Below are 144,179 nucleotides of genomic sequence, written 5' to 3' on the forward strand. Positions count from 1 at the left end.
GTAGCCATGGAAGTACTGAGGTCAGCTAACATTGGGATACTGGGCTTAGTAGCTCTATGTAGAAGCCAAATGAACTAACCAAGGGCAAGTAACAAGGATTTATAACATGGTCTACAAGGAAACACATCTACTTAAATCCCAAAGCAGAACCAGCTATTATATTTTATCTAATACAAGCGAAGTAAAAATACACATACCTCCATATGAACTAGTCAAGCAACATTTCCAAAGCGTGAAGTTCTCGAAATGCTCTTTTTAGTTTAATGTCCTTACGTGAAATCTGATATAAGATAAAATTTAGATGTCCTTCTTCAAAATGCATTATAACCAGAAGATGCTACAAACCCAAGTGGCCCTGAAAAGGGTCCAGAAACTACAGTGTGTGTGAATTAGTGGGGGAAGTTGAGGGGGGGCAGTTGGGGGGCGGGAGTCCCCCATACCATTACCATCAGGCAGTATTTGAACATCAGCTGGGTGTCCTATAATTGAACTCATTTCTGACATCATCTAACCCAAAGCAGAATCAGATTCCACAAAGTTAAAGTTTTACATTTCAGACATGGCTTAAATCTTGGCAAATCTGTCAAACAAGAAGGTAGGTATTTCAGATCAGTTCTTCTTATTTTAAGGAGAATTAGAGTATAAGATGATTTTTTTCATTACTATTGATCCATAAAAAGAATGCTTCTTTTTAGGACATTTGCCTTTTAAAACTCTGTGCTGTGTGCCAAGTTGCTTCAGTCATGTCCAACTCTTTGGGACCCTGTGGGCCATAGCCTGCTAGGCTTCTCTGTCCATGGGATTCTCCAGGCAAGAATATTGGAGTGGGTTGTCATTCCCTTCTCCAGCGGATCTCCCCAACCCAGAGACTGAACCTGTAACTCTTAGGTCTCTTGCATTGGCAGGTGGGTTCTTTACCACTGACACCACCTGGGAAACCTGTTATTTTAGTCACTATCTTCTCCTGACTTTATTTGGTCCCCTTATCTCAGGATGGCTCCTGTCAAGCTAGCAGAACATAGATAACACTCTGACAACCAGGAAAATTCAGGTTCCTAAATCCAGCTTTTGCAAGAAAGTCTGCAGTATCATTTCACACCTGCCAGGATGGCTGAAATGCAAAAGACAGAGAATACAATCATCGGTCAGCATGAGGAGAAACTGACTCTCAACCAGTGCTGATAGAAATAGATATTTGTGCAGGTATTTTGGAAAACAATTTGGCAGTTTCTAAAATGTTGAACACAAATTTACTGTGTGACCCAGTGATTCCACTTCTAGATATTGACTCAAGAAAAATGAAAACATAAAAACATACTTCCACATAAATACTTGTACCCAAGTGTGCATAATAGCACTATTCATATTAGTAAAGAAGCAAAATTAATCAAATATCAACTAAGTGATGAATGGATAAACAAAATGTGGTATGTCTATACAGTGGAATACTATTCAGTAATTAAGAAACCAAGTACTCACATAAGCCATAACATAAATAAAATTTCAAAAGGGTAGCTTAAGTGAAAGAAGTCAGACACAAAGAGCCAGAAAAAATGTATGCATGATTCCATTTACACGAAATGTTCAACAAAGGAAATTCTATGAGACGAAAAGAAGATTAATGGTTGCCTGAAGCTGGGAATGAGGAGTGGTTGATAAAAGAAAGAGTGCTGGGGGAGGGGGTGGTAAAAATGTTCTAAAATTGGATCATAGTGATGGTTACATGATTCCGTAAATTATACTTAAAACAGGTGAATTATGGTATGCAAATTACAAGTCATAAAGTTGAAAGAAAGAAAAGAAAAAGGAGGGAAAGAAGGAAGGGGAAAGATGGAGATGGCTGCAGTGAAATAACTCTCTAAGCTGGAGAGCTCTGCCTTGAAAGCGTCACACACCATGGACCTGACAGTCTCAACACACAGCGTCCCACTGGACTCCCCTATTTCTGGAAGAAGGAGCAAATTATGCAGAGTGCTAAGGAAGTTTACAGGCTGCAGAGGGCGGAAAAAAACAATCCTTCCTTTTATCTATTTTTGTAAAAGTAGCAGAAGCTATAAACATCTTCTCTTTCCTGAGCTGATAATTTTATCCCTCGTGACCTGTCTGTAGCCCCAGAGAAGGAAGTCATTTAATTCAAGCCCTGAGGATGGAGAGGTACTTGGAGCTCTCTCACCCCTCGTGTCAGCACGCAGCCCCCCCTCTGTGGCCACATCTTCTCTCACCTGCTTCTGGCATTCATCTTGCCAATCAATGGCAAGGGGACAGAAGAATTAGCTGTTGGTTGGTGACCCCACACAATGGGCTGACCTGGGGGTGGGGGAGGGGCCCAGGAGCAGTTTACTTGTTTGACACCATTTCCTCTGAACTGACAGGCGGCCCTTCCTTCTGAAGTCCCTCCTGAGCCCCCAGTATACTCTGACACGAGTGTACACAGCTGGCCAGAAGCCAGACCTGACCTCCATCCTTATTACAGGTTGTCATTAGAAACAAACCAAGGATTGTGTGGACGCTTCTCTTCCTGGCAGAGTGAAGCTCACCAAGCGAACCTTGCCCAGTCCTGCCAAGATGCTACTTCTGCTCCTGCTGGGAGAAAGAGAAAGGGGAGGCACCAAATATATGGAAAGTCAGGACAGGGATCCATTCTCGGAGCGGGACAAACCCGGCAAAGAAGTCACATGTGAAAACTCTGGATGTCCTTGGAGTTAAAAGCACGCACACTTGTTCAGGTCTCTGCAGGGATGGGCTTGCTGCTCATAACCACATCCTGTGCACACTGAAAACCTCCAGTGGAATGCCATGCAGTGTGTGTGCCAACAATGTCACCTTCCAGCCAGAGCTGTGTTTTCTATTTTGAAGAACAATTTCCAAGAGGATGTTTTTCTTTTTCACAGCTAGTCCAATATCAGACTGAGTGTGTTTGTAGTGGGGAAGGGGGGAAGGGGGAGTCTACTTCTAAACAAAAGGTTGTTTACCATCTTATCTTTTGAACTAAATATAGAGAGTTCCCTCAAAATGTGTACACCGATGACCTACGAATGTGGTGAGCTCAGGACAGGCAAGTGGGGACCTAAGCCATTGTCCACGCCCAGGGGAGGACTGCTCCCAGGTGACTGAGAAGCCTGCAGACGCCAGGACAACCTCAGGCCAGCATGGGACATCCTAGGAGGATGTATGTTCAAGTTACTCGGTAGCACACAGAACATGGGTGTAGCCTGGGCCCAGACGGTCATGTCAGGCTTCCCAAAGGAAGGGGCATGGGATGAGTCCCATTACATCAAGACTACTCAGGTAACTTCAGTTTTTAGAAGAAGCACCCTAGATTTGCTCTACACACTCTTTCAGCTACTGCCAGTTTTTCCAGTCTGCAGAGAAAATTTTCCAGAGTGTTCCATTCATTTAGCTCCTTTCCTCGCTTACTTGCTTTTCCACTTCCATCCATCTGCCTTTTGTCCTAAGCCAATCTCCTGAATCCACTCTGGGAGAGTCATCGGTCACCTCTTTGGTGTCAAAACCTGTGGATGCTGTTTCAGTCTCATCTAACTCAGCTTTTCAACAGCATTTGACACCGTTGAGCACTACCTTCTTCTTGAAACACTATGCGTGTACAGTTGCATCTGCCTGGATGAAAAAGGCCATCTTTCCTTGTCAAAGGTGACATCTGTTGAACACCAAAAGCTGAGCACCGAAGGGGTTGTGTCTGCCTTCAAAGGCCTCAGTTTTATCCTTACAAAGGATATGCACACAGGTGAATTATATTCCTGCCATCTATCCAGTCACAGTTACCAAAGATGACACTTGCCAAATTCACCAGCAAACCTAACTGATTCCACCTCTCGTCTACAGCCGTCACCCTGGTTCATGCACCCATGTCCAGTAGGCAGACCACCTTAACCTCCATCAGCTTCTCCACGTTTTTCATATTTGTCTTCTCCCATCCATTCTTTACAAAGTAGCCAAATATATTGTTTAAAAACAAAATCAGATGTCTTAAACATCTCCCTTTTGCTAAACTGTTGAAATCATTCCCCATTTTCCTTAAAATTAAATTCAATTACTTCAGCCTAATGGCAGCCCAGTTCAGTATTCTTGCCTGGAAAATCCTATGGGCAGAGGAGCCTCGCAGGCTGCAGTCCATGGGGTCACAAGAGTAGAACATGACTGGGCAACTAAACCATTGCCACCACCTCAGCCTACAAGGACTTCTGTGATCTGGGCTGGGCTCATCTCTCCAGGCTCTTTCTTTTATGCTCCTTACCTGTCCCCTTGCCAATTTTTTCTGTCTTTACCTTATGTGACCTCAGCCCAACATATTATCACTGGAGGTTTCTTCTTCCTGTCCAAAAGTTTTCTTTCGCGGCTTCCCTAAAGCTTTCTCCCTTGCCTGAGTGCAGAGTTTAGCCTAGTTGTTCTCATAGAAAGCGAGCCTACTTCTGTTACATAATCCCCTGTGAACATGAACAGGAATATCTTCTCCATTAGACTGTGGTATCCTAGAGGGCAGGAACTGTGTCAGTTTGGTCCTGAATCTTCAGTGCCTAGGTCAGTTTCTTAATAAATATTGGCTTACTGAATTTTGAATGAGTGAGAAAATTTTCTTCACAACAGTTTAACTGTGGCAGAAACTGTTCATTGCCTCTAATATCTATTTTTCCTCTTTCATTTGTACCAGAACCCTGAATGTGTTCAGCTGAAAAACTGTATTTCCCAGCCCTGGCAGTGAAATGAGATGGAGGGAGAAATCTCTATAGTATCAATACTTACTTATGGAAAGCTCTTAAGAAAGAAGGGGCACCCTTTCTCTCTTTTTTGTTTCCTCTAACATGACGTGAATGGCTGCAGCTTTATCAGCGCTTTCATGATCTTGATAATGCAAGGCAAAGCAGCAGAAAAAAACGAGACTGGTCCCCTGATATATTTTATAGGGTAAACCACACCAGCATTGCACCAAATACTGCTGGACTTCTTAAATGTAAAACAATGGACCCTTAAACTGTTCGATTCACTCTAGATGGCTCTCTGGTATTAGCAGAACTTAATCCTAACCTGGCATCCCAGGTGGCTCAGTGGGTAAAGAATCTGCCTGCAATGCAGGAGACACAAGAAACGAGGGTTCGAATCCCGGGTAGGGAAGATCTCCTGGAGGCGAGCACAGCAACCCACGCCAGTATTCTTGGGTGGAGAATGCCATGGGCAAGAGGAGCCTGGCGGGCTACAGTCCATAGGGTCCCAAAGAGCTGGACATGACTGAAGCAACTGAGCACGCAGGCACAGCCCTAACCTACACGCATCCTAAAATACAAATTCTTAGCGAAGGTCAGCACTCCTCAGTGCTGGAGAGTTGGAGCCTTTGGTTGCCTAATTCAGTCCCTGCACAGAGGACATAGGGGACAGACAGCAGTTTAGAGTTAGGTAAAGCACAGATGGGTGCTGTCACATTTGATGCCCATCTATTAGTGGATTTAGTTAGAACAATTGGCTCCTGTAGAGAAAAATAAGAGTTTATCAAACCAAGATATGTGATTATTCAGTGGTCAGTTTTTAAGAGGAGTAGGTGACTGGATTAAATATACACTAGGTTATTTAAAAAGGTAGTTGGATTAAATAAACCAGTAAGGCTTCCCTGCTGGCTCAGTGCATAGGAATCCACATGCCAATGCAGGAGACGCGGGTTTGATCCCTGATGGGGGCCAATCCCACAAGCCGCAGAGCAACTAAGCCTGTGTGCCACGACTATTGAGCTTGTGCTCTAGAACCTGGGAGCTGTGATCACTGAGCCTGCATGCCTTGCTGCTAAGTCGCTTCAGTCGTGTCCGACTCTGTGCGACCCAATAGACGGCAGCCCACCAGGCTCCCCCGTCCCTGGGATTCTCCAGGCAAGAACACTGGAGTGGGTGGCCATTGCCTTCTCCAATGCATGAAAGTGAAAGTGAAGCCGCTCAGTCGTGTCCGACTCTTAGCGACCCCATGGACTTCAGCCTACCAGGCTCCTCCATCCATGGGATTTTCCAGGCAAGAGTACTGGAGTGGGGTGCCATTGCCTTCTCCGTGCATGCCTTAGAGCTCCACAAGAGAAGCCACCGCAATGAGACACCCCCACACTGCACCCAGAGCATGGCCCCTGCTCTCTGCAACTAGAGAAAAGCCCTCGAAGTAACAAGAACCAGCACAGAAAAAAATAAATACATGAATAAATAAGATTATTTTTTAAAAAGCCAGTTAATCTAGTCCAAGCAGTTGTCTTCTTTTAAATAACATTTAAATTGCAAGTTGATCAGTTTAAGACCAAATGGAACGTCAGTGACAAAACAGGACATTTCAACACCACAGGATCTCTTGGCCCAGAGGTAGTCTAGGGAGTGCCTTCATTCTAAGTATGGGAGCTAAAAGTCACATTTGGAAAAAGTATCGTGGATCTAAAAGGCATGGAGCACAACAGGTAAGTCTGGGTGGGAACTAATTTTTAGTATCTCGGAAAAGCAGGCAGTTGATTTATTCTTAGCGGGCTCAAAAGATTTAATGGATGTAATCTTAAAAATACATTTTCAAATAATTTAAATACCTGAAGTATGTGAAAGAGTCCAGACTCCTGCATTTACACTAGGAAGTTTGATAAGCTGGAGTTTTTCCCATATAGGCACGCAATTGATTTAACTATAGGCTTGACCCATGGAATTCCCTTGTCAACTGACAGCTGTGAGAAAACCCGCTCTTGCAGTGGAGTCCTCCTGAAAATAGAGCAGACACTTTGTGCCCTTTCTCACAGGCCTCTTGGCTGCAGGGAAACAAGAATGCCCTTTGTCAAGGCATACCCAGGAGGAGCACTTTGGAGCTCCATTTTCTCATGGTGTTTTCAAATAAAAGGAATGACAATAATTCAATTTGAAATATGTCCAAGTGTTTCTAGCATCATCCCTGGCCTGTGGTATGTTTCTGAAGCAAATAAGATAATAAGGAATCAAATATGGAGAGTCAGCTAAATGTCGAATATCCTAAAAAATGGCCACTTCCAGCTTGCCATTGTTTTCTTTTATCTCTCCTTTTCTGAAACAACATGCTTGATAACCTGGCCTCCTGAACCAAAGAAACACATGGACAGAAATGGTTACCAGATCATGTCTGTGACCTCTATGTATCTCAATATATAAAGGAGCCATTTCTTCAGTAGTTCTGCAGCTTAACTGCCTTCCAGACACAGTGAATGAGTCATGAGTCCAAGGAGGTTTAGCTGGGGAAAGGGGGCCTAGGTCGCCATCCACACAGACTAAGCCTACGGAGCGATAGGACGCTCAGTTTAGACGAAACACTACAGAGTACGTGAAGCTGTTTTCACTTTCTTCAACCATATACTTACCGATTAATATCCCTATAACTGTTACTGGTTTAATGCTAATGGCTGAAAACCATTTTTAAATGAACACAGGAGGTGTTTTCAATTCTGCTGAATGCCATTTACATGCTATTCACATATCAAGAAGGTTAAAAGAACAGGCTCTGCAGTCAAACTGCCTAGGATCAAATCCTAGCCTGCCTGCCTGCCCTCCTCCAGGGGATCTTCCCAACTCAGGGATTGAACCTGTGCCTCTTACAGCTCCTGCATTGGCAGGCAGGTTCTTTACCACTAGCACCAGCTGGGATCTACCACTTACTAGCTGTGTGATCTGGGAAGGTTAGTTCACCTCACTGTACTTATTTTGTCATATGTAATCAATGGAGATGATGGACAGCAAGTGATAAATTTCATTACATATAGTGCAAGGCATCAAATATATAGAATGGAAATCCAATTGCTATACACACGGAAAGAATTCCAGTGTTACAATTAACGTCTGTGTACAAATGAGTCTAGAGCTTTGGAATTAGTCTATTTTAATTTTCCACAATCATACAGAACTCTGCAGGTAAAATGTCTTTAACTGGATAACATCAAATAGCCTGGTAATTCATTTAGCCTGCTGCAATGACATTACAGATGTGATTATAAAATTCCAGGATGAATTGAGGGAAAAACCCACAAACTGCTATGCCAAATTTGCCTATCAAAAGAACTGTTGACATTCCAAGCTGTTACTTTGTGAGACTTTTCTAAAACTTATTCTAATGTAATTTTGATTGCTGAAAATATTCTTAGTTCTTCTTTTGAGGAAGACAGTTTATAGGCTACAAGGCAAAAAGTAATAAAATTATTTTTTTTTCCATCACATCTGACACTGATTGTAATTATTCCTCAAAATCCTGCTTAGCCTTAAAAAGAATTGTTAACAATAACATAAATCCAAAGGATAAATAACTGGCCCTGAAGGCAGTAAATGAATTTATTCCCCATTCATCCATAAATATTTACTTCAATGCACTACTATAGATGCTTTTACAATATCAATCACACTGGCTTAAGCAAAATATTTTTTTAAGCAAAATATTTTAACTGATTGTTTTAATAGGAATGTGTATAAATTCCTGCCTATATATAATTAAATAGAAGCCACTCAAATCAGTTTATAGACACAGGTCAAACTTGAAAGGATCCACAAAATGCCTGCTGAGGAGCCCACAGAAAAATAGTGGCAAACGTACTACTGTTTTTAAATGGAAGGGAAGTTTCAAACGTTGGTAAGGTAGACATTATTTGAATCTATTATCCTTTAGTGTGGGTTTCCCCTGTGGCTCAGCAGTAAAGAATCCACCTGCAATGCAGGAGCCACAGGAGATGCTGGTTTGATTCCTGGGTTGAGAAAATCCCCTGGAGGAGGGCATGGCAACCCACTCCAGTATTCACGCCTGGAGAATCCCATGGACAGAGGAGCCTTGCAGCCTACAGTCCAAGGGTCGCAAAGAGTCAGATACGACTGAAGCGACTGAGCTCACATCTTTTAGTGTTATATTTAAGATTATCTGTTTAGTTTCCTGGGGCTGCCATAAAAAAAAGAAAAAGATCACAAACTGGCTGGAAACAGCAGAAATTCATTGTCTCAGTTCTGGAGATTAGAAGTCCAAAACAAAGGTGTTGGCAGGGCCATGCTCTTGCCGGAGGCACCAGTGAAGGACTCTTCCTTGCTTGCTCCTTAGCTTCTGGTGGTTTCCAGTGACCCTGATGTTCCTTGGCTTGTAGAAACATCACTGCTCTGTCTCCACGTCACGGGGCATTCCTCCTGCCTGTCTGTGTCCAACTTGCCTTCCTCTTCTTACACGGACACCCAGTCACGCCCACTTAAAGGCCACCCTACTCCAGGATGATCTCATCTTAACTTGATCACATCTGCAAAGACATGTTTCCAAATAAGGTCACAGTCACAGGTACCACAGGTTAGCCTTCAACATTACTTTTGCAGGAATGCAATTCAACTCATAATACCTTCTGTGTCAATTTAGCTAAGCTATGGTTCCTGGTTACTCAATCCAACACATAGATGATGCTGGGAGGATGACTGTTGGTATGATTAAAGTTGATCAGAGTCAGTTAGCTTTATGTAGGGAAGATTATCCTAGATAATCTAAGTGGTCGTGATTCAACCAGTTGTAAGACCTTAAGAGCAAGACTGATGTTTCCCCGAGGAAGACATTCCACCTGTAGACCATAGTGTCAGCTCCTGCCCCAGAGTTTCCAGTCAGTCCTCTTGGATGACCAGTCCTGCAGACTTGCCTAGCCAGTCCTTGCAATCAGGTAAGCCAGTTCACTAATAATTGCCTAACATATGCACATAAGTATTTAGCACTAGTTCTTTATCCAGTAGAATTCAGACTGATACAACACCTAAAGGAGTATAAACTTCCTCAAATCAATATTTCATCATTCAGAAATCATTTACTGAACTCCCAGAATGGTACAGGGGTTAAGTGTGTGGACTCTGGTGTTAGGTTGCCTGGGCTCAAAGCCCAGCTCCACTGCTTACTGGTTCTATCACTTTTGGCAAAGGAACATAACTTCCCCATGCCTCAGTTTCCTTATTTGTATGCAAGTATGTAATAACAGTGTCACTCGATAGAGGAACTATTAATAAGATTGTGAATACTTATAGCAGTTAGTACTAGCTAATGTTTGTTACCAGCGGCATCCTGGCTCTGACTTGTATGTACCAGCTCAGGAAAGCCAGTTGTGAACATGTCTTCTCAAATCCATGTTCAATTTCAAGAGATTTGGTAGCTTGAACTAGGCTGTGAAGGGAATATTTACACCAGGGTAATTAACTAAATTAACAAACACTGCAATTCAGGGCTTTTCTTTTTTTTTTCAGAGATGGATTACTAGCATAATACTTATACTAATGTCTGATAGCCTTTGGTAAATAGTAGTGATTATAATAGGTAAAGTGCAATATGAAAAAAAAAAAGTGGATACTGCTGGTCCTTTATAGTTCTTCTGTACAAAACAAACAAACAAAAAACACCCCTCCTTCAACACACTTCACTGACACCTGCCAGGAAATCATCATATTAAATTAAATCTGCAGTATGAGTGGTGACAGCTAGAGTTACATACAGAGAAGGCAATGGCACCCCACTCCAGCACTCTTGCCTGGAAAAATCCCATGGATGGAGGAGCCTGGTGGGCTGCAGTCTATGGGGTCGCTAAGAGTTGGACACAACCGAGTGACTTCACTTTGACTTTTAACTTTCATGCATTGGAGAAGGAAATGGCAACCCACACCAGTGTTCTTGCCTGGAGAATCCCAGGGATGCAGGAGCCTGGTGGGCTGCCATCTGTGGGGTCGCACAGAGTCGGACACGACTGAAGCGACTTAGCAGCAGCAGCAGCAGAGTTACATAATGCCTAACTCAGACAAATAACTACACATAGTAGTCCTGCAGGAAACAACGCTCAGTGACCATTTCATTTTTCTATTATTGTTTTAAAGGCAATTTAAAAAGAGTGGTTCCCCTCGTTCCATTTTAACCTCAAATACATCATAATCCTTGTAAAGAAATGGCTGGAAAATAAAGATATTTCTCAAATATTAATAAAATGAAATGTTTTCTATTCCAGGGCATTTTGAAAATCTTTTCAGTGCAGAAAAGGACCTCAGCAAGAGCATCAGAAAGATAAATAACTTTATCTTAAATAACTGCTCTTCTCGGTTACTGGGAAGAGCAAAGGTGAAGGGACGGGATAGGCCATATATTTACAGAATTTTGTCTTCATATTTATTTATTTGGCTGCACTGAGCCTTAGTTGTGGCATGCACAATTATTTTTTTCTGGTTGACCCTTGCAAACTCTTAGTTAGGACATGTGGGATCTAGCTCCCTGACCAGGGATGGAACCTAGGCGTCCTGCATTGGGAGCGTGGAGTCTCAGCCACTGGACCACCAGGGAAGTCCCCTACACAATATCTTGACTAAAGCTGGATAATACACAGGAAACAAACCACCACAACAATAACAAGAACTTCCACATGAAAGGGCCCTTAGAAAGTAGTGAGAGCTGAATCTCTCTTGCTAGTGCCCAAGTTTGCATGAAGATGCCTGAAGTTTAGCCCTCAACCTGAACTGCTCCATCCACAAAGCCAGCAAGTCTTTATAGGCCTAGGGCAGTCGTCCTTGCAACGCCCCGTGAAGACAGCCTCCCTACCACATTCCCGGTGCCTCCACAGGGTCTGCTGCTTCCCAAGTCTTGAAGACACGAAGCAAAACCCCAAGGGCTGCATTAACAAGGGCCCCAAACAGCCAAGCGAAGCCAGCAGTTGTGGCAAAGCGTCCTGGATTCCCATGAGAAACTCTCTGGATCTGGTTCATCGAAGTCACAGGAGACTGCGAACAGGCGGCCACAAAGGGTTTAAAAATACTGTGGCTGAAAAAAAAAAAAAAAAACCGAAATAAATAAAAATACTGTGACTGCTGGAGATTTCCCTGGCCATATTTAGTTCACTCGCCTCACAGGGGTAGGAAAGGGCTGGAAAGAGACAAAGGGAGATGGTGGGAGAGAAAGGGTGCTGCTCCCATTAGGAATTAGGATGCAATACTGCAGCAGCCTTCCTGCCCCCACCCCAAGGCTCCCTGGAGCGCCTGCTTCTCTCCAAGGAAGCTGCAGTACTCCTCCGCCATCCCTGGACATCTGCTGGGCTTGTCTATTTTCTGCTACAGGCAGAGAACAGGAAGGAAGAGTTTGTTTCCTGTAAATAGAGGGAGAGAAAATTACAGCTATTATTGTTTTGACAACGGAAGCCCTCCCCGAAGCTTGCCCCACGGTTCATTCCTGACAGGCATCAGGTCTGAGTTGCGGCTCTCTCGGCAGAAAACTCCTCCCAAGGGGTCCCCAGGGAAAGCTGAAAGCCTTGATGGCTTTGCATTAGGTGTCTAATGGCATAACGATGTGATTCTGGGCAATCTTGATATCGGGCTGTGGAAATGGAATGCAACTTTGATGAATGTTTTGATGCAAAACCTCTGCTGCCCTCGGTAAGCGTGTTGGAGCCTGACACACACACAACAGTGTTGCAAAGGCCTTGATAACACAAATTATTTATCTGTTAACTACTTCCCCTTGCTCCCTGTTCTCCCAAACTTCTTTTGAAGATTCTTGGCTTTTTAAACTATCAGTTCAGTTCAGTTCAGTTCAGTCGCTCAGTCGTATAGACACATGCATATTCAGTTGCAAGGGCTTCCCTGGTGGCTGAAATGGAAAAAAAACCTCCATCTGCCACACCGGAGACCTGGGTGGGTTCCATCCCTGGGTCTGGAAGATTCCCTGGAGCGGGGCATGGCAACCCACTCCAGTATTCTTGCCTGGAGAATCCCCATGGACAGAGGAGCCTGGCGGTCCACAGTCCACAGGGTCACAAAGAGTCGGACACGACTGAGTGACTAAGTAGAGCGCAGCACATATTCACTGAAAAAGTATAAATTATCCACAACATACTGGATATCCTGCCTTCTTCTACTTTGAAAACATGACGTGTCTGCATGTTGTTGGGAATATATTTGACTGTGATCCTCAGACATACATTTGTTATTTTTAGATCTTTTAAAGTCACCTTTTACATGACTGGTATTTGAAAAAGAAAAGAGGAAGGAATTAGCCAGAACTTAGATTGGGAGCCAGGGAAAATCTATGACTATTTGCATTTCCTAATGAGAATGAGATTTGGATTTTCTCCTACTGGTAGGAGAAATAAACTTAATTTTGATCGTGGAAGCAGGAGTCATATTTTTGTCAACTATAGGAAGAAAGGTTGTTTAGATTTTTATTTTTGCTGAAATTTTTTTTTTTTTTTGCTGATTTTTTTTTTTTTTTTTTTTTGGCAACAGTAACAACACCCTAAACAGAGTTGTTACGGGATCACTTTTACTCTTGGCAAGCAGATGGGGCAGTAGTAAAGAATCCACCTGCCAACACAAGAGATTCGGGAGAGTAGGTTCAATCCCTGGGTTGGGAAGATCCCCTGGAGGAGGAAATGGCAACCCACTCCGGTATTTTTGCCTGGAAAATTCCATGGACACAGAAAGCCTGGACCATGGCTCTCGAAGAGTCAGACACAGCTGAGCACAGCAGCAGACGGTGGCAGCACGTCCATCCTTCTATCGTTCTCTGCTAGCCCCTTGTCCTCAGCTCTACCAGGAAAGACAGCATGTCCCAAGGCTCAGTCTCGGTTCCTCTTCACTGTTCTTCCTAGGATTTTGGCTTTAATAATATCCATATGCTGATGGTTTTCCAATCTGTGACTCTAGGCATCACCTGTCACTGGGATTCTAGATTCTTAGAAGTCACAACCTACCTGATGAATCTACTTGGCCATCTTACATCTCAAATTTGACATGCCTGAAACAGGGCTCGTGTTTTCCCCATCTCCAAACCTGCTGTTGCTTAGTATCCTCTTTCTCATAAATTGCTACCACCAATCACCTAGCCGCACAATGAAGACATCACCCCTGAGTCTTCTTTTCCCTTTATTGCCAATATCTAATCTGCCAGCAGTTTCTCTTCTTTTGATTTCCATCTGACATCTTCTGTCTTCCTTCAACACCATGGTGGCTCTCCCAGTCCAAGTCACCTGGCCTACTGCAGTAGCCCCCATCTGACAGCTGTATTAAACACTTATACACCTAAAATCCTTCACATACAGTAGGCTTCCCAGGTGGCACTGGTGGTTAAGAACCTGCCTGCCAATGCAGGAGATTTAATACATGCACATTCGATCCCTGGGTCAGGAAGATCCCTTGGAGGAGGGCATGGCAACCCACTCTAGTCTTCTTGCCTGGAGAATCCCATGCACATTGGAGTCTTGTGGGCTACAGTCCATAGGGTCACAAAGAGTCGGACACAACTGAAGTGACTTAGCACACAAGCACAGTACCCAGAGCGGTCTTTTGAATACGTAAATGAGAGAAAATAATTTATTTGCTTAAAGCACTTTAGTACCTTCTCATTATACTTCGAATAAAATTCAAATACCTTATGCTAACCTGCAAAATCCTGCCACTGGTGATCTCTTCTATAGACCTAACCTCTTTCATTTCTGCACTCTACCATCTCTCTCTTCTCCAGAACCTTCCTTCCCACTTGAACCTCCACTGGAAATGTCCTTCCCTTAGAATTTCATGCCATTGGCTCCTTCTTCACCCTCAGATCTCAGTTTAGATGTCATCTTCTCAGAGAGGTCTAATGCTTCACTATTTCTATCATTGAGCTTATCACTGCCTGGTGGTTCCTTGTTCATTTGTCTGTGTATTATTTCTTCCTCCAACAATATCATAAGCTCTTGTGAGCAGAGGCCTTGTCTTCATACCCAGTGATGTAGTCTATGTTCCTAGAAGATTTCCTGGCATGCCCTGATGCTAGATAACTGTTGAGTGAATGAGAGAATCAATAAACATACTCTCATGGGGTGATCTGTGACCTTAGGAAAGACTTCCCCAAAAAAGTGTTGCGTGAGCAGAATCCTGAATGATAAGTGGCAATTAACAGAAAGAATTCATGCAGAAGAAGAGGTGAGAAAAGTCTTCTAAGCAGAAAGAACAATAGGTGTAGAAACCTGGAGTTGGGAAGAGCACCCCAAGGAGGGACCCTGTTCAGAGTGTGTGGACAGAGGAGAGCAGTGTCAGCTGTGACTGGGAGAGGCATGCAGAGCTTCTAGACAAGATAAGGATTCCCAACTTTACTAGCAAGGCTTTGAAAACCATTGTGTGTTTAAGCAGGCAGATGCCATCTTAAGATTGCTTTCTTAAAAAAATCCCTTTGTCTGCAGTGTAAAGAAGAGGCTGGGGCATGGGCAGGGTGGCTGTTGCTCTTCCTGCCATTAGGGTGCTGCTGCAGTAATCTAGAGGCAAGATCATGGGAGCTTGGTGAAACAAGTGCTGGAGGAGAATGGGAAACTGGGGCAGACTCCAGAGACAACTGGGGCTTCCCTGGTGGCTCAGTGGTAAAGAATGTGTCTGCAATGCAGGAGATGTGGGTTTGATCCCTGGGTCGGGAAAATCCCCTGGAGAAGGACATGACAACCCACTTCAGTATTCTTACCTGGGAAGTCCCATGGACAGAGGAGCCTGGCAGGCCACAGTCCATGGGGTCGCCAAAGACTCAGACTCGACTTATCAACTAAACGACCATCACCAGAGCCAATTAGGAGAGGAAAGAATTAGTGGTGTTCAATTCCATAAAGGTAGAGTGATGGAGGGTGGGGAAAGATGGTGGCCTTAGGCCTGAAGCTCAAGTTTTTGACTTGTATGCATACTTCAGTGGAGGGTGGCACCATTTATGGAGAAAGAGAACATGAAATAGAATTAGAATAACAAAAAAAATCAAAGTCTTGATTTTCTATATATTGAATCTGAATGTCTTTAATACATCTAAGTAGAGATGAGGATATAGACAGCTGGAGTCAGGTGTAGGGAGCTCAAAGAAAAAGTATGGTGGGCAGGAGATATAAATTGGGGAACACTGGTTGTAACCGATGCACACTGATGTCAAGGACCACCTTAAATTATTTATACTTGCTATAGACGCTAACACACAAATATAAGCTATTGTGACTATTGTAACTGGTGAGTAGGTATGAAAGCAATTTGTACATGTCATTTTAAAGAAGCAAAATGAATGTTCATTTGGAAAGGTTTTTATTTAAGCTTAGTAGGAAAAAAATGAATTAACAGGAAAATCATATTTAAATTTGCCGTGAACATTCACAAGTTTTTTCTGCCAGAATTTCAAATTGGTTAAAAATTACCTCATTAAAAACCCTTCAGATGACAACTTCCTTTATGGGCCAGTTTATTGGGATTCCAAAGCTAGATTAGTAATGGAGCAAATATATCCTAAAGAAGCATTTTTATTGTAATTACGTCACAACTGTTTTCTGGGTTGGAGAAAGATAAAGACAGCAGCATGTGTTCCTTACAGCACAAAGCAGCAGTTGCCCACCTTGCAAATCTGACTCATCTTTCATCGTAGTCCAAACAAGACAGCCTGACATGAATTGATTGGAGTAGAGAGGGCGAGTTTGTTGTGTTTGAATTGTTTTAAGTGAGACATAACACGAGTAATTCAAGTGTGTCAGAGGAGGCGTGCATGGAGGGTGTGTGTGTGAGGGTATCCATTCCATAGTAATGAACTATACAAGTTTCCTAGGGTTGCCATAACAAAACTCCACAAACTGGATGCTAGAAGTCTGAAACTGAGGCGTTGGCAGGGCCGTGATCCCTCCAGCTCTTCCAGGGCAGGAGCCTTCCTCGCCTCTTGTGGCCCCCGGCAGTCCTTGGCTTGCGCAGTCCTAAGTCTCTGCCTCTGGCTCTGTATGTCTCTGTGTCTTCATGACATTTTCCTCCTTGGATCTCTGTTTTCTCTTCTTATTAGGACACTAGTCATATTGGATTGGAGCCCACTAACTTGAATATGACCTCATCTTAACTCATTACTTCTGCAAAGACCCTATTTCCAAAGAAGTTCCCATTCACACATATTGGGAGTTCATTCTTCAACATGTCTTTATTTAGGGAGATGGGGAAGGAGCACAATTCAACCCAGAGCCTGAACTAGGGGAGCTAATGGAAATGCGCATGTGAATGTGCAAGAGAGGGCTCAGTGTAAAACTGTGTGTATGTTTGTGTGAGTGTGTGTTTGTGTGAGTGTGCATTCACGTTGTAAAGAACTACAACCAAGTAAGTAAACAGTTCCTTGATCTCTATTCTGATTTCTGGTTTTTGCTTTCAGTGGTTACTTGGAGAGCTTTTATGCTGTCCCATGACTCCATTCACAATGAGTAATGGATCGTTTCCGGGCTCTCACTCCCACTTTTAATGAATACCAACACTAATTAACTGACAGTAACATGGAGTTGCTCCTGGCGGCAAGAATCTCTCGCTGAGGTCATAACGGCTGTTGGAAATGTAATTTATTACTTTGTAAGGCACATTCTGGGACTCTCAGTGTGAAGACCACTTTTGCAAGTGCCAAGGCTGTGTTAGGCAGACCTTTAAGGTAATATGTTCCATAGCTCCTGGGCCTTTGCATAATGACGCATCAAAGGCACAATGGTTCCGCTGGAATGCTGTAAAGATTTCCAACCACAGTACCATCTGCTGGGAGGGACAGATGAGTACTTTTTGAATCAGGACTCCCGCTTATATCCTGAAACCAGAGAAAGCAGGAGAACACCCTCAGTTATCAGGACACGGCGTATTATTAGTGTTCTTTGTATTATTAGTCTTCGAATTATTCTGGGAGTGAGAAAATTGCATCTCAGGAAGAAACAGCTCCCTATAAGCCATATCAAGGACGTGTGATTAGGAGAACAGCAGGCACTCGGGCCCTGGTGAGTCCTGCAGTGAGGTCACTTGGGCAGCCGGCTTCAGGACCCAGCTCTGGACTCCCTGTGAACTCTACCAAATTAGCTGTACATGAGGAAGCAGTCTTGCTTCTCTAGAGGATCAAAGTAGCTGGACCCGGTCCCAGCGCTCTGTAGATAAGCAGGTCACAGGATACGTTCGCGCCCTGTTCTACCCCAGCACACCACGCTGCCCATGCCTCTGTATTTTCCAGTTAATATCCATAGAGGGAACTCGGGTCCACGTGCTTCCTTCTCTTATCTGCACTAATCTGGTGACCTGGGATCATTTATGTACCCTCCACTCTTGTTACAACGCCTCTGGAACCATGTAACATTTTTTTCTCATGTCTGGGGCTACTGTTCCCAACCAAGTCCTTTTATCCTTTGTACTAGTAACAGCATCTCCTTGTAACACTTAACATGCTTGTCTCGCCAGGGCAGCCTGACAAGGGAAAATATGTAAATATGATTTTCAAAATGACGTCTGAATAGTGGAAAATCACAAGACTATCCAGCCAAAGTAGTAAGAACCAAGACAGTGAAAAGATGTATTAACAAAAAGAATGAAGAATGGAAGAGAATAACAGGAGTTAGGATGGATTTTAGCTGTTCAGTAGTCAATATTCCATGCTTGGGTTTGTTCTCCTTTTTCTGACACTCAGTCCTCATAGACAAAGACCACGCTGTACATCCATCCTCATATACAAATATGTGGTCAATGTGACCGTAAAGTTTTGAGACTGACTTTTTGAAAAATGTCAGAACTTAAATATCCAAATTATTATTTGTCTTAATCCTGGAAACATGTGGTCATTCCAATGCAACTGTATTTAGCTAAAAGCCTGTGAAACTGTTCTTTTAGAGTCATTTTTGAATTTAGTTTGTGAAAACTAAAAACAGAAAGCATACTCATTACTTTGTGTTCATATCTGACATACATCCTCAAACTGTTTAATTGTCTGGAATACTTATCATATTCAAGAGATAGTCCTAAACACCTTGTCTTTAAGCCAGCCCCTTTGAATGAACCTTTGCTATTATGTTTTAAATTTATTAGGTATTTTAATAGTAACGGTAATACACATTCATTATAAGTCAAATATATGTATAAGGAAAAAATAATAATCTCCATCCGCTTCTCTCACACACATATCACCCTCATGAATGAATAAAACATGGCACATCTATACTAAAGAAAATAAACAGCTACACATACTAACCTGAGGGGATTCCAAAGGCACACCTTAAACAAAAAAGAAAGAAGGATAGAGTATACTGTATGGCTTTATTTTTATTTTGAATTCTGTCTATAAATGAATGGATCTGTAGCATGGAAGCACCATATTTTATTCAAGTATTGCCCTATAAGTGGATAGTCAGGATATTTGCAGTTTGTTTCCACTACAAGCAATGTTCCAGGAGACTTCCTTAATCACAGACACCTTTATATCTTCAGAAGAGATTCCCAAAGTTGGAATTTTGGGGTCAAAGTGCATACGCTACATTTTTTTTGTTACTCCTAAGAAGAAAAAAATTCTTAGAACTGGTAAAGCATAATTGACACTTTATTCATAGAAAAATTAAAAATCTAATTTGTTTCTCTAGTCTCATGATAAGGAGAAAACTATCTAGATTATTGTTCAACATTCAGGGAGCACATGTTCATATGACACAGCAAATCCACCGCAGTCATGGGCAGCTGTGCTTGTTAAGGCAGTCACTTACTTTATTTCTCACTCTTGAGTGTCTAAAGCCAAGCTTCAAAAGGAAAATGACAGTGATATGAGCATAAAGGAAAAAATAGATCCAACTGCACTATTAGATAAGACCTAACAAAAAGTACCCAGAAGATGTCAATTTGATCATTCTGTTTCATGACCCCAAAGTATACAATAATCCAAGTCTAAACATGCTATTAAATCGTTGTAAACTCTGTCTGAAGAAAGCTAGCATTTCACCTGTTTGTGACTTTCTCTAATTACTCAATAAATGCCCACGACAGCAATGTCTGTGTCTCAGCGTTGAGTCATTCTTCTAGCCCTATCACCTCCCTAATGTCATCACAGTGACTTAGATTCATGCTGATGAAAAATTCTGCATGCCAGTTTGCAAAGAGTAACTGGTACAAAGACCATCAAATAATGTGTTCACCAGTAGCCATGAAATCTTGTCTTCCATCTGTAACTGTAATTTAGTGCTTTCAGTGGTTCAGGAAAGAGGGAATACTCTTCATACTTTATAAAATAATGAGAAGCAAGGCTACTGAGGACTGGAGAAGAGCTCTAGTGTGTCCCGTAAAGTATACATTATATTTCATATGATAAATATTTATTGAGTGCCTCCTCTCTGCCAGGAATAGCCCAAGGCATAAGGAACATAGCGATGGAGTAACTAGTTACTGCCTCCAGTAAAGGCAAGAGACAAACCAGTAGCCACATTTCCAGCACAGTTTGGGAGGAGAGGTGATGGAGATGTGTGCAACTTGCACTGGAAACCCAGAGACCGGCCCGTACAGAACTGAAAATGGTCTAAAACACTCACTGCCTTTGGCAAAGAAGTCCACAGAGCTGAACATTTAGCTTGCTAAATAGTACAGAAAGGTCAAAGATTAAGTCAAGTAACCAAAAAATGATATAGTAGTAAGTAGGGAATCTGCAAGGTTACAATTAAACTCTTCATTTTGAAAAACCTAAATACACACTCACATGTATTTATGATGGAGCCCTACCAGGACACCCATGCTGGGGACAGGAACAAACAAACTTTCTAAATTGCGAAATCAATTTATCAGATAAAATTCTTCTTTAGTCACATCCACAAAATAATAAACCACTGTACCATGAGGTTTGACTGTATTTCTACAATCTTAATGCACAAAAGTCATTGAAAACAAAAATCTTTTTATTTAGTTTTTACTGACAGAGAGAGACTTCCGTGTGACACAGGAATTACAGCTTAATTGGGCTTCATAGACGAGCTACAAAACATTTTTTTTTTAAAAAGCTAAAGAATCTATAAAAGTATCCCAAGAAAATTTTTAAAAATTGATAAATCTTTAAGGACACCCACATAATCCACTTTTAAATGGAAAGAGTAAATGATGTGGGTGTAACAAAGCACTCATGAAATATTTCCGTCAGTGTTTTCTTTTAATCCAAAACCAATGATCCAGGACTTCCCTGGTGGTACAGTGGATAAGAATCCGCCTGCCAGCACAAGGGACACGAGTTCGATCCCTGGTCCGGGAAGACCCCACATACTGCAGAGCAACCAAAGCCCGTGCACCACAACTACTGAAGCCCGTGCTCCAGGCTCCAGGAGGAGTCACCGCAGTGAGAGGCCCATGCACCACCACAGAGAGCAGCCCGTCCTTGCCACAGCCAGAGAAAGCCGGCAGCAACGAAGACCCAGAGCAGCCATAAATAAATGTAAATTAAAAAATAAAATAAAAGCAATAACCCCTAAAACCACAAATCTAACCCTGAGCTTTGCTTTTGGAGAAAAAAAAAAAATCCAGTTTGCTCTGTTCCCCTCAGCTCCCCACAGCAGAGGGGTATTTGCTGATTTCTCATTTGTTTGCATAACATGAAATGTTCTTAAGTAGTTTGCTTGAGGGAAATATTGCATATCTTCACTTCGTGTTTTCCTAGAAAGGAATAAAAAATTAAGGTCTTAATTATTTTTTAAAGCCATTTTGCAAGGACTCCAGGATATCATAACCCAGCACTCATCTACATATGAGCACATTACCCCTGCCTCTCCTTTCGTCTTCCCTCCCTTCCTCTCTCCCTCCGTCCTCTCCCCCTTCCTTCAACAGTATTGAGCAATAACAATTACATGTTTATCACAGTGTTATCTATACAGATTCCAAAAGCAGACTTAACAATTATATCACAGCTGTTCTATTAAAGGATTTCACAGAGCAATGCGGAGATTGCAAATGTACCCGATTACACTTAGAAAACTGAACACTTATGATTCAGTATCATTTCATAATTTATTAGTAGGATGAATGACTGAGTACAAGCCTAGTTATCAATACCGTGAGGCCAAAACTTTTCTCCTGTGCCTTGGGGTGCAATGTTCCAAATTCCGAGTGGTCATGTAAAACTGGAAATGTGGTCAGTTGGAAACCAATTAAAATCAATGAAAAAAAAAAAAGCTGCAGACTAAGTTAGAACTAGGAAAATACACAAATAAAATGATTGAGAATGACTTTTTATGTGAAAGAATAATAGAAAAGTATTCTCCAATCCTGGACCCAGAGTGAATACCATATGAATACTGCAGCATTTCAGAATCATCATTTTTTCAGGGCAAGCATCACAGGCTGAAGGAGCTGGAGGTTAACTCTTTGCCCAACACACACATGTAGAGCTGTGCTGGTGCTTCGTCACTAAGCCGTGTCCGACGCTTTGTGACTCTGTGGACTGGAGCCCACCAGGCTCCTCTGTCCATGGGATTCTCCAGGCAAGAGTACTGGAGTGGGTCACCTTTCCTCCCTCAGGGGATCTTCCGGACCCAGGGATGGAACCCGCGTCTCCTGCACCTCTGGCACTGGCAAGTGGGTTCTTTACCACTGAGCTGCCAGAGAAGACCCATACCAACCTATGTGACTCAGTTGGGATACATCTACTGAAAAACACATTGATGTTAAGAGAAAATTCACAGAGAAGCCTTACTTATGATATTATCAGGTCTCTTAAAGTCTGTCAAGTGGCCCCTGAGGATATCCACAGCACGAGCCCAAACCTCCGGTTCCCCACTTCCATTGAGGATGACACAAGGGACACACCATTGAGGAAAGCACGTGGGTGAAGGAAACAGACAAGAAATGAAAGCTGCCTCTCTGCCTTGGGATCAGATTAGAGCCTCAGCTTTCTGAAATGTCTACAGTGTGGACCTTCCCAGGAATGGGGCGGGGAGCAAAACTCCCAACACCAACTTCAGAGAGCTAATTAATAAGCTGGCAGTGTCCCAGCAACCTAAAACATAGCTAGAGTTCTCTTTTAACTGGAATATATCTGTATATATGAATTATTTACATATAACACAGAGGCTTATAAGGAACAGGAAGGAGAACTTTTTATTTATTCACTTGTTTTATAGCCTACTTCACATCAGAAAGGATTGTAAATGACTTACAAAGATTCCGGGAAGATGGCAGTGGTGAAGGCATGGTATTTAAATATCCCTGAATTCCCCTCATGAAGAACAGCCAGAGCAACTATGATACCAGAACCCAACAACCCACAGGCAACATGTGCAGCAACTAAGCGACGAAGTATTCTCCACAAACCTCAAACTATGAGCACCCACAGCTACAAGGTCTGTGTGTGGTCATCCTTAGCGCAGAAGGAGGCAGAGGGAAGCCGGCAGGCTTCTGGCAGCCCTGAGACGAGCAGAGGCCCGCTGAGCTCTCCCTAGGGGCGCATAGCCATATGAGAGAGTGGTGAGGCTGGAGGGGTTCATCAAAGCTCCCTCCCAAGACAAAGCCCTGCAATGAGAAGAAACTACTGCTGAGGCAGAGTTCAACACGGGCAGGAGCAACAGGAGCAGAAGAAAGAAAGGGTCCCGATAAGTGCTATGAAAACAACAGAAGAAGGGGACTTCCGTGGTGGTACAGTAGATGGGAAGCCACCCGCCAATGCAGGGGACAGAAGATTCCACGACTCCGGAAGCCCGCATGCCCGAGAGCCCACACATTGCTAATAACTGAGCCCACACACTGCGACTACGGAAGCCCATGCACTGCGTGCCTGCGCTCCGCACCAAGAGAAGCCCCCGCAATGAGAAGCCCCCGCAATGAGAAGCCTGTGCACTGCCGCGAAGGGGAGCCCCTACTGCGACTTAGGGAAAGCCCGCACGCAGCAATGAAGACCCAGCGCAACGAAAAATAAAAAACAAAAAGGGAAGCAAACAGAAGAAGTGAGAGAGTCATCACACTAGAAAAGCTATCCAAAACTACCCTCACCAGTGAGAAGGGGACTTCTGTGCTGGTACGGCGGATGGGATGCCACCTGCCAATGCAGGGGACGCAGGTTCGATTCCTGGTCTGGGAAGATTCCACAACTACGGAAGCCCGCATGCCATAGAGCCCCCCGCTGAGAAGTCCCCAAGAGAAACTGTACAGAGGACCTGGCCCAGCAAAATCACGTTCTTTAATACTGCAGAGTCTTGATTCTCAGGCTTGTCTAAGTCTTGACATCTCTTGCTTGAGGCCAAAAGGACAAATTGTGTGGAGAATTCTGTGTAAGTGGAAGCAGGATTAGAACCGACACCAAAGAATGCCAAGAAGCCTGGTGATTCTTAGACCTCCGCCGCCCACCATTCTCATGGTGAGTGCAGCGGGGAGAGACTGAAAGGGCAGCTGGAGACATGAGGGCAACATCTGCAAGAGGGAGAGGACTCAGACTAGCTCTTGAAACAGGCTTAGCGCTGCAATCCCATCCCAGGCAGGGGGATGGCCAGGGGACCCATCCTGGGCAGGGGTTGGGGAGAGAGGGGCTTCCAGCCACACCCACCATGGTCAAAGCTGATCATGATGTGATCTAAACGCTGCTGATGGTGGCACATATGGGAGCAGAAAGGAAAAGACTTGGTAAGAGATCACAATGACTGAAAGAGTAGAACCATCCAAAGTCACAGTTTTGAGCCAAAATAATGGAAATAATGTACTGAGAGAACTATGGGGACCAGAAAGAGATGCTTGCTCTGAGTAGATAATTATTCCTCCCTCTTTTTTACACATCCCAGTATAGCAAGGCTCACAAAACTTAAATGAAATTTCAAATTCCTCGTGCACCATCTTGGAGGTTTCAACAAAGGCAAGTAATTCAATATGCAAGTTTCCCCACAAGCTCATGTTTTATTTTTTTGTTTTTTGTTTTTTTTTTTTAATTTGGAGAGATTTTTTTAAAGGGAGTGTACATATAAGATGGGGCTTCCCAGGTGGTACTAGTGGTAAAGAACCTGCCTGCCAATGTAGCAGACTTAAGAGATGAGGGCTCAATCCCTGGGTTGGGAAGATCCCCTGGAGGAGGGCATGGCAACCCACTCCAGTATTCTTGCCTGGAGAATCCCATGGACAGAGGAGCCTGGCGGGCTATGCTCCATGGGGTGGCAAAGAGTTGGACATGACTGAGTGACTTTGCATGCAGTATGCACATATGAGATAGTCTTACTTACGAAGTAGGACAGAAAATGATAATGGTTTCTTAATAAAAACATGAGTTTCTGTTCCTCGAGTACTGATTTTATTCCAAGCATTATGCTAATCACTTTATGTACACTACAGCAATAATATTGTTTTCATTTTCCTGATTAGGAAATTTAGGCACTACGAAGTTAAAAATATTAAGAAATTCATCCCAAGGCACATGGCTAGTAAATGGCCATTTCATGCTGCAAACTTAGATCTGACTTCAACACACTTATCAAGGGTTACAAATGATGTTCATATTGCCTCTGACTTCACTTTTCTAGTATCTATCAAATCGGCAGGTTTTTCTCAGGTGGCCACTACAAAATTAACCGGTGTTCTTTTACTTAGATTGCAACTCACTGGTTATTTAACTGAACTATTAATGAGTCAGTTTAGTCAGCACTCTTAATTCCTGTTAACTTATTAAAGCATGAAACTGATTGAATATCTAGCATTTGCAGAGCACATCAATCTGCTAGAGAAACTGGAAACAGAGGCTTTCCTTCCATGTCCATAGTTTATCATCCATAGAGAGATAGACTTTGAGAAATAAGGTAGAATTCCAAAATCAGGCTGAACACCACTGCACAGCATACCATTTAGATTCTTATTATAGTAAAAAATTCTATTCAACAGTGTGAGTTCACTTTGGAGAAAGGCTTACCTAGCATGCGAAATGACAATAAGTGGGATGATAATCTAATGTAAACCTTACCACCAATTCTTGCAAAGAGATTAAGGCACTAACTTTTTTCCTCACCTATATTTAAATTTTTTTCTTTTTACCCTTTGACCCCCTTCTTCCATTTCTCTCACTCACCACCCTCTACCTTTGGCAACCGTCGATCCATTCTCTATTAGTAATAACTTAAAAAAATTAAAAGTTCAGTAAGTCAACTACTTAAATGTAAAAAAATTAAACATTATAAAGGATGTGAGAGTTGGACTATAAAGAAAGCTGAGTGCCAAAGAATTGATGCTTTTGAACTGTGGTGTTGGAGAAGATTCTTGAGAGTCCCTTGGACTGCAGGGAGATCCAACCAGTCCATCCTAAAGGAAATCAGTCCTGAGTGTTCATTGGAAGGACTAATGCTAAAGCTGAAACTCTAATACTTTGGCCACCTGATGTGAAGAGCTGACTCATCTGAAAAGACCCTGATGCAAGGAAAGATTGAGGGCAGGAGGAGAAGGGGACGACAGAGGATGAGATGGTTGGAGGGCATCACTGACTCAATGGGCATGAGTTTGGGTGAACTCTGGGAGTTGGTGATGGACAGGGAGGCCTGGCGTGCTGCGGTCCATGAGGTCACAAAGAGTCGGACAAGACTGAGCAACTGAACTGAACTGAACTGAACTGAAAGGATGAATAAAAGAACACATGTGAAAAAAAAGAAAACTATACTTTTGTAGACACACACCAAAGACAAATAATTGCAATGATTTTTCAGAATCAATCAGATGAAATCACTATTTTTCATTGAATCATTAAAGTCCTTCCTTTCCCAAACAGTTATTTGGGCCTGAACAACCCATGTAATTACTTTTATTATCTCCTTGACTTTATCAGGGGACTTGTGGAATGAGAAAAGTTATTTCAGAATGAAAGTTTAAAAAGCAAAGTCAGAAGGGGAAAGTCACAGACCTGGGTAATGTCAGCCTGCATGGAAACAATAATTCAGTAAGTCCATAAGGGCAGCAGAGTTTGCTGACCACCTTCTCCACTGAAGCGAGCACAGAGGAGCAAGGAGCGCTAAGCCAGGAACACAGCGGCTGGGCAAACAATTTACAATAACAAGGTCCGTTCCAAACAGGAACAATGCAGGGAAAGGCAACCCTCTTGGTGAGAATTGTCTCTTGCTTGAAATCATTAAAAACCAAGTACAGTTTAGATCTAGGGATGATCTTCCTTGGAATATTCCTCAAAGGGGAGCCACTTGTGCTCCCAGCTATGCCTTGGGCCCTAAAGCTGTCCTTTCCTCATGGAAATTTGCCACTTTTGTCTGGTCACATGCTCTGTGATCTCAAGAAATGAAAGTCACTTCCCTAAATCGATCACCAAAAGGGATTTTAGACCTCAGTGATGCTAAACTCAGAGAAAGGGACAGAAAAAAAAAAAAAAATAGTGACTTCTTAACACTGTCAATGTTTCTCTTTCCAGTTTCAACAGTTTTATCTTAAATCTTTTTTTTTTTTTAAGTTGCTCAGTCGTGTCCGACTCTTTGCGACCCCATGGACTGTAGACTACCAGGCTTCTCTGTCCATGGAATTTTCCAGGCAAGAATACTGGAGTGGGTTGCCATTTCATAGCTCTTCGTTATTGGAGGTGAATCTGGAACAAGACTTGAGAACCTGTTTCATGAATGCTCAGGCTGCTGGCATTGTAAAGGGTCAAAGTAATGAGATAAATAAAGACCTTGCTTGGGAACTCAGTGATTTAGAGGTAAGCTCAACAGCTCACATTTGCTGAGCCTCAACCCAAAGATTCGTATCAGAAGGACTTCCCCGGTAGTCCAGTGGGTAAGAGTCCGCTGCCAGTGCAGGAGGCACGGGTTCGATCTCTGACAGTGGGTAAGATTCCGCTGCCAGTGCAGGAGGCACGGGTTCGATCCCTGATCAGGGAAGGTCCCATAAGCTGCAGAGCAAGGAAGCCTGTGCACCGCAACTGCTGTGGCTTGCACACTCCACGTGCTGCAACTGCTGAAGCCAAAAATAAATCATCAATAAATTCAAAAACAACAATTTGTCTCATCTTAAGTCACCCAGAGACTATCGTGTGATATTTCTCCATTTGATATGGAATCTATTACTATTCAGAAGTATCGTGGACCTAAGACTCACATCTCACTCTAATAAATTCCAGTGTAACTCCAAACCAGTCACAGACAGAAATACACTGAGATATAACCATTTTTTTGAATGTTTGGTAGAATACAGAAGCTATTTTGTTTCACAAGTATAACATGATGATTTTTATGGGGGAGGTGAAGAATAATTTATCCAGTGGGGGAGGAATGTAATTGGCTTGAATATAGGGCACTTGGAATTGGGCCAGGACAACAGCCAAGTTACTGAGAAGAATACTCCTTTTTGGACACCAAAAATTAAAATGGCACCCTACCCCCACCCCTGTAGAAGCTTGCATTCTCATGCTTTTTTCTCTCTCTCTCTCAAAGTAGAAAATACGTAATAAGGTACTCAAGGACTGTATCAGAAATAATGTTTGCAGGGGATCCACTGAATGCTGAGACACTGTGCTAAACATTCTCAGTCTTCACGATTCTTCTGCGCCGTCTACACAGTCAAGCTCCCCTCACGCTCCCACAAATGCCTGTCTTGGCCCCCACTTCAGCCTAGAAGTGATCCCCAGTGGTGCAATGCACTTTCAGGAAAACAGACCTGGAAAGAAACAGGCCTGAGAAGATTGGAAACAGGTTGGGCAGCAGAGCAAGATATTGTCCCTGGTACCTGGATGATGGCCTAAAGGCTGAGTGGGGGCCAGGGGAGTCTGCCCCTTGACCTGAACGCTCCTTGATGCGATGCCCAGAGGCCAGAATAGAGATTTCTAAAATGCAGAGCCCAGAGACTTCTCTGGCAGTCCATCAATTAAGACGCCCTGTTTCCAATGGAGGGGGTGCAGGTTTGATCCCAGCCAGGGATCCAAGATCCCACATGTGGTGTGGCCAAAATAAATTAAAACATTTTTTTAAAGATCACTGGTCTTAGATCACTATACAAATATAAAAATAGTTTTAATAAATAAATGAACAAAATGTGGAACCTGGAGCAAATCCCCATGTGTCTCTCCACCCCCTGCCTCCAGCCTTGCTCTAAGGCTGATGTTACCAACCTGGGTCTAACTCAAAGCTTAGGCTGTTAGTGCGTGTGTGTTAGTCACTCAGTCATGTCTGACTCTTTGTGACCCCATGGACTGTAACCCCCAGGCTCCTCTATCCATGGAATTCCCCAGGCAAGAATACTGGGGTGGGTAGCCATTCCCTTCTCCAGGGGATCTTCCCAACCCAGCAATCGAACCCAGGTCTCCTGCATTGCAGGCGGATTCCTTACCATCTGAGCCACCACAGAAGCCCTCAATTAATGGTAAAGTCATGATAAATCTCTCTGAATTTACTTTGCTCGTAAACATTTTATTTGTTGCTATTCTTAAAATCAAGAGTTGTAGAAGTCCTTGGCCTGGTCTAATGAAAGGGCAGGCTTTTGGGTGCACATCTAAAAACACAAATGAGTTCAGATGATTCCATTCTATTTCTGAAAACTCTAGTCTATTCCCCCAAATTCAACTTCTTAAGACTCACCATGGCCCCTTGCATTAGTTGGAAGTATTGCTTCTTATCTCAAGCTTATCATGAACTTTTATTTCTATTATACTTCCCCTTCTTCAAAGTCTTGCATGCAAATGCTTATTTTTCAAAACTCAAACCTAATGTTTTGGTAGGGTCACTGAGGATTATGTCTTACCATTCAAGCTAATTGTATTTAAAAATGGACCAAAAAGGACAAAGAAACAGGTACAAGGATTACCAGTCCAAGGGAGACTCACTTGGGAGAAAAGCATCCACACACCAACTTCAGCAGGATGTGGGATTTTTGCCACTGACTTTTTTCTATTCATGGTCTCACTTGTGAACAGTAGAAGCGAAAGGAGCTGGTTGGTGGTCTGCGCCTGTCCAGTCAATGCTGGGAAACTGTCAGGATTACAATGCTCCTTTGTTGGCTGGCTTGGCAGCGATGCCAAGAGCTGAATGGGCCACAGAGACTGAACTAGTTATGACGACCGCTGGGTCCCCCCGAATGACCAGAGGCCCTCTCCACCCCATCGCCCGGCCACCCTGGAATGACAGTGTGGACACGGAGACACTCCTATTCCCCCCACAAATATGCTTCACCAAGTTGGCCGATGGAAAGCATCGACTACCTATGATCCATCTGATTCAGTAGGGGCATCAAGCTTACTGGAAACTTGCAAAAAAAGAAAAGAGCAAGCAGAAAAACGAGATAGAAATTGTATCTTGAAAACACTATCTTGTAATTAGGTGCTAATCTTTTCCCACTGAAACTGTACAGGGAATTTTGTAGACTGAGAGTAAAAGATGAAACAATAAACTTAGGACAAAATAGAAAAAGAAGTTCCCCTCTGATGATATTCATGGAGAAAAATATGATCTGACCAATTTAGGTCACAGTGACTTTTATGTTTGTTTTTGACAAATCACATGTCCCTGCGCCCCAATTTGCAGATTTAGATGTATCTCCCAATAACAGAGAAAGAAACTAAAGACTAGGAAGCAGGTAGGGCAAGAAAAAAAGATTACTAAACAGAAAATGAGTTGTTTTCTAACAGCTTTCTGCTAACCCAGACTCCTGGTTTTATTTAAGAAGCCCACTGCCTTTGAAAATACACAGGGTCTTTTCAATAGCAAAAGATCAAATGATGTTAATCAGGCAGCGGGCCCTAATCCTTTAATGCCGCTGTCTCTTTACATTATAAACATTCCAGCTGTATGAGCTGGAACGATTTTTATCTTAGCTTGTCTTGTCTTCTTCTTCCTCTCTCTTTAAATTTTAGGTTTTGCCAATCAGTACAGAATAGGCTTTCTTCTACCTCCTTGCTAACCCCCATCCAGCAATAATCTGTTGTGCCTTAGAACAAAGGAAGACAAGAAGATGGGACAGTGGGTACCTCCATCTCCCTGTTTTCTAATCCACGTCCTTCACGCATTTAAGTCAGTTCCAGTAGGGAAGCCACGGCTGCCGGGCACTGCATGCAGCTCACGGCTCTCCACGCTCCTCATCTCTGCTCCCGCTCAGCTACTGGTTTGGCCTGATAGGTTCAGTTCACATACCACAGGAATGGATGCATTTACAGCTACTATCAACTGCTTTTTTTTTTTAACCCCATCTTTGCTGCAGAAAGATAATGATTATATTTTGAAAACAGTAGCATGCGTAGCTGAAAGAACTGACTGGGACAGAGAGAAGGCTATGTGACAGCTGTCTTCAGATATTTGACCTGCCACCCTGTTGACACAGGACTGGACTTCTGCAGGATGCAGAACCATCACAGCAGTGATTCTTCGATGGGGGTGTGGTGGTGTGCAGAGACACTTAGAGAGTTCTTTAGGTTACATCTCTGCTGAGATGCTAATGTCACTGCAGCAGAATGCCATCGTTATCCAGAGAGTCTGACCTATTTCTTATGACGATGAGGATGGAAAAAATGGAAGTGTATCAAATTGGACTATAAATTCCACCAAATCAGTTGAACTATACATAATCCCCTTAACTGTTTATTCCTAAAGCCGAACAGGGCCGGACATGTGGCAAGTACTCAAAAATGGTTTTTGAAGTATTATTTTATTGACGAATTACAAAAAAAAAAAAAAAGCAGGGAAGCAAATTTCCCTTTAATATAAGTGGGATGCTCTAAGAAGAAGCACTGTCCTAGGTGGCTATGAGAGACAGTGAGCTCTTCATCTTTGGAGGAGCTCAGACAAACTGGAGATAGTGTTACGTAAGCTGAGGAGCTGACCCGGTTTATAAAGTGAAAACAGTGGCAGTCCATTTTAGCTCCAGGCCAAGGAAAAACTCCATGCTTTCTCCTCATGACCATGAACAGATTCATCTTTCAAAGGGTATAGAAAGATGCAGCCCCCAATATCATCAGTTTAAACCAGGGCACCAAATCCTTGTGCCCTGCTTTCTAGGAGTTCTGTGTTAAATTTGAGTCACAGTTTACTAAATCCTAAGTTTTTAATTTCTATTCCTAAGACTAAAGTTTTTTGTTTTTGTTTTTGTTTTTTTACCAAGAACACTTGTACCTTTGAAAGTCTACATGGATATGATTTTCTTCATTAGCGCATCATTTGAATGCTAATGTTTATTAACCTAGAGCTGTGGTTGACAGGTCCTAAAAACCTAATTCCCTCTTCTTGCAGAACTAAAGACCTTGAAACCCATCTCTTTGTCACACTAATTTGGGGCCCAAATTTCCAAATTAATTTAAATGTGGCCCATAAGAGAATTCCAACATTTCTTGAAACATTGTAAGTCTTTTGAAGACTTCTTCCCCTCCCCACCCTGCTTTTCCCTCCTCTTCCTTCCTTTTTCTTCTCCTCCTCCTTATTTTAATTCTGAATGAAGTTTATCATCTCAGGAAATGTGGTACCTTGATAATCTCTTTTTGAGATTATCTATGCATCCCACGTTGATTTATACTGAACAACTGTGGCCGGTTAAAAAGAAGTAATAAAGTGGGAAGCCTTATGCCCAGCTGGTAGACTTGCTGTGATGATCTTTTGGTGAAGAGCGCCACCTCTCATCAGCAAACCAAGGTAGCCTTTCTGCGGGCCAGAGTCAGAGGAGAAACGGAAAAATAAATCAGCGATCACTAGCATTTTCTCTTTGCACAGCATTCCATTACCTTTTGGACCTCAGACTGCACCTCATGGCTGTTTCAGTGGGAGCAGTTCTGGGCTCTAAAATCATTATTTACCATCTATGAATTCACTGTTAAAAGACAGTAATTCTTAATTCATTTCTCAGCCTGGACCATTCTTTAAAACCTTGAACTTTCTACTGAATAACAGTGGTAACAGTGATAGACTATTTTCTTGGGCTCCAAAATCACTGTGGACAGTGACTGCAGCCATGAAATTAAAAGACACTTGCTCCTTGGAAGAAAAGCTATGACAAACCTAGACAGCATATTAAAAAGCAGAGACATGACTTTGCCGACATAGGCCCATCTAGTCAAAGCTATGGTTTTTCCAGTAGTCATCTATAGATGTGAGAGTTGGACCATAAAGAAGGCTGAAGAATTGATGCTTTTGAACTGTGGTGTTGGAAAAGACTCTTGAGAGTCCCTTGGACTGCAAGAAGATCCAACCAGTCAATCCTCAAAGAAATCATTCCTGGATGTTCATTGGAAGGAGTGATGCTGAAGCTGAAGCTCCAATGCTTTGGCCACCTGATGTGAAGAGCTGACTCATTAGAAAAGACCCTGATTCCGGAGAAAGACTGAAGGCAGAAGGGGACGACAGAGGATGAGATGGTTGGATGGCATCACTGACTCAAACACGACTTTGAACAAACTCTGGGAGAAGGTGAAGGACAGGGAGGCCTGGAGTGCTGCAGTCCATGGGGTCTCCAGGAGTCGGACATGACTGAGCGGTTGAATAGCAATGTAGCGTGTGAAGTGGAAGTCCTATGTTTAAAGGCTAAAAGTGGGCTCTTTGATCTGCCAGTTTGGATGGAATCCCAGCTTCACTACTTACTTGTTAGCTGTGTGCCCTCTGGTGAGTTACTGAACCTGCCTAAGCTTGACATCCTGAGGGAATATCAATTTAGTGCACATTTTATTGAGCTGTATTATGATAGAATACACTGTTGATGGGAATGTAAATTGGTGCAGCCACTATGGAGAACATATGAAGGTTCTTTAAAAAACTAGAGTTACCATGCCATCCTGCAATCCCACTCCTGGGCATAGATCCAGAGAAAATTCTAATTCAAAAAGATAGGGAATTCCCTAACGGTCCAGTGGTTAGGACTTGGTGCTTTCACTGCTAAAGGCCCAAGTTCAATCCCTGAAAAGATAGAACTCTAATATCCATAGCAGCTCTATTTACAATAGCCAAGACATGAAAGCAACCTAAATGTCCATGGATATGTATATATATATTTGCTTTCCTAGTGGCTTGGATGGTAAAGAATCTGCCTGCAATGCAAGAGACCTGGGCTCAATCCCTGGGTAAGGAAGATCTCCTGGAGAAGAAAAAGGCACCCACTCCAGTATTCCTGCCTGGAGAATTCCATGCACAGAAGAGCCTGGTGGGCTACAGTCCAATGGGTGGCAAACAGTTAGACATGACTGAAGCGACTTAGCACTCATCTATGTCTATATCTATCTATCTATCTACCTACCTATATACCCACACAAAAATATGGGTTTCCTAGGTGGTGTCAGTGGTAAAGAACCTGCCTGCCAATGCAAGAGATATAAGAGTGGCAGGTTCGATCCCTGGGTCTAGAAGATCCTCTGGAGGAGGGCATGGCAACACACTCCAGTATTCTTGTCTGGAGAATCCCACGGACAGAGGAGCCTGGCAGGCTGCAGTCCACAGGGTCACAAAGAGTTGGACATGACTGAAGAGACTCCGCACACGGCATGCATATATAAATGGAACCCTTGTTGTTTACTCACCAAGTTGTGTCTGACTCTCTTGCAACACCATGAACTATAGCCCACCAGGCTCCTCTATCCATGGGATTTCCCAGGCAAGAATGCTGGAGTGGGTTGCCATTTCCTACTACAAGAGATCTTCCCAACGCAGGGGTCGAACCTATGTCTTTTGTGTCTCTAGCATTGGCAGGCGGATTCTTTATCACCGAGTTACCAGGAAGGCCAATGGAATACTACTCAGCCATTGAAAAAGAATGAAATAATGCCATTTGCAGCAATATGGATGGATCCAGAGATTATTATACTAAGTGAAGTCAGTCAGAAAGAGAAAGACAAACAGTCCATGAGATCAGTTAAATGTGGAATCTGAAATATGACAGAAATGAACTTACTTACAAAAAAGCAAGTCTCAGACATAGAAAACAAACATCATTACCAAAGGGAAGTGGGGAGGTGGGAAGAGATAAATTAGGGGTAAATTCGGAGTTTGGGATTAGTAGATACATACACTATGTATACAATACAATTAATAAACAAGGTCCTGTTGTATAGCATAGGGAACTATATTCAATATCTTATAATAAACCAGAATGGGAAGGAACATGATTAAAAAATATATGTATATATAACTGAATCAGTTTGTTGTACACCTGAAACTAACACAACAGTCTAAATTAACTACATTTCAACAAAAAATAAAGAAAACGTAAAGTACAGTGATGCACGCAAGTCACCAAGCAAATTAACGTTAGTTTTAGTATTATGAGATTGCTGGCTCTTTCTGTTCATAAGGTTCTGTGTGATAAATAACTGGGGAGAGTTGGGTCTCTTAGCCCTTAAAATATTTTACTTAGGTCTCCCTCCCCTGTGACTGTGGCTCTAGCTGAGACTTCACCCCAAAGGACATAGAGCAAATGAAGGTGTCATGACACAAAACCGTTTTGTGCCAAGTCGCTTCAGTCCTGTCCGACTCTTGGCGACCTCATGGACTGTAGCCTGCCAGGCTGCTCTGTCCTTGGGGTTCTCCAGGCAAGAATACTGGAGTAGGTTGCCGCGCCCTCCTCCAGAGGATCTTCCTGACCCAGGGATCCCATCCAAGTCTCTATGTCCCCTACATTGGCAGGCAGGGTTTTACCACTAGCACCACCTCTAAGACCCTAAGGATCCATAAGCTTGGGGATAAACTCAAGAATATCTGCCTTTTTTCGCCTGCCCTCCCTACCCTACTCTCATCTTCAGAGCTACATCCCTTATGAAAAAACTCAAGAAGAGTCGATTTCAGAATGTCTTCTCGACTCTGTTCCTCGTAAGTGTCCCCAGTAATCTTAGACCCTTTATAAACTTTATGAACTTATAAATAAGCCACTGTGCTTTAAAAATTATATTGCAAATAATTTAGTTCATTTACTCTAGTTCCTCTTTCAGAATATGAACTTCACGACATCTAGCCTCTTCCTGCTTTTCTCACTACACCCCATGTTCAAGTTCCAAGAATGATTCAAAGAGCATCAGTGCCTTGATGTTAGATAAACCCGGGCTCATGTTGTGCTTCGATTGCCTGCTGGTGGGGGACCCTTGGGAAAGTTGCATCAGTTCTCTGAACCTTGGTTTCTTTGTTCATAAAATGACGGCAGCCGTGCAGAGTTCCCAGCAGTCTTAGAAGTAACACTTGAAAAGTCCTTAACACATAATAAGCCTTCAGTAAAAGGTCAGGATCTGTACTTTCCTCTTTAAATTGTCTAGTATGACGATTACCACCATGATGACCACCATTTCTAAACCTATCATTGGCCCAGATTCTCAAGAACTAAAGAAAAGCAGAAGAAAGGAGATATAAAAAGCCAGAAAAACGTGATGAGAACTGAAAGCTTTTGCCGAAACCAAATCAGCAATCACAGGACAATAAATGTAGTATTCCAGAGCGCAGCCCAGCAGGCTTCAGCACGCTGAAGAGAGAACACTGGTGAGATAGCGCCACCTAGTGTCGGTCTCCTAATATTACATGCAGCGACTCAGTAAGCTGTGGGGAAATAATTGCCAAAGGAGCCTCCAGTTTATCCCTCTTGTCTCCGTTCAGAAGATGGGTATGCACCTCTTGTACCACTTGTGCACCCATCCTGAGTGGGGCTGTGGACAGCGCTCATGGATCTGCTCAGTAGCACTTTACTGTGTGCATGTTACTTCTATGTTAATAGTTAGATCCTGTGCCTATCAATTAACTCATTGGCAACAAGTCAGCAATTATCCAACATATTAATCAATCACAAAGTAACAAGGATAATGAGACTCCTCTTAACATTGGCAGAATAAACTGTGACCTTGATCATCATTTCCCCATCTGAAAAGAAAAAAAATACTTTTTGTAAGCTTTTCAAATGAAGTTCAGAAAATCACCAATGCTTAAGGAAAATGTTTTAACTATCATGATAGTGCATCTTGCAGTTACTGAAAATAATTAAACACAGTGGTGTTAAGTGAGGGGTTATACAGTGCTCTATAGACATTCAGTCCTGAATCCTGGGAAAGAGAAAATGAGCAGATTCGATTAACTTTGTATTATTTATTCGCTTGTTCATAGTAGAATCTATGAAGACAAACTAATTCCACCAACAAAGGAAAATTCCAGTAGCCCAAGAATAAAGCAACATACCCTTCAACTGTAAGAAAATTTTAGAATTAGAAGGTACTTTAGGAAGAAGAGGGCTTCCTGGGTAGCTCAGCGGCAAAGAATCTGCCTGCCAATCCAAGAACCGCAGGAGATACAGCTTCAATCCCTGGGTCGAGAAGACCCCCTGGAGAAGAAAATGACAACCCTCTCCCAGTATTCTTGTCTGGGAAATCCTCATGGACAGAGGAGCCTGGCAGGCTACAGTCCATAGGGTCACAAAGGGTCGGACTCGGCAGGGCATGCACGCAATCCTTCTTAAGAAGAAGAAGGCTTCTTCTTATATAAATGACACTATGTTTATCCAATGCACATTTCTTATGATTTGGTCTTTTAACCTTGATTGCCGTGTAAGGTTTTGTTACAGAGCAGTCTGGATCGATTAACAAGTCAGGCTGTAAAACACCTTCTACAACGTGTCATTTATTTGGAGAGAGGCGGCCTGGGAGAGAATTAAAAACAGCTGAAGGCACATACACACCCATTGCTGTTCCTTTTTTAAAAGGCAGTTTTAAAAGCTCAGATCAAGAGAGAATAGGAGGAAACAGAAAGTTAGAGCAGAATGTCGCTGCTGCCATGGCTCTGACCCAAGATAGGCTCCGGCCTCGGAGACAGAAAGGACCATCCAGGCAGCTTGATATGTCGCCTTCCCAACTCTCTGCCACCCAGCTTCACCTGTGCATGGGAGAAGAGGGGAACACATGTGTCCCAGTCCTGAACGACCTTGTTTTATCAAAATTCCAAGGCTTTTGGGCCAATGGCATCTCTTCTGGTAGATACTGGAAAACATCTCCAAAACAGACTGAAGTTTGTTCATTAAGTTAACATTTTTGCCCTCCTGACTTGTGCTGTTCTGTAAACATCTCAATGGGGCTTCCCTGGTGGCTCAGCGGTAAAGAATCTGCCTGCTACGCAGTATCCACAGGTTTGATCCCTGGTCAGGAAGATCCCCTGGAGAAGAGCATAGCAACCCACTCCAATACTCTTGCCTGGAGACTCCCATGAACAGAGGAGCCTGGCCAGCTACAGTCCACAGGGTCACAAAGAGTCAGATACGACTGAAGCGACTTAGCACACTCACAAAAAGAGAAGAGGGCAACGGAGGATGAGAAGGTTGGATGACATCACCAATTCAATGGATATGAACTTGGGCATACTCTGGGAGACAGTGAGGGACAGGGAGGCCTGACATGCTGCAGTCCATGGGGTTGCAAAAAGTCGGACAGGACTTGGTAACAGAACTACACCACTTCCCACCTTCTGAGGTCAGAAAGGAAACTTGTAAGTGTAAGATAAAAAATTACCATTTCAATTAAATTGAACCAAAGACACACACATAACCTGATTTATTCCTAGAGACAGTTTGAGATGTACTTTGCCTAGAAGAGCATTTCTGCTCTGTATCACCTTCCAAGCTCTGACATATAATTCTTTGGTAATATAGCCGCTTGAAATTCATTCAACCTTTACCAAGTAATGGCATATTCTGACACAGCGTCTCTCTTTGTGAAATGATTTCCTCACACAGGAGAACTTGATGACTGCCAGGATTCCCACAATGCCATTCTAGAAAGTCCTAGGAAGTGGTGTGGATACTAGAAAATACATGACCGTTGGTGCTACCAGGTTTCAATTCTGACACAGCAATTTAACACGTGTACAATCTTGGGCAAATTTTTTTTTTATCTTTCTGAGTCTGTTTTCCAACTCCTAGTGCAGGGTGTGGCACAAATGAGGTGTTCTTTAAAGAAAGGTATTATCAGGACTTCCCTGATGATCCAGTGGTTAAGAATCTGCCTGCAATTCAAGGGACACAGTTTTGATCTGGGAAGATTCCCACATGTCTCAAGGCAACTAAGCCTGTGTGCCAATAACTACCGAGCCCATGCTCCACAAGAAAAGCCACTGCAACGAGAAGCCCACACATCATAACCAGAGTAGTCCCCGCTCTCCACAACTATGGAAAAGCCTGCGCAGTAACAAAGACTGCTCAGTTCAGTTGCTCAGTGCCCGGTCACATCTGATTCTTTGCGACCCCAAGGACTGCAGCACGCCAGGCCTCCCTGTCCATCAACTCCCAGAGTTTGCTTAAACTCATGTCCATTGAGTCAGCGATGCCATCCAATCATCTTGTCCTCTGTCATCCCCTTCTCCTCCTGCCTGCAATCTTTCCCGGCATCAGGGTCTTTTCCAATGAGTCAGCTGATCACACCAGGTGGCCAAAGTACTGGAGCTTCAGCTTCAGCATCGGTCCTTCCAATGAATATTCAGGACTGATTTCTTTTAGGTTTGACTTGGTTGATCTCCTTGCAGTCCAAGGGACCCTCAAGAGTCTTCTCCAACACCACGGTTCAAAAGCACCAATTCTTTGGTGCTCAGCAACAAAGACCCAGCACACCAAAAATTAAAGATGAATAAATAAAAATAATTTTTTTAAAAGAAAGGCATTATCATTTCCATCTAAATGCTTCTTGTACCCACTGCCTGATGCATGCATGCTAAATTGCTTCAGTCATAGACAACTCTTTGGGACCCTGTGGACTATAGCCTGCCAGGCGCCTCTGTCCATGAGATTCTCCAGCAAGAATACTGCAGTGGGTTGCCATGCCCTCCTCCAGGGGATCTTCCCCACCCAAGGATCAGACCCACGTCTCCGGCAGCTCCTGCACTTCAGGCAGATACTCCACCACTGTTACACTCTCACCAGCCTCCTGCAAGACTGCCTGACTGTCCTGAGCTTTCAGTGAGGCTAAGCCCTGCAGTTTTAGTATCTGTCCTTATACCTAATTGTTTTCCTGGAGCCAATGTCTGTTTCCACCACTCATAACATTCACCGCTCGCTGCCTTTGTTATTTGCCATCCTCACTGTTCTCCCCCCTCTTCCGCCAGACTTCCTCTATGCATCCTGTCTTGAATGTTGCTGTGGTTTGGTTTGCCTTTTATGACTCTGAAAATGCACTGAAGAATCGCTATTCTTCCTGAACATCAAACCAAGAAACCATTAAGTGCCAACACCATCTTGGGCCCAATCCAACAGGTTTTGGTCTGATGGCTTTAATGAATGCTGGATGCTCTGGGGCTGTTTCCTTTTTTTTTTTTTTTTCCTGTTAGACACACTTTAAAAATCACCTTCCCCTTTAATCCTCTGGGTTCCATGTCACTCCAGATGTATAAGATTATTGGAATTTTGGCCTCTGGGATACCTGAGGTGTTGTTACAAAACATACAGGTTTACTCTTTAATAGTGAGGAATGTGCCAGAACAACAGCATTTGTTTTAATTGGAAGTGAAAAGAAAGAAAGACTGTTAGAAGCTTCATATTATCAGAATTGTTTTCTGGCTCTCTTTTGGCTTATTCTATATATTACTTAACTTAGCTGCTATTTTATAGGAGTAACTATTTTTATTTAACATGGAAATGCTACTGCTGAGTATGTGTGACAGTTTCTTTTTTTTTTCTTTTCTGTGTTTGGAGAAGGACACTGGCACCTGGTCTAAGATACCTGATAGGCCTCTGAATGTGAGCACATGTAACTGTTGTCAGTTGCTTTGTCGTGTCTGACTCTTTGTGACCTCACGGACTGCAGCCCACCAGGCTCCTCTGTCCACGGGATTCTCCAGGTGAGAATACTGGAGTGCGTTGCCATGCCCTCCTCCAAGGGATCTTCCCAACCCAGGGATCAAACCCACATCTCCTGCATCTCCAGCCTTTGAAGGCAGATTCTTTACCACTGAACCATCTGGGAAGCCCTAGGTCACCACGTAGCAGCTCCCAAAACAGTGGCTGGCATCAAGGTCCTCCGTGAAATTCACCTGGAATGCCACCCTATTCCTGATGATACCTGCCGATAAACAGGGGCAGACTGTAGTCTCAGTCACTCAAGACGGATAAAAGTTCCAATCTGTTCCATGTGATAAGGATGGAGTGATACAGTAGCTGAAGACTCTTGTGCAGTTATGAAACTCTTCAGTCACTGAAGATGGTTATCTATGGAGAGAGTCTGGCAGCTTGCCAGAAAACTCATGTAAGAGATTATTTATTAATACTCAGATAATAATGTAAAACACAAACCAAAACAATACTGTAATACCATCTTTATACAAGCAGAACCCCCATTCTATAATCTAGATGTGTCCAGGGGTGATTCTAACACGCCTACTCATGACAATTAGCGTGGAGCCAAACTCTTCTTGTTCAGTTTAAGGTTAACTGGAAAGAAGATACACCTTTCTTGGCAATGTCTCGGCCATCACCCTCAGCCAACAGACAGGGTGCACTCTGCAGCTGCTCATCTGAGCAGAGAGCGCCCTTCCACCTCTGTCCCTGATGGCTGGTTTTATGGAAGACTGCTGCTGCTGCTGCTGCTAAGTAGCATCAGTCGTGTCCAACTCTGTGCGACCCCATAGACGGCCGCCCACCAGGCTCCTCTGTCCCTGGGATTCTCCAGGCAAGAACACTGGAGTGGGTTGCCATTTCCTTCTCCAATACATGAAAGTGAAAAGTGAAAGTGAAAGTGAAGTCGTGTCTGACTCTTAGCGACCCCATGGACTGCAGCGCACCAGGCTCCTCCGTCCATGGGATTTTCCAGGCAAGAGTATTGGAGTGGGGTGCCACTGCCTTCTCCAATGGAAGACTCCCGCCCACTCCTAATTTATTTTGTTGCACTGCAATACTGCACCACAGGCAAGCAAGCGGCAAAAGAGAACAAAGCCCAAGCTCTTTCGCTTGAGCAAATACTCCCGTTGGAATATTCGTCCACTCCACAGACTTACTATCCTACATTTATCTTCTGTGAGCTGAACTGCTCTGCTTAGCCTAGTTATGTGTGTGTGTGCACTCAGTTGCTTCAGTTGTGTCCAACTCTTTGCAACCCTATGGACCACAGTGTGCCAAGCTTCTCTGTCCATGGGATTCTCCAGGCAAGAATCCTGGAGTGGGTCATCATGCCCTCCTGCAGGGGATCTTTCTGACCCAGGGACAGAACTCGTGTCTCCTGCATTGCAGGCAGATTCTTCACCCACTGGGCCACCTGAGAAGCCCAACCTAGCTACATAAATGATCAAAGCCTTCCTGATTCCCCTCACCTTTCCAGGACCTCTGTGGCCAAGCTCCAGAGCCTGCCTACCCTACTTTAAAGAGGGATTACACGTGAAAATTGTTTGTTTACTTTATTTTCTCACTCAAGTTAACATAAATATACTTCCATTTTCTGCCAATTACAATTCGTCGACAATATGAGTTTACTTGTAAGCATTTTCATTTTGGAGCTATACACTGCAGCTTCTTAACTGCAGCATAAGAGACATCCGGCTGGCTAATTCTTTATTGTGGGCGGTTGTCACAGGCTTTGTAGTTTTAGTAGCAGCCCTGACCTCTGCTTCCTAGACGCACACCCTCCACCGTTTTCTGTGACAACAAGACTGGCAGTCTGGTTTGGACAATGTCTCCACACATTACTAAATGTTCCTTTGGGGAAAGTCACCTGGAGATTGAGAGTCACTGATAAAGACCAACTATTAAATCTTTTTATCAGTGAAGACAGGGCAGGCAGAAGCATTATTTCTCTCTTGGGTATCTAAAGGAAAAACTTTTTAAAAAGAACATAGGTTTTAGTCTCTATTCTTTCATCTGTTCCTAAGACATTTTTATAAACATTTTCTGGGCAAATTTTCTTGGATCAACCATTGCTATCTGTTCACCTGCCCAATGCTTTACACAAATAACAGTACACCAAATCTATTTTACACACAGAATCTTAATTTCCACAACAATATGTGGTACTAAAAGCTAGAGGGTTGGGAAGCAGCAAGGTGTCAATAAAGAAAGATTTGGAGGAAGACAGGCCGAAACTTCAATTATGGAAGCATTGTTCATTGGTTGTAAAACTCAGGCCAGCTCGTTAACTTCTGTGCCCCTCAGTTTTCTCATCAGAAACATGGAAATGTTACCTTGGAGAAACACTGCAAGCAATCAGTGCAAAGAAATAGAGGAAAAGAACAGAATGGGAAACACTAGAGATCTCTTCAAGAAAATTAGAGATACCAAGGGAACATTTCATGCAAAGATGGGCTCGATAAAGAACAGAAATGGTATGGACCTAACAGAAGCAGAAGATATTAAGAAGAGGTGGCAAGAATACACTGAAGAACTGTACAAAAAAGATTTTCACGACCCGGATAATCACGATGGTGTGATCACTCATCTAGAGCCAGACATCTTGGAATGTGAAGTCAAGTGGGCCTTAGAAAGCATTACTAAGAACAAAGCTAGTGGAGGTGATGGAATTCCAGTTGAGCTGTTTCAAATCCTGAAAGATGATGCTGTGGAGGTGCTGCACTCAATATGCCAGCAAATTTGGAAAACTCAGCAGTGGCCACAGGACTGGAAGAGGTCAGTTTTCATTCCAATCCCAAAGAAAGGCAATGCCAAAGAATGCTCAAACTACCGCACAATTGCACTCATCTCACATGCTAGTAAAGTAATGCTCAAAATTCTCCAAGCCAGGCTTCAGCAATATGCGAACCATGAACTTCCAGATGTTCAAGCTGGTTTTAGAAAAGGCAGAGGAACCAGAAATCAAATTGCCAACATCCGCTGGATCATTGAAAAAGCAAGAGAGTTCCAGAAAAACATCTATTTCTGCTTTATTGACTATGCCAAAGCCTTTGACTGTGTGGATCACAATAAACTGTAGAAAATTCTGAAAGAGATGGGAATACCAGACCACCTGACCTGCCTCTTAAGAAATCTGTATGCAGGTCAGGAAGCAACAGTTAGAACTGGACATGGAACAACAGACTGGTTCCAAATAGGAAAAGGAGTACATCAAGGCTGTATATTGTCACCCTGCTTATTTAACTTATATACAGAGTACATCATGAGAAATGCTGGGCTGGAAGAAGCACAAGCTGGAATCAAGATTGCCGGGAGAAATATCAATAACCTCAGATATGCAGATGACAGCACCCTTAAGGCAGAAAGTGAAGGAGAACTAAAGAGCCTCTTGATGAAAGTGAAAGAGGAGAGTGAAAAAGTTGGCTTAAAGCTCAACATTCAGAAAACTAAGATCACGGCATCCGGTCCCACCACTTCATGGGAAATAGATGGAGAAACAGTGGAAACAGTGGTAGACTTTTATTTTTTGGCTCCAAAATCACTGCAGATGGTGACTGCAGCCACGAAATTAAAAGATACTTATTCCTTGGAAGGAAAGGAATAATCAAGCTAGATAGCATATTAAAAAGCAGAGACACTATTTTGCCAACAAAGGTCTGTCTAGTCAAGGCTATGTTTTTGCCAGTGGTCATGTATGGATGTGAGAGCTGGACTGTAAAGAAAGCTGAGCACAGAAGAATTGATGCTTTTGAACTGTGGTGTTGGAGAAAACTCTTGAGAGTCCCTTGGACTGCAAGGAAATCCAACCAGTCCATCCTAAAGGAAATCAGTCCTGACTGTTCATTGGAAGGACTGTGAAGTTGAAACTCCAATACTTTGGCCACCTGATGTGAAGAGCTGACTCATTTGAAAAGACCCTGATGCTGGGAAAGATTGAAGGCAGGAGGAGAAGGGGACGACAGAAGATGAGATGGTTGGATGGCATCACTGACTCTATGGACATGAGTTTGAGTGAACTCCAGGAGTTGTTGATGGACAGGGAGGCCTGGTCTGCTGCAGTCCATGGGGTCGCAAAGAGTGGGACACGACTAAGAAACTGAACTGACTGACTGATATGATATAACACTGACTTCATTGATCGCATTCTTTCCTTCTTGAAATACTTCCTTCATTTGCCCTACAGGATACAACTATCTCTTAGTCTTCTATTTCAGTGGCTACTTCATCCTAGCCTCCCAAACTCTAAATGTTGGTTTGCCTGAGACCTGAGGCTTCAGACATCCTTTCTTCTTCATCCACACTTCTCCAACACATCGTCTCATCTAGTTTCTTGGTTTTACGAACCGTCCTATGTTGCTTACACAAAGTTGTTACCTTTCCCCTGACCTTTAGATTTACATCTCTGCTAAGATCTCTGATAGGTATCTCAACATGCCCTAAACTAAACTGCTGATTCCCACCCTTCCCACAACTTCCTCTTATAGTTTTCTCCAGCTCAGTACATAGCAACTCCAACCTTTTGGTTGGTCAGGTCAAAATCTGTGAAGGCATCCTCGATTCCTCTCTTTCTCTCATACCCCATGTCCAATCTGTCACAAAGCCTGTTAGTCCTACCTTTAAACTATACCCCCAATTCGACATCTCACCACCTCCACTACTAGAATCCTGGATTAAGCCAAATCATCTCCCCAAAGAATTACTTCAGTAGACTCCTAACTGGTCTCTCTACTTCCTCCCTCCTCATAGAGTCTATTTTCTATGCTACCCGCTCTCATGAAGTCCTTCAGTAGGCACGTCACTAATGGCTCAGATGGTAAAGGATCTGTCTGCAAAGCAGAAGACCTGAGTTTGATCCCTGGGTCGGGAAGATCCCCTGGAGAAGGGAATGGCTACCCACTTCAGTATTCTTGCCTGGAGAACTCCATGGATACAGGAACCTGGTGGGCTACAGTCCATGGGTCACAAAGAGTCCGACATGACTGAGTGACTAACACTAAGTGCCTTTAAAACCTGGCACCCTTGGTTGTTGATAGAATTAAGACAGACGGTTGAGACAGGCCCTGAACAACTTTCTGGGGTAGGGGATTCTTATCACTTGCGGTGTCAGGGAGGTTGGGATTTCATCATGGGATTGTTCTCACTCCCTAGCCATTTATCCTCACCTCCAAGTCCTCTAGTTATGGCTAGCACCCAATCCTTCCAGTACTCTTGTCACTCCTAATTAATGTCCCCTTCCAACTCATTTTCCTTGTGCCCTCGTTAAAAATGTTTATAGATTGCTATCTTGGAGGTAGAGTCTATCTCTTCCTCTAGTCCAGAGACAAGATTTCGGTGCATTATGACATAAGCCTCCCTCCTCCTCCACGCCACTCACTCTGCCCGTCCCCAAGGAACTGCAAGCCCTTCAAAAGTTTGATGGAGTGCAGCTGAGCAGAGTTTAGCAAATAAGTAAAGCACACCTAGATGCTCCAAGTACAGAGTCTCTGACGTGGGTGGTGCAATGCTCAACGGCTGCCACCGGGGCCAGAAAGGCGGAAGTCTGGATAGAAGGGTTGAGGAAAACCTGAGACAGAAATGTAGAGGGACGCAGAGGAGGAGAAGGGGGAGGAGCTTCAGGGGAGGAGCTTCGGGGGAGGGGCGTGGGCGGGGCTTCGGGGAGGAGCCTCAGGGGGAGGCGCTTCGAGCGGTGGCCCCGCGGCCGGCTAGAACCTGTCGGGATCCGCTGCCGCATGGCTTCGGCCTCACCCGCTGCGACCATGTCGGGCCGCGGGGCCCGGAACCTGCTGCAGTTCCTGCGGCTGGTGGGGCAGCTCAAGGTGAGCGGGCGCCGGGAGGGCTGTCTGAGTTCGCGGCTGCGCGGAGAGAGGCCGGGGCCGGCCGCCGGGCAACCAGGCTTCCGGTCCCCGCCCGGCCTGAGGCCTGCCCCCTTCCTCGGTTCTCCGCGCCTCGTGGGGCCTGCAGAGGGAAGCCCTTTCAGAGGGATGCGGTCGTGCGTGAGGATCGCGGGCGGAGGAGGCAAGACGGCGTGGCGGGATTGCTGGGCCCCACCCCAGGCCGGGCAGAGTCCGAGCCGCAGTGGACCCCAGTGTCGGCCTGGCGCTCGGAGGGGCCCGGCCCCGGCGGCCTTGCGAGAGATTTCTGAAGGGGAGCCGGCGCTGTGATGTGTGGATCTCCAGGCTCGAGTCTGGCCCGAGTACATAGGAGGGTCACGACCCCTGGGCTAGTGGGAAGAACAGAATCCATTGATCCTGCAGGGTTTGAGTGCCTAAAATCTTTTTTTTAAGGAAGGATTTTATGTAAGACACTGAAGTTATATCCGAGGGGATCCTCCTTCCATCACCCACCCCCATCCTGGCCACACCCAATAATGATTTTGCGGAGTTTCTCCAAGCTCAAAGCAGATTGTTTCGTGCCACTGTTACTGTAGTTTATAAAGTTCAGACATGTCAAGTCCCAAGGAGAAAAGACAGGCCCTTAGGATCACAGGGTATGATTGGCGGTAGTGTAAAGACATTAGAAATGCCTTACTTATTAAGCCTTTCTGCTTCAGAGTTTGGAAGTCTGTCACTTGTTCAAGTTCAGCGCTTTCCCTTTTATGTCTAAGGACTTGTGTATGTTCTGTACATGCAAACATCAGTAACACTGTTGGACTTACAGGTTGTGTGTGTGTGTATAAATTACTCAGTCGTGTCTGATTCTTTGTGACCCCTTGAACTATAGTTCTCCAGGCTCCTCTGTTCATGGAATTCTCCAGGCAAGAATACTGGAGTGAGTAGCCATTCCCTTCTCCAGGGATCTTCCCAACCAGGGATTGAACCCAAATCTTCTGCATTGCCAACAGATTCTTTATCATCTAAGCCACCAGGGAAGCGCTTCTATGTTGTATATCTATGGCTTATTCTTCCCTCTCTTTCTCGTTCTCTGACCTCACTCGTTTATTTGATTCCAGATGTCTCTCCCTAAGTTGGTTAAACATTTTTTAATATGTACTGAAACTATGGCCCAGTGCTCTATTCCCTGGACTTCTCTTCAAAGAGCATAGCAGATAGTTAAAATATGTATTCTTATAAATTTCTTTCTGTTCATTTTTATCAGAGAGTCCCACGGACTGGCTGGGTATACAGAAATGTCCAGAAGCCAGAGAGCGTATCAGATCACATGTACAGGATGGCAGTTATGGCCCTAGTGACCAAAGATGAACATCTGAACAAAGACCGGTAAGCTGTGAACTCTGGTGTCAGTAGGGTCTGTGATCCATGGGAGTGCATGACTCTTCACGTATGAGGCCTGTGTCCAATTCTTCTAGGTTAGTTTATAGTCAAGAAAAATTATTTGAGGCAAACTGTACAGATTCAGGATGTGGGCAGGGGGACTGTGTGCAGCAATTGTAAACTGCACTCTGGGTTTTCTCTTGGCAAGTGAAAGAGTCTGCCTTGGTCTCAAGGAAACATAAGTGTGATTTGAGGATTTTCCAGGGCCTTGAAGGTAAGTGTTTTATGTCTAAAATTGGATCCAGACACTATGTATTTTATTTAGCCCCTTTTCTGAATAGCAGCACTCTTTTGTGAAGCGACTTTTTGAAGTGGTATGTGCAGGAAAGAGCTGGAAAGAGATATCCTGTCCCCTTAAGTCAACCAACAAGTGTTTAAAATGATTTTTGAGCACAGGACAAAGTTTTCTAGCCAAACAGTAAAAGGTAGTAAATAAAACCCAGATGAAGTACATAGGCCCAGAGTGGCTTCTATACAAAGCAGAATCTGAGTTGACCTCTAAAGGGTTGATTAGGTACGGAAGTAGAAGACACAGCATAGAAAGAGAAGGGCATGGAGACCAAATCTCTGATGATAAGGAAGTAAAGGTATGTTCTAGAAATGATAAATCAGTCCACCCAAGTGAAGCAGAGGTTCATCTGGGAGTCTCAGGAGCCCTGTTACTCTGTAGATGGGGTAGAACTTAAGGAGATTTTTGGCACATGGTACAAGATGAACATGGTGTCGAATGGAGATGAACCTTCGCATAGTCTGCAGTTTGAGCTAGATGAGAAAGCAGCTGCAGGCAGGGACACCTGCGAGTTCTTGTTCTGCCTTGTTGATGCTGGGAACATAAAGCAGACTGGCCCTCTGGGGCATTTATCTCATGAGCTGCCTTTGTTATTTTGATGACGATTATCCTGATCAGCAATCATTACCACTAACAATTCCCAATTGTTACCACTAATAATTATAGTCATTTGTTGAATGATCAACATGTTCCAGGAACATAAAGTATCAAATTTAATTTTCATACCAAACTTAGGAAGCATTAGTACCCCTTTCTTACGGATAATAAAATGAAGGCTGCAGAACTTAGCATTTAAAAAAATTAAGTGACTTGGCAAAGGGCACGCAGCTAATAGATGTTAAATGCTGGATTCAAACTCAGATCTGTCCAGCTATACCTATTTCTCTATAAAGGGCTTCATTTTGACATCTAACTAGTACATTTGGAAAATTATTTTTTTAAAGTGTTAAATCGGTAAATAAATGCTATAACCAGATCACCTTTTTCTGGCTTTTTAAACTAAAGTTATCAACCTTTTAAAGTGATATTTGCGAGACCAGCTTTTTTTTTTTTTTAATTCATGCTAACAGCTTCCCTTGCATTCTTATGTATTTGTATTGAATATTAACTAGCAGTTTTGATTCAGATCTGTTGCAGGCTGGTAGAATATAATTACCTTTAGAAAATACTGCATTAAAATCCTCTGTGAAACTGGGGAAAAAAACTATATTATGTAACTTAAAGTAGTATAGAGAAGGAGTCTGTAGTGAGTATAATTCTGTGTAATTATTTCTTGCCTGGTCAGATGTGTACGCCTAGCCCTGGTTCATGATATGGCAGAATGCATCGTTGGGGACATAGCACCAGCAGATAACGTCCCCAAAGAAGAAAAACATAGGCGAGAAGAGGTCGGTGTTGACTGTTGACTCCACAAAAGAAAAACCCATTGCTGAAACAAAGGAAAACCAGAAAAACCCATTGCTGAAATGCAGCTAAGTTCACCAACCCTAAGAGAGAGTACCTCCTTGATAGAGTCTTAGTATCTTGGGAAGGAAGATCAAGGGAGGGTATTTATAGAGTTGTAGGGCCTGGGCCTGAGGATGTTCGGATGGATCTTACAAGAGCGGCTACTGTCTTGCAAGATGAGATTGCCCGAAGTTTAAACATAAAAGCTTTGGGTTGGTAGGGCTGGTGAGGCAAGGTCTTAGCAAGGGTCTTGAAGAGCAAGCTGATAGTGCTTACTCTACTTTGGATTGGTTTACAGTCTTACCTTCCAGAAGTAAGGATTTCGTGGAATAAGCAGTGAATTGGTTTTTGCTTGTTCTAAGCCTTAACACAGGGACAGGATGTTGTGTTGGTTTCATTTTGCACGGAGAGGCAGAAAGGGGATCTGAGCACAGGATACGTGGTATGGCTTTCATTCGAACCATGGAGATAGCTGGAACTTGAAGGCATTCTCCATGCCAGTTACGCTCTTTGGAGAGAACTTCTATAAAACCCAGGAATAATCATTATTATAATTAGTGTTTAGTAAGACAAGCCTGGTGGGCCGCAGTCCATGGTTTACAAAAGAGTCAGACAGGTTACTGGCTAAACAACAACAATAACAACAAATTTTAAATTAGTCCTTTAATTTAGTGGTTAAAAAATTTTTAAATTTGTATTAGTAGGAAATGACATCAATTAAACAGGGTCTGCTGATTTGGAGTCTTAAAACCAGAGCCCAGGGACAAACAGAAAGATGTATTTGAAGCAGAGACTGGAAAATTCAGGAAGGTTTTTTTTTGGGGGGGCGGGGCTGAATGGACGGTTCCCAATTCAGGGATTGTTGCAAGCTGCTTTTCTTGTAGGCCAGAGGGATTGATCCTAAATGTCTTTAAGTCAACAGCCTTCATCAAGATGGTTTAACAGGGAAGGTGGGCTTCAATAGCTGTTCTTGGGGAAAGGGTGGCCAGAGCTCAGAAGCCAACAGCATTTATTCCCCTTTTGAGGCAAGAAGGTCCCCAGGGAATCTCAATTCAGGCGTTCCAACACAGCATAAATTATGGGAACAAGGGAGATACGGAATGTGGTCATCCTATGAATACAGGTCCAGAACACATGAGCATCAGGACAGTTGGTGAAAAGGGAGGAGCTAAGGAAACATTTCTCTGTAGGAGTCTAGACTGTAGTGAATAAAGAATTCCTGGGTTGATTGGTTGATATAAAAACCAGTTAGTTCAAGATACTGAGTTGCAGGGACTCTCCTGGTAGCTCAGTGGTTAAGACTCCACACTCCCAAAGCAGGAAGCCTGAGTTCGATCCCTGGTCATGGACCTAGATCCTGTGTGCTGCAACAAAGTTCCCATGTGCCGCAACTAAGACCGGGTGCAGCCAAATAAATTTAAAAAAAAATGATACTGAGTTGCAGAAAGGAGTTAGCCCCAAACCGGAGGATGCTGAGTGTTGACGTATGCATAGAGGAAAAGATCCCTTGGTTATATACCACGTGTCAGGATGTATGGTAGTTTCATACAAGGGTGAATTTAGACATTGTGGAGGAGAAATCACAGGCTGAAGAACCATAAGGTGATCAGAAGCCTTAAAATGACCAGAGGAAGAAGACCCTTCCCATGTGGGCACCCAAGCAATGTGAGGTACACTCCACCGAGGAATGAATCAGAACCTTCTGAAGAAAGAACAGTTCAGCAGGAGGGATCTCCAGCGCCTGGCGACAGAGTAAACCTACCTCTGTCCTGACGGAAGCTGAGTCCTGGCTAGTGGCGCCCCCTAGAGGGGCATCGAGGGGACTTGTCACTCAGAGAGTGCTGGATGCCATATCTGGCCAGTGATGAAAAGCCCTCCCGGCCTCATTGAACCTCCTGGCTGCTGCCCACCCCATCTGATTCACAGGAGAATAAATATCATCATCAGAAAGGACAGGCAAACATCTTTAAGCACTGCAAGTTCTTGGGAAAGAAACCAAAGGCTTGGAAGCACTGATCCTTCATTGCTTCTTCCTCCACTCATTAGTATTTGGGAACAGACCAAGATGTGGGAGGTAAACAGCTCCTTATGCAGATGGTGTTTAGGGATGAGGTTCGGATGTCTGAATCATGCCTTAAGATAATTAACTGAGGGTTTCTTGGCCCCTTGAGGTGAAACACACATACTGGACCAGGAGGTGTCATTTTCCCAGAGGCTAGTCCACTGCATTTAGAGGGCTTTAAACCCAAGTAAGTGGGAGGGAAAATATTTGATAACCCTGGAAGGCTGATTGTCCCAGAGGAAAGTAGGTACTAAGATGAAAGGGAGAATGAGGGTGTAGAAGAGAAAATTTAGAGGGTGGAGGCAAAAGCAATGCTTGTAGGCTGACTACCCTCCTAAACAGAATAAAACAAACTTTATGTTATAAACCGAGATGGTAAATGATGCCTTGTAGGAATCATGGACGTGAGAGTTGAACTATAAAGAAAGCTGAGCGCCGAAGAATTAATGCTTTTGAACTGTGGTGTTGGAGAAGACTCTTGAGAGTCCCTTGGACTGCAAGGAAATCCAACCAGTCCATCCTAAAGGAGATCAGTCCTGAGTGTTCATTGGAAGGACTGATGTTGAAGCTGAAACTCCAATACTTTGGCCACCAGATGTGAAGAACTAACTCATTTGAAAAGACCTTGATGCTGGGAAAGATTGAAGGCAGGAAGAGAAGGGGACAGCAGAGGATGAGATGGTTGGATGGCATCACCAACCCAATGGACATGAGTGTGAGTAAACTCCGGGAGCTGGTGATGGACAGGGAGGCCTGGCGTGCTGCAGTCCATGGGGTTACAAAGAGTCAGACACGACTGAATGACTGGACTGAACTGAACTGAAGGGATCATTAAGAACTAGTGGAATGGAGCTTGAGGCTGGAGTACAGCAATAATAGGTTATTATATTCTTCTGCAAAGGGAAAACTTACTAAAAGGACAGAGTCATGATACATATATATACACGCATACCTGACAGTTAAAGTTGCTGGAGAACTAGAGGTTAAAAGGGGAAGAACCATTTATTATGAGAGTGAACGTGGCAAGATAGAGAAAGTGAAACATGTAGTGAATATTTTATAGAGTCCTTACCCTGTTCTAGATAATAAGTACTTTATATATAGCGACTGTTTCATCCTCACAGCAAACCCCTTCAGGTAGGTACCCCTATTAACCTCATTTTATAGATGAGAAACCAGAAAGACAGATGTATCTTGCTCAGGATTCCACAGCTAGTAAATGGCAAGCTGGGTTCCAAACCGCATCTCAGTCTATAGTTTGCCATTGGCTTTGGCGCTGTGCAGCGTCACCAGTGACATGTGAGTGATGAATATTGCTTTCTGGGTGCTTCACGTTTCATCAGCTCAGAACTTCAGGCAAATTCTTGACATGCTTTGCTAACAGGAAGAAGCTAGGGAAATTAGCACTCCAAATCTACGTGTGAACAAGGCAAAACTCAGTTTAGAAGTGGGAGTGGCAGGGCTCACAATCAAGAAGGGAAAGTCTGGTATCATCAGACCCTTGTCCTGGACTTCAGTGAAGTCGATTTCAGAGGATCATTTAAAAAGGGCCTGATTCTGTGGCATAAGCTGCCAAACAAGGAATAACAGCTAAGAGGTCTCAAATGCAATCCTGATTGTATAATAACAAATGGTGTCAACGAGTTTAGATCCAGAAAAATCATTGCTCAGCTTCAGGAAGAGAGCAAAAACATATTTGTTTGTTATGTTTTGTTTTTTAAAGGACATTGTGATTTTAGTCAACAGGAAGCTTGTTAATAAGTCATATGTGATTTCCAAAAAGCCAACTCAGTCATGAGCTGCATTTATAGAAATAGAGCATTTACCATGATGGACACTTTGGTTCCATTGTGTTTTGACTGGGTCAGACCACCCGTCAATCACTATATTCAGTGCTGGGTACATCACTTTAAAGGGAATAAAATAATTCCTTGTCAGAGCAGGACTTTTAAGTTTATATTCGAAGAGTTTAGATTTTGATATCTCTGTACATATATATTATTCAGTTCATTCCTTTCAAACAAAAGCAATGGGCAAATGCCTCTATTATAGTGGAGAGAAAAGTGATCTATTTGTAGAGACATTTTTAATTTTTGAAAATGTAGTTTTTTCTCACATATTTTGCTGAGATTTATGAAAAAGAAACAAGGGAGAATGCAAGTACAAAATACCCAAAATTTCATACCACTAAGGGTGGAATAATGCTACAAGCCATTCAAGATGGCGACGCTACTTACAAGAGCCGACCATTGACACTGGCCAGTATGGTTTGCTCTGGAAGTGGTTGCATTCTGTAACTTTTTTTTTCCTGCCCATTATAACTAGTTATATATAAAGAATTCATTTTTACTTTTATTGCTTTTTACCATTTCACCATTTGATTTTAGTAAGACCTTGCCCCTTTTATATAAGCACTTTGCCAAAAGTGGTTTTTAAAACAGTGTTCTTTTCAGGGAGCCTAAGCTCTGGCCAAATGAACTGGAGCTGATTAAGAGGTGGAGGATGACGATAGGAGGAGAGGGAAGGAGTTGCAAAGCCATTTGAGAGTAGGTTGCAGGCCTCATGCCCCCCAAATGGGATACTTGAGGGTTTTGGAGCAACATAGAAATGAAGGAAGAGATGGAATAAGAGGGGCTCTTGGGACTTTGGAGATGAGAAGTATGTACTGAGCACCCTCGGTGCTCTCACTCTCATTTCAGCCTTTCTGTGCGTTTTGGCTCTCTGAACTCTACTCTGGGGCTCCTCTCCCTCGATCTCACCGTGCAGCTGGTCACTGAGTGGCTGGGTAGAGTTACATGGCCATCCCTTGGACCAGTCACTGGCCACAGAGATTCTCGTCTGCTGGGTTACCGCCCACCTGATTGACATTGTGTTTTTGTGAGGGAGGAAGGCAGGAGGGGTAGGGTTAGGCACAGTGGAAGAACTTGCAGGGACAATTTTCAGCTTGATATGAGACACTGGTACTTCCTGCTAATGCTGCCTAAAGTCCACTTGAGCAGCCTCTTGGGGTGCTAGGTTCCCAGCATGAGGCATGTGTGTGGGGGAGGACACAAGTCCCCAGAGATGCTGCTGAGGGGATTGGTGCACGTGGATGGTTGGGCTCACTACCCTTAAACATCTCTTTTCAGCCTGTGAGTCTGTGAGCTTAACAAAATGCTGTCTTGTAATTTCCTTTATGTTAGTGACAATAGGTGCCCATTTGTGTAGTGCTTTACATTTTGCAAATAAAAATATTAGCAATAGAAAGTGAACATAATGGTGTACCAAAACTTTATTTGAGCTTCGTAATTCACTGACACTTTGCTGTTTTCCTCACAGTCAGATTTGTTTTGAACTATACTACTTACTGTTGAGGGGCTCCCCAGTGGCTCAGCCGTAAAGAGTACAGGAGATGCAGGAGACGAGGGTTTGATCCCTGAGTTGGGAAGATCCTCCGGAGGAGGGTATGGCATCCCACTCCAGTATTCTTGATTAGAGAATCCCGTGGACAGGGGAGCCTGGTGGGCTACAGTCCATCGGGTCGCAGAGTCTAATACAGCTGAAGCAGCTGAGCACGCATGCACTTGCGGTTGAAATTCACATGCGTTTGGGGACTCTCATCCTCAAGATATAAAATCTTTGGCCTCACTTCTGTTATTTCTGTAATCGTCTCATACCCTCCTCATTGTCCTTGGTTGTGTCCAGTGTGCTGCCGGCCACAACATAAGTGCTCCTGAATAAATACATATAAAAAAGACATTTATTTAATGTACACAATTGCCCTCCTTGTTAGCCTAAATCTTCTCCAATATTCTGCTGCCCCTTTGGGAGTTATTTGGAAAAGCGTGAGTCCATTATTTGGCATTTGTAGATGAGTTGTTAACTAACAAATGTGAACATGATTAAAATAATGGTTTGATCTTTCAGGAAGCAATGAAGCAGCTAACCCAGCTCCTCCCAGGGGATCTCCAGAAGGAGCTCTATGAACTTTGGGAAGTAAGTATATGCACTGGGTTGCTTTTTATTATAACTGAATTTATATGGCCCGTCAGTGTCTTAGTTGCCTTAGACTATCTTAACGTGCCGTGTCTAACTTACCTGCTTTCTGGGTTGTCTGATTCTCATCTCCCAACTGCTATAGGTGTCTGTCAGGGCTAATAGAAATGTTTCTTCCTTCCATGTTCTGCATTTCCCTTCTCACCATAATGCCTGGTGCAAATACTGACTCAGAGCCCCTGGATTTCCTGATGCATTGCTCTCATCCTCCACCGTGCCAGCCTCACACCCACCCATCTCTGGTCCTTGAGAGAAATGTGGGCTTTGGGGTCGTTCAGAACTGGGTTCCCAACTCACTGCTTCCTGGCTCAGTGGCCTTGGGCTCATTCGCCTCCCTGAGTCAGCTGCGCATCTGTGAAACCCGTAAGGGTTGTCCAGATTGCGTGAGGTCAAGGGCAGATGCGCCGTGGGGCCCAGCACCGAACATGGGCCCCGTTGGGCCTCAGTGCCTCCCTGCTGCTGCTGATAGCAGGCGGCTCCAGGGAAGGGGCTTGCCTAGTGCTCTTGTTGTCCCCCTCCTAGAACTGACTTCCACCTTGAAGGGAAAATAACCCATCCCTGCCTCGGGCAGTTTCTCACTTCCCTCCAACCTCTTCCCCCGCCTTCCTTGCTTGAGCCCCTAGCCCCTCCTTACTCTGGGGTAGCCCTGCCTCTTTGTTCTGGAGGCTGGAAGTCCAAATCATGGTGTGGGCAGGGCCTTGTTCCTTGAGGGTTCTAGAGGAAGATTCCCTGCTTGCCTCTCCCTGGCTTCTGGTGATGCCTCGTCCAGCTTTGGCAGCCTTGCCTCCGAACACATGGCTCCAGGCTCTGCCTCCATAGTCAGATGTTTTCCTCGTGTCTGTGCATGCGTACTAAGTCGCTTCAGTCAAGTCCGACTCTGCGACCCTATGTACTGTAGCCCACCAGGCTCCTCTGTCCGTGGGAATTCTCCAGGTTTGAATACTGGAGTGGGTGGCCCGACCCAGGGATCAAACCTGCATTGCGTGCATTACAGCCGGATTCTTTACCACTGAGACCCCAGGGAAGCTGCCTGTGCCACCTCCGCAGCCCCGCCCCCGCCCTGTGTCTGTATCTGGGCCCAGTTCCCTCTTGTAAGAATGCTGGTTATTAGATTAAGATCCGTCCTAGTCCACTATGACTCTTTCTTAATTTGATTACATCTGCAAAGACTGTTTCCAAATAAGATCACATTCATAGATTACAAGTAGATTTGAACTTTGTGGAAACACTATAAACAGAGAACAGCTCTTTATTACACATTTAAAAAATCATGTTCAATATTAACACGTTGGCTTTGGTATGAGATTTCCAGGGTTCAAATTAGTGGCTCCTCTGTTTACTAGCTGTGTGATCTTGGGCAATGTACGGTACCTCTCTGTATGTCAATTTCCTCATCTACAGAATGGCACTAATAATAGTATACCCGTATTCCAGGGTTGTGTGGCAGTCAAATTAAATAGTATGTTAAGCAATTGGAAAGCTTCCCTGGTGGCTCAGTGGTAAAGAATCCACCTGCCAATGCAGGAGACACCGGTTCCATCTCTGGGTCAGGAAGATGGCCTGGAGAAGGAATTGACAACCCACTCCCGTATTCTTGCCTGAGAAATCTCATGAACAGAGGAGTCTGGCAGGCTGCAGTCCATGAGGTTGCGAAAGAGTCAGACACGACTTAGCAACCAAACAGTGACGACAACGCAGTTAGAATATTGCCTGACGTACATAGTATGCTCTGTTTTTCTGTCTCCAGTCCCTGTGGTCTGATTTTGATTTCAGAAAATAGGGTCATTCTGAACGCAGGGAACTTCAGATAGTACTAGTTACATAGAAAATGGCAGTTGAATTGATTTTTGAAATGTAAATCACTGCTGTTCACCACTAACAACAGCTTTCGGCCCAAAGGGTCATGTCTAGTTAAAGCAATTATAATTTATTGTCTGCCATAGAAGCGTGAAATCACATTTCAGTAAGTCAAGAGAAAGCATTTTCACTTTTTCCTTGAAGTATCACAGAAAGATGTCTGCTCTACCACCTGAGTTTTGCTTTAAAGAAAGAGCCCTTCGAATCCCAGCGCAAAGCAGGAGCCACTCCCTGCCACATGCCCAATGCCTGGCACACACACCTGCCTTTGAATTGTTTCCCAGCCTGCAGCTGAAGATCCAGCTGGGTTAAAAAGCACTCCTTCAAAAGGTCTGTGGAGAAGGCAATGGCAACCCACTCCAGTATTCTTGCCTAGAGAATCCCATGGACAGAAGAGCCTGGCAGGCTACTGTCCACGGGGTTGCACAGTCGGACACGACTGAGCGTGCAAGCACTTCAGGAGGTCCCCCTGTTCTGTCCTCTGAAGTAAAAGGGTAGCGTTTCGGGGGGGAGTTTGATGTGCAGCAATATGAGGGCCCTGGGTCCCAGAGGGAGAGTCACTAAGGTGGGAGAGCATGACATGCAGAATGTTAACCTTATGTCTGCACTGTGATCAGGGCCGGTCTTTATTCAAGGGAGACAGGATATCTTTGACCTTCTTCGCCTTTTCTCTCTCTCTTCCCTTTGGTCCTCCATGTTGAGGACCTAGAACATGTATATCTTTCCTGCTTGAAACCCTTATCCTTCTGTTGCTCTGCAAACACCCACCGGAGCTGCATCTAATAAAAACCAAGAAAACATCAGTGATTCACAACACATCACCCTGGCGAGAGAAAGCACGGCAGATTCAGTATCCAGGGTGGGATTACAAACGAGAACCTGACACAGAAATCAGCTGGGAACACCTCGGTCTTCATAGAAGGATGCTTCTCCGCGGCCTTAACTGGGACGTGTGGCTGTGTGATGGGCGTGCTCTAAGACGCCGACTGCCTGCGGCTTCTTGCTGCAGGTCTGCACTGAGGAGGGAGGGACCAGTGGGGCGAGGAACGGTAAATAAGCTGCCTCCCGCCCGGTGCCTTCACCGCCTGCCTGCCGCCAACACGCGCACAGACAGCTGGCAGGAAGAGTTCTCAGACCCTGGCTGTGTCCTCAAGAGTCATAACCCAGAGGGATGTGATTAGCTCCTCTCTATTCTGAAAGCAAGGACAGAGCTTCCCAGAGTAGAGTGGAAACCAAACGAAAGGAGAAAGCCAGAAACTCACTTCAAACGGGAAAGGAGGCCTGACATTAGATGGAAAGGGAGCTCACTGCGGAAGCATAGAATGAAATATTGGTTGCTGTTGCTTAGTTGCTCAGTTGTGTCTGACTCTTGCAGCCCCATGGACTGTAGCCCGCCAGGCTCCCCCGTCCATGGGATTCTCCAGGCAGGAATACTGCCATGGATGGCCGTGTCCTCCTACAGAGGATTTTCCCAACCCAAGGATCGAACCCACATCTCCACGTTTCCTGCGTAGCAGACAGATTCTTTACCACCTAGCCATCGGGGAAGCCTCAAGATGAAATATTAACTTGAAATTAATATTCAGAATCTGAATTAAAGACTAATGGTCTTGAAGACAAGTTACTAAACAGGAAGGAAAATGTTTGGAAGTGCCCATGTGAACACATGAGACTTGGCAGGCATCGGGTAGACTAGATGGAACTGGGAGCGCCCACATGGAACATGGGTGTTAAGCTGTGGAACTGCGTGCGAGTAGTCTCTGTGACGGCTTTGTATACAGTGGAGAAATACGGCCAGTGGAGAATGTGCTTTTAGCTGTAACTGATTTCAGGGACCAGGTTCTCCTGGCATAACCTATCATGTGGGCTTCCCAGGTGGCCCTGGTGGTAGAAAACCTGCCTGCCAGTGCAGAAGGCGTAAGAGAGGCGGGTTCAATCCCTGGGCCGGGAAGATCCCCTGGAAGAGGAAATGGCGACCCACTCCAGTATTCTGGCCTGGGGAACCCCATGAACAGAGGAGCCTGGTGGGCTACAGTCCATAGAGTCAGACACGGCTGAAGCGACTTAGCACCCACACATGCAGCCCTAGACTTGCTGCTTTAACTGTCCTTTACTTAGGAATACGAGACCCAGTCTAGTGCAGAAGCTAAATTCGTGAAGCAGCTGGACCAGTGTGAGATGATTCTTCAGGCATCTGAATATGAAGACCTTGAGAACAAGCCTGGGAGGCTGCAGGACTTCTACGACTCCACAGCAGGTACGCAGGGCTGGTTTCAATAAGCACCGCTTCAGGTTGGCTTAACTTGCTCCTGGTGTAATGACTGATACTACCTTAGGGAAGTCCCTGGTTGTTCAGCCCTCCTCTGACCCTTTCATATGGAGCATCTGAGAAGAAAAAGGTGGGATTCATGGTGTGAGGCTGCCTAATGCAAGAGAGCCCTGCCGCCCTGCAGTCTGAGCTCCAGATTCACGTCACACATACTGGCTGTGTGCTCCTGGGCGGTCTCCTGACCTCTCTGTGTCCTCCCTAAAAAATGGAAATCATAGTACCCTACTTGATCCATAGGTTGGTTTTGAGATTTAAGCGAGATGATGAATGTCAAAGTGCATTATGTCAGTGCTTAATAGGTGGAAGGTCATGCAAGGTAGAGGCAGAGAGAGAGATTTAAAAAGAGGAAGTTCCAGGCAGCGAAGTCGTCATTGTTGCTGCAGCTCTTCAGAGCGCAGGCCTGAAGCTGCTTTTGTTTAAATCTTGGTTCTGCCACAGTCACCTTAGGTAACCTCCAGTAGATTACTTCACCTAGTTCTGGGTCTTCGTTTCCTTATTCTTAGGGCTTCCTGTGTAGCTCAGGCGGTAAAAGCATCTGCCTGCAATGTGGGAGACCTGGATTCAATTCCTGGGTCAGGAAGATCCCCTAGAGAAGGAAATGGCAACCCACTCCGGTATTCTTGCTGGGGAATCCCATGGACAGAGGAGCCTGGCACGCTACAGTTCATGGGTTCGCCAGAGTCGGACACGACTTAGCACTATCTTTTCTTCTTTCTTCCTCATTTTTAAATTGAGAATGATTATAGAGTCTACTTTATAGGGTTGTTTGAGGATATATGTGACGTGTTTAGAAGACTGCCTGGCAGTAAGCCTTGGCTCTCTTCATTTGGCACAACTTCTGCAGTGAAGAGCCAGGGGCACTGACCACGGGTCTCCTGTTGCTCCCTGGAGCAGAGCTCCGGCTCTTTTCCCTCACAGTTCCCCAGGCTCAGCTGACCCTCCATCTCTCCTGAGAACTGTTAGAGATGGCCTTGCTGTGACCTCTCCCAACCCTTTTGTGGCCTCATCAAGTCGAGGAAAGTCCCAGCTCCAAAATAAACTCCCAGATCTGATTTGCATTATAATGGGGTTGATTTGATTTGCCTACTGTCTTGGCTCACTTACCTCTGCCCTAGGCAAGGCCCTCATTGTTTCTGTATGGCTAAGGGTTATAACCACCTAATTTAATCTCCCAGGCTAAGGAGTTCACCTTGCACATCTCAGTGCTTTTCTCCTTTGTAGGTCTAGGTATCATCGCATCTTTGTTTGGCAGCTTTCCTCTTCCTTAAAATAAAATCTTGATATTTATTGCACTTCCCGGGTGGCGCAGTGGTTTATAAAGAATCCGCCTGCCAGTGCAGGAGACGCAAGAGACACGGGTTCTATCCCTGGGTTGGGTAGATCCCCTGGAGGTAGGGAATGGCAACCCACTCCGGTATTCTTGCCTGGAAAATTCCATAAACTGAGAAGCCTGGTGGGCTACAGTCCATGGGGCCACAAAGAGTCGGATACAGCTGAGCAGCTGAGCACAAACAGCTCTGGAGTCTAAGGCTGTTCAGCTCTCTGGTTTCCTTTCTCAATCCTCCCTGTCACGACTAAGTGTTCCTTCTTTTTGCTCAGTCTCCGCGTGGTCCAGAGCATGCCACCGTGATTTCACAGTCTGACTTGCATTCTCCATTATGATGTTCCTAGTTGGGTTTCTTCCCAAATCCCTGTCTACTCACCCCACCCTATGGTAAGCTGTTGAGGGCCACGACCAGCTTTGTCTCCTCTGTCCTTGAGGTAAATGATGCTCAAAATGTTTGACTTCAGTTAAACAGAATTCTGTTTAACTCCTGGAAACCAGGAGTCGGTCAACTATAACCCATGGGCCACACTGGCCTGCTGGTTGTGTAAATAAGGTTTTATTGAAACAGCCACACTCTTTATGTATTGTTTATACTGCTTTTGTGCTACAGCTGCAGAATTGAGTACTTGGCCACAAAGGCCAAATTGTTCACAAAGCCCGTAATATTTACTACCTGACTCTTCACAAAAAAGGTTTGCCAACCGTGTTAGAAGCAATGATCGGGTTCCCAGATAGCATCTTTTTCACAATAAGGTCATAATCATGTTTGTGTTGTGCTTTACACTGTTATCCTCGGATGCATTCACAATGAAAAAAATAGAAAATGAAACATGAGAATACTGATAGAATCCAAATATACGGGAGCTGGAAGGATCATCTAGTTTAAGCTCCCCGTGTTACCAAGGAAGAAACTTGAGCCTGGAAAGTGGGTGATGAGCCCACAGCCAAATTTGAGATTAAAACTCACTGCACTTTCTCCTCTGGTGTACTACTTCTGTTGAACAGTTAAATATAAAACGTGTAGCTGATGTAAGAAATGATTTCTCACCATTCTGCCTGCCCTGGTTTGAACAGGGTGGTCATGATAGAAAACATAAGAAGAGGTCAGATTCTGGATATATTTTGAGCGTAGAGTCAACAATTTTGTATGTGGCGGTGTTTGTGAGAGGAACCTGAGGGTTTTGGACTTTCCACTAGATTGGGCTTCCCTGGTGTCTTAGTCGGTAAAGAATCCACCTGCAGTGCAGGAGACCTGATTTCCATCCTGGGTTGGGAAGGTCTCCTGCAGGAGGGCACGGCAGTCCACTCCAATATTCTTGCCTGGAGAATTCCATGGACAGAGGAGCCTGGCAGGATACAGTCCATTGGGTCACAAAGAGTTGGACATGACTGAGTGACTCAGCACACACACACACTAGATGGGAAAGATGGGAAAAATCAGGGGTCCCAGAGCCAAGGGGAGAAAGTTTCAAGAGGGCAGGAGTAGCCGTCAGATTGAGCAGCGTGGTGCTGATCGGTGCCCTTGGTAAGAGCGGTTTTGGTGGAATGATGGTAAGTCTGACGGCCAGCCTTCACACAGTCGGGCAGAGGGTGACCTGGAAACAACATGGATCATGGAGGACAGGCCCCGGCTTGGTGCTAAGAGCTGCGTAAGACAGAAAACAGCCAGCACTGGGGGAGCTACAGGGAAAGCTACACCGCAGCTGCACCAGCCAGGTGTCAGGTAGGGCAAGAAAGTGAAGGGGTGGCACATAGGGAATAAATGGGACAGAGTTCACTGTGGAATGAACAGTAAGCAGCAGAGGGCACTGGCAAGAGAAGACCGTCAGGGAAGAGATGGTGGGCTTAACACCGCCCCTGCCAGCCTCTGTCCACCTAAAATAGCTCAGAGCCTGGTTACTGCCCAGGGCAGAAGTCCAGGGAAAGCCAAGGGGCCGGGAAGACAGGACAGAGCGGCTGGTTTCAGGGTAAATGTTTGCATTCTTGTTTTCAAGCGAGGGGACAGCCTGGACCCACTGGTCTTCCTGCTAATCTTTGCATATGTAGGTGCTTGAAAGTGAAAGTGTTACTCAGTCTTGTCTGGTTCTTTGTGGCCCCGTGGACTGCAGCCCGCCAGGCTCCTCTGTCCATGGGATTCTCCAGGCAAGAACACTGAAGTGGGTTGTCATTTCCTTCTCCAATGTAGGTGCTTGGTCCTCACAATTGCACATTCAGAATGGCCAGAGGCTGTTCTCAGATGTTCCCAGAGAGGGCCCCAACCTCCCCGAGTTTCCCTGGAGTTCCCAGTAAAGGTTGCTTGTTGCAGTTTTCGCCAGCTCTGCCTGAGCTGCAGTTCTTTTCCTAATTCTCATCTTTACTCTCCGTTGCATCTGGGGTGATGAAAAGTAAGTTGAGTGGTTGCCTTAAGCACCTCTCCAGGACCGGATTGTATCATCTGTGTTGGAGTCAAGTGTGGGTCAGATCACAGAACCGAGCCCCTGGCAAGCCCTAGGATCCAGCTGGAGAAATTGATATATTCTCTTGTCATCATTTCTTACCCCGTCTTCTTGCCTTGCAGGAAAATTCAGTCACCCTGAGATAGTCCAGCTTGTTTCTGAACTCGAGGCAGAAAGAAACGCAAACATAGCCGGCGTCGCCAGTGAGCCACGCTCCTGAGATGCCCCCTGCGTTGCTGCACTCCTATAACAAGCATTTCAGTTTTCTGTCTCGTGGTATTGTGTTTTGCCACTGTTGGTCTGTTGATTTTCCCAGATGTGTTTATTTTAAATTGCCTGGACTGCAGCAAGAAACATGATACAGTTTGGATAATAAAAGAAGCTACAGAATGTGGTCACGAAAATGTCATGGCTGGAGACTTGGAGGCTGAGAGGGAGGGATTTGAACTAAATAAAATTTTAAAGTCTTAAACTTTGGAATATTTATTGTTGATTCTAAATCATCGTATTCTGAGTTCATAACCTACATCCCTGAAGGCCAGATTCATTGAACAATAGAAAATTTAATTATGATTGCTTTTAAGAAGATTCTTTAGCTGGCTTAGTGATAAGGATCTAGGGAGAAGAAATTATTATAATGCATTCTCCCATCAATTGAAATGCTGCTTTATTCAAGTTCTGCAGCCTGATCTTTAATTCACTATGACCTGCTTTAGGCCCCTGATCACAGACTTGAAAACCTGGTCATGGTTCCCTCCCTGCAATCCTTTTTGTCATCTGGGGATAGAAATCTGGGCATGCAATTTCAAATGTAATTTGTCTGCCTCTGCTTTTCCCCTGGCTGGTTTATATTTTTCAGGCCTTGATTATATTTATTAGCAGACAAGAAATACGTAATAAGTTATTACTGGGTCATTGAACCTTATGGAGCGATCACGTCAGACCTGGCTTCTTCCCTTCGTTTCCCTTTCACAGGGTAAGTAATTTCCCTGCTTGCCTTTAAGTGATGCACAGCCACTGAATGGTGGAGAAAGGATGGCTGTCCGTGTAGGCCAGCTCAAGAGTTTGGTGGAAGCATGATGCCTATCCCTTTAATTCAGATGTCAGTTTCCATTTGAAGAAGGCCTAAAAAGGCTGGCATGGTGAGAATTCTAGGCAGCGTTTCTTTGGAAACACTTTGCAGTATCCATGGATACCCAGTCTGCCGGAAGCAAGGTGCCGTGATCTCTTCGGAGACGACACACACGTGTACATAGAGCCGATCCGCACTGCAAAGAGCCGTGTTGCTCTGCACTGAAATGCTGTTGCATCACAGCCACACTATGTAAAAACCAGTAAATGGCTGGAAGTCAACAAAGTCTGGTTAGTACTGGAGATACAATTAGCAAGAAAACAGAACCATATCAGATTTTGGAGTTTTTTTTCTTTTCCTCCTGGCATGAAATCATACACACAAAATAACCCCAGATAAAGTTCAGACATTTAGAACCAGAAGATGTTCCGTGACCCTGGAGTTTTATTGGGATGTTTGCCTGCTGTAATTTTCACAAATCCACACAGAGACTTTGGAAGTTTTTCCTGGGTCAGACTTAATACTAGTCATGATCATCTCAGTTTTTCATTTACCTGCCACATGAGGGTTCACATTTACTCCTAAATCTTGCTTACTGGAATAATATATTTAAACACCGGGTTTGAAACAGTTGCTTTCCATGTCACATTATCACCATCTCCCTGTTACCAAATCCAGGCTCCCTCTGCTTGTCAAAGATCGGCCAATACATCTGAGAAAAGGTGTTAAGGAAGACAACTTTATTCGGAAAGCTGGCTGACCAAGAAGATGGCAAGATAGCACCTCAAAATAACCATCTTCCCAGGGCCTAGTTGCCAGGTTCTTCAATGGATCAGAGACTGAGGGAGGTGAGGGAACAAGTGAAAAGACTATTCAGCCCGTGCAAACGGCAAGCCTCAGGCAGGGGGATGGTGCAAACGGCAAGCCTTAGGCAGGGGGATGGATATGTTAGTTTCACTTCCTTACTGTCCTTCACAGGTAGGTGGGCTCAGGTTATCTCCCCAAGGCAGGCAGTTATGTATGCCTACAATAACAAGGTGGCAAAGTGTTAGTCGCTCAGTCATGTCCAACTCATTGCAACCCTGGATTGCAAACCTGCCAGGCCCCTCTGTCCATGGAATTCTCCAGGCAAGAATACTGGAGTGGCTTGCCATGCCTTTCTCCAGGTGATCTTCCCTGACCCAGGGATCGAACCCAGGTCTCCCACATTGCAGGCAGATTCTTTACCATCAGAGCCACCAGGGAAACCCCCAAAGTGGCAAAATGAGGGTTAAAGTCATATAAGCAACATGAATTCAAAATTAACCCTTCCCGGTTACATTCTTTTATTGTACCCATCCACACCCCAACCTGATAAAAAGTGAGAGGAGAGGGTTGGGGTTAAAGTTCACAACCTTTTGCACTACTATACAGTGAAGTTCAGCAACTTTCAGGCTGACGTAATTTTGGAACAACGTACAGTGGCAGAACAGTCACTTAGATCCCCAGTGTCCTCTTCACATTGACCACTGTGAGTGGCATGGCTTATCAGGAGTGTTCACAGTAAAGCACACAGTTCTCTTTTCCATGGTTCATGACCAGATCTATAAGAAATGTGTAATCTAGGGAAAATGCAGACTGTTTTGCTGACATGACTATCAGTAGTCATAGTTGATGAGATAAAGGTGTGTGAACTTATGAATATTCTCCATCAAAACAACAGGATTTAATAAGTGCTAAATGGTTAAATTACAGAATGGCTTACTTCAAAAATATTTTGTAATCACAATTCATATTGGAGTTTTTTATTATTGACATGTATTTTTGGTATCATACATATAATATCATTTCATATACTTGGTGCTGATCTAGCCTGAAGCTGTTTTGATTTGTTAGCCAAATATGTCCATTGTGTGCAAATCCTGTTCAGTACTGTGGAACACTTGAAAATACTGCATGTGAGCTGAGCCCAGCTGAACAAAATAGGGCAACTCAGCAGCGGGTCAAATTGGGATACACTTGCCCGTCAAAAGTCAGGGAGACACAGGCAGCTCCAGAGTCATTAGGCAATGAGAAAATGAGACCTGCCAACCAACGACTGTTTTAATTATTCTACTTAAGTGATGTGATGTTGAATGGTTTACCTTGGAAACGAACAGAGATCATTCTGTTGTTTTTGAGATTGCATCCAAGTACTGCGTTTAGGACTCTTTTGTTAACCAAGATGGCTACTCCATTTCTTCTAAGGGATTCCTGCCCACAGTAGAAGATACGATGGTCATCTGAGTTAAATTCACCCATTCCAGTCCATTTTAGTTCGCTGATTCCTAGGATGTCGACGTTCACTCTTGCCATCTCCTGTTTGAACACTTCCAATTTGCCTTGATTCATGGACCTGACATTCCAGGTTCTTATGCAATATTGCTCTTTACAGCATCGGCCTTGCTTCTATCACCAGACACATCCACAACTGGGTATTGTTTTTGCTTTGGCTCCATCCCTTCATTCTTTCTGGAGTTATTTCTCCACTGATCTCCAGTAGCATATTGGGCACCTACTGACCCGGGGAGTTCCCCTTTCAGTATCCTATCATTTTGCCTTTTCATACTGTTCATGGGGTTCTCAAGGCAAGAATACTGAAGTGGTTTGCCATTCCCTTCTCCAGTGGACCACATTCTGTCAGACCTCTCCACCATGACCCTCCCGTCTTGGGTGGCCCCACATGGCATGGCTTAGTGTCAGACTTTATTTTGGGGGGCTCCAAAATCACTGCAGATGGTGATTGCAGCCATGAAATTAAAAGACGCTTACTCCTTGCAAGGAAAGTTATGACCAACCTAGATAGTATATTGAAAAGCAGAGATATTACTTTGCCAACAAAGGTCCGTCTAGTCAAGGCTATGGTTTTTCCAGTAGTCATGTATGGATGTGAGAGTTGGACTGTGAAGAAAGCTGAGCGCCAAAGAATTGATGCTTTTGAACTGTGGTGTTGGAGCAGACTCTTGAGAGTCCCTTGGACTGCAAGGAGATCCAACCAGTCCATTCTGAAGGAGATCAGTCCTGGGTGTTCATTGAAAGGACTGAGGATGAAGCTGGAACACCAATACTTTGGCCACCTCATGCTAAGAGTTGACTCATTGGAAAAGATCCTGATGCTGGGAGGGATTGGGGGCAGGAGGAGAAGGGGACGACAGAGGATGAGATGGCTGGATGGCATCACCAACTCGATGGACATGAGTTTGAGTGAACTCCGGGAGTTGGTGATGGACAGGGAGGCCTGGTGTGCTGTGATTCATGGGGTCACAAAGAGTTGGACACGACTGAGCAACTGAACTGAACTGAACTGAAGTGATGTGAGTTATTCATCACACATCTCATGGCAGAATGAAAAAAAGACATCATGGCCATCATACCACTCCTCGCTCAGAGGGAATAATTTTTAAAAATTTAACAATTAATAGAGGTGATAGGAATATAGTTTTTATAAAACATCAAAATAGAATTTTTGAAGAATGATTTAAAATAAACAGCTAAGATATAGTTTATTTTAGCTTTGAGCATTAACACTAATTTTCTTGATCATTTTTCTGCCCAGTTTTCATGCTGTGTTTTCAGATTGTAAGGTTGAGACTATTGTGTGTAGAAATGGGTTGGTGAATGAAGACATTTGTTTATAGCAATGTAACTGCATTTTCTAATACAATGCAGTGTGCTGAATGTGGCCAAAAGAAGGTGGCAGTGAGTTTATAAGAGGTGACCAGGCCACTGTAGACTGGACAGAGAGACCAAGGGCGCACCATAGCAGTGGGCAAGCAACACACTCACAAGCCAGCTAGACATGGTTTGGCTTCAGCCAGCAGGCTGGAAGGCTAGGTTAGGGAGAATGCCAACACTTCGGCTGGCAGAGCTCCTTTGTCCACATTTGTCTACTCTGGTTCGTTTACACCCCCACACCTGTTGCTCCCAAGAGTCCAGGCCTCGGAGATTCTGTGTCCCTGAACCAGTTGGATTTTCAGTTAGGTATATGGATTGTTCTGCTCCATTAATGTGAATAGAATTTTTTAAAGTTAGCTTTATTTCAATATGTCACAAATACCCACTTCTATCTAATGAAGTTACAAAATGAACAATGAACATACTATGTTATGCATATTATATGGATTATATATATCTATAAATAACATATTACTATATTTAAATTTGGAGTTGGTTGTTGTTTTTTTTTTTAGTTGGTAAATCTATTCTACATTCTAGAGTGTACATTTTAAAAATGTAGCTACAGGATGCTACTGTCAGGTAATTAGAATAGAAAAAAGGAGTCCAAAATGGTGGCGGCTAAAAGACAGAGAAAAGCCTGAGAAAACGGAACAGAAGAAAATCCGCAGCCTGGAGTGAGAACTTCAGGTGAAACCAACATGCCCCCTTCTTGCCTACTCCAATTGGCAGAGGGCAGGCTCAAGGGGAGGAGGAGATGAATGAATCAAAGGAGGAAGCCAAGACAGACTGAGGCGTCTCCTTTTGGGTTGGCCCACCCTCATGCCTCGAGGGTGTACTCTTCTTTGCTTGCCCAATAAAACAGCTGTAACAGAGCTGCAACACTGGTCTGCCATTTCAAATTTTTGCTGCAATGAGACAGAACTGAGGAAATTATACACCCCCCACCCCCCGACACCCACTACTAATAATAAATGCTACCTGCTACCTAACAACAAACGTACGTTCCCATCGAGAAGAAAAGAGAAGTTTGTGATGTGGAAGGTAAACATTACTGCAGAAATCTGATTGTACTAAGATGATTTTTTTTTTTTAATGTGAGCAGTTTGCATACTGGAAAGAGTGGCAGAACTCTGCTTCTACCATTTTCTAGCAAATCCTTTTGCATCTGTTTCTTGCGTACTTAACTCAGTAGTTACCTGAGTTAAGTACTATTCTAGGTAGATTTAAGAGAATTTCAGAATCGGAGATTGTTTTAGCATCCTAAAGTAGCAGAGGTTATAATTACTTATGTATCCTCTTATATTCTCCAGATTAGCAGTAGAAGTTGATTTTAAAACAGCATCTGCAGAATTACACTACCACCTATCACGTTCATCAACAGCCCTGAAACGTAAAGAAATTAAGGATTCAAAGTTATCATTAAAATCAATTATTTTAATTGCTCAAATAAGCATAAGGAATTAATTGCAGTAGGTGAGGGAGCTCACAAGCAGTTTGAAGATATTTGCAGTGCCATCTCATTCCCTGCTGGAGCCAGTTAGAAAGAGAGCCATCCAGCGGACAGAACTGAAAGGGGCCACTTAGCCTTCAAAGACATGCACTTCCTATAGAAGTTCAAGCAAAAATCAAAGCAAATAATTAACAGCTACAGGTTTGGAAAACATGTTGAATTACACAAAAACAAGGGTCATGACCAACTGTGTACCTGCTGAAGTTGACATTTTAAAAGATGACAATCTAGGAACTCTTAAATGGTTGTGTGGTCCAGCAAAGACACGAATTCAAATGTAAATCATTTAATTAAACTTTGAGGCGAAGCCATTTGAAGAACAAGGTCAAGGCCTGTGTCTTCCCGCGGGACAGTGGTCTTCCTTGCCGAGGCGCGCGGGCAGGGCGGGGCCCTAGCACTGTAGCTCCGCCCCCTCGGCCAGCCGGGGGCCGCCGGCCGAGCTCTGCGCGCTGGCGTGGGCCGCGGAGCTCAGCACCTCCTCGAAGCTGCCGCCGCCGTGGTTCGCCCCGCCTACTTTCGTCTGAAACGGGCCAAGAGGCACAGGTACAGTTAGTTTGTCATTTTCGTAATTTTAAAAAATAAGATGGATTACTCTGAAGTTCAGAAATACTTGTTTTCTTGAGCGGGCATGAAAAGGGGATGCCAAGGATGTAGAGAAGTTAAGTTTCCTTTCACAGAGGGCTAGGGTGTCAATCATATTTGGGTTTGGGGACTGGACTCGAAACTTTAAGTTGTACAACACTCTTTGTCTCTCTAACTTCAGCAATATTCTCTTTGTCCCTTCTACATCTAAAATTCCCAGTCCCTTCAGGGGCATGTCCAGATCTGTGGATTTGCACCGTCTCTTCAGTCACCCAGAGAACCAATTTAATCAAAACAGAATTGAATGTTAGATAAATCCCCCCAATTTTACAAATGCAGGAACCCCTTTAAGCGACGCCAACTTTTCCTTTTGAGACTTAACAAGGCAATCTGAAGTTCTGGTAAATGTCTCTTGGAAAGCAGGGTGGATCAAGGGAACATGATCTCTGGTCTCTACTTTGAGAGTTGGAGATGAATCATGGCTTAAGCATTAGTCACCTCATATCTTTCCAGGCAGCGGTCTTAATAGGAGGATATACCTTACAATGCAAAGTTATGATGCTTTCAGATGCTCTCTTTTGGTATACGTGTTGTTGGCTAATAAGACCATAGTCAGGAAGAAATCAATTTATAATTAAGGAATATGGTTAAGTACTTTGAAAAATTTCTTAGTAAAAGGTCTTTCAAAAGAATATTTAACGGCCCCAAAGGCTTAATGCAAGTCTTGGCCCTCCTTTAACCAGTAACAATATGGAAAAACACTTTGAGGAAAAGAAAGGCACAGAATAGATAATGTGGCTATTGCCAGAATTCTATCTACACCTCACTGTCACTTATGATCACTCACAAGGACATAGACTGCACTGGGGAATGTACCTGCTGATTGCCTGGCCTGCCTTTTAAAACCTTTAACCAGGTTTTGAAAGCAGGTCAGTTCTCGCAAATCACACACATGCTTTTCTCCCACTGTCACTAAAATCCCTCTGCCTCTGTAAATTCAGTTCCTAAGTTGAGTTTTTCCACTCTGCTTGAGATTGGAAAACTCATTCTGGAAAGTGACAGATTATAAATATTTTAGACTTGAGAACCCCATAGTCTCTGTCACAAATACTCAAATCAGCAACGGTAGAAAGCAGCCAAGATCATATGTAAGTGAATAAGCATGGCTGAGTTCCATAAAAGCTGTATGTATGGACACTGAAATATGAATTTCATGTAATTTGATTTTCAAAGTACAAAATATTATTCTTCCTTTGAAGAATAATTACCATTAAGAAAATAGTAAAAATCATTTCTTAGCATACAGATCACTCAAAAATAGGGGACCAGCTGGATTCAGTCTATCCATCTTAGTTTGCAGACCTCAGGCGCAGAGCACTGATTCCCCCTCTACTCTGTTATCTTAACACTGGGAAGAAGCAGGGGATTGGCTTCAACTACCTAGTTTTTCACTATGCTTATTTTCTGAGAGACAAGTCTAATTCAATGTAATTGACTCTACTAATAGTTTTCATCTTCCTCTTTAGTCGCATTCAGTCACAGAGTAATGAGTCAGGTGAATACCAACTACTGATGTATTCTTCTGGGCTTTGTTTTATTCTTCTCTTCTAGTTTTCAACTTCTCAAACCAAAAGAGAAAATTAAAGAAGGAGGAAACCACTTTGAAATGAAGCAATTTAGCAAAGAAAGGAGTGGACTAAAGGGGTTTCCTAACCATGTGAGTTTAATGACCACACACTACAATACTAAAGTACTGCCTAAAGCCAAGGATGTGGGCTTCCCAGATGGCGCTGCTGCTGCTGCTGCTGCTGCTGCTGCTGCTGCGTCGCTTCAGTCGTGTCGGACTCTGTGCGACCCCAGAGACGGCCTCCTACCAGGCTCCTCTGTCCCTGGGATTCTCCAGGCAAGAACACTGGAGTGGGTTGCCATGTCCTTCTCCAATGCACGAAAGTGAAAAGTGAAAGTGAAGTCGCTCAGTCGGACCCTCAACGACCTCATGGACTGCAGCCCACCAGGCTCCTCTGTCCATGGGATTTTCCAGGCAAGAGTACTGGAGTGGGGTGCCATTGCCTTCTCCGCCAGATGGCGCTAGTGGTAAAGAACTCCCTGCCAATGCAGGAGACTTGAGAGCCTTGGGTTCGATCCCTGGGCTGGGAAGATCCCTTGAAGAATGGCATGCCAACCCTAGCCCTAACCCTAACCCATAGAGCCACAAAGAGTTGGACACAACTGAAGTGACTTAGCACGTGCATATGTGCTGAAGCAGAGATGTGAATAATAAGCTTCTCGTGAACTCTTCCCTTCAAAATGGTTTTTCATCCAAGAATTTGTCACTATGTCCCCAAAATTACAACTGCTCTTAGCAAAAAGAAATTTCTTTGAATTACTGAATTGGGTTTCCTGGTCTCTCATAATAAAATGTCTAGTTGAAAGGACACAAAGAACCAATAAGTATAATATGTCTTACCTTTTTTGAGGTTTTAATTTAGGCTATACAATGTGCTTATCAAAAAGTAGGTGCACTGAAAATATGTTCTGCTTGATATGGAACAGAGGATGTCATTGCTCATGATTCACTGGAACACGGTAGAACAGTGTTTCAAATATGGTTTCGTAGGAGCTGATTCTAGGCCTGCTTTGTTTGCTTGTTTTAGATGAAATAGAAATGGTGCTTATTGAGTACACAGGTTACACCAGCCAAGATTTCAAGCAATACACGGATGTGTATTATAAGGATGTGCATTACAAGGATGTCGGTGGAAAGGACTACCTTTACATGATTTGGATGAGTTGGCAAGTTTTCCTGGAAAATCAAACTAACTACACAATTGGGTATAAACTAAGAATGATCCACCGAATGATCCATTGGGTACAAATGCCAGATGGTGTGACAGACTGTGTGAGAAGATGGCAGGAACGGACCTCACTTCACAGCAGAACATTATTTCTAATAGAACTCAAATATGAACATGGTCCCCTCTGAGTGGTGTTTGAAAAATCAGGCTTGAAGCAGTATGTGTCAGTACGAATACAGCATATCGACCTGCAGGTTATTTCACTCATCCTTACTGATTCATGAGTCATTCCTTCAGCAGGAAACAGCCTCAGGATTCAGAATTGAAGAAAGTTACAGAAGCTTTGGAGAAGATTCAGAACACAACAGTAAACTACACAGAAAATAAACAATGTAGGAAGGGTTAAACATCTACTGTCTAGTCTGGGGAACAAAAGGAATGAGGAATTTGTAATTGACGGCTTGACACAAAGAATGATTATCAGCTCTTCTCCACTGTGTGGGCAGGAAAGAGGGAAGCTAGCATTGGCCATGACCCAGGAGCTGGGTGGGATGTGAGTCTTGTAAAATCTATGGGCAGTCATGCGGATATAGGACCTGCTTTCAGGCGGTCTTGACACAGGCTAGTATGCAGTTGGCGGAGTTGGTTTTGTACACGTCTGAGGGAGGAGGCACGCTCTACACCTTCCATTCAGATGAGGCGAGAAAAGTGAGAGGCTGACAGTGTGGATCAAACTCTTGAATCATATGTGTCCTGTAAGCTTACCAGACTTTCCTTAAAGCAAAAGTAAATAGGTTGTTCTTTATTCTTCTTTTGCTTCTTCATATCTCCTTCTTTTAAAGGAAACCCCAAAATGTACAACGTTTCCTGTGTCAGAATTGAGCTAACAACAAAATCCATCCTTCTTGGACTGTCTAAGGCTGAGAACCAAATGTTGAGAAATTAACCCCTAGGGTTTTTTGAATCTTCTCTTTTGAAACTAGGTATTTTAATAAGAGAAATCTCTGTGACACTGCATGTCCCTCCCTACCAAAAGTTTTCTCTACAAATAGGGGCAATATAATGGCTCCTCCTGGTTCCTAAACACTCAATAAATGATAACGTTGACAAGCAGAGCAGTAAAACTGTACAACTAGAAACTGCTCGTAACCGGAGTCAATGAAAGCATGGTAAATGCTGAGTAATAATTTCATTCTTGGGCCTTAAACACCTAATCACAGGCCTGGAAAAGAGAAAATCATGTAAAAACCCTCCTCTAAAGGGAAGGACCCTCCAGCTCAAAATTGAGAAGCGCATGTAGGACCTCCAGGAAGGAATTACTTACAATCTCATAAACTCTCGCCTGGCAACATATGTGGGGGCTGCATGATTCAGAAGCAGCTGGGTAATCAGCACATACCTATATCTGCTCTTGAGCTAGTTAAAGGTCACACATGTTCTTAATTTTCCCAGTTACAGGGAAATACAGAAATGGACTGTATACAAAATAGTGATAATATCAAGATGTAATTATGTTTAGGTAATATCTTTAAAAAAAATCCTTAGTAGTATCCATGATTTTTCCTGTTTTAAATGTGCTCTACATTTAAGATTAGACTGCTTCTATTTTTGCTCTTTTATCTTCAGTACATTAATTTATCTATGCTCAAACATGAAATTCAATCAATTTTTTTAGCACCTACTATACAACAGGCATCTTTTCAGTGTATATCCAGAGAACAAATGCACCATTACAAAATAATACATTTTGTGACTCAGCTTCATTTTGCCTTCATGCTGTGCTGTGCTCAATATGTGAACGGAGTAGACAAATCTAAGTAGTTGAGGGGTGGTGGATGGCAGGATAACCCATGGAGCCAAGTTTATTTCTACTGATACACCAAATCAGAGGAGCTCTGAGCTGTTACGGAAATTTCCCTTCCACTCTAAATTCAGAGTTCACGTATGGTTTGTCCTATCCACATTCATCTATCACATACCTGCCTCTTGAGTAATAGCATTAAGAGTTCTAACCAGCAAAGAGATCAACGCAAACCCCAGTTCACTTGAATGCACAATTCACTCCTGAATGGTTTACATGAACAACTTCGTACATATACAGTAACAATATTCAATACTGGTTTTATTTACAGATTTACATGTGAAGAAAAGTGACTCGGTGCAAGGCTGCCTTCTTGGTGGCAGCCTTGGAACCAAATGCTGGTGGCCCCACCTTTGGAACCAAGCGACTAAGCTTTCCTGATTCATGAACCCCATGACGCAAATTTTACTTCATCTGTACCTTAAGGCTTGTGACAGTTGTCTCAACCCTCTCCTCAAATGATTTGAAAGTAGGAGAATTCCTAAAATAACAAAAAAAGAGAGGTCAGCTCCAAAGACCTAGCTGAGTTAGCAACTGTGCTATCTGGTTTCAAACATCACCTCTGCACCAGAGCTAGCTGTTGGTTGGCCACCTACACCAACCATGTTTTAAAAGATATTTTACTTCTGCTAGGTTAGATCCAGAAACCATAACCTGCCATGGGATTTTTCTAAGTAAAATTGTCAGATGCTCAGCTATAGAATAAATAATATAGCATTTGGCAAGGCTAAAACTGGCATAATTCCATGTTGAACCATAAATCATTCCCAGTGAGTCAAAGAAGTGATAGCTTAATTTTTCATTTACTAATTAATGATTTCTATCACAATACGCCTTTTCCAAACCCAGTTATTTTATAACCACTGGAAAGTCTATCTGAAGAATGTCATGTTCAAGTTTTCCCACATGGAATTTTAAAAGTCATTTATTTTTAGTGAATGTGAGACAAGACAGAAATAGCTACAGGGGGAAAAAGGTTCATATGTTTTCAAACGTTAAAGTTTTTAAGTTTTAAAACTAAGTATTTTGTCAGTGTCCAGGAAGCAGTGTTTCTGTAAGTCAATGCCTTCTTTATTTTAGGTTGAAATATACTTATTACTTGTCTAATGCTTGATCAAAACGGTGCTATTCACGTGTTATATTTCCTTTCAGAGAAGATACTTATTTGTTCTCACTAGACAGAACCTTGCAGTCTACTGACGTTTTATTTGTAACTCAGTCATTGTGTTAAATAATCTACATACCATGTTTATACTTCTAAGATTTAGATTTCTCAGTGGTGCTTTTTGGTTTCCGATACTGTATTTGTCTACATGAAATTATGAGTTAATGACATCGTTACCCTTAAAAGTGATATCCACCAAGTCCAATGATATCAGCTCAGTCCAACTAAGGCAACTGGAACTGAATTAAAAATGAATCTTAAATCTAGTACTCATGTCAGCTTTCAGCAACAGTGACTGTCGTCATTTTCAGGTCAAATAATTCAACTGAATGTTACTATATTTGATACGCCAGTTTCTAGTCTCTCTTGAGTGCAGAAGAAATAAAATAAGAGAAATGACCTAAAGAAACTTTATAAGGGAGACTAGTTATAAAACACGGGCTTCATTGTGTGGTGTGGGCTATAGCATGGCTGTAATACTATCAAGAGAAAACTAACATGCAGAATATGTTTTTGAATGAATTTGTCTTTGTTAGAGTTTGTCTGTCAAGGCTGATACTCTGGATGGTCAGAAATCCATTTGCATCCAGGTTGCATGAATTAACAATGGTGAGCCCGGAGGGACCAAGCACAGCATCACATCTTGTATATGACTCAAATATGAGTCAAATTCCTATGAGCAATCCTCTACAGTACCTGTCTCATGATGAAATACTAGTGAAATTGCATGAGAGTGATTCAAAAGCATATACTTACTAGCACCTGACTTCCAACGCACATTTTATTTGACCAAGCTGGTCACATGACTACCTGTTATCCATCAGTTGTATAGGACCACAGTGGGCAGACACTTAGTTCATCCTAATGGTTCATAGTGGATGTTAGTTGAGTAAAATCCCTTTTTTAAAAAAAGTTAATTTCAGGCAAGCTCATAAGGAACACATTTGACCCATAAGTCATTTGATTATTTCTGTCTCCCAGAGAAAAGCCATACGAATTTTTTTCAAGCCTTCTTTGGACACGCAGACAAAATTTAACAAGTAAGGAAGCTCAGGGCTGCAGGGTGCACTGGTCAATGTTCTCATGCTAGGGGAGCAAGTCATTCAAATATAAACTAAGCCATCTATGCTCTCTATTTTTCCCCACATTAGGGAAATCAAATGCTCTGGTCCAACTTGCAAAGTCACAACATAGCCCCAGTGTAGAAGAGACATCAGCAGGTATAATAAATCAGACACTCCTCTAATCTGATTACACTAGAGTGCATGCTGGAGAACAGGCAGAAACCGCAAATAACCCTAGAAAGAATTTGGCTTCAAAGTGCTTGAACTGTTTAGAGTAACTGAGCTCCCTCTAGAATGTAATCACACCGCAATAAGTAATATAAAGCAGGAAAGAAGAGACACAGTTCTGAATGAAGTGAGGGAGGGCTCCAGGGGCCAGATGTCCTTCCACTGAGCCCCTGCCCAGGGCAGCCCAAGGGTTCCTGGAAGCACCGTGGGAGGAGCCCAAAGTCTGGTTCTAGCCCTTTATTTTTAAGCGTGATGAAACCGCTATCACCGAAATGATCTTCCCAAAGCTGCCAAGATTACCCCTCGCAGAACTGGGCTACAACCTGCATCCTCTGACTCCCAGTCTAACCTTTTGATTTTATCTGATCATATCACTATGTCACACCAACTGGAAGCCAGAGGAACACCTTCCTCTGGAGTTTTCAGCTGACCAATAAGCTTAATGGTATTTTTATTGTTCAGTAGACTCTTCACCTTAATATATCCTTTAACAAATCCTAATGTTATCCTTTCTAGAACTGTAGCCCTCTTTCTCTCCTATTTTTTCATTTAATGCTGTGGTAATAAAATGATTTCCCCCTTTACAGGTGTGCTTGGAACGTTCCAGGCCTTGTACCGAGTGCTTTATGCAGACCATACATCTCACAACAGTCATTTAAAGTAGACAGATTCTCATTTCTCCTAGTATACAGGCAAGAGAATGGAGATTGAGGTAGATTCGGTAAACTGTCTCAGGTCATACAAATCAGGGACTGCTGGATTTAAACTAGTGTGTCCAGCCAATAGCCCGAGCCCTTCACAGCAACCATTCTTCTATAGCATTGTCAGCCTTCTTTTCCTGGGGCCATCAGAAAAGAGAATATAATAGGTCATGGCACTTCCCCTCATATAAAAAAGGAAAAAAATCCACAATAACAGTAACACTTCATACACATTCTGCACTGAGATTATGTAAACTAATTTACACATTACCTCATTGCAGGCATACTTATGGAATGGCGAATGGAGTAGCTTCAGGGCAAAAGCAGATTAAAGGGGAAACAAAAAAAGAGAAAAGAAGATAGTACAATATAAGTACATGAGAAACTCCTCATTCACAGTTTTAAAACAGCAATGTCAACTATCTGAAGTATTCCCTGCCCTCCCCACCAAGACGATATTTGTTATTGTTGGGTAGGATGGGCCACAATCATTTCCAAGGAATAAAGGAAGAGCAGATGGTCCGAGGCTGCATATTATTTTATTGGGTTGGCCAAAATGTTCATTTGGGTTTTCTGCAAGATCGTATGGAAAATCCCAAACAAATTTCTGGCCAACCCTATAGTTTCCCTGTAAGCCAGGAAATCTGAGGAGAGTGTCTGATTCCCCCCTGGCTCAGGCCAGCAGCCCAAGTACATGACTCTGGGGACATGACTTCTGGTCCAGCTCCCTCCTCCTGTTTCAGGAAGACAGTCAGGGACAAGGGGCAGAGCCCAAAAGGTAGAGCCAGGCAGCTAACAGCTCGTCATCCCATTTGAAGCTCATCAGAGGGCTACACAGAGTTAACATGAGTCCATCAAGGAAACACGCCAAGTAAACACATTTCACACAGTCCAACGTGGGAGCTAGGGTTTCCGCCTCCATCCTAGGACAACTGGTACAAGGATCAACTTTTCTGAGACTTCTAAGAGCATCAGCTATCTTACCTTATTAATCCTACAGCAACTGATTCATTGTCCCTCTGACGGACTGTTATTTCTATGTGAGTTCCGCTTAGAAATCACGGTGTGTGGAGGGAGGAAGCAAAATGGGGTTTATTTTCCTAGGCAAGCATTCCCTCATCCACTTTCCAGCACAGTTCCTGCCTGCTCCTCTCCCAAGAAGCTTAACAGGTAAGGGATCAAACCCACCCTCACCTTCCCTAACAATATCCACTGAGGTTAGGGTTAGTAACTTTACTAGAACTCAGAAAGAAAAGAACAAAGAAATGCAGCGGATATTTACAGACACTCCATTTAGAAATCATAGGCAAACTACTTCTTCATAAATTATATTTAAAAAAGAGAATTACTAAAAGAAATTCATCAACATTATCACGTATTCATCTCTTAAATCGGAGATGGCAATGGGACACCACTCCAGTACTCTTGCCTGGAAAATCCCATGGATGGAGGAGCCTGGAAGGCTGCAGTCCATGGGGTTGCTGAGGGTTGGACACGACTGAGCGACTTCACTTTCACTTTTCATTTTGATGCATTGGAGAAGGAGATGGCAACCCACTCCAGTGTTCTTGCCTAGAGAATCCCAGGGACGGGGGAGCCTGGTGGGATGCCATCTATGGGGTCGCACAGAGTCGGACACGACTGAAGCAACTTAGCAGTAGCATCTCTTAAATACAGGTAGTTTTCTTAGGAAAGGATTTTTTTTTTAAATTTATATAATAAGATTCCACCCCAACGGAGGCTTAATTCAGAGACCTGGGACTCACAATTGCACACGTGTTAACATTTGGGGTTTCCACTTCAACTCCAGAGGGTACAGAAAGTTGAAGGTGAACCATCTGCCTAAATAACAGTAATAAGAAGTTCAGAAAAACATGACAATCTAGAAGAAATTGTTCTGTTTCTCGACTTTACTTTCTGCGGGTTTCATATATATCTGCAGTGCACAATTTCACTTTCCTTTTCTTCTAAGGACCTCTGTCCACGGGCATGATGCAGAAAGAGATCCCTGAGGATGACTCAGCAAGCCAAAGTGATGCATTAATAAATGATTCAGAAATGAGATAAACAAGTGCTGAAACAGATGCAAACACATTAGGTGCTCTAACTCTGTAACTCCCTGGTCGAGAACACTCTCGGGAAAAGAGCTTTGGGGCCGAGGCACGCCCACTGTGGTGCTCTGGGGAGGAAGGGAGCTTCGAGGGAGGGAGCCAGTTGGGCCCCCGGGGCAGCGCTTACCCGATGGAATGAGACCTGCAGCCAGAGCAGCACAAGAGAGAAAAGGAGGAGCAAGGTTAGCGCATCGGGATGCAGAGAAAGGACCACACTGCCCGCTGTCCCCTTTCGAGAGCCCCAGGGAAAAGATAAGAGACCCCGTTCCTTACTCTTTCTGAGTGCACTGACTTTTTAATGTCTTCACAATTGCTTTACCAACTCTTTTTTTTTTTTTTTGAGCCAAAATTTTATTTTATTTATTTTATTTTTTATTTTACTTTACAATACTGTATTGGTTTTGCCATACATCAACATGAATCCGCCATGGGTGCTTCTCACTGTTTTTCTCATGGCTATAGCTGGATTCTCTGTTAAAAGTTATACAAGCCTTGTCCAAAGATTTCCTCTCCACTAGATTACACGCTGTTTGAGCAAATTCACCCAGAAGTGCCAAGAAGATGGCAACATTATTATTATAAAAATGATTCCAGTAGCTTGCATTTGGTCACAGAGTCCTTTCATAAATGTAACTTCATGTTAACCTCAGAGAAAACCATCTGGTTAAGTAGCTATTAGCCATGTTATCCAGCAGACGGAGAAGGAGGCAGAATTCCAGGACTGGCTGAGGGGCTTTCACTTAGGGGTCATCAGGATAAAAGGAGGACCTTAGCTCAGGAAATAGTTGTTTTTATAAAACATCTAAATTAAATCTTAACATAGTGTTTTTCACTCAGTTATTAAAAGGTCCAAATTCTAAGTTTTGGAAACCTGTGAGTATTAACTTGTAATGATTTTAAACAAAAAATTGAGAGGTCCTGTTTTTCTCCTAAGGTATCTAAATTTTTCTGGCAATTTTTGAACAAATTCAGAAATGTGTTCCCAGAATTCACAAAGGGATATTATGATGTAACCAACAAAATATAAAATAATATGATATTAATACTTTCAGACTGCAAAGGGGTTCAAAGTAAAATGCCTGCAAGAAAATTTTTAAATTTCCCCACTATCATTTTATAAATTGACAAGTTAATTTGAACCCTAAATTGAAAACCCACTAATTGTTCTCATTTAAGAATCATTATTGTATTAAACTTAAGTAATTTTCAAATATGATTTTTACATATATTACTTGTTCTAGTATAATCAAAAGTAATAATCCTTTGTAAAACTTGTTTCCACAGGGACTTATCCTCATTTATATATAGATGTTAGATATTTAGCTTGAGAAAAATATAGATTGGAAAATATAGGTCTACAAAATATCACAGGATCATATTTGAATCTCTAGTAATAAAGACTACATTTCCCAATATTTTTAGACACACTTTATAGTGGAAGTGTTGTGTCCTCTACACAGAGCAGTAATTAACGAAAAGTTTGGAACTCCTGGGAAACAGATTATCCATTATGCTAAAACAAAGCCACATTGAAACAGGAGGAAAGGCAGTTAACACACCTTGATATTATGCCCAGTTCATGCAGGAACATGAGTGTGTCAACACGCTCTACGTATGAAACACAGTCTTCATTCTGTACAACTCATGAAATACAGCACACTCCTGTTCAGGGGCTCTGCCTAATTTCTGTCCTGGAGGGCCACCTTGTAACTGAGACAGTTCCTTAGCAAAGGTAAAAACTAGCATTTATTGAATGTTTAATACATGGCATGCTGTCTTCTGCTGCTTGCATAATAACCTGATGATCTTGTTACTCTTGTCTACATTTATAACTGAGAATGCCCAGGTACAGGTAAGTTACACTTGGTTCCTCAACACCTAACCAGTTGAAGTCAGATCAGCTGGGAGCTTATTTCAAACAGATTCCTAGATGCCATCCAAGACCGACTGAGGTGCAAGCTCAAGAGAGAGAGGTGGAATCTAGGAATATGCATGTAACAAGCTTCAGAGGTGTCTGTAAAGTCTCCTACAGTTGGAGAAACACCGTTCCTGTCGGCAGTATTATGCCACTGTGATCATTGTTTCAACTAAGTATGTGGGAAGCAAACTTTATAAACATGACAAAATATATTTTCTTGGATATAACTGGTGATAAGGTCTTTCCTGTTTTAAGGAATTATTTAATTAGTTTAGATAAATGCTTTCCTGCCATTGAAATGACTGCAAATTTTATTCTAATAAAGCTAGGGTTAATTAATAATCCAAAATGCATACTGGTTCATCACATGCTGCCTCTGAAGAATTTTAATTGCTTTTCGTTATTGCTTTATTAGCAAAAATGAAGATAAAGCAATGTACTCAGATTCATGCATATGTACTTACTTAATTCTAGCCTCATGAATGCCAAGTTCTTAAAATGATGCATGAATGTTGGGCACAATCCAGTAATTTTTGAAGTCAAAAAATAACTTAAACACAAAGATATAAATATTTGCCTCTAGGCATCAAAGCTGCAGAGTAATACATAAAGCAATAATTTAAGAATCCAGTAAAATAATATGCACATAGTTTTTAAAAAGAAGAAACATAAAATGTACTTGAGAAGTTTTTAAAAATTGAACTTGGTTTTTAGAGACAAAAATGACATTGACTTATAAAGAAAAATCTCCTAAGCATATCAGCCAAATTCAAAATAAACTATGATAGGCATTTAAATAAGCAAAAAAATATGAGAGCAGCAACTGTATGTAAGATAACTTTCTAGAATATAATATAAAAAATAAAAATGGTCAATACTACATTGTTCTTAGTTCAAAATCTTGATATTCACCCTAATTTTATATAACAAATACTGAAAATAACCAAAATGTGCAAAGGAACTGGTTTAAAAATTTTGGTACAGCTCTGCCCTGGAAGATAATACATCCACCGAAAACAAAGATGTAATAAACATTTATTAATATATTCACAATACATTGCCAAAGTAAAGAAAGAATATTACCAGGTGCATATATCCATGGTAGCTTTTTAGAATAAAAGAATAAATATCTATATATTTAGCATAGAAAAAATATAAATACTAGCTGTATGTGTACAAAAATGTAGGCAAGAATAGTTTATCAGAGCATATTCACTGAAAGCATATTTTAACTTAGTTTAAGTTACAGTGATTCAAATTCAGTGTGTGCTGCATTCTTTTGGAATCTCTCCTTATTACTGGTGATTAAAGGTACCCTCTGTCTTCTATTTTTACTAAATAGTAGAAAGGGCATCTCTGTGACCAGGTCCACTAAGCTGACCTTTAGGTAGAAAATGTCCCAATATAAAAATGTATCTCAGTCACCAATAGGATCAGGCACGTAAAATTTTAATCCAATTAAAGAAAAGAATGCCTTAGGAAGACTAGTCAATGGATAATGCCCCTCCTGTCTCTGAAAGCCAAAGGCCTAGCCTCTTCCGCATGGTTCTTCCCCACAGTACCTCATGTCTCCAAACTTCTTGCTGATGGCTGTCCCAACGTTGCTGAAAGCCGCAGTTGCCTTCTGCCCCGCATGACTCAGGGTTTCATGTGTTTTCTTGTAGCTAGAAATAAAACAGAAAAATAAGAACAGCTTGTTATCAAGACCGCCCATAATACATTCATCGTCCTTCTCTCTCCTGTGGGCTTAGTCGCTCAGCCTGGCCGACTCTTTGGGACCCCATGGGCTGCAGCCTGCCAGGCTCCTCTGTCCATGGGGATTCTCCAGCAAGAATACTGGAGTGGGTTGCCATGCCCTCCTCCAGGGGATCTTCCCAACCCAGGGATCGAACCCAGGTCTCCCACATTGCAGCAGATTCTTTACCACTGAGCCACCAAGGAACTTCTGAAAGTTCCCTTTCCAAAACAGATTTAGGAAGATGATCCACAGAAGCAATTGCTTCTGTTCTTTGGGAAGGATGGATTGGTGGCTGCTCATCAGCAAGAAAGTCAGACCATGCAATCTGAACTCAGTAAAAAATACACATTTGTAAGCCTAGATGTGAATGTGCAGATCTTTAATCACAAATAATGGAACTGCTTTGATAGTAGAAAATTATTCTTAAAGAGATGTATTAACTCTATGAAAGGACAATGAAAGCTCTAGCCATCAAAGCTAACAGATTAGAGAATGCATATTTCAAAGAGAAATGTAAGCTTTTACTATTTATGTGGGTAAAAGGAACCATAAAAAGGCAAAACTGAACTAGTACTTATTTTGTAATATGGAGAGAGGTTGGAGTAAGAAGGGTGCATAATCTTAAGCTAATACAGTGACTTTTTTCAAGACAGTTTTAGGAACACAGTACTGCAATGATCTGTTCCCAAACCTATGTCCCCACAAGGCTGACTCCCCGAGGACAAGGAAGCCATTCATTTTTGTGTCCCTAGGATCTGGCAGCAGGAAAAAGGGGAAACTGAATAAATACTAGATGAAGGAATCAGTGATCGAAGGGGAAGCGCCTCTGTTGGTCTGAACTGGGAGTCAAGGCAGAAAGAACAGAGCGGTGTGATGGATTAAAGAGAGAGAACGGACAGACTTGACAAGAGGTTACTAGTGACAAATGGAACAAGACAAAAAGACTGGCTTCAGGTTTTGAGCATGGTGGCAGGAAAGGCAGTGGTGTGTCCACTAGCCTGGGGAATTTCCAAGCGTTAATTAATGAAGCAGAAAACAAAAGCACCTAACCTGAGGGAATATGTAAGTCAAGTCACTATACTGCACTGCCTAGACGTCTACAGAGCTGTATGTATTATATTGGATTTCCCAGGTGACGTCAGTGGTAAAGAACCTGCCTGCCAATGCAGGAGACATAAGAGATGTGAGTTCCATCCCTGGGTCAGGAAGATCCCCTGAAGGAGAGCACAGCAACCCACGCCAGTATTCTTGCCTGGAGAATGCATGGACAGAGGAGCCTGGTGGGCTACAGTTCTTAGGGTGACAAGAGTTGGACATGACTGAAGCGACTCAGCACATATGCACATGTGTTATACTTAATATAATTATATCTCAACTGAACCAAAAAATTTGAACTGATTTTTTAAAAATTAATTGTTATAAATGAGATGGTTGGATGGCATCACTGATTCAGTGTACATGAGTTTGAGCAAGCTCTGGGAGACGGTGAAGGACAGGGAAGCTTGACATGTTGCAATCCATGGGATCGCAACTGAAAAACAATTATTATAATGCACATACCATCATATTCCAATATACGCTGTCCCCAGGTAAGTTCCCTCAAAGCTCCCTGCTTAGCCTAGAACTTTCATGCATATGGCACCTCCAAAAATACTATGTCCTATGATATCCATTATGTGGGAACTTCCCTTATACCTCCACCCCTTCCACCTCCCACAAGTCATCCAGCCCTAAATATACTATCAGACTTTAAGCAAATGCTTTAAAATACCATTGTTGGTTTTCACTTTCAGTTCAGTTCAGGTCAGTTCAGTCGCTCAGTCATGTCCGACTCTTTGTGACCCCATGAATTGTAACACGCCAGGCCTCCCTGTCCATCACCGACTCCCGAAGTTCACCCAAACTCATGTCCATCAAGTCGGTGATGCCATCCAGCCATCTCATCCTCTGTCGTCTCCTCCTCCTGCCCCCAGTCCCTCCCAGCATCAGAGTCTTTTCCAATGAGTCAACTCTTCGCATGAGGTGGACAAAGTATTGGAGTTTCAGCTTTAGCATCATTCCTTCCAAAGAACACCAAGGGCTGATCTCCTTTAGGATGGACTGGTTGGATCTCCTTGCAGTCCAAGGGACTCTCAAGAGTCTTCTCCAACACCACAGTTCAAAAGCAGCAATTCTTCTATGCTCAGCTTTCTTCACAGTCCAACTTTCACATCCATACATGACCACTGGAAAAACCATAGCCTTGACTAGACAGACCTTTGTTGGCAAAGTAATGTCTCTGTTTTTGAATATGCTATGTAGGTTGGTCATAACTTTCCTTGCAAGGAGTAAGCGTCTTTTAATTTCATGGCTGCAATCACCATCTGCAGTGATTTTGGAGCCCCCCAAAATAAAGTCTGACACTGTTTCCACTGTTTCTCCACCTATTTTTAGTAATATGATATTCTATTATTCTTTTTTGTTAGCAGGAAGAAACAAGTCTATAATATTATCAGCACCATATGTTATTTATTTACACAATGCCTGTGTTTTTAGGAAGTGTAAAAATCATGTATTATCTAGATGATAAAATCAAACTAAACATTCATTACTAAACAGACATTTCCTAGGGAATAGGGAAAGACACATATTACACATAACACCCTAAGTGAAGGGCTGTTCTGGAGTTATGCACTGCACAGACTTTGTACCTTATGGTGCATCCTAATTGGGCTTGATCCTAAAACTGAATAAGTAATATGCATCCCCATCCAGATGCTAGGAGCCTGCATCTTGAAAAAGGGCCCTTCTGTCAGGCCACTGATAACCCCCAAGGAAGTCAGCATAGTTGCATTTCACTCCCTTCACTGTGCCATGAAATTCTGTACATAGTTTGTGCTGTGCTCAGTCGTGTCCAACTCTTTGGTGACCCCAAGGACTGCAGCCTGCCAGGTTCCTCTGTCCATAGGTTTCCCCAGGCAAGAATACTGGAATGGGTTGCCATTTCCTTCTCCAGGGGATCTTCCTGACCTAGGGATCGAACCCACGTCTCTTGTGTCTCCTGCGCTGGCAGGTGGATTGGATTCTTTACCACTACGCCACCTGGAAAGCCCACTTAGTTTATATTGCTGCTGTTGCTGCTAAGTCGCTTCAGTCGTGTCCGACTCTATGCGACCCCATAGACAGCAGCCCACTAGGCTCCCCTATCCCTGGGATTCTCCAGGCAAGAACACTGGAGTGGGTTGCCATTTCCTTCTCCAATGTGTGAAAGTGAAAAGTGAAAGTGAAGTCGCTCACTCATGTCCGACTCTTCGAAACCCCATGGACTGCAGCCTACCAGGCTTCTCCATCCATGGGATTTTCCAGGCAAGAGCACTGGAGTAGGGTGCCATTGCCTTAAAACTGTTTTTCAACTCTACTGCATAAAAATATGTCCAATAATATTCAAATGATGAAAAACAACTTAAATGCTAACCTTCTGATTGAACTGACAACCTTCTAATTTAAAAGGAAGCAGTATTTAACATTTTAGATTACTAACATCTCTTTGGGGAAGGCGATGGCACCCCACTCCAGTACTCTTGCCTGGAAAATCCTATGGACGGAGGAGCCTGGTGGGCTGCAGTCCATGGGGTCACAAAGAGTCAGACACAACTGAGCAACTTCCCTTTCACTTTTCACTTTCACACATTGGAGAAGGAAATGGCAACCCACTCCAGTGTTCTTGCCTGGAGAATCCCAGGGATGGGGGAGCCTGGTGGACTGCCGTCTATGGGGTCGCACAGAGTCAGACACGACTGAAGTGACGCAGCAGCAGCAGCAGCAGCAGCATCTCTTATTTTAAGCTAAATGTGAATCACACCACTGCTGAGTTCCATAATTGGCAGAGCAGGAGACTAATACATCTTCCTTAAATAAAAGTCAAAATGTTAAGATATCCTCAGTTGCTGTCAGTTGTGCACTGGGAGGCAGAAAACTCGAGAGTATTTGCTCTAAGACGTCTGTGTTGCGTGCCTCTCCTCAGGGTTCCCATAATCCCCTCTGCACAGCTCTTTCCAAACATTGTTCTTTGTGCTGCAATTAGGGTTTCTGAGTCCCTCTCTGTGACTTATCTGAACTTCCTGAGGGTGGGGACCACATCTTGTTCATCATCACTGTATCCCCAGCACCTGAAATCAACCAGAGCAAGAGCCCTGTGAGGCCAAAGGGAGGAAACAGAGTCCAGTTGGATTCCCTGACTTCAGGTACAAGGTGCAAAGTCAGGACTTGGCAGCGTGAACTTTCCCCTTCTAGGGAAGAGCCATGGTGACCTTAAAATGAGTGAGGGAAATTTGTCCTTGCGTGCTCTAAAGCAACTCCAGCAAACACCTTCTTTGGGGGAATATGGGCTTCCTTGGTGGTTCAGAAGGTAAAGAATCTGCCTGCAATGCAGGAGACGCAAGAGAAGCAGGTTCCATCCCTGGGTCGGGAAGATCCTCTGGAGAAGGAAATGGCAATCCACACTAGTATTCTTGCCTAGAAAATTCCATAGACAGAGACGCCTGGCAGGCTACAGTCCATGGGGGTCACAAAGAGTAGGACAAAACTAAGCAACTAAGCATTCATGCACAGGTATATATTGATGAGAACATTAAGTTCTACTCTCTTAGCAAATTTCATTTATACAGTAGTGTTTTCAACTATGGTCATTATATTATACATTAGCTCCTCAAACCTTATTCAACTTACAACTGATAGTTTGTACTCTTAGCAACCTCTCCCTATTTCACCCATACCCACCACCTCCAGAAACCGCTCTTGCATTCTCTGTTTCCAAGAGTCTGACTTTTTTTTTTTTAGATTCCACATATAAGTGACACCATGTAGATTCTATCCTTCTCTGACCTCACTTAGCATAGTGCCCTCAAGGCCCACCCATATTATTGCAAACAACAGGATTTCCTTTTCTCATGGTTGGATAATACTCCATTGTATCTGTGTGTGTGTGTATCTTTACATTTTAAGGAATGGGTAACCTTTAAACATTAGAACAGGTGAGCTGTTTGGCCAGCATACTGACAGAGGGCTCTTCCTCTCTTCATGTGCTAGTGATTTGAAAATCAGTGTTAATAGTCAAAAGGAGAAAGCATGTCATCCTCTAAAGTGTTCTGACCTAAAGCATTTTTCTACATGCAGGAAGAAGAAAAAAATTTAAATTCAACAGTCTTTTTACAAGAAGACATTTTATAACCCAAATCTATTTTCTATTATGGGATTTAAAAGAGAGTAATACTTTAACAATTGCATATGCAGCACTTCACCAAAGACAAAAACTATTTAGACTTCTTCTCTTCCAAAGGTTCCCTAAACACAACACCAAATCACAGATTTACCACTTGAATCTAGAAAAGTAGAACCTATGTTCTACCTTGTATGATGAGGCCAGTAAGAATGAGCAACCATGAGAGAGATGGGATACGTGGTCTTTTAAAATTAGGTCTTTAATCTTCACTGGCACTTCTGAACCTAATGGCGCCACAGCAATGCCACATAAATAAGATGTAATAATCTTTACTGACCACAATGGGCTGGAAGTCTTAGAAGCACAAAATCAAAGAGTAAATAAATCATATACCAAGCTTCAATTTTCAAGCACTGTGCATTTTTTAAAAAGCTGAATGTTAGATTTTTACTACTCTGTATATAGGGTGAATTTATTAAGGTTCCAAAAAGATGGAATAGTTGAAATTCCATTCCATGACCTTCTCCCCTTTGTAGACTACCATTTGGTCTATGATACAACTCAGAGGGGTTTAGTGTTGGGGCAATTTTACGGGTTAGCACAGGCCAAATACTCACTAAAACGAAGCACATCAGTTTGAATAGCCCACCATGACATGAATCAGGTTTTCAAATTACTTTTCCTTCTATCTCCAGAAGAGATTCAATTTCTCCTCCAATGGTCTCCCCACCTCTTCACCCCAAGGCCACCCACCTCCCCTGTGCCTCCTTAAAGCCTAAAAACATTATAAAGCTTCAGAGAAGAAAAAAGAAGAGGGTAGGGGGACTTTCTGTGTGTGTTCTTAGAGTCTTTGAAATCAAACAACTATGACAAAAACAACAGCAACAACAAGCCCTGGGACACAGATGATCTCTTGACCTAATACTGTATGGTTATCTTTCTAAAAAGGAGTTAATTTTAATCTGCTGTGTAGTTATTCCTATTCATCTGGTTTCTTTCCAATATGAACCCTACCACAAACTAAAACATGCAAAATCTTTCATTAACATATCAGAGGTTTTCATTTCATTATAAATCAAACTAAATAGGTCATGACTGTTTAATCAGCATGCAAAATATTGCCTCTGGAATACCTGTAGTGCCTTGACAGTTAAAATTCCTTTTAGTGCTTTGAAATCTAATTCTATCCAAGCTAACCCTACCCCAGTTGATCACTCCCTCACATCAAAATTTTCACCACATGATGCATAGATATTGTTCTAAAGTCAGTATGATGTACATTAATAGCAGGAATTTAAATATTCAGCGGAGGAAAAAAAGGAAAGATGGGTGAATGGAAAAAATAAAGAATCTTACACACATATCCATCACCCAGTTTCCTTTCAGTCTTTTTTCTACATATATATATTTTATAAGTGAGATGAGTTTTCACTGAATATTATGTTAGCTAGCATTTTTCTATGTAATTAATTTTTTTTTTGGAAAAGTAGCATTTTAATCGGAGAAGGTGATGGCACCCCACTCCAGTACTCTTGCCTGGAAAATCCCATGGACAGAGGAGCCTGGTGGGCTACGGTCCATGGGGTCACAAAGAGTCAGACACAACTGAGCGACTTCACTTTCACTTTTCACTTTCATGCATTGGAAAAGGAAATGGCAACCCACTCCAGTGTTCTTGCCTGGAGAATCCCAGGGACAGAGGAGCCTGGTGGGCTGCCGTCTATGGGGTCACACAGAGTCAGACATGACTGAAGTGACTTCGCAGCAGCAGCAGCAGCATTTTAATGGATGCAAATTATTTAATAAACAATAATTTATTTCACCATTAAAAATATCCGGGGGAAAAATAGATTCTATGATCATACTCTACCCCTTGTCCCAACATAGGACTTTTCCCTTCGCTTCAGTTCAGTTCAGTTCGGTTCAGTCGCTCAGTCGTGTCCGATTCTTTGTGACCTCATGAATTGCAGCACGCCAGGCCTCCCTGTCCATCACCAACTCCCAGAGTTCACTCAAACTCATGTCCATCGAGTCGGTGATGCCATCCAGCCATCTCCTTCTCTGTCATCCCCTTCTCCTGCCCCCAATCCCTCCCAGCATCAGGGTCTTTTCCAATGAGTCAACTCTTCGCATGAGGTGGCCAAAGTACTGGAGTTTCAGCTTCAGCATCATTCCTTCCCTTAGCAGTCAAGAAAAAAGGGTGCGAGAGAATGATCTCCTAAAATTATGTTGCTGATAGACTCAGGCCTCCCTCTTAAAGAAGAGATTTATTCTTCTTTACAAAGGAAAGTTCACATCATTCCTAAAGGTGAGTGAGACCGTAATCATCTGTATTTACTAACTAATCTCTGAGGAAATCTGTTCTAGTCCTGTAGCTTTCACCACATCAGTATGTGGATAACTCTCATGTCCATCTCTAGCCCTGATTCTTCCTCTGAGTCGCCCCCTTGGAGCAACTTGTTGGTCTGTTGGGCATCTCAGACTGAACACAGCTCAAACAGAATTTTTTTCAACATTTTATTTTGCGTTGGTTGCTAAGGCATGTCTGACTCTTTGCGACGCTATGGACTGTAGCCCAGCTGGCACCTCCATCCATGGGATTTCCCAGGCAAGATTACTGGAGTGGGTTGCCATTTCCTTCTCCAGGGGATCTTCCCCACCCAGGGACTGAACCCAGGTCTCCTGCATTGCAGGCGGTTTCCTGCATTTCAGGCAGATTCTTTACTGACTGAGCCCCCAGGGAAGCCCTTGTATTGGGGTATAGCCGATTAACAATGTTGTGATAGTTTCAGATGCACAGTCAAGGGATTTAGCCGTATACATGTATCCATTCTCCCCCAGACTCCCCTCCCATCCAGGCTGCCACAAAACAGTGAGCAGAATTCCACGTGCAATACAGCAGATCCTTGTTGGTTATCCATTTAAAATATGGCAGTGGACCTGTCCATCCCAAACTCCCTAGCCGTCCCTGCCCCTCATTCTTTCCCCCTTCCTTGGCAACCATGGTTCCTTCTCTTAAGTCTGTGAAGCCAAAACAGAATTCTTGGATCTCCCCACCAGACGTGCTTCCTAGAACAGCAAACAGGCATACAAAGTGCCAGATGCTGTTCTGCACTCACTGAATCCTCATTACCTATGACAGGTACTAATATGATCTCATTTCATGGAAGCCCCTCTATGCATGGGAGAGAAGTATCAGCAAAGAGAAAAACTGTTTCCCACTCAGATACTAGGAATGTAATATCTTTAAGTTCCAAAGGGTAATAGTAGGGAAGAAAATGCATAACACAAGGTCAAAAATTTCTTGATGGTGGAATCTGGGGTCAAAGATAGGAAGCCTCTATGGTTTTTCCATCAGGCCCCAGCCCCCAACACACGAAAGGAAGAAAAATCACATTAGGATTTGGGCACCTTCTTCCCTTTGGCACAAGACCACCTGGCAAGCTAAATATTTTAAATCATTAGAAAAGTACCACAATAGTTAATTATTTTGTGAAATTTTAAAAAATAACCCCACAAAAGCAAGACCGTAGAATACTCAAAGTTATTCTATACCTTGCCTAATATCAGACAAGAAGATAATAGCAAAGCTGAAAACATTTGTGGTGGTCTAAGAAAGCAAAACTTGCTTCTCCAGTGTTTCTCCTGTACTCTCACATTTACCAGCACACTCAGGACACTTCTGACACCAGATGTGTTTGTGTGGAGGGGTTTCTCACATCAAGAGGTTCTGCAACACCAGCTGAGTCTCCTACAGTTTAATTCTGACACTACCTGGAGATCGCATCAGACCCCACAGGTTAAGGGTTCAGTCCTACAGGACTGCGCCCCACTCACCCCACTTCAGATACAAATCGCAGGTCCAGATTATCACCAGTGCCCCTGACCAAAGTGTTAGTCACTCAGTCGTGGCCGACTCTGCGACCCCATGGACTGCAGCCCGCAGGCTCCTCTGTTCATGGAATTCTCCAGGCAAGAATACTGGACTGGGTTGCCATGCCCCTCTCCAGGGGATCTTCCCGACGAAGGAATTGAATCTGGGTCTTCCACATTGCAGGTACTGTCTGAGCCACCAGGGAAGTCCAAGGGGCTATAAATCAAAGGTTCCTACAACCTCCTCCCCAAGTTCAATTAATTTGCTAGAGTGGCTCACAGAACTTAAGAAAACAGATTACTTGCTCGGTTATACCGATTTTTTGTAAAAATTATATGATAAAAGATACAGATGAACAGCCCGATGAAAGAGGCATGTGGGGATGGGAACCCATCCCCATGTTCCCATGGGAACGCATGCTTTCCATGCTGTCTCCTGGGACACCACCTGCCTGGCACTTCCATGGGTTCCGCAATCTCAAAGCTCTCCAAATGCCATATTTTTGAGATGTTTATGGAGTTTCATCGTAGGCATGATAGACCATTTCGAGGTCCTTTTCTCTCCATAGAGAAGGGGGCATGGGACTGACAGCTTCTAATCATGGCTTGGTCTTTCTGGTGACCGGCTCTACTCTAGGAGTCCACCAAGAGTCATCTCATTAGAACCAAGGATACAGCTGTCACCCTGGAAATCCCAAAGGATTTAGGAACTCTGTGTCAGGAACAAGGGCCACAGAGCAAACATGAGAACAAAAGATGCTCCTAGCGCTCTTATCACTTGAGAAATTATGAGTTTGGGAGCTTTGTGCCAGGAACTGGAGGCAGAGGCCAATATATACATACACATTCTATAGAGTAACAGGGATAAAAAGCACATCCCCCAAATATGAAAGATACAGTTTTTTCTCTTTACGTTAATGGTCAACAAGTCTACAGTTTTTAAAACTGTCGATCATTTTTGATAGAAATTCAAAATATGTAGTGAGTGCCAAGTATTCAAAGGATTTAGAATTTTATGGAAAAACATAAGCCTAAAGTATATATTTAACAAATGTTAAAAATATATATATATTGAAGAGAAAGAATTTAAAACCGTACAACTCCATAAAAGTAGTCTAAGTGAAAACAGAGTTTTGGTGAACAAAGTTTTATTTCATGAAGCTACTGTGTAGAGCCTGCATCATGCAACATATTAATGACCATTCATATTTCTATATATTTTACTTCTAGAGAAAATATTTTCCCTGGACACCAGTACAAAATAAGCCTTGAAGGAAAAAAAAATATAGAAGAGGCAAGACAGCAGGCTCAGTGATTACTTTTTAAGAAAAAAAATATACTTACGCAGTAGTGGTCTGCACGTCATGCCAGCCTCTGCTAAAGTTCTGTTTTAATTCATTCATCAGGTTCATGCCGAGTTTTTGTTTTATCTCCACAAGACGCCTTTCTTTCGCTGATAAAACTTGTCGTAAGGTTGTAATTTCGTCTTCCAGCTACAAGCAGGAGGGAAAATGATGGGGGAAAATGTCAGACCAGATGAAACATACAAGGGCGGAAGCTCTCAGTGATCCAAAGCACCCTGGGCACCCTCTTGTTTACACAGCCCCATGCAAGGCCTTAGCGAACACATCCTGCAGAGAAGTCTAATATTTTAAAATGAAAGTAGATTTTTTAGTTTGAATGATTCTAAATGTAAACACTACTCCTTGTAAAAAATTCACTCATACAGCAAAATACAAAAACAATAAAAACCATGTGTAATCTACTAGGATATAGATACTGCTTGGAGTTTCTGGTTTTCAATCGTCCAAATGTTTTTCTAAAATTGTACGTAGATATAATTTTTGAACAGGAAATTGATTTTGTAGTCTATATCTAATAACTTCTTTTTAAATGCCATTAGTCAGTGTTATTTTTTTGCCATCCACACCTAAGCATACATTGTGGTTTTGCCAAGCTGGCATTTTACTACTTACTTCTTTTTAAAAAATGAAGCATCTAAGCCTCATTTATATTCCAAGTGTCACTCTACTCCTGACCACAAACAGCCTCACTAACCCTGTCAATCATCTTGCAAATGTGTTCCTTGGGTCACCAGAGACATAGCTGCTAGAAAAACATCTCAACAATGACATCTACTTTTGCAAAAATAGTGTTGTAAACCTTTGTATTCACAAAAAAATCACTTAAACAGAACAGGCAGAAATACTGAATCACCCATCTGAAATATTCTAGCAGAAAAGAACACTATCTTGGAGCTTTTAATATCAGCAAAATGTCCTAGTAGTCTAACATTATCCATTTTTTTTAATGGTTGTGAAACGTTTTTGTATGTTCATGGACATTTTTCTGAAGTCTTTCTAAAATGAATTCCACCTTCCATGCTGCTGCTGCTGCTGCTAAGTCACTTCAGTCGTGTCTGACTCTCTGCAACCCCAAAGACGGCAGCCCACCAGGCTCTCCCGTCCCTGGGATTCTCCAGGCAAGAACATGTTATAATTAGTAGCATCCTATGTTTTCTTTTTTCTTTGGCCACGCCAAGTGCCATATGGGATCTAGTTCTCCTACCACAGATCGAACTCATACCCCTTGTGTCAGAAGCACAGAGTCTGGACCCCCAGAGAAGTCTCCACGCTACCTCTTCTTGGCAAGCAAGAGTCTTCGGTATGCAGATATATACTCATTACTCCAAAAGGAGTGTATTCAGGGGTGACCAAGGGGGACTGTGTTTTCAGTCTCTCCATTAAATGAGAACACATTATCATTTTAAAATCAGATCCCTCTATCCTTTTGCTCTCATGTTACATTCCATATCTTCATCGTAGTCAGTGAGCTCACCTGCATTTAGTCTGTTGCCTAAGATTTCTCAAGGTTGTATCTCTAGCTCTCTTACCATAGAAAATACTTGGGCTTCAGGCCAGCTTTTTATTCAGTATAGAAAGATTTTTTTCTTCTTTCTTTTGAATAAATAATATGTTTGAGTGACTGAAATGACTGGGAATCTGGTTTTGTAGATATATTAGGTGTTACTGCTTTTTCCAATGTGTAACAAGAGTAATGAGAAATTTTTTAACTTGCAGAGAAAAATTAAAGGTATAGAGAAGAAGAGAGAGGTTTAAACATCTCGGTATTCTCAGCCTTTTATCTATGGAATCTCAGAAATTTATTCAAAATTCTGGGGGACAGTAGGATATTCATTAGTTTTGGGGAGTTGGGAGGAATGGGTAAAGGATTCATAAGATTTCTAATGACATCCTTGGTCCCAAAAAAGTGATAGAAATGCTGAAGTGACCAATTCATCAAACATCATCCTCAAGAAATATTAAATCCCACATCTAATCATTTAAAAATTGAAGCATATGTTAAAAGGTATTTGTAGAGAAAAGACTTCTAATGGTAAAAACATGAACTCAGTTACTCTATGCAGACTAATGTCAGGCACTATAATGAAAGTCTCACTATTGCAATAAAATGTTAGACTCATGCTTCTTAATGCTTCCATTTATATATCAGTGATCTAAACATAATATATGCCAAAATAGTTATTAAGAAAATCCCAAAAGGTAAAATTAAAAGATAATTCTTAAATTATATTAACATGCATGACTGAAAATGGTCAATCTCATCTCTTTCTGCAGAGCACAGAATCCTGACACAGCAGAAAGTCCTCTAATCACAAATACTTTAAATGATGATCCTGGTGAGATTCAACCCGTTATTGGACTAATGAGAATTTTTGGCCTAGTTACATCAATTTCAGTTTATATAAAAGTCACTCAGAGAGCACATTTAAAATGAAGATTCCAGCTCTTTCAGCCATCTTGGACCCTGTGAAGGCCTGCTGGGAACGGGACTTCTAAAACGACAAATATGTCTGGAAGGCTGTGGTCCAAGGCAATTTTTGCTGGCTATAAACGGGGTCTACGGAACCAAAGGGAACACACTGCTCTCCTGAAAACTGAAGGTGTATATGCTTGAGATGAAACTGAGTTCTGTTTAAGCAAGAGATGTGCTTATGTGTACAAAGCAAAGAACAACACAGTAACTCCTGGTGGAAAACCTAACAAAACCAGAGTAATCTGGGGAAAGATCACTCGAGCTCATGGAAACAGTGGCATGGTTTGTGCCAAATTCCGAAGCAACCTTCCTGCTTAAGGCCATTGGACACAGAATTCGTGTGATGCTGTACCCTTCGAGAATTTAAACTTCTTGAAAATAAATAAAAGTGTGGATTTGTCCTGTTAAAAATAAATAAATAAAATAAAATAAAATGAAGATTCCAGAAGGAGGCCCCTTTTAAGGCCCTGAGATTCTGATGTCTCAAATTTGGTGAGGCCTGTCTATATATATATATATATTATTTAACAAGTACCCCCAGATACTCTGATGCAGGTAGTATAGAAATTCCACATTGTAAGCCATATCAAATTCATTTTGGAATGAGCTGGAGTGCAGGTAAATCATTAATTGAAGTATTTAAGATATCCTTTCCCTGTTAATTTTGAATTAATCATGTCTTCGTTAGAAACTAATAGTCTGGTTCTCTGGTTTCTTGACATCCCCTAGGAGATCTCCTTGTAGGATAAATATTTATGTACAAGATTAGATATTTAAACTTGGTTACTTAAATATGAATGAACAGGAATTTAAGTATTGGCGAGGATGTGGAGAAATTGAAACCCTTGTACATTGCTGGTGGAAATAAAAATGGTTCAGCCACTATGGAAAATAGTCCAGCAGTTTCCCAAAAAGTTAAAGGTGGAATTACCATATGACCCAACATTCCTATTCCTACTATATTCCCCAAAGAATCGAGAAGAGATACTCAAACAAATACATGTATATACATGTTCATAACAGAACTATTCACAATAGCCAAAACAGGAAAACAATCCAAATATTCATCAAAGGATGAATGGATAAATAAATTGTAGTATATACATAAAATGGAATATTATTTAGTCACAAAAATAGATGAAGTACTGATATAAGCTACAACACACATGAGCCTCAGAAACATTTGGCTAAATGAAAGGAATCAGACAGAAGGTCACATATTGTATGATTCCACTTATATGAAATACCCAGAATAGCTGAATCCAGAGACAGAATGCTGGTTCATGGCTACAGAAAAGAAGGGTAAATGGGCAGTAACTGCTGAGCAGGTAAGGGATTCCTTTTTGAGATGATGAAAATGCTCTGGAATTAGACGGAAGTGGTGTTACACAGCATTATAAGAGTACTAAATGCCACTGAATGATTCACTTTAAAATAGTTAATTTTATATCAATTTGTTACAATAAAAATGCAAAAATACAAATGAACTAATGAGTTAGCTTCAAAATAAAATTTATGTTAGAAGACTGACGACTTACTTTTCTGTTTATTCTGCTATATTACATAAAATATGTCACAAATACAGAGAAAGAAATAGCTTTTTAAACTATTAATTATCAGTATGATGTTTAGGAGTAACAGCCTTTGGTGTCTTGCTCATACTGCTTCAAATCATGCTTCTTCTCCTGCCCTGGCTAAGAGTAAAGAAGAATTAAAATTAAAATGCAGATAATACCTGGGAGAGTATGACAGGCCATGGGTTACCAACACATTTGGTCAAATATTATTCTGTGTCTTTGAGGGTGATTATGCACGTGATTAACATTTAAACGGACAGACTGAGTAAAGCAGATTGCTCTCCCAAAGTTGGTGGGCCTCACCCAATGGGTTGATGACTTAAATAAAACAAAAAGGCTGACCCTCCCTTGAGTAAAAGGGAATTCTATCTGCCTGACTGCTTTTGAGCTAGGACATTGTTTTGTCTTGTTGTTGTTTGGCTTTTTTGTTTTTTCTTGCCTTCAGCTTCAAACTGAAACATCGGCTCTTCCCAGACCTTTAGACCAAGCTGCACCATTGACTCCCCTGGGTGTCCAGCTTGCTGACTGTAGGTCTTGGGAGCTGCCAGCCCCCAGAATCACATTAGCTGATTCCTTGGAATAAATCTCTTTCTATATACATCCTATTGGTTCTATGTCTCTGGAGAACCCCAATTAACACAGAGGGGTGCTACAGTAAGACACTATTGGTTATGCATGCTTTAGTTGTTCACCAGTTCAGTCCAGAAAGAAATAAATACTTAAAGGAAAAAACTGGGAGAGGAAGAAAGAGCCCAGGACACTTATTTGCCAGCCTGAGACAGGTGGCTTGACGGCACTGTGTGCTTTCCTTGGGAAACCACACGCCAAGAAGGAACAGCCAAAAGAGGCTTGTCTACTTAGTAATGCTGTCTGGTAATTTTCCTACTCTTATTAATACCTATTTTTCTTGAGTCATTTTATCTAGGCGACATTGGCAGTACTTGATTATTATATAATCATAAATTTACAGTTATAATGCCAACACTTTATCCTTTTCAAAAACCAAGCCACATTATAGAATACTGAGCATCAAATGCAGCTTAGTGAAATGAAAGTGTGAGTGGGATGTTAGTAGCACAGAACTAATGAGCAAGTTTATTTAAAAAGAGAGTTAGGGAAAAAAACCCCACAGAATAGATGTGTAAAGACCTCAGAAAAGATGTTAGGAGCAGCTGGTAAGAGGACTAATGAGAACAAATGCTTAAAACAAATAGTATTTCTTTATATATGGACCAGATTTGTTTAAAAAAAAACCCCATATTCTACTTCTAGAATTTACAAATACATATATTTGTTGGTGCTATGAGTCAAGTTCATTAGAAATCTTAACTGCACACCTTCCATGTATACACAAACCACTGCATCAGGTCAGAAGTGATACTGGTGTTGCGTTGAAGGAACTTTTTTTTCTCTTTTTAGAGCTCAGCTTTTTATTGAATGCGTTACTAAAGAGGTTTAGTGAAAAAAGACCAGAGCCCATGTCATCATCAGACTCTTCAGATTCTACTGTCTTTGCTTCTGCTTTCTTCTCCTCAGCTGGGGCAGCAGTGGTGGCCGGGGCAGGTCCACCAGCCCTGGAGGAGGCCCCCGATGTTGCACTGGCCAACGCCTTTGCAAACAAGCCTGGCCAGAAAGGCTCAACATTTACACCAGCTGCCTTTTTTTCTTTTTAATTACTTTATTTATTTTATTACTTTACAATATTGTAGTGGTTTTTGCCATATATTGACATGGATCAGTGAACACATGTACACCAGCTGCAGTAATGAAGGCATTGATCTTATCCTCCGGACCGTCACCTCCTTGTCGTGCAGAATGAGGGCCGAGTGGATGCAGGCGAGCTCCGAGACGGAGGCCAGGGTGCAGGCGAGTTAGCTAGGAGGGGGCTGCCAGGCACAGTGCTAGTTGCCGGATGAAGTGACAGCCTCACCCCAAAACGGCCTTCGCTTCCTCAGAAGGACCAAGCACCTTAGTGGCAGCAGAGGAAAGCTGAAGGAACTTTTAAAAACACGTGTATTGCATGACCACAATAACCAACTCAAGACTGAACAGATTCCTCTTTTAAAATGCAGACTTCCGTCTAAGATGTAGTAGCCTCTTGGACAGTATTTGCTTACGTCTCTCTCCTCAAGGACAGATCTTCCTGCAGCCAGCCCTTGGTAAACAGAACAATATGCTGGTTGTGTGAGTGAATGCAGTTACAGATTCACCCTGAAGTCTAAAGGTGTCCTCCTGGGAATATGGGCTACAAAACAGCGTAAGGTGAAAGCAGAGCAGGGTGCGGGGGGAACGCAGCAGGGTGGGTCCAGCCCAGCTAGCAGACAGCGGAAGAATCCGAGGGAGGGCAGTGTACAGAAGGGGAGACTGGGTGCCCGGCATACCCTGCGACCCCTTTATGCAAAGCAGTCAGACAGAAGACGTCCTCCTACGCAAAGCTCTTGCCTTGGATCACGGCCACGACTGATTGCCTGACTCGAAAACAATCTAACAGGCTGATCTGTGAGGTGTCCACCCACGTGGCTAACAGACCCAGTGGGATCTTCCCTCAAACAGAGAGGAGCTGCTTGTGAGCAGGGGTCCTGGAAGAATATCTGTGGAGAACTGAAGTAGATAAGCTGAGCTGTTTACAAGACGTCTCAGTTCTTCATAGAGCCAGCCGTGAGACTGCTGAGATGTCCTTGATACAATTAAACCCTAGCATCTGAGGTCATCTGAATGCATGTGTGGTCTGAAAGAACCTAATTTGTGTGTGTGTGCGAAGGGCAGGCACTGTGTAAGGGCAGAAAAAGCGGGTTTAAGAAAAGACTGAGCATAAAGCATTGGTGGCCTGCGGTGGAGGGAGAAGAAATGGGAATGTGAAAAGGAAAAATAGCAGTTAACTTCCTCTGCTTTTTGCTGCGCATGAGCAAAGCACTGTGCCCAGTGTCCCCAGAAGTCACACTGCCACCTTTAGCAAGACGCAATGCTTCTTCACCCCTAAGGAATCCAGAAATGAGAGACAGGAGGCATGGAGGCTAATGCATCCTAAGGGATAAAGCATCAATCCTGATAACATGAACAAGTAACAGGGAGTCTGATGTTACTTTCAGAAGTCAGGCTCAAAAAGTCTTAGGAGTGAGACACCCTGGAGGATTGTTAATGTGGCCAAATGAGACAAAAATGTGTGGAAACTTTGGGTTTTTATATTCATGGGGGCAACAATTGAGAACCAAGGCTTACTGCTTCTCAATTATCAAAGCAATACATGATCATTGTTGAAAGTTTAGAAAATATAGAATGCAGCCGCATAAAATATAGGTGTATGTATGTGTGTATCCGTCCATCTGTCCATCTACCTATCTGTCTATCAGTAATTGCCGAAAGAAAAATCAAGTCATTTTATAAAACTTGGTCTGTTACAGAGGTTGTGTATGAACTTAAACTTGGACAGCAGCAGTGAAGGAGTTAAATTTTAGCTTAGAATCAGTTAGCTAACACCGGTCTGTAGAATATAACTTTCGGACACCAAAACTGACACAAACAAGTCATGATCCAGGATTCCAGGCCTTAAGAAAATGTGGAGCTAGGACGTTCCCTGTCAAGGCTGACTGGTCCATGAACCCTGGCAGGTGTGGCCAATGTGAAGTCAACAAGGTGGTTCTGGATCAGTGGCCACAGACAGACCCAGCTAAAGAACTAGGCCATTTGATCTGAGGCACTGTCCTTACTAAAATAATCTCTGCTGCACTAGAAGAACAAGCTGCTCTTTTACTTGAGCATGAAGTGATTTTAGGGTGTGTCTTGTGAAAGCACCTGAAATGTCTTCAGTCTTATTAAGAGCTATCATGAACACTCACCATCAGAACCTTAGAGCTTGGAGAGTCTGGGATGAATGAAGTGGGGTGAGGGTAAGGTGAAGCTTAATTTAAACCAGTAGAAGAGGCCAAAGCAGGAAGGTGGAGCCCTGCTTGCCACTGGACCAGGGGCTTTCTGTCCTCTGAGCCAGGGATTCAAAATGGGGAGGAACCCTGGCCCCTTCCTTCTTGCCCTATTGCTGCTTCTGCTTAAGAAGCTCCCCTTCTCCTGCCCTTTCCTCTTACAATGTAAACGCTCCTTAGCAAAGTGTTGAGGGGCTAGTGGGTGATACAGACAAATGGCTTGAACTAAGAGTTGTCTTCACGACAAGCCAGGCAGCCTCCCTGAATCTAGAACCAGATGCTGGGAGCACTACACAAGATCTAACGAAGCCTAAAGTCATCACAGTTCCCTCTCCACCCGCAGAGTTCTATTCTGAAAAAGAGCACATCAATTTAATAAATCCAGTTGCTTCCATGACTGACTTGTCATTATAAAAATAAATCATTTCCAAGTAGTTGTTGAGCTAGGCTGCTGACCAAAAACAACAACTGCTCTTAAAAGGTAGCTGGCGCCTTAACTGAGGTCTTGAAGGAATTCCATCAGGTTTAAGCATTGTGATACTAAATATGAGGTGCATGTTTACAGCTATTTATTGTTGCTTGAGCATCAAGACCATTTGTTTTCCTACGGTCACCATTGGGTAATGGACCATTAGCATTACAAAATACCATAGAAAATGAATTATCTTACAATTCAACACCTATTCAATCTTATTAAATGAAAGGCAACATAACTGTACTATGGACCTTTTATTGGACCATATAAATGTTCCAATATATTGGTCCATATAAATGGACCTCCATTTCTTAAAACCTTATGGAAAAACTCAAACTTTTTGGTCAACCCAACATCAGACTAACAATAATTCTGAGAATCCGGAGATAGGCATAGCAACCAGAAGATCACTGAGCATACCTGAACTAGTTCTGCCTTTAACTCTTCTTTTTCTTCCTCGGAGAGCATGCTAGGGGAGTCAGCACTGGCTATTGCATCTTCATCTCTTCCTTGCAGTGGTTCGGTCTCCAACAAACCTTTAGGCAAGATTGGTAAATATACTGTCATTTAAAGAATAAATTTAGCCAAATTCTAGTTCCACAGTCTGAAGGACTAGATACTCTGATTGACCCTCTCTCTGAAAAACAACTAAAAATTCGGAAGAAAATCATTCTAAATGTGTAATGAGCTGCCAAGAAAGTGAAGAATACTAAGAAATGCCCAAAGCTAAGTGAAAGTGGGAAGCTGTAGGTATAAACAAGGTTTCATTAGTTCTGCATTTGCCACCGAGATGAATCCCAGCCTCGGTTTTCACTGTCCCATGGGATGCAGAGGACTGGGGACAAAGCCCAGGACTATTGAGGGAGAGGATTTTATGAAGAGACCCCTCCATAAATCTGCCACCCCACAGGGCAACACCCTAAGAGTAAGGTGAACTGGAAATAGATACCCTTCCTCCCCACAGGGATCTACAAGGCAGATCACCTGCCTTGACCCTCAGCACAGAATGGACAGACCAATAGAGCCTCCCCCAATAATTCATGACATCCTGAGATGGTCCCAAAAAACCATGAGATCAGTTCAGTTCAGTTCAGTTCAGTCCTTAGTCATGTCCAATGCTTTGCCACTCCATGGACTGCAGCACACCAGGCTTCCCTGTCCATCACCAACTCCCGGAGCTTGCTCAAACTCATGTCCATCTAGTTGGAGATGCCATCCAACCATTTCACCTTCTGTCGTCACCTTCTCCTCCTGCCTTCAATCTTTCCCAGCATCAGGGTCTTTTCTGATGAGGCAGTTCTTCCCATCAGGTGGCCAAAGTACTGAAGTTTCAGCTTCAGCATCAGTCCTGCCAATGGATACTCAGGACTGATTTCCTTTAGGATGAACTGGTTGGATCTCCTTGCAGTCCAAGGGTCTCTCAAGAGTCTTCTCCAACACCACAGTTCAAAAGCATCAACTCTTCATCACTCAGCTTTCTTTATAGTCCAACTCTCACATCCTACATGACTACTGGTAAAACCACTGACTAAATGGACCTTTGTTGGCAAAGTAATGTCTGCTTCTTAATATGCTGTCTAGGTTGGTCATAGCTTTTCTTCCAAGGAGCAAGCATCTTTTAATTTCATGGCTGTAGTCACTTTCTGCAATGATTTTGGAGCCCAAAAAATAAAGTGAGGCTCTCACTGTTTGCATTGTTTCCCCATCTATTTGCCATGAAGTGATGTGACCAGATGCCATGATCTTAGTTTTCTGAATGTTGAGTTTTAAGCCAACTTTTCACTCTCCTCTTTCAATTTCATTAATCTCCCAAAAATCTTGATTCCAGCTTGTGCTTCATCCAGCCTGGTATCTCACGTGATGTACTCTGCATATAAGTTAAATAAATAGAGTGACAATACATCCTTGACTTACTTCTTTCCAGATTTGGAACCAGTCTGTTGTTCCATGTCTGGTTCTAACTGTTGCTTCTTGACCTGCATACAGATTTCTGAGGAGGCAGGTAAGGTGGTCTGGTATTCCCATCTCTTTCAGAATTTTCCACAGTTTCTTGTGATCATCACAGTCAAAGGCTTTGGCATAGTCAATAAGGCAGAAATAGATGCTTTTCTGGAACTCTCTTGCTTTTTCGATGATCTGACAGATGTTGGCAATTTGATCTCTGGTTCCTCTGCCTTTTCTAAAACCAGCTTGAACATCTGGAAATTCACGGTTCACATACTGTTGAAGCCTGGCTTGGAGAATTTTGAGCATTACTTTGCTAGCATTGTGAGATGAGTGCAATAGTGCAGTTGTTTGAACATTCTTTGGCATTGCCTTTCTTTGGGATTAGAATGAAAACTGACCTTTTCCAGTCCTGTGGCCACTGCTGAGTTTTCTAAATTGCTGACACATTGAGTGCAGCACTTTAACAGCATCATCTCTTAGGATTTGAAATAACTCAACTGGAATTCCATCACATCCACTGGAAGCATCACTACAAACAAACCTTGAGATAAGAGGTATTAAATAAAACTCTTTTCGACTTTGGTAATGGAAATATACAGATATGGAGCCTAGAACAGCTGCAGCAGTGAGGAAACATCATGACCACACAGACTCTTGGTAAGGGGTGTGGGAAGTGCCTGGGTTCTTGGTGACATCATCGTGCCACAGACTGTCGAGGGACTTCAGACTTGTCATGTGAGAAAAATGCCTTATTAGCAAAAAAATAAAGAGGTTCCCTATGGAGTTCATCAGCATCTGGTCAACGCAAATGCACTGTTCTCTAGGGGCATAGGATGCAGGCACACACATATAGGGAAGCTTTATTTATGACATGAATTACAACAGCACTGGCATTTATACATCTCTGGATAAAGGGAGGCCATACAATAAATTCTACTGGAACAACTTGTTACCCATATTAAAAAAATAAAATGGGATACCTTCACACCATTCACCAATATTAAACTATAAATATTTTAGAAGACAACATGGGACTTCATATTTATGGACCTCTAGGTAAGAAAGGATTTCTTCAGTTCAGTTCAGTTCAGTCGCTCAGTCGTGTCCGACTCTTTGCGACCCCATGAATCGCAGCACGCCAGGCCTCCCTGTCCATCACCATCTCCTGGAGTTTACTCAGACTCACGTCCATCGAGTCCGTGATGCCATCCAGCCATCTCATCCTCGGTTGTCCCCTTCTCCTCCTGCCCCTAATCCCTCCCAGCATCAGAGTCTTTTCCAATGAGTCAACTCTTCACATCAGGTGGCCAAATTACTGGAGTTTCATCTTTAGCCTCATTCCTTCCAAAGAAATCCCAGGGCTGATCTCCTTCAGAATGGACTGGTTGGATCTCCTTGCAAGTCCAAGGGACTCTCAAGAGTCTTCTCCAACACCACAGTTCAAAAGCATCAATTCTTCGGCGCTCAGCTTTTTTCACAGTCCAACTCTCACATCCATACATGACCACAGGAAAAACCACAGCCTTGACTAGCTGGACCTTAGTCGGCAAAGTAATGTCTCTGCTTTTGAATATACTATCTAGGTTGGTCATAACTTTTCTTCCAAGGAGTAAGCGTCTTTTAATTTCATGGCTGCAGTCACCATCTGCAGTGATTTTGGAGCCCCCAGAAATAAAGTCTGACACTGTTTCCACTGTTTCCCCATCTATTTCCCATAAAGTGATGGGACCGGATGCCATGATCTTCGTTTTGTGAATGTTGAGCTTTAAGCCAACTTTTTCGCTCTCCTCTTTCACTTTCATCAAGAGGCTTTTTAGCTCGTCTTCACTTTCTGCCATAAGGGTGGTGTCATCTGCTTATCTGAGGTTACTGATATTTCTCCTGGCAATCTTGATTCCAGCTTGTGTTTCTTCCAGTCCAGCATTTCTCATGATGTACTCTGCATAGAAGTTAAATAAGCAGGGTGACGATATACAGCCTTGACGTACTCCTTTTCCTATGTGGAACCAGTCTGTTGTTCCAAAGGGCAAATCATGAAAGAAAGGAAGGATAAGATTAAGAATGAGGTATTACCTCATCCCTCGTATCACCAACACCAGAATGGCTATTGTCAAATAGACCACAAATAACAAATGCTGATGAGGAGAAAAGGGAATCTTTGTGCACTGTTAGTGGGAATGTAAATTGATGCAGCTATTATGGAAAGCCAGTATGAAGGTTCTTCAAAAAGCCAAACATAGAACTTACTGTATGATCCATCAATTTCACTTCTGTGTGTTTACTCAAAGAAAACAAAAGCACTGATTTGAAAAGATATATGTACCCCAATATTCACAGCATAATTATTTATTACAAAGATATGGATGCAGTCTAAGTGTCCATCAACAGATGAAAAAATAAAGAAGACATTGCAACAATGTGGATGGACCTAGAGGGTATTATGCTAGTGAAATAAGTCAGACAGAGAAAGACAAATACTGTTTGTTATCATTTCTATGTGGAATCTAAAAAAATAAATAAATAAAACAGAAACAGCCTCACAAATATAAAGAACAAACTGGTGGTTACCAGTGGGAAGAAGGATCGGCAAGGGGAAACATAGGGGTAGAGGATTAGGAGAGACAAACGACTATATGAAACAAGATACAAGAATATGTTGTAAAGCACAGCCAATATTTTTATAATAACTTTAAATGGAATATTTGTTGTTTAGTCACTCAGTCGTGCCTGACTCTGCGTGACCCCATGGACTGCAGCACGCCAGGCTTCCCTGTCCTTCACCATCTCCCTGAGTTTCCTCAAACTCATGTCCATTGGGTCGGTGATGCCATCCAACCATCACATCCTCTGTTGTCCCCTTCTCCTGCTGCTCTCAATCTTCCCCAGCATCAGGGTCTCTTCCAGTGAGTTGGCTCAGTATATCAAAACACTGAATCAGCTTTTCACCACTGAAGATCACAGCTCTTGTCAGGCAGTTTTCTTCTACAGCTCAGCTCTCATCTAGTTCCTAGAACCCTGACCTCTCCTCCAGCTTAGGGACTGTACTGATTTCCTGCTGCTGTTATTCTGAAGAACTACAACATCCCCCATTCATTTCCCTTAATCCTTCCTATCTTTCTAGTAGTTCCTTCATTAAACCCTTTATATCAGGCACCTTTTCTGAGCATGCCATCCATTGAGTTATTTCCTGGTCCTTGACTGATACAGGAAGACTGCCTCCACTTTCCTTTTATTCTCGGGTGAGGTGTCTAGGAAAAAAAAAATATCTTTCAGATTGTCCCATACCAAGCTGGAACACAGCCACATCTCGGTAAACTGGGCAGGAGCTGGGTGGTGGGGCAGATTGACCCCTGGTGTTTAGTTTCCTAATTCAATCTTCTGCATCAGGTAACCACGCATGGGATCCAGAATACCCGTCATACTTAGGGAGAAACTTGCCACCTTGGCCGGGGGTGGGGGTCCTGCGGCAGGAGTGGAGGGTCCCGGCTCTGGCCAGAGTTCTGGATGGAGAAGGTAGAGAGATCTGATGCCAGTGAGTGCCAAAGTGAGGCTGAATCAGCCTGGAAGGGCTACTGGGCCCAAACTCAGGTGAGCAAGACAAGATCCTAAGCAATATCTGCAGGAAACAGCAGCAGCAGAAGACTTCATGGTCCCAGCTGCCCAAAGAGCCAGAGCAGAATACAAGGCGCTCGCTACATGGGCCCTTCCTGCTTCCATACACTAGCCACCCCCTTAGCTGGGCCAAGGGAAAGGGCAGCTAAAAGAGGAGAATTCTGAGCTCGAGGGTAATTTTACTGAGGAATTGAGTATTACTTAAAGGGGCTTTGAAAATGATTGTACTGGAATGGACTAAACCACTTTTTCTTCCACACTATCCAAAGCCCAAGGGTGGTAGGGATACAGGAATAGATCAGGGATAGGTTTAAAAAACAAAATGGAGCACATGTATGTACAAGATGTAGTGGGAATAAATCTTGTGGCCCTGCTGTGGAGTACTTTGTACGCAAAGATGGCCATTTTACTTTCATTTAGTTGTTGTTAAGTCACTCAGTCATGTCCAACTCTTTGCAGACCCATGGACTACAGCACGCCAGGCTTCCCTGTTCTTCACCAACTCCCAGAGCTTGCTCAAACTCATGTCCATTGAGTCAGTGACGCCATCCAATCATCGAGTCCTCTGTTGTCCCCTTCTCCTCCTTCCTTCAATCCTTCCCAGCATCAGGGTCTTTTCCAATGAGTCAGCTCTTCACATCAGATGACAAAAGTATTGGGGCTTCAGCATCAGCCCTTCTAATGAATATTTGGGATTGATTTCCTTTCATTTAGTACATGCAGCAAAATATACAGATCTGTTTTAATAAAACTAACAAATATCCACAGGTCTGACTCTACTGCAGGATTCGTGCTTCTGCATTGGAGAGGCGACATCCTGGGGAAGCAGGCAGGTATCTAAATACTTGTCCAATGCTAGCATCTTCCTGCTTTCGTTGTATCTACCACTGGCCGGCAATGACTCAGATGGGTCGGTCCCACATATGGGGCTGAATGACAACAAACTGAACCAGATCCAACGAGAAGTCATTGTGGGCTGGTCTCAGCCATTGCTAACGGGGTCTCTTACTCATAGGACCTGGGTTTGGAGTCTGGATCAGTCACAAGTCGTTGGGCTATAATTTAGGCTAGTCTGACTTCTAACCCTTCTATATCTCACAGCCATTTGAAGAATGTGTGTGTGTGTGTTAGTCGCTCAGTCGTGCCCGACTCTTTGCGACCCCATGGACTACAATCCACCAGGTTCCTCTGTCCATGAGATTTTCCAGGCAAGGATACTGGAGTGGGTTGCCATTTCCTTCTCCAACAAAATGTTGGCAAACACAAATCAAGTGAGCTCTGGATTAAAATATCTCCCCTCTAGTCTTGAAATGAAATTAGCCACTGGCATCAATATACTTTTAATGCATCCTTGTCAAGTGCTCCAGTGGATTCCTGTTGTTCAGTTGCTCAGTCATGTCCGACTCTTTGCGACCCCATGAACTGTAGCATGCCAGGCTTCTCTGTCCATCACTATCTCCCTGAGTTTCCTCAAACTCATGTCCATTGAGTCAGTGATGCCATCCAACCATCTCATCCTCTGTCGTCCCCTTCTCCTTTGCCTTCGATTTTTCCCAGCATCAGGGTCTTTTCCAATGAGTCAGCTCTTTGCATCAGGTGGCCAAAGTTTTGGAGCTTCAACTTCAGCATCGGTCCTTCTGATGAATATTCAGGGTTGATTTCCTTCAGGATGGACTGGTTGGATCTCTTTGTTGTCCAAGGGACTCTCAAGAGTCAATGGATTAGGTTGTGGCTTCATGTATATGATTGAAACAGTATAGACAGCTATGAGTTAAAATGACTATAAACTGTGATTTCAGTTGAGTGATCATATCCTGAATTGCTGGCAAATACAGAAAAGTTACAGAATTTCTCTTAAAAAGCAAAATAGTCTTGCATGTATGTGTGTGTTTGCACCAATATTCAGAAATTAACAAATAAATTTAACCTAACAAAAAAGAATAGTGTATATTTTCAAAAAGAACACACAGCTATACTAAGGACTTGAAAAAAAGAGTTCAATAAAATAGCTTAAAGGAAGGAAGCAAGGAAGGAAGTCGCTCAGTTGTGTCCGACTCTTTGCAACCCCATGGACTGCAGCCTACCAGGCTCCTCCGTCCATGGGATTCTCCAGGCAAGAATACTGGAGTGGGTTGCCTTTTCCTTCTCCAGGGGATCTTCCCGACCCAGGGATCGAACCCAGGTCTCCCACACTGCAGGCAGACGCTTTAACCTCTGAGCCACCAGGGAAGCCCTGAAAATTAACCATGTTTTAAATAATAAATTTAAGACTGCAATATTTATTACTTAATCACATTTTCTTTAGGATGTTTGGTAAAAATAGCTTTAGGCATTCTTTTAACATAAAACTTCAAAGTATCTCCACTTATTCCCTAAGGGAAAAACAACTGAGCTAATCTCATTCCTGTTGGATTTATGACTATCTTTAAGTGAACAAAGCCCCTAATACATATTAATTTGAGAAGGGTAGAAATTAAAGCTATAAAACAAATTTATCCATCAGAATCCTTTCCACAGGATTCACTAAATCTTCCACAAAGAAGCCAAAATATCGTTTCTTAGGCATCACCTTGTAGTCTCAGCAGAGGCCTCAAATGCTAACAGCAGTACAGCGAGGCCTCTGCACTGCCATGTCCTAAAACCAAGGCCTGAGCCCTAAGGCAGGACAGAACTGGGTGGGGGTAACCTATCTCAAGCCTTTGAGAGCAGGCGTGAAACATAAACCCCAGCTGTCACCTATGATAGTCTGTAGCTGTAACATATGCAGCCTCACCACCATCAAACACTGGAAAAAGTCCACGGTGGGCTTTCATCTCCCAAACCCTCTTGTATAGGAGTTGCTTAACTAATGCTTATTGAACCAATACCCTAGAATAGAAAACCAAGCTATCAACTCTTCTTTTTGTTCACTGAAGTATAGTTGATTTATAATGTCTTAGTTTCTCATATATAGCAAAGTGATTCAGTTATATATACATATATATATATATATATATATATATATATATATATATATGTATAGATTTTTCATATTCTTTTCCATTAAGGTTTCGTATGGGATATTGACTACAGCTTCCTGTGCTATATAGTAGGCCCTTGTTGTCTGTCTATTTTATATATAGTAGTTTGTATCTGGGGCTTCCCTGGTGGTGCAGAGGTTAAAGCGTCTGCCTGCAATGTGGGAGACCTGGGTTCGATCCCTAGGTCTGGAAGATCCCCTGGAGAAGGAAATGGCAACCCACTCCCAAACTCCTGTTTTATCCTTCCCCCACCCTCTTTCCCCTTTGATAACCATAAGCTTGTTTTCTACATCCTATCAAGTCTTCTTGATGCCCTTTCCATATCTCTTCATTATCTGTCATTTTTGTCTATCCTTTTGAAGTTTCACTGCTACAACCCAATATTGCTTGCTGTGCCTACTGCTTACTGTGATTTAGGCTTTTATCACTACACACTCATAAGCATTTAAATCTCAGCTAAATTTTATCTCCTTGCTTTCCGTGGCTTTCTCCACCACTCAACCTACACAACACTCAAATTAATATTTTGAACACAATACTCTCATCATGTCAAAGCTAGTTTAAAAAACATTAAGTGGATGAGATTTGTTTCTAAATTTGAAAATTCTAATATTAGCATTCAAAACCATCTACAGCAGTCTACAAGTGATGATTCCAACTAGCTTGCCCAAGATCTTCCCACCAAGGCTTCATTCAAAACCCAGCAGGTTGTCACGTGCTATGTCATATTCTATTCATTCCTGTTTCCATACCACCCCGTCTTTCTCTGAATTGTCTCTCTCCTTCCTCTTCAGTTTCTCTTCCGAGAATCCTACCAAGTTGCCAACAACACTAGGAAAATAAGCTAACATGTTGTGTGCCTTAAATTAATCTAAAATATTGTCTTTTTTGCTTTCTCTACATTTTATGACATATACTACTCTACATGAGATGAAAGTCACTCAGTTGTGTCCAACTCTTTGCCATCCCATGGACTCCATGGAATTCTCCAGGCCAGAATACTGGAGTGGGTAGCCGTTCCCTTCTCCAGGGGATCTTCCCAACCCAGGGATAGAACCCAGGTGTCCCGCATTGCAGGCGGCTTCTTTACCAGCTGAACCACCAAGGAAGCCCAACTACTCTACATATTGCTACTAAATAGCATATATAGAGTATAAGCTACATTATAATTTGCATTATAAATTGCAGTAAAACACACAATACTATATATTACTATAGTTATAGTTAAACAAGTTTATGAAGAAAACATTTCAGACACTGTCTTGCAAAAGTTTGGTGTCCTTCTTAAAATATGAAGAACACATGAATCACCACATTAATAGCATTGTTTTCTAAAGCTTTGGTGTCATTTAATAATGTAACTAAAACAAGTCATCTCTGTAATGCTTAGCCTGAGAGTTACTAATCAGCTAACTAAAGGAAAGGAAAACTTTATGCTTTTTACTAAGCATTTTATCTAAAGATGCTTCTGAGGTTGTAGAAGACTAAGTTAAATTCTTATACTTCATCTTTCTGCTTTAAAAAAAAATATATACTATTTAGGTGATAGCCCACATAGTTAGATGCTGGTTAAAATATATTCATCTCTAAACAAAAATTATGACTGATCAAAATCTAACTTTGGCTAGAGATGGAAGTGACATGCTACTACAGATACAGATCAACGTAAGTATGGAAACATGTCCTTCTATTTCTCATTCATGCTTATGTACAAGGTGACTGTCTTCTGATTGTATAAGAAAACATACCTTTGCATTGGGTATTAATGAGGTCACCAAAATTCAACAGAAAACTAAAGTTAGCAGAAAGTATATGGCACCCAGTGGCTTCCCTGGTGGCTCAGAGGTTAAAGCATCTGCCTCCAATGCGGGAGTCCCACGTTTGATCCCGGGTTGGGAAGATCCCCTGGAGAAGGAAATGGCAGCCCACTCTAGTACTCCTACCTGGAGAATCCCATGGACAGAGGAGCATGGTAGGCTCCAGTCCACGGGGTTGCAAAGAGTCGGACATGACTGAGTGACTTCACTTCACTTCACTTCAGTGTTTACACAAGCACTACCCAGCCCCGAAGGGCAGTCTATCTTCAAGGAGCTCAGATCAATCCAGGATGCACTTAAACCTAAATGATCATTTCTGTGACTAAAGTCTGACCAGGGCTCTTACTCACCTCCCAGGAAAGGAATCTCAGGTAGCATGAACGGGCCCCATTTACCCAAGGCTCCCCTGGGCTCCCAGCCCACCCACATCTTCAGGGTGCTCCTGAAGGCTCTGAAAACTGTGGGCATTTGAGAAGAGATGGGCCTTGTTCACCCTATGGCTAGAGTGCCACTGCCCAGGCCCATGTGAGTGGCTGGCTTTGTGGCATCACTTTACTGAGCTAACTATAGGCAATGTCATCGCATTAAGTACAGTGCGAAAGACTAGCTGGCCATTCAGGCTGGGATCACTGGGTTGGCTGCATATTTGAGTGATGTCAGATTCCAAGCTGTCATCAGACGTTTTTCTTAGCTCCAGATATTTTATGTCACTATTTCACACTGTGGTAATCAGCCTCTTAGATGATAGCTTTTACTAACAGATTTTCTGGGAGATTGTTGAGTACATCAAATTCCTAATGGGAAAGTCTGTGCTCTCTACTTTCCCAGAACAATATCTATTTGAGAAACTAAATGAACAGCAAAGGATTATTTGGTAAGCATTGGGAAGGACACAGAGAGTTCAATGACATCGAGATGTTTAGCACTTACGCCGTATTTTAACTGTATGATTCATTGTCTTTCTCCTCTGTTAGATTCTGAAGTACTTTATTCACTCAGTACTTGGTACTCCATAAATATCTGTGGAATAATTTAATTAGCTATCATGACCTTACATATGTGCTATTCAAATGCCTATACATTAAATCTGATGTTCAGTCAGGGGAACACCTGTCTTTCTGTGGTGTTGACAACAAGATGACCAAGACTTACAACCAGTGTGATGGCCATTGACAAAAGTGGTAAGTAACATGGCAGAGAAGGAACAATCCACACACATCAATATATCAGCTGCCCTGGTACCAGCACTCCATTTCTGTAACTGCATCTAGTCCCTTCAAAAACTACGTTAAACCTGAGGCTAGCTTTCATTCTATCAATGTTCTGCCTGAGTTTATACCTCTATAATTCTAGATAAAACAGCTCTAAGTTTCTACTTCCTTGAAAAAGATACAAGTAAGTAAAATGAAAAAGATTAAGATGAACTAGGATCCTCAAGACATGATGGGTGACCCAAGAAAGTTAACTCCATTTGGTAACAGAAAACACCGACAGCAGGATCTTACCCAACATCCCCACAAACTGAAAACAGACATATACTCAGGACTTTGGCCACTGATGAGAAGAGTCAAATCATTGAAAAAGACCGTGATGCTGGGAAAGATTGAAGGCAGGAGGAGAAGGGGACAACAGAGCATTACATGGTGGATGACATCATCAGCTCAATGGACATGAGTCTGAGCAAACTCAGGGCTGGACAGGGAAGCCTGACGTGCTGCAGTCCATGGAGTTGCAGACAGTCGGACATGACTGAGGACTGAACAACAGCAACATTTGTGGTAGAAAGGTTCTCTTCTTGTCACCCAGGACAGAGTTGTATTATACTTTCCAACATCAGTGTTAATTTATGTTGTTTAGAATATATTGATAAAAGATAACTGTGAATACTGTAGAAAAAAGTTTTTTTAAAAACAGTGTTTAAAAGTGGGTCAAGGGAACAAGCGTAAGACATTAGTTAGGTTTTCTGAAATGAAAGCCAGCAACAGAGAAGCTTAAGTTCCTTACAGTTGATGTGGTAGATGCGTTCTGCCAGGGGCTGTTTCTGAACGTCACTCCCGGGGGACCACGATGCATCACAAGCAAAGGGTGAGCCACGCAGACCTGAGCTTTTATGCCTCACCTGAGGTCACATGGCCCTATTCACACCAATGGCTTCTGTTGCTTACAAGCATTTCAAGTGAACACACTCCAAACCACAGAGAAAAACATGTAGTCAATTTTCAATGAAAAGATGTAAAATATTTATTGCGAATCTTCTTGGCTCTCCAATGGCCTATGTTTCAAGTATAAGATTAAGGCACTTAGTATATGTTTCCCATTTCAAACCATCATTTGCTAGTCTTGAAAGGCACAATTCAACACACACAAAATAGATGCATGGTGGATAAATCTGCAACGCAGACCAAAGCAACCCAAAAACACAGTCATAAAAACACAGCAGCCACAAATTTGTGACTAAAAAACAAACAAATAGTTGTGGAAAAACAAAAATAGCTAATCTTCGTGTGGAACAGACTCTAGGAACTTCCTTCTCTGAATAAACTCCTGCACTGACGCAGAAAAATAAAACTACTGTGGGAGTGTGTATAGACAAACCCCAAACAGGTAGACCATCTAAACTTTTAAATCATCCTTTTCTTTTGCATCCCCATCCTCATTTCAGAACTCCCAGCCCCATACACACATATTCAAGTTTGCCGCTCATGGAATTTGGAAAAAGAAACCAAAACTGACAAAAGATAAATCCTCCTAATTTAACACCCAGCCTCAGAGTTTTTGCTTTGAACAAGAAGGGAGATGGTCTCTTTTCTATTACAAGAAAAGCCCAGGGTAATAAACTATCCTGGATCCAAACTCACCAACAAAAATTAACACTCATTTTTTAAAAAAGAAATCCCTTCTCTGGTTCTCCCTTCCTCTCCCCTCTTTTTTCTTAAACCATCAGCTACAGGTACCATAGTCTGACTCCAAGGCCTGATCATTTAAAAAGCATTGAGATAGTTGGATGGCATCACAGACTCGATAAACACGAGTTTGAGCAAGCTCGGGGAGCTGGTGAAGGACAGGGAAGCCTGTTGTGCTGCAGTCCATGAGGTCTCAGAGTCTGACATGACTGAGCATCTAAACTGAACTGATCTGATTGCTATTAGCTCATTCTATGTATACTTAAAGGTGTCAAAATTGTTTTACTTCCAAAAGGAAAACTAGACAACATTAAATATTTTAATAACTGCTTAACAGAATACCATTACTAACTCTAAAAAAATTAAAAAAAGCAATGGTCAGAGGTATAGGCAGTCTTCCCTTTACATTAAACAATTAGTTCAATAACATTCACATTTACCCAGCTTCACTTATTAAAACTTTAGCATTTCAAATAGCCACTAATGACAATGTCCAGGAGGAAAATCTCTGTTCTCCTGAAATCTGAGAAGGAAAATAAATGCTAAAGGAGCTAGAAAGATGTGTTTCTGAATCATGAAATCTTTAGCAGAAATAAAATATGCAAGAACTAGGAAAGTTTAGGGCTTCCCAGGTGGCACTAGTGGTAACGAACCCGCCTGGTAAGAAGGAAAATGCAAATTAAAATTTAAAAATCCTATGATTTTTCATCTAAGAGATTAGCAAAAACGCCAACGTGGGCGCACAGCCTGTGCTGCTAAGGTTGTAGAGAAACAGGTCTTCCTCCGCATCACTCACTTCTGGACTGTGACAGCTGATTGAGAGCCCCTCTGACCCTGCCCTCCCACTTCTGTGAATCAATCTTACGGAAGAGAGGAAGACTTAAGAAAGCAGGTATTAAATATTTACAGCAGCATTGTTGGCAGCGGTAGAAAACTAAAAAAAAAAACCTGGATGCTCATTAGTATAGAAATGTCAGAGACAAGCACCTCACACAGAGTACTCACAGGACACTCACACGGAGTACTATTTTTCAGTTATTAAAAATAATGAATTGGATCGACATGCATGGACCAGGAGGAAGTTTCACTGTATGTTGTTATATGTGTTAAAGCAAATTGCCGAGTCATGTTTGCCTGTGACCCATTTGGGAAGAAGAATAAAAACTGTTGGGAAAGGCAGTCTCTAGAATGAGGTCTTCGGATCTCCATCTGGCAGAGTAAGAAAGGGCCTTGGGCCTGGGATATTTCATACCAAGAGATAAAGAGCCCACATGGCCCCTGCGGGGTTTATCACCTCGTAAGGGAATCTCTTTCCTTATCTCAGGCTTAGTGGGTGCTTTTTTGCTCTGCTTACACATGTGGCAATGACCCTCAAGCACACCCTAGCTTTCAGTATTTCAGGCTCCACAGGGGTGGGGTTGGGATCATTCCTCTCCATTGCTGATGGTGGTAGAAAGGAGAAGGGTAAGTAAGATCCATTGCCCTTGTCTACCTGGGTGAGGGAGGGGACTTGCTAGTCCTGAGGGACCCGGGCACACTAATGAAGCTCATCTTTCTCTCCTTCTACGTAAGCAAAGCACTGTTTCATCGAGTGCTTGACTGTGTTGCTGTGTTTTCCTTGGTAACTCCAATATCAAGATACAATGGACAGGAGTGTTTAAAGTTCTCTCCTGGCGTTGGTGCATGGTGTTTTGCTCCCTCGGGATAAATATCCAGCACACAGTACTCTGCTCAACAGAAATACCTTTTATATGTGAACATGAATGTCCGTGTGTTTCTAAGTATACTGAGAGAGGTGAGAAAAAATACACACCAAATCATTAATGCTATTTATTGCAAAAGGGTGAGATTGGACAGGGAAAAGATTAACTGTTCTACATACCTCTGTATTACCTGGCTGGTTACAATAAGTATATGCAATTGACTGGATATTCGTGGTCCCCCCAAATTCACATGTTGAAATCATAATCTCCAATGTGATGATATTAGGAGGTGGGGTCTTTGGGAAGGGATAAGGTCATGAGGGCTTCCCTGGTGGCTCAGATGGTAAAGAAGCTGCCTGCAGTGCAGGAGACCCAGGTTCAATTCCTAGGTTGGGAAGATCCCCTTGAGAAGGAAATGGCAACCCATGCCAGTATTCTTGCCTGGACGGAGGAGCCTGGCGGGCTACAGTCTATGGAGTCACACAGAGTTGGACATGACTGAGTGACTAACACTTCTAGGTAATGAGGGTGGAGGCCTCATGAATGGGATTAGTGCCCTTATAAAAGAGACCCCTGAGAGTTCTTGCCCTCTTCCACCAAGTGAAGACATAGCAAAAAGATGGCCATCTATGAACTAGGAAGTGGATTCCCACCAGACACAAAATCTGCTGGCACCTTGACTTTCTAGCCTCCAGAAACGTGATAAATATATTTCTGTTGTTTAAGTCACTCAGACTATGGCATTTTTGTTATGGTAGCCTGAATGGACTAACATAGTATGTAACTGTTAAAATTTCTCAAAATTCGCATTTTATAATTTCAAAATGATGTATAAGTAAAATTTAAAAGGATAACAAAAGTATAAATATATATGCAAGATACTACCTATCCTAGTCAATTCAGGTAAGAAAGATAAGTACTTAGGTCTTGGCTATTTATCTTTTAAGTTATCCAGAAAATGAGACTATAGGTTCAGGAGTCCAATGGTTACAATATGTCTCCCACTGTTAAAGTAAGAAAGTCTTTTCTAATGTCTAACTCAAATTACTCTCACTACCATCAAAGCAAATGCCTCATTTCCATTCAGAACAAACATTTATTTGTTATCTTGTTTCAGTGGAATCAATGAAAAATTATACAATATCACTGATGTATTATTTTTAACAATACTAACTGGTGTGTTCAGCAAACTCTCTTAAAGACAAATATTGAAAACTAACAACAAGAAAGTGAAATGTTAAATGTCAAAAAAATGGAGGATTATTTTTACGCTTTATGATAAGTCTGTTAAAAACAAACATTTTGCATTTTAAAACACCAATTTTCCAGAAAAACAATTAATGATAACAATTAAAAGCTCAAAATATCATGCTAATTTTAAAACATATAAAACTGTAGTTTGAAATTTTAAAACAAATTTTATGTAAAATGCATATATTTTCTATGCATAGGAAAAGACTATATGGAGGAAATCCAGAAAAATCTTTTAAATGAGTGTTACTGGGAAGTGGATTTATAGGTGACTTTTTCATTTATTTCCTCTTTTCTATATTCTTCAAATTTTCTAAAATAGATATACATTAAGGAAAAAAGTCCCTATCATTCTAGTTGGGTTCCTTGGGGCCCCTACATCATACTTAGCTCACCTAAGGATAAGCTGGTCTACAGCATCCAGAGAGCCTTTGATGGCTCCTTACTAGATGCAGAGTAAAATATAACCATCTTAGCAGAGCATGAAGACTGGATAGAGCCCCTCTGCACTGAGCTCTTCGGGAGTCTATCAGGCAGCCTGCTCTCCACCGGCGCCAGCTCATCAGCCATTCTCAGAGCGCCGGGCCGTCTCAGCTCCCAAGCCTCTACTCACGCTGCTCTTTGGCAAGTCATGCCCGTCCCTGTCACCTTCAACACTGCTTCACCCTCAGCCTGCCTCCGGCTAAGTCGCTTCAGTGATGTCCGACTCTGCAATGCTATGGACAGTAACCCTCCAGGCTCCTGTCAATGGGATTCTCCAGGCAAGGATACTGGAGTGGGTTGCCATGCCCTCCTCCAGGGGATCTTCCCAACCCAGGGATTGAATCCGTGTCTCTTATGTCTCCTGCAGTGGCAGACGAGTTCTTTACCACTAGCGTCACCTGGGAAGTCCTTCAACCTCAGAAAGTGAAAGAAAGTGAAAGTGTCAGTCGCTAAATCATGTACGACTCTGTAATCCCGTGGACAGTAGCCCAACAGGCTCCTCTGTTCATGGGATTCTCCAGGCAAGGATACTGGAGTGGGTTGCCATTCCCTTCTCCAGGGGATCTTCCCAACCCAGGGACTGAACTTGGGTCTCCCACATTGCAGGCAGATACTTTACCGTCTGAGCCACCTGGGGAGCCCAGGCCAAATGGCACCCACACTGTGAAGCTTTTCCCTGGATTACCTGCTTCCTCGTGTATGTATCTTATCTGTTCTGACTGGTTCTGCTCCAGCACTCATCACACTGATTTCCGGGTTTATTCGTCCGGGAGTTGGTGATGGACAGGGACGCCTGGCGTGCTGCGATTCATGGGGTCGCAAAGAGTCGGACACGACTGAGCGACTGAACTGAACTGAACTGAAGAACACTTCGAGAATACAGACTCTGTCTTCATTATGTCTGAATCTCCAGCACTTAGCACAGTTGTAGCATATAATAGGAGAATGACTGGAACCTCTGGTCAAAAATCACCAAGAAAATAGAAAAGACAAGAAAAATGACTGAATCAGGGAATCTTTCTGAGCAAGAGAGTTGCCAGTTCTTACAAACTGCAATCCAAAATCATAGCCTATTTTTGGGGGGGAAGATAGACTTTTAAAATACGTAGGAGTAAAAAGAATAGATGAGTCTTTTCAGCTGTGTCAATGTTATCACCACATGGACAGCATATATACAGTATAGGTATAAACCATTAAATAACTCATTTCAGTCTACATCTTTGGCACCAGTGGGAGACAATGCACACTTCTGACTCGTGAATGGTGATTTTAATTCCAAATAAAGAGTTGGTAAAGGAACATACCCAAAGAAAACTTAACACAAGCTGAGCAAAATGGACCTGGGCAAAAGGGGTCCAGATTTTATTTTACTTTATTATTATTTTTTAAACATTCATTTATTTACTTACATATTGGCCACACCCTGTGGCATGCGGAATCCTGACCAGGGATCGAACATGTGCCCCCTGCACTGGCAATGTGGGGTCTTAAACATTGGACCACAAGGGAAGTCCCAAGGCTCTGGATTTTAGAAGGTGGCTGAGGAGACAGTTCCCTTGGTATCTCTAATTTTCTTGAAGGGATCTCTAGTCTTTCCCATTCTATTGTTTTCCTCTATTTCTTTGCATTGATCACTCAGGAAGGCTTGCTTATCTTTCCTTGCTATTATTTGGAACTCTGCATTCAAATGGGTATATCTTTTCTTTTCTCCTTTGCCTCTAGCTTCTCTTCTTTTCTGAGCTATTTGTAAGACCTCCTCAGACAACCATTTTGCCTTTTTGCATTTCTTTTTCTGGGGGATGGTCTTGATCACTGCCTCCCATACAATGTCACGAACCTCTGTTCATAGTTCTTCAGGCACTGTATCAGATCTAACCCCTTGAATCTATTTCTCACTTCCACTGTATAATCATAAGGGATTTGACTTAGGTCATACCTGAATGGTGTAGTGGTTTTCCCTACTTTCTTCAATTTAAGTCTGAATTTGGCAATAAGGACTTCATGATCTGAGCCATAGTCAGCTCCTGGTCTTGTTTTTGCTGACTGTATAGAGCTGCACCATCTTTGACTGCAAAGAATATGATCAATCTGATTTCAGTATTGACCATCTGGTGATGTCCACATGTAGAGTTTTCTCTTGTGTTGTTGGAAGAGAGTGTTTGCTATGATCAGAGAGTTCTCTTGGCAAAACTCTGTTAACCTTTGCCCTGCTTCATTTTGTACTCCAAGGCCAAATTTGCCTGTTACTCCAGGTATCTCTTGACTTACTATTTTTGCATTCCAGTCTCCTATGATGAAAAGGACATCTTTTTTGGGTGTTAGTTCTAGACGGTCTTGTAGATCTTCATCGAACCATTCAACTTCTGCACCTTCAGCATTACTGGTTGGGGCATAGACTTGTAGTAGTAATATTGAATGGTTTGCCTTGGAAACAAATAGATAGCATTCTGTTGTTTTTGAGATTGCACCCATGTACTGCATTTTGGACTCTTTTGTGGCTATGAGGGCTATTCAATTTCTTCTAAGGGATTCTTGCCCATGGTGGTAGATATAACGGTCATCTGAATTAAATTAGATATTAAGAAGAGATGACAAGAATTCTCAGAAGAACTAAACAAAAAAGATCTTAATGACCCAGATAACCACGATGGTGTGATCACCTACCTAGAGTCAAACATCCTGGAATGTGAAGTCAAGTGGGCCTTAGGAACCATCACTGTGAACAAAGCTAGTGGGAGTGATGGAATTGCAGTTGAGCTATTTCAAATCCTAAAAGATGATGCTGTGAAAGTGCTACACTCAATGTGACAGCAAATTTAGAAAACTCAGCAGTGGCCACAGGACTGGAAAAGGTTAGTTTTTATTCCGATCCTAAAGAAAGGCAATGTCAAAGAATGTTCAAACTACTCAACAATTGCATTCATCTCACACGTTAGCAAAGTAATGCTCAAAATTCTCTAAGCCAGGCTTTGATAGTAAGTGAACCATCAACTTCCAGATGTTCAAGCTGCATTTAGAAAAAGCAGAGGAACCAGAGATCAAATTGCCAACACCCGTTGGATCACAGAGAAAGCAAGAGAGTTCCAGAAAAACATCTACCTCTGCTTTATTGACTATGCCAAAGCCTTTGACTGTGTGCATCACAACAAACTGTGGAAAATTCTGAAATAGATGGGAATACCAGACCACCTGACCTGCCTCATGAGAAATCTACATGCAGACCAAGAAGGAAGAGTTAGAAATGGACATGGAACAATGGACTGGTTCAAAATTGGGAAAGGAGTACGTCAAGGCTATATACTGTCACCTTGCTTATTTAACTTATATGCAGAGTACATCATGCAAAATGCCAGGCTGGATGAAGCAGAAGCTGGAATCAAGATTTCCAGGAGAAATATCAATAACCTCATATATGCAGATGACACCACCTATATGGCAGAAAGCAAAGAGAGAACTAAAGAGCCTCTTAATGAAAGTGAAAGAAGAGAGTGAAAAAGTTGGTGTAAAACTCAACATTCAAAAAACTAAGATCATGGCATCTGGTCCCATTACATCATGGCAAATAGATGGAGGAACAATGAAAACAGTGAGAGACTTTATTTTGGGGGTCTCCAAAATCATTGTAGTGGTGACTACAGCCATGAAATTAAAAGACACTGGCTTCTTGGAAGAAAGGCTATGTCCAACCTAGATAGCATATTAAAAAGCAGAGACATTACTTTGCCAACGAAGGTCCGTCCAGTCAAAGCTATGGTTTTTCCAGTAGTCACGTATGGATTGGACTATAAAGAAAGCTCTGTGTGTCTGTTAGTCACTCAGTCATGTCTGACTCTTTGTGACCCCATGAACTGTAGCCCACCAGGCTTCTCTGTCCGTGGAATTCTCCAGGCAAGAATACTGGTGTGGATTGCAATTCTTGGATCTTCCCGACCCAGGGATCAAACCCTGGTCTCCTGCATCGCAGACAGAGTCTTTACCGTTTGAGCTACAGGGAGGCGCTGAAGAATTGATGCTTTTGAACTGTGGAGTTGGAGAAGACTCTTGAGAGTCCCTTGGACTGCAAGGAAATCAAACCAGTCAATCCTAAAGGAAATCAGTCCTGAATATTCATTGGAAGGACTGAACTGAAACTCCAAAACTTTGGCCACTGATGCGAAGAACTGATTCACTGGAAAAGTCCCTGATGCTGGGAAAGACTGAAGGCAGGAGGAGAAGGGGACAACAGAGGATGAGATGATTGGATGGCATAAACAATTTGATGGACATGAGTTTGAATAAGCTCTGGGAGTTGGTGATGGACAGGGAAGCCTGGTATGCTATAGTCCATGGGGTCACAAAGAGTCGGACATGACTGAGCGACTGAACTGAACTGAGAAGACAGTGCCTTTCGAGATCAGCAGGGGAGGGACAGGGAGAACGCAAAGCCCCAGTGTCCATGGATCTCATACAGCGCTCACAGACCACTGCAGTCAGAAGTTACCAGAAGCTGGTCTGCTGTCCCCACACTCTCAGACATACAAGCCTTTGCTCATTCTGGGGAGCAATGACTATTGAGGAACATTTAAAAATCAGGTCATGTTGAACTGATGAGAAACTCTGCATATCATTTGCCTCTATTTTGTGAAAGCATTTCCTATATTTTGAATGCAAATTTTTTCAAAGAAAATATGTATTTAAATCTGTTTGTAGTGAGTACAATTCTGTACACATGTAGTCAATTTTCAACATATTTTTAACAAATGACTAAGTCTAGAACTATTTTTTTTAAAAAAAAGATCAAACTATCTTAAGAATTTATTAAGTGAGTTTATAGCATACTAAACATGGAAACGGGCTTCCCTGACGATTCAGACAATAAAAAACCTGCCTGCAATGCAGGAAACCTGGGTTTGATCCCTGGGTTGGGACGATCCCCTGGAGAAGGAAATGAGAATCCACTCCAGTATTCTTGCCTGGAGAATCCCATGAATCAAAGAACCTGGCAGGCTACATACAGTCGATGGGGTCGCAAAGTGTTGGATACAACTGAGCATCTAACATACACACACAAACATGGAAACAGGAAGGCTCCTGGTCCTTTTTTAAACTTCTTCTCCAGGTGGTGGCAAACAAAACCACAAAACCAAAGTCTTCAAGTAAAATGACTGAAAGAAGGGTTTAAATAATAATCAGTGGCTTTAAAATGTACATTCTTTTAGAAAGATGCACCTCAGGAGTTTAACACGTGCTGGCAACTCTAAGGGCTTCCCCAGGGCTCAGCAGTAAAGAATCCGCCTGCAATGCAGGAGCCTGCGGTTCCATTCCTGCGTTGGGAAGATCCCCCGGAGGGAGGCATGGCAACCCATTCCAGTATTCTCGCCTGTTGAATCCCATGGACAGAGGAGCCTGGTGGGCTACAGTTTATACTGCCACAAAGAGTCAGACACGACTGAAGCGACTTAGCACACACACACAGCAGCTCTAAACCATGGCGATATGTCCCAGGAAACCCAATGCAGGCAGTCAGGTGGTAATCATCCACTAAAGAGACTTCATCCGGCAGTGCAACAACGTGGAAACACAAGAAAAGTCAAGCTTTAACACTGCCCTATGATTCCAAAGCATTCTTGTGCAGTAAGTCATTTAAAATTTTTCATTGACATCTGATATTTCATGATGTAAGTACTCAATTCTAGCATATTTTCCTTGTATATGAAGGCAAGTTAAATTTGATGTCTTTTTCCTTCAGAGTCTCATTTGAATTGAAATAAATGTCTAAATAAAGAATTTAACACTTGACTTTTTCTTGGTTTTATGTGTCATGCAAGCATCAGTAATTATTTAGTGAATCACACAAATCTAGCAAAACATTTTTTTAGGCTGTATTTTTGATAAAAATGAAAATCAATAATATCCAGCCTTAGACCCTTCAATCCATAATCAGCTGAGTAGGTAAGATGGTTTGTTTAAATTCAAATAAACAAACAAAAACACCCTTACATTTAAAGAAAAAGTTTTCTTTCATCAGAATCAGATTCCGTTTCACAGCAGTGTCTAGATTCTGTAGGCTCTTGGGATCCTTACGTGCCAGAAGAGGTCAGTAATGTTATCTTAACACGATGTTAGTATATTTACATGTTCTTTTTCCTAAGGATGAAGGAAAATGAGACAAACTTGTTCTTTTTTGCTATGACTTTTCAGTTGGATGGGTGCCTCAACCCCAGCACAATATGACATTTGGGGTCAGAGGATTCTTTGTTATGGAAGTCTGTTCTGCACACTGTAGGATGCTCAGGAGTTTACAGGGTCTCTGCCAGATAGACATCAGTAGGATCCTTCCCCCAGCTGAGACTACCTGTCTCCAGACACTGCCCAATGTCCTCTGCAGGGCAGACCACACCCCGCTGGGAACCACTGAAGAAGTTCTCCTGAAAGCATGGAGGTGCCCCATGTCCACTATTATGGCTGCCAGGAGGGAGCTGACACACGTTCTCAGTGTGTCAGGCACTAAGCCAGTGGGTTTGATGCTCATTAATTCATACGGTTAAGTATCATCATTCCTAACTTATAGATGAGAAAATTGGTGTTCACAGAGAGAAAACGGTCGAGCCATGTTCCCCTGCTTTTTCTGCATGCATGCGTGTATGCTGTGTGACCCCATGGACTGTAGTCTGCCAGGCTCCTCTGTCCATTGGATTCTCCAGGCAAGAATACTGGAGTGGGTTGCCGTGCCCTCCTCAGGAGACCTTCCTGACCCAGGGATCGAACCTGCATCTCTTATGTCTCCTGCATAGGTTCTTACCTCTCCTGCATGGTAGAAAGAAAGAAAGTGAAGTCACTCAGTCGTGTCCGACTCTTTGTGACCCCATGGACTGCAGCCCACCAGGCTCCTCTGTCCATGGGACTCTCCAGGCAAGAGTACTGGAGTGGGGTGCCATTTCCTTCTCCAGGGGATCTTCCCGACCCAGGGATCGAACCCGGGTCTCACGCATTGTAGGCAGATGCTTTTACCGTCTGAGCCACCAGGGAAGTCCTGCATGGTAGGTAGGTTCTTTACCACTAGCTCCACCTGGGAAGCCCGTAACATCCCCTCCCTTCACTCTTATTTCCTTTTTTTCTGGAGACATTAGTGACTCCACTGTCTTAGGTAAAAGACACTCAAATGCCTCTTTGAAAACTGGATGGTATAACCTCTCACCTCCAAAGGCTAATGGGCTTCATTCAGTTCTCTTTGGACTCTTCCACGTCACCAATTACAGACACTATTGTTTACCTAGTTCCTGCCACCCATCTGAATCTTTAGCACTAAAATGAAATGAAAAACAACTTGGCCAAGTTTTTAATGATCGTTTGGGATAGAGCTCAAATGAGAGTAGTCATTGGAAAGAAATTCTTGTTTCTGAAGTATGGGCTAACTTTAAGAAAATATTAAATTACATGTTATTTCAGAAATAACAAGTTTGCACACATGATTAGAACGTTATATTTTAATTTGAGTAGAAAACAGACTTTGCTTTTAAAAAAATCATCCAACTGTTCTGCCTCTAGTGGTAAAGAACTCACCTGCCAATACAGGAGATATTAAGACACACGGGTTAGATCTCTGGGTCGGGAAGATTCCCCTAGAGAAGGAAATGGCAACCTACTCCGGTGTTCTTGCCTGGAGAATCCCATGGACAGAGGAGCCTAGCCATGGGGTTGCAAAAAAGTCAGACACGACTAAAGCGACTTAGTACCTGGCACATGTTCTGCCTCTTAGAGTTCTGAGTCGTACACTTAACACTCAAAAGAGTCTTTACTTTAGGGCCTGGCAGGGAGAAAAAGGGAAGTGATTTCTGACTTGGAAGGCAAACATTTCCCCAAAATTCTCACTGTTAGAAAAAGAACTCGAAAGAGATAAAAAAAAAGGAGAATCAGAAAAATAAGCAAAGTTACATCTCTTGCATTTCTAAGCACGTGAACTTGATTCATACCGCTCAGTACGGAACTGGATCAAAGGGCAGATATGTGTTGTTGAGAACTATTCATTAGAGATTATGAAGATAACAGACCTACCAAGATGAAAAAGTTAAAAGATTCAAGGATTTAGACGGTCAAAGTGATAACACATAAAAAGAAACTGTAATCTGGGAAAGGAACATCTCTTTCTCTCTATGAAAGACCGTTCATATATAGGAGGCATGTTGAAAAGAGCCGCAGCTCTTTTCTCAGCAAGCAACAAACAAGATGAAATGACATTTCAGTAAGCAAGATTATGCATCTGTGTTCAGAAATGTTTTCAGATTATAAATTAAATGTAGTTCCTCGAAGTCTAGAAAAAGTTGGGAGACTCTTTTCCGGAGCTCCTTAGTGGGATAGTCACCACATGACTATTCTGACTAAAAGCACAGGTTTGCCCAAGTATCTCCAAGGAATAGATTTACGGTTGTTGTTTTTTCATTTTTGTGCCGAAAGATTTAGGAATATGACTACACCTTTGCTACTAAGGGGCAGCAATTCTAATGCTGGTTCTGCCACTCTCCAGTGGCTCCAAGGACTCTCTTTGCTCTCACCTCTGTGCCTCATATGTAAAACATGGACAGCGTGTCAGACTCATAAATCTGTTTAGATACCATGGTGATGAGGTAGATGGAGAGTGTAAGAATAGACTCTGATGTCACATACATAAGCATGAAGAAAAGGAAAGCTCTATTTCCACTGAAACTTGTTGTACAATTTTAATGGAATCTGATAAACACCAAAGTGCATATTATGGATAAAATAAATATTCATGTCAAGTTCATTAATCAATGTCATGTGTCTTATATAAGCTAAGAGAAAAAATAACAATTTAACATGTAGTATGTCTCTTAAAAACCATTTGGCAATTGTCAGTCTGATATTTAGACAGAAGCTAGGATGATATTTATTTACATTTCCTGTATTTGCAGGGCAACATACCCAAACTTGTTTCAACATTCAAACTATAATTGAGCTCTTATATTACTGAAATGGTAATTAACACTTTGGAACTGCCCCAGATGTTTCTGATGCAAGTTCATGTTTGATCTTCTTATTATCTCTCTGTGACAGTCAGAAGGATTAAGGATATGAGATGAGGTCTTAACAGAAAATATAGGAAGTCTTAGAAAACAACCACAACTTTGGAAGCTATGCAAATCTTATCTTTCCTTGTTTTCCTGAGCCTTTGATGAGTCATACCTTTAGAGCTAAATTTAAGGCATCACTCCAAGTCAACTGAGTTGGAATTTTTGAGGTCAACCTTGCACATTTGCGTTTTTTTTAAGTCCCACACGTGACACTGATAGGCAGTCAAGATTGAGAACAATTGATTTTAAATGACATAATATGATATAAGCGGTGCCACAGATTGGCCCTGGCCTAGTTTCTAGAAATATAGTGATTATCAGAGCAGACAAAGCCTTTTGCTCTCGTGAAACTTAAGAGACACTTGAGCAGGTAAGCAACAACTCATAAGGCTGTGGCTGGGCACCTCGACAGAGCAACTGGAGGAAGGGTTTCCATCTCAAAACAGGACCGGCAGTGGTCTGAGAAGTCAAAAGAAGCCTCTCTAAGATGGGTCATTGCGCTGGCCCCAAGAAGGAGCTGAAATTTAAAACTCCAAAAGGAAAGACATTTCTAGGGGCAGGCAAGAGCTAGCTCAAAAGCCCTAAGGTTAAAACCTGCTTGGAACATCAAAGAATCAAAACACGCAAGTACTGATTAAAGCAACATGAGATGACAATGCTGACTTACCCTGTATCACTAGAGAATGTCACATCAGTGCGCTTCTCATAGACCTAAAGTTTACTTAATGCTTTTAAAATACTCATTTTATACAAAATCTTTCTTTCATTAAAGAGACACAAAAAATGCATGATATGCTTCTTACCCTCAAAGAACAGAGTAGAGCTCCTCAGTGTGCACAGCTAAATATAAATTAAGAAAGAATGTAATAAACACTTTAGCCAAGTGTTTAAACAGCATACTATTGGCATGAGATAGGAAATGTTTAATTCCAAAAACTAATCCTCAAGGTCTTCTCAGAAATGTTGTTTAATGTTGGTCTCACAAAATAGGAGAATCTTGACAGGTAGTAATGGGGAGGGAGATCTTATAGGAAGAGCATTGGCAAAGTATAAGAACCAAAAAAGTTCAGGTTTAGTACAAGAATGAAGAGTTGCTTGACCATCCGAAGTTAGGCTTTTAGGGGAAGGGGTAAGCTGCTGCTGCTGCTGCTAAGTCACTTTTGTCTGACTCTATATGACCCCATAGACGGCAGCCCACCAGGCTCCCCCGTCCCTGGGATTCTCCAGGCAAGAACACTGGAGTGGGTTGTCATTTCCTTCTCCAATGCATGAAAGTGAAAAGTGAAAGTGAAGTTGCTCAGTCATGTCCGACTCTTAGCAACCCCATGGACTGCAGCCTACCAGGCTCCTCCGTCCATGGGATTTTCCAGGCAAGAGTACTGGAGTGGGTTGCCATTGCCTTCTCCGGAAGGGATAAGAAATGTACCAAAAAGAACGTTTGGTCTGGATCCTAGAGGATCCTGAATTGGAAAAAAAGATGGAAAGGAGACTGGAGGCAGGAGATGGAAAAAGAAGGACAGGCTTTTGAGCAGAGGGATGGCAGGATAGGAGATGTGCTTAGAGGAGAAAACACGACTTTCCTGATGCTGTGATGTACTCAGGGATGACCTCATGGGCTGCTGAGTTATAAATGGCCCTCTCATCCTTAAACAGAAAACTCGGAAATACTGAGCTTCCAGATCTATCCCTGCTTCTTCCAGATCTTTCCCTGCTGTGAACTGCCCACTTCTAACCAATTGCAAACTACAGGATGCCAAGAAAACAAAAAAAAGTCACACTCAATATCAATTGCGTAATTGAGTAAATACGCTGGAACTCCAGAGGCGGTCCTAGTCAGCTCTTACCGATTAAATGGCATGGGGCCCTGTATTCATTTTTTAATTTTTTTACTTTTCAGAAAACTTTTCCACAGAATTCTCTGGCTGTCTAAATCGCGATGCTCTAAGAGCAGTGATCTATACATTGAACTGTCAACAGTATCCTCAAGGAAAACAAAAGTCCTTTGGATTGTGAGCTCCTTGAAGGCCTGGGCATGCCTTCATCCTCATCATCTCCCCAGCTCAGTCTTGCAAGTCTCAAAGGAGAACTCCTGTGCAATGAACACATAACAGCTGTGCACTTTTACTAAGGTTGATGTTGGAATTGGGAGGGGAGGAAATACGTACGTAGAGTCCAATACTTTCACATCAATATTATACCTAGATATATAGATTTACATATAAAATATCTATGTATATATATATTTTTTCTCATTTACATACATATTTTTCATGAATATGTGCTTTGCTTATGTATGTGTACACACAAAGGCACAGAGGTAAAGAATTGCCTACCAATACAGGAGACATGGGTCTGATCCCTGGGTCAGGAAAATCCTCTGAAGTAGGAGATGGCAACCCATTCCAGTATTCTTGCCTGGAAAATTCCACGGACACAGAGAAGTCTGGCGGGCTACAGTCCATAGGGTCCCAAAGAGTCAGACATGACTGACTGCACACACACACGTACATTTTATAGACAAGTTTCCTATTTTTTTTATGCATGTGTTTCTCATATCCACAGAGGCTGTTTCCAGCTTGCCTTAGCACTCCACCACTGTGCATGCCCCTGAAGCTATGCCATCGTAGAGAGAATGCCTCACACAGGAAGTCACAGAAAAATTGGCTGGGGATTTGTCAGCCTCCCCCAGCCCACTGGTTCTCAGCAATTTATCTTCATGGTCCCCCGAAGAGCTGTGACACACTCTCAGGAACAGTGACTCACTGTGGCAGTGAACGGCAGTAGGGATGGCACTCCCCCACCCAGTCTACCCAGGAAGAGAGGCACCAGAAAAGGAAGAAAGAGGGGAAGACAGAGGAGGAACACGGCAAAGGGGAACAGAAACACAAACAGCTTGAAAAAAATCCCCTAGGTCCTCTGCCCCACCCCACTGAGGACAGGTCTTAGCCCTGGTCTCCACCCTTTCTACTGAGAATCTCAGTATAACTTCAGAATATCTCCTTTGGAATAAGATGGACCTGGACCTAGTCCTGGCAACGCATTTAAGAGCTGAGCAGTCCTGGCTATCTCACTTAGCTTCTCTAAGCATCGCTTTCCTCATCTGTAAGATAGAGAAAATAATAGTCAATTCCTCAAAAAATTGTCCGGAAGATTAAATAAGATTAAATTATGTAAACTCTTGGGTATAATGTCTAACACAGAAAGATAATGAATAGATGTCAGCACTGATTATTACAAACAACCAGCTAGGCAGTGCTTCACGAACATTGGTGCCCTTAGGATTAAATGCTTGCCAAGGAGGACAAGGAGATAGTAGACAGGGAGGCCAGGCGTGCTGCAGTCCATGGGGTCGCAAAGAATCGGACACGACTGAGCGACTGCACTGAACTGAACTGAACTGATTTCCTCAGAACTGAAGCTGGGCAGCAGAAAGACTCACTGTGAGGTACCGCTGCATGAAAAGAAAATAAAACATACCCATCCCCCACCCCCACTTTCCCAAGAAGGGCTAGTAACGCGTCCCTTGGTGGCCAAATGATGTCATAGCAGGTGTTTTTTCCATTAAAGGGACAAGGTCTGCATGTCCATTTCTTCCTTCAGTTCAGTTCAGTTCAGTCGCTCAGTCGTGTCCGACTGTTTGCGACCCCATGGATCACAGCACGCCAGGCCTCCCTGTCCATCACCAACTCCCGGAGTTCACTCAGACTCACGTCCATCGAGTCAGTGATGCCATCCAGCCATCTCATCCTCTGTCGTCCCCTTCTCCTCCTGCCCCCCAATCCCTCCCAGCATCAAAGTCTTTTCCAATGAGTCAGTTCTTCGCATGAGGTGGCCAAGTTACCAGCAAGTACATTTGGCAATCCTTCTGAGGCACTTCTAGACAAGTAAAATTAGGATTTCCCCCTTTTTCTCATAAGTATTATTGCTATGAATTAACCCCAAAGAACCTCATGATGCTGGTTCTGAAACCCTTGGCATTAAGGGCAGATGTCAGTGAGGCTGGGTGGCAGTCATATGCCAAGAGCTAAATACCTGGTCCTGAATGCCAGCCAGTTTCATCAGAAGAACAACGATTTCCACTTGGAGTAAAGCCATCTTTAACCACCCCCCACCCCAGCAACTCTCCTGCAACAGAGGCCCTGAGGGAGTAATGAGGGGGGACAGTCTTCTGCAACAGCATGACTGAAAAGTTTGGTGGCTGTGTAGTTGCTATTTCAGGTTCTTCATTCGTAATCCTGTTCAAACCTTTTATGATTCTATATTGTGCTTTAGAATAGCAAGTTCCATGTTATTACACTGTGTGAATATTGGTTCTGTTTTTTGAACTTTTTGTTAAAAAACAGTAAAAGTTCATAATGACAAGGTATGTTGGTGTCCAGTGTGCAGAAGGAGGAACAAGGGAAAATCAAGTATCTGAAGGCTGGTGAGGACTTGTGATGTCCCACAGTTATCCACTTCTTCCTTTGCTCAGAACTCTCTCTCTCCAGATATTAAAGAGATAGATAAGCTCAGAGTATGTTTGGCTTTATATTAATACTTGGAATATCTGCACCCTGTTCCTCTATTTTGACAAACTGCATGTGAGAATAGCCAGCCGAATGGAAAATACCACTGTGCTTGGGCACGTACAGTGCTGCACCAGTGATATTTGGTATTGGGTAGGTTCCTCTATGCTGATTCACCTACAAGAAATAATATGTCCCCAGTTTTGAACACATCATTATCCCTTCTCCATTTCCTTTTGAAATTAAAGGGAAACTAATTAAATCCATATTTTGATGGAACTGAAAGAGGACATTGAGTCTCTCCATTTAGAAATGCCTGTGCTCACAAAACACATCAAGCAAGTGGACAATGGGTGAGATCCAAGTGTCAAAGGACAGTCTGTTCTCCTGCAAAATCATCCACTAGGAAATAAGGTTAGGAACACTATTGAGAATAAAGGAATGGAGAAAATATAATCTGAACAAAATAACCAAGCAGACATCAAGAACAAAACAAAATCCCAAGGTCACCAAGAATTCACTCTTAGAAAAAACAAAGCTATAGTTTGGAAGACAAATGAATTCAGAATCCAGTTAAGATTCCATGGACCATCATACAACATAATACAAACCACTGTCATCAGTAAATAGCGTGGAGACAACAGTATTGGATGACTCCATATTGTTTCCTTGGTCTAGCAAAAGAGATTATGTTGGGTACACTGTAAAAACTCCGAAGCATGCCAATGTAATGTTGATGGCATTCCACTTCATTGATTTCCTATCTTCATTCTGGGTTTTGCAGTGACTCCCAAATGCCACCTACTTCAGCACTGTTTTCAGAGAGAATGACCTAGGACTTATTCTGCAAATAGGGCACCAAGAACAACAGTCTGATTCACTTGGGACTGGTCACAAGATTGGTGTCTTCATTTTTGACAGTCCTACAGAAACTAAGAAAGGCATATTAATTCTTGCCAGTTACAAAGTCACAGCCAGTAGGAATAGTTCAAATTATGACCAGTATAGATTATAAGAGCTATTTCTACTCTGGCTCTTGAGGCTGTCTTTCTTTAAAGATGTGGGAAATGACCTTAGAGCAGAAAGCTCTATCCATACTTCCTTTCTATCCTAAACTCCAATGCTTCAGTGTTGGTAGAGAATTCTAGGAAGGGAGGGCAAATGGAAAGGGATATTTTAGGAAGACCTATGATTTGACTTTCACTGTCTTAGAATACCCTTTTTATTAAGTGTTTCATTAACTGTAAGTATTACTGCTATGGTTTTTACTTTATATTCTTCTTACGGCTCAATGTATTTCAAACACTCATGTAATAAGGAAACAAAATCAAGTTCCTTCAATATTAGATCTACTCCAGAGTAAAAAGAGAAGAACAATGAGGTTGTTGAAAGAAGTCTTATGGAAAAGTACTACAAAGAGAGAGGTTGCCAACCCCAACTCTGCTCTTTCCTCATGTGATTAACTATCTTTTGACAACACCTGCAAAATCAAAGGCATCAGTGTTAATGACCATGAAAAACATGTTAGATTAAAAAAATAAAGTTGATGGCAGGATATCAAGGCTTTCTTTCCTAATGAATACCTAAAAATGTTTGTTATACACATCTTAAATTAGGTATCCTAGAACGCCGTAGGCAGAGTCCATTTTCTGCTGTCTTTTTAAAATTTGTTGCTCTCAAATCTAGTTAGATACAATACATGTCATTTTCCTTTGCAGTCAAAGTAGGAGTCAGATTTGTGAACACTTCCACTTTCAATGCCTACATCAGCAGCTCTATGATTATGACCCACACAAATCCCGTATTTGAAATGAGGTGCGCAACTGATCTCTACTGGTCCTACAAAGAATTAATTTAGCAGTTTGCCCAACTGGGATAATTACTATAAAAATATACTTAATTGTTGTTAAGTATGGTATGGAACTTTTTTCTTTCTATTTAAGCATATAATTTTAAAGCTTAAGTAGAAAAGAATGCTTAGGGTAGAGGTGAAATTAACTGGGATGCCTTCTATTTATATCAGGATGATCAGCCTTCTTATGACAAATCCAACTGCTGGAGAAAAATTACTACCTAAGGCATCTACCACAGCAGTAAAAAAGTATCTGCTCCCATTTTAAGCTAATTCTCTAAAAGTATCACACAATGCTTTCCTTAAGACTGAAAACTATTGGGTTGGCCCAAAAGTTCACTCAAGTTTTCTCATTACATCGTAGGGAAAAGCCTAAGCAAACTTTTGGGCCAACCCAATATCTTAAGGAACCTGCTCCCTGAATGCCTTCCCCATAAGCTGGCCTTACCGGCATGTACTCAACAAAGCAGAGAACATCTAGGTCTGGATTTGATCTCACTGAGTAACTGCCTAAACAGCCCAGTGGAAATCTTCTGACTAGGGAATGCCAGACACCCAGCTTGATAGGTGTTTTCTGATGCTTTTTTTTTTTTTTAATGCAGGTCACTACCCCATTTAGTCAACTTAAGAGTCAACTTAAGAGTCTGTGACTAGCGTTTTTTTTAATGAAATAAAACAAGGTAGATGAGAATAGAGTAGAAATTACTAGGAATACACAGAGTTAGGGCAAGTAATGTTTCATGAAATTTTCCTTCATAGCCATTATTCTGTATATATGTGTGTGTATATATATAGGCACAACCGTATACATATACACACCAATATAACAGAATGTAACATAAGATGTATTGGTTATTTTGTATCAAGGTTTGAAAAGTTTGAAAAACATATCTAAGAAGGACGCTTTACTTCATTTAATACAAGATCTAAATTTTCACACACTCTCACTGCATAGGTCCCTCTTTCCAACAAGGGAAGGGTAGGAGTAAGCCAGGATAAGTGAGGCCCTTTTAGCTATACTTAGAAGGAGGAAGAATCAACACTTACTACAGGAAGAAGATCCCCCGAAGGATAAAAATGTGCCTTTCCACTTAGATACCAAGTTGACAGAGTAGAGACGCACTGTAGTCTCCACTGGAGTCATTAGTTTTCTCAGCTATGGTAACTTGTTCCAAATGTACAATACGCTTGGAGAACTATGGGACATCTTATTCAACAGGCAATGCCATAAATCCTGGCCACCTTCTCAACAGAAACTTTCAAAACAAGATCTCTATTAATTATTCTCAAAGGTGAAATGCTCCCCTTACCCCTCCCTCCAAACCCCAGCTAAAACCTTTCATGTTTTAATGCCATAAAAAAACTTGGTAGATGAGGAGGCATAAAAACAAAAGTGCATCTGACAGTTTCTGGATTTAAGACAACATAAGGCTTTGTTTATTTGCTGCCAATGCATGTGTCTATATGTATGTACACATGTATAAATACATAACTACACATACATACACAGTGGCAGCCCACTCCAGTGCTCTTGCCTGGAAAATCCCATGGACAGAGGAGCCTGGTGGGCTGCAGTCCACGGGGTCGTGAAGAGTCGGACACGACTGAGTGACTTCACTTTGACTTTTCACTTTCATGCCTTGGAGAAGGAAATGGCAACCCACTCCAGTGTTCTTGCCTGGAGAATCCCAGGGACGGGGGAGCCTGGTGGGCTGCCGTCTATGGGGTCTCACAGAGTTGGACACGACTGAAGCGTCTTAGGCGTCTTCGGAGGATGCACTTTTTGCCACTGTTTGACAAAAATAGCATCACAGTCATGTACTCTTCTGTCTCTTGCTATTCTTACTTAACAATGCATAATGACTATGCATGCTAAACAGTACATCCAAAACTACTGCTTTAAGGGGCTGGTGAATAGTTCATGATAACCAAATACTGTATGTACTCAAACATTGCCCCTTTGATGGACACTTATTTACTTCACTTTTTTCTGGCTAGGAAGGTACCCACTATAATCAGTGCTGCAATGGATATCTTCGTGCAGGTACCATTCCATAGGGTAGTTTTGGGTTCAAAAAATTTCAAGAGACGAATTTAAATTTTAATAGATGCTGCCCAGTTGTTTTCCAGAAAGACTGGAGCAGTTCACATCTTGTCGGTTATTTATTTTGCATATTGTAGTGTGCATACTGTCATGTGCGTATGTTTTTTTTTTTTAACATACTTCCCTTAAGACCTTCCAGTGGAGTCATACAAACACCAATAGCATCAACCTGTGCCACTTCAAGGCCCTTCACTAGGCACACTTCAACTATCTAAGCTTCTTCCCAATACTTATAATCTACACTTGATCTTAGCCAAAAGGCCGAGAAGCAATCCAGCACTTTTGTCCTGTCAATCCTAACTACAAAGCCGTGCTTCAAGCTCACTCTTCCAAGAAGTTCTCCTTTATAGTTGTGACCTGGGCTGGCCACCCTGAACCTTCTAGATGCTTCAGTTTTATATATACATGCTCAGTGCTGCTTTTCATTCCTTTTTTTTTTTTTTTTCATTTTTTTTTATTGTATAAGGATCAGTTCTATTGGAAATTCCTCAAAGAATGGGAATTTGTTTCTTTGGCTGTCCTCAGAGTTTCATGAAGTACTCAAAATACCTTTCATTGCATTCTTAATCACCACCATATGTGTGTGTGTGTCTGTGTGTGTGTCTGTTACAATGTGGTATATAAACACACACAGTAATTTGTTAGTACTTGGTGCGCAAATTACTTAAAGTCTCAAAGTGAAAGTGAAAGTTGCTCAGTTGTGTCCGACTCTTCGCGACCCCGTGGACTATACAGTCCATGGAATTCTCCAGGCCAGAATACAGGAATGGGTAGCTGTTTCCTTCCCCAGGGGATCGTCCCAGCCCAAGGATTGAACCCAGGTCTCCTGCATTGCAGGTAGATTCTTTACCAACTGAGCCACAAGGAAAGTCCAAGAATCCTGGAGTGGGTAGCCTATCTCTTCTCCAGGGGGTCTCCCCAACCCAGGAATCAAACCAGGGTCTCCTGCATTGCAGGTGGATTCTTTACCAACTGAGCTATCAGGGAAGCCCTCTGTGATGAGTGGGACAGGGGGCTGGGAGGGAGGCACAAAAGGCAGGTGATATATGTGTAATTGTGGCTGACTTGTGTTGCTGAAGGGCTTTCCTGGTGGCGCAGACAGTAAAGAATCTGCCTGCAATGCAGGAGACTGGGGTTCGATCCCTGGGTTGGGAAGATCCCCTGGAGAAGAGAATGGCAACCGACTCTAGTATTCTTGCCTGGAGAATCCCATGGACAGAGGAGCCTGGTGGGCTATACAGTCCATGCGGTTGAAAAGAGTTGGACGTGACTGAGCAACTAACACTCACTTTCTTTTATTTCACAGCAGAAACCAACACAACATTGTAAAGCAATTTCCCTCCAATTAAAGAATAAATTTTTTAAAAGAAAAAAATTAAAAAGACACAGTACCCAGCACCTGGAAAGTCATCATCCATCTAAATGGCAGGTTCCCTCCCTTTCTACCTTCAACCAGCTCTCAAAACCGCCCCCTCAGCAACCTCTCCTGACTGTCTATACAGAGGCAGCCACTGCTTTCACCTCACGTTCTAAAAATGCAACTCCTACACCACTTTGCTCACGACTTCAGCTCACGAACCCCGAAAAAGGCAGCTTGTGCCTCTGCGTGGTCAAAAACAATGCTGCGCTGTGCGTTTGTTCAGGTTTACACATGTTCCCTGCACCACCGTGTGCTTCGCACCTCGCCTCCGAGAAGGCACAGCTGCTGTTTAAACCGATCCATACAACATCCAGCCAAGTGACATACATTTATGGGTACTGGCTTAATAAAATGCCCCTGGGCGTTTACTCGGCATTTATGCCTTTCTGCCATCCCAGGCACTCTGTCATTATATGCTTAACTGATTTCTAGGAAGTACAGCTGCCAGGGAACATAGTCCTGCCTCCCTCAAGCCAGACACATCCTAGAGGTAGCTGGGCCCACAAGAACTAGCCTGAAGGGGTGATGTAGGGCAGAGCCACCAGGGGCACAGCACTCAAACTCCACTTTCCAAACAAAAGTCAACTGCCCCAGAATCTTCCTAATGCCCGAGAGACTCCTCAGACCCTATACCATCCAACACCAACTCACTCCAGCTCTCCTTTGAAACCTGAAAAGAGAGAGAAATTGTCCAGAGACCTATGGCTCATACCATGCCAAGGGAAACAGATCAATCCCGAATGGCCACAATTATCTATGCTGACACATTTTAGTACCCCTTCTGGGTCATCACTGTATCAGCAGAATGTAAACAGTGCATTAAAAAGCAGAGACATCACTCTGCCAACAAAGGTCTGTATAGTTAAGGCTGCAGTCTATCCAGTAGTCATGTATGGATGTGAGAGTCAGACCCTAAAGAAGGAGAGCACTGAAGAACTGATGCTTTTGAACACTTTTCAAGTGCTGGAGAAGACTCTTGAGAGCCCTTGAACAGCAAGGAGATCAAACCAGTCCATCCTAAAAGAAATTAACACTGAATATTCATTGGAAGGACTGATGCTGAAGCTGAAACTCCAATACTTCAGCCACTTGATGCGAAGAGCTGACTCACTGGAAAGGACCCTGATGCTGGGAAAGACTGAAGGCAGGAGGAGAAGGGGGTGACAGAGGATGAGATGGTTGGATGGTATCATTGACTCAATGGACACGAGTTTGAGCAAACTCCGGGAGACAGTGCAGGACAGGAAGCCTGCTGTGCTGCAGTCCATGACTGAGCGGCTGAACAACAATACATTGCCCAGCATACAGAAGATGCTTACCATTTAATAAATGTTATCATAGAGTAACATATGCCTCTGTCTAGTTCTATCCTCAGTGCTAGTGGAAAACACCCAAGTTCTATAGCTATTCTTGGTCTGATATTTAAATTCCATGACTCTGGTTAAATCTTGGTTTGATTTCGTCTCTCCCTTTTTCCTCTAGAAAATAGCATGTACATGATCAGGCAGAATAGCTGGTCACCTTGACAGTATCACTGAACTCCCAGCAGCCTTAGTTCTCTTTGTGCTATGGCCGATAATGTTTCTTGCGTCTCTTAGATCTGTTACGCAGTTCCCTGGGTTATTCCTAAATCCTCCTGGAGAGGTATCTTATATTACAACCTCTTCATCTTCCTGAAGTTTTGTCTGGCATTGTTACTTATGCTAATCATTTAGATCATATATTAACAGGTTTGCTACCTCATTGCTACAAATTGATTTGAAGTATGTAAATTAATAATTCATTAATAATATGATGTCATGTTCACTGCCATCAGATTTTTCACCTTTCTGGATCTTAAAGAGAAAGGCAAACTGTAGACTTGAACCCAACTTCTAAGACTACTCTATGCCATTATTTCCCCCCTCTTCTGTTTCCAGCTTTGTAATCTGCACAAGAGCAATGCCAGCCTCCTTCACACCCCCTGAAAAGACCGTGAATACTCACAATTAGATGTACTGAATAGCATTCAGCAAGTATAAAGGGTTATGGTAATAGCAAGTCATTTGGCTGCCATTCTGTGGGCCACCAGAGCTGGGAGCTGGTTTGATTCTATTTCTTTATTTAAAGGAACTTTGAGCAAGTAAATAGAAAACATTTTTGATACCTGAATGTATCATTAGAAAAACTGGGAAATAGTGTTTTATATAGATGTGAAAGAATCCCACTCATGTTTTCAATTATAAGTTGAATTCTACAGAATGGGGTAATTCACACTCTCCTTTATATCCTCTGATAAAGAAAAGCTGAATACACACACATAGATATGCTGAATTTATTTATTTATTTATTTAAAAGTTATGTATTGGATTTAATTTGCAAATTCCAATTTGTTAGTACTTTCAGGAACCTCAAAGTTAAAGCGAAATTTTGTTCAGTTTAAAAAAGTTATACACCATGCTTGGCACTAACTGTCCAGTTAACCATAGCAGTTGGTAGGTAACCCTGGGAAAAGGTTCAATTTCAAATATCTGTCCTTGAAATCATAACAAATACAAGCCTGCCTTTCTTTTCCTTCTTTCCTTGTCTTCCACCTTCACTCCATAACAGAGTTGAATTGACTTACAACATCATATATGATGAGATAATAATTATACAAAAATAAAATAGGGCTTGTATAACAACTATGAGAAGACATAGGGAAACTGACATATCTGATGATTCCCAAAGACTCTGAGTGGAACAATTACTCATGTGATAGAGAGCTGACCGAAGAACAGCAATAACCAGAACTATGGATAAGAGATAATGAAATGGTAGCGTCAAGATGGCATCAGAGTTCTGCCTCGTGATGGATCCAGGTGCATTTAGACTCGAGGTAGAAAGTGACTTTCCTTGTCGAAATGGCTTTCAAACTCTCTCTCTCTCTTAACCAGATTGCCTTGAAGATGCTACTCCCCAGGGCAACACAGCCCTCTTAAAAACTATTTTTGAAATTTTCTTAGAATGCTCAAACAACATTATCATGCTTGAGAGCAGAAAAGACTCACTTCAAATAAGAGCTGCCTTCTCAGTATTTCCGTCCATAAAAAGATCACTGGCATTCAGAGTAAGTGCACTGAAGGACTAGAAAAAAAAAGTTAGTACTACCGAGTGAAAAGAAAGAAATGAAAAATCATTCTGCTACATTGAAGCTATCCGTGGAAAAAACTTCTGCCTTAAATATATACCAGACACAATGAAATTATCAGCATGGTAGAAGCAAAACAGTATACAACTCACATTACCCTAAAGCCTAAATAGAAAGGGGAAAAAATGATCTGCCTGTGAAATGTTTTAAGGAATTTATAAAATAAATATTCAACCACTAATACTATGGAAATCAGTATTCCAATAGTGGTTCTTAGTTAGCAAAGGGCTTAGAGGCATGTGGGGATTATTATAATTCTATTCACACTTCAGTACGACAAGATTGCATATTGTCACCCTGCTTATTTAACTTATATGCAGAGTACATCATGTGAAATGCCAGACTGGATGAGTTACAAGCTGGAATCCAGACTGTGAGAAGAAATATCAATAACCTCAGATATGCAGATGATAGGACTGTAATGGCAGAAAGCAATGAGGGAGTAAAGAGCCTCTTGATGAGGGTGAAAGAGGAGAGTGAAAAAGCCAGCTTAAAACTCAATATTAAAAAAAATAAGATCACGGCATCCAGTTCCATCATTTCATGGCAAACAGGAGGGGAAAAGGTGGAAGCAGTGACAGACTTCCTCTTCCTGGGCTCTAAAATCACTGCAGATGGTGACTTTAGTCATGAAATTAGAAGACAATTGCTTCTTGGAAGGAAAGCGATGACAAACCTAGACAGGGTACTAAAAAGCAAAGATATCACTTTGCTGAAGGAGGTCCATAGAGTCAAGGCTATGGTCTTTCCAGTAGTCATATATAGATGTGAGAGTTGGACCATAAAGAAGGCAGAGCACCAAAGAATTGAAAGTGTTTGAACCGTGGTGCCAGAGAAGACTCTTGAGAGTCCCTTGGACAGCAAGGACATAAAACAGTCAACTCTGAAAGGAAATCAGCCCTGAATACTCATTGGAAGGACTGATGCTGAAGCTGAAGCTCCAGTACTTTGGCCACCTGATGTGAAGAGCCGATTCACTGGAAAAGATCCTGATGCTGGGAAAGATTGAGGACAAAAGGAGAAGACGGTGACAGAGGATGAGATGTATCCTCTGGATGCTATCACAGATTCAATGGACATGAACTTGGGCAAACTTCGGGAGATGGTAAGAGAGAGACAGGGAGGCCTGGGGTGGTGCAGTCCATGGGGTCACAAAGGGCTGGACCTGACTTGGAGACTGAACAACAACATTCACTCTTGCGGGAGTCCAGCCTCTGAGCAGTTGACTTTAACCAGGAGGCTGAGTGGGATGACCCTGTCTTTCTTGGAGCAACACTAACTGCTGTTGTTGTACTAATTGCTCAGCTGTGTTGGACTCTTTGTGACCCCATGGACTACAGCCCACCACGCTCCTCTGTCCGTGGGATTCTCCAGGCAAGAATATTGGAATGGGGGTTGCCATTTCCTACTCCAGGGGATCTTCCCGACCCAGGGATCAAACCTGGTCTCCTGCAGTACAGGCGAATTCTTTACCATCTGAGCCACCAGGGAAGCCCAAAGGGTGGTACAGTCACTGAGGAGGTTGGTAGGTGGCAGGTGGAGAGGAAGAAGAAAGGCTTCCCTGACCAGGAAGAGAACCCGGGCTGCGGCAGTGACAGCCCTGAATCGTAATCACAGACCGCCAGGGAGCGTTCCCGGTACTTACTGCTTTAAGCAACATGTCCTGAGGGCTTTCTTGGGTAATCCACTGTGTTCCACAGCACACAGTGATAAACAGAGTAATGGAACAAAGCACAGAGTTTTTCTTCTTGAAGTTCTCTGTTGCCAGGAGAGCTAAAGTTGAACAGGAAAGTGACTGGGGAAGTTGTGTCCAAATGAAGGAGAGAACTATGAAGGATGCCAAGAATGCAGTCAGGTGTGTCTGTTAAGACTGAGTGACTCAAAGAATATGAAGGATTTCAGAGATATAGCAGAGGTCTTTACAGCAGGGTGGAAAGAATGTTCATATTTTGTAAGAGGCAAAGAAATGCAAAATCCAATCAAGTGGGGGCTGCAGATTTCCCTCTAGAAGTCCCAGAATTGCAGACACAGCAGTTCAGGGTATTCACCAGGGTCACCAGTGAGAATGCAGGCAATGTTCCAACCTAAATCTCTTGTCCTTGAGCAACTTCACACGTACTCAGAAAGCCAACTCTGTCTCCTGGAAAGTAAGCTCAATTAAGAGAGTAAAGTCTCTGTGCAGAGTATCAACCCCACAAAGATGCAGAATCGTCTATGACCATCACTCCACCACCCCCTTCAACTGTTCACTGTTTTCTTTAACAATGACCAATACATCTAGTATAGTACATCTTTAATTAATTTATGTTGTTTACTATTCACATGGGCTTCCCAGGTGGTGCAGCAGTAAAGAATCTGCCTGTAATGCAGGAGACCTGGGTTCAATCCCTGGGTACAGAAGACACCCTGGAGAAGAGAATGGCAACCCAAGCTAGTATTCTTGCCTAGAGAATTCCATGGACAGAGGAGCCTGGCGGGCTATAGTCCGGGAGGCAGCCCATGGTTACTATTTGCCTCT

At 42.7% G+C, this 144,179-nt stretch overlaps 2 protein-coding genes across 2 annotated transcripts; one reads left to right on the forward strand and one right to left on the reverse strand.

The window, feature by feature from the left end:
• Window positions 1-46,105: 46,105 nt before the first annotated feature.
• Window positions 46,106-63,950, forward strand: HDDC2 (HD domain containing 2). The gene is made up of 6 exons (XM_052645748.1): window positions 46,106-46,252; window positions 47,532-47,653; window positions 49,282-49,384; window positions 55,411-55,479; window positions 59,515-59,653; window positions 63,610-63,950. The coding sequence occupies exons 1-6, from the start codon at window positions 46,166-46,168 to the stop codon at window positions 63,705-63,707; spliced, it is 618 nt and encodes a 205-aa protein (XP_052501708.1). The 5' UTR covers window positions 46,106-46,165; the 3' UTR covers window positions 63,708-63,950.
• A 6,206-nt stretch (window positions 63,951-70,156) lies between these two features.
• TPD52L1 (TPD52 like 1) lies at window positions 70,157-103,341 on the reverse strand. The gene is made up of 7 exons (XM_052645670.1): window positions 103,228-103,341; window positions 94,346-94,494; window positions 83,753-83,854; window positions 80,400-80,414; window positions 78,433-78,471; window positions 75,424-75,484; window positions 70,157-70,285 (listed from the first exon to the last, which is right to left on the reverse strand). Exons 1-7 carry the CDS (start codon window positions 103,273-103,275, stop codon window positions 70,157-70,159), a joined length of 543 nt encoding a protein of 180 aa, XP_052501630.1. The 5' UTR covers window positions 103,276-103,341.
• Window positions 103,342-144,179: the final 40,838 nt, after the last annotated feature.

Source organism: Budorcas taxicolor, chromosome 9 (genome assembly GCF_023091745.1).
Source record: "Budorcas taxicolor isolate Tak-1 chromosome 9, Takin1.1, whole genome shotgun sequence".
Taxonomy (NCBI): Eukaryota; Metazoa; Chordata; class Mammalia; order Artiodactyla; family Bovidae; genus Budorcas; species Budorcas taxicolor.

Coding starts and splice junctions, on each gene's coding strand:
- HDDC2 (XM_052645748.1), top strand. CDS start 46,166: ATGGCTTCGGCCTCACCCGCTGCGACCATGTCGGGCCGCGGGGCCCGG. Junction 46,253..47,531: donor GGCTGGTGGGGCAGCTCAAG/GTGAGCGGGCGC, acceptor CATTTTTATCAG/AGAGTCCCACGGACTGGCTG. Junction 49,385..55,410: donor AAAAACATAGGCGAGAAGAG/GTCGGTGTTGAC, acceptor TTGATCTTTCAG/GAAGCAATGAAGCAGCTAAC.
- TPD52L1 (XM_052645670.1), bottom strand. CDS start 103,275: ATGCTCTCCGAGGAAGAAAAAGAAGAGTTAAAGGCAGAACTAGTTCAG. Junction 94,495..103,227: donor TAAAGGCAGAACTAGTTCAG/GTATGCTCAGTG, acceptor TCCTGCTTGTAG/CTGGAAGACGAAATTACAAC. Junction 83,855..94,345: donor GACGTGCAGACCACTACTGC/GTAAGTATATTT, acceptor TTTTATTTCTAG/CTACAAGAAAACACATGAAA.